The 121,896-nt window shown below is 40.2% G+C and overlaps 11 protein-coding genes across 39 annotated transcripts; 6 read left to right on the forward strand and 5 right to left on the reverse strand.

Annotated features, from left to right (window-relative positions):
- Positions 1-3,045: 3,045 nt before the first annotated feature.
- Positions 3,046-8,752, reverse strand: mettl1 (methyltransferase 1, tRNA methylguanosine). 2 transcript variants are annotated; one of them, XM_026305928.1, is made up of 6 exons: positions 8,556-8,752; positions 8,265-8,392; positions 7,799-7,959; positions 5,477-5,590; positions 4,230-4,331; positions 3,046-3,489 (listed from the first exon to the last, which is right to left on the reverse strand). In XM_026305928.1, exons 1-6 carry the CDS (start codon positions 8,633-8,635, stop codon positions 3,373-3,375), a joined length of 702 nt encoding a protein of 233 aa, XP_026161713.1. In that variant the 5' UTR covers positions 8,636-8,752; the 3' UTR covers positions 3,046-3,372. The 2 variants fall into 2 exon arrangements, with proteins under 2 accessions (XP_026161713.1, XP_026161712.1); XM_026305927.1 differs by having other exon boundaries at positions 7,799-7,983.
- A 1,818-nt stretch (positions 8,753-10,570) lies between these two features.
- Positions 10,571-16,258, reverse strand: LOC113129810 (E3 ubiquitin-protein ligase MARCH9-like). Its single transcript, XM_026305924.1, has 4 exons — positions 15,914-16,258; positions 12,617-12,772; positions 11,276-11,468; positions 10,571-10,890 (listed from the first exon to the last, which is right to left on the reverse strand). The coding sequence occupies exons 1-4, from the start codon at positions 16,256-16,258 to the stop codon at positions 10,571-10,573; spliced, it is 1,014 nt and encodes a 337-aa protein (XP_026161709.1).
- A 5,308-nt stretch (positions 16,259-21,566) lies between these two features.
- On the forward strand, positions 21,567-31,369 carry cdk4 (cyclin dependent kinase 4). The gene is made up of 8 exons (XM_026305925.2): positions 21,567-21,835; positions 26,538-26,772; positions 26,859-26,994; positions 27,143-27,310; positions 27,820-27,929; positions 29,458-29,508; positions 29,595-29,730; positions 30,507-31,369. Exons 2-8 carry the CDS (start codon positions 26,555-26,557, stop codon positions 30,606-30,608), a joined length of 921 nt encoding a protein of 306 aa, XP_026161710.1. The 5' UTR covers positions 21,567-21,835; positions 26,538-26,554; the 3' UTR covers positions 30,609-31,369.
- Positions 31,370-33,160: 1,791 nt separating this feature from the next.
- LOC113129807 (arf-GAP with GTPase, ANK repeat and PH domain-containing protein 1-like) lies at positions 33,161-49,555 on the forward strand. Its single transcript, XM_026305922.1, has 20 exons — positions 33,161-33,278; positions 33,766-34,984; positions 39,574-39,632; positions 39,729-39,816; positions 40,062-40,147; positions 40,258-40,399; positions 40,466-40,600; positions 40,721-40,842; positions 41,039-41,200; positions 41,587-41,670; positions 41,943-42,047; positions 42,148-42,307; positions 42,787-42,915; positions 43,009-43,146; positions 43,293-43,352; positions 43,662-43,813; positions 45,827-45,917; positions 46,605-46,827; positions 47,037-47,340; positions 47,776-49,555. Exons 2-20 carry the CDS (start codon positions 33,850-33,852, stop codon positions 48,055-48,057), a joined length of 3,657 nt encoding a protein of 1,218 aa, XP_026161707.1. The 5' UTR covers positions 33,161-33,278; positions 33,766-33,849; the 3' UTR covers positions 48,058-49,555.
- Positions 49,556-51,235: 1,680 nt separating this feature from the next.
- On the reverse strand, positions 51,236-56,200 carry LOC113130579 (phosphatidylinositol 5-phosphate 4-kinase type-2 gamma-like). The gene is made up of 10 exons (XM_026307326.1): positions 56,045-56,200; positions 55,858-55,955; positions 54,812-54,908; positions 54,289-54,438; positions 53,319-53,465; positions 52,760-52,798; positions 52,278-52,391; positions 51,941-52,199; positions 51,710-51,813; positions 51,236-51,577 (listed from the first exon to the last, which is right to left on the reverse strand). The coding sequence occupies exons 1-10, from the start codon at positions 56,192-56,194 to the stop codon at positions 51,497-51,499; spliced, it is 1,239 nt and encodes a 412-aa protein (XP_026163111.1). The 5' UTR covers positions 56,195-56,200; the 3' UTR covers positions 51,236-51,496.
- A 1,407-nt stretch (positions 56,201-57,607) lies between these two features.
- On the reverse strand, positions 57,608-59,578 carry LOC113130541 (insulin-like growth factor-binding protein 5). Its single transcript, XM_026307262.1, has 4 exons — positions 59,027-59,578; positions 58,425-58,453; positions 58,229-58,348; positions 57,608-58,090 (listed from the first exon to the last, which is right to left on the reverse strand). The coding sequence occupies exons 1-4, from the start codon at positions 59,340-59,342 to the stop codon at positions 57,986-57,988; spliced, it is 570 nt and encodes a 189-aa protein (XP_026163047.1). The 5' UTR covers positions 59,343-59,578; the 3' UTR covers positions 57,608-57,985.
- Positions 59,579-62,283: 2,705 nt separating this feature from the next.
- LOC113129933 (SPRY domain-containing protein 3-like) lies at positions 62,284-77,076 on the forward strand. 2 transcript variants are annotated; one of them, XM_026306172.2, is made up of 11 exons: positions 62,284-62,413; positions 64,048-64,194; positions 64,384-64,459; positions 67,429-67,553; positions 68,460-68,592; positions 68,708-68,896; positions 71,646-71,795; positions 73,422-73,479; positions 74,064-74,183; positions 74,287-74,411; positions 74,496-77,076. In XM_026306172.2, the coding sequence occupies exons 2-11, from the start codon at positions 64,067-64,069 to the stop codon at positions 74,628-74,630; spliced, it is 1,239 nt and encodes a 412-aa protein (XP_026161957.1). In that variant the 5' UTR covers positions 62,284-62,413; positions 64,048-64,066; the 3' UTR covers positions 74,631-77,076. The 2 variants fall into 2 exon arrangements, with proteins under 2 accessions (XP_026161957.1, XP_026161958.1); XM_026306173.2 differs by having other exon boundaries at positions 62,286-62,386.
- Positions 77,077-77,150: 74 nt separating this feature from the next.
- Positions 77,151-86,221, reverse strand: LOC113129935 (LIM domain and actin-binding protein 1-like). The gene is given in 9 exon segments (XM_033325193.1): positions 77,151-79,632; positions 79,771-79,904; positions 80,007-80,038; positions 80,218-80,290; positions 80,847-80,932; positions 81,116-81,170; positions 82,516-82,962; positions 85,664-85,709; positions 86,089-86,221. Coding segments are annotated over 9 exon segments (2,103 nt in total). The 5' UTR covers positions 86,211-86,221; the 3' UTR covers positions 77,151-78,524.
- Positions 86,222-90,740: 4,519 nt separating this feature from the next.
- Positions 90,741-112,168, forward strand: znf740a (zinc finger protein 740a). 27 transcript variants are annotated; one of them, XM_026305848.1, is made up of 21 exons: positions 90,741-90,876; positions 93,040-93,202; positions 93,406-93,588; positions 94,164-94,310; positions 94,790-94,910; positions 95,150-95,233; positions 97,508-97,591; positions 99,010-99,093; positions 99,636-99,719; positions 100,236-100,319; positions 100,699-100,782; positions 101,368-101,451; positions 103,282-103,365; positions 103,737-103,820; positions 104,150-104,233; positions 104,696-104,779; positions 105,524-105,607; positions 106,021-106,104; positions 107,974-108,057; positions 108,475-108,593; positions 108,822-112,168. In XM_026305848.1, the coding sequence occupies exons 2-21, from the start codon at positions 93,158-93,160 to the stop codon at positions 108,993-108,995; spliced, it is 1,965 nt and encodes a 654-aa protein (XP_026161633.1). In that variant the 5' UTR covers positions 90,741-90,876; positions 93,040-93,157; the 3' UTR covers positions 108,996-112,168. The 27 variants fall into 27 exon arrangements, 26 of the variants coding, with proteins under 26 accessions (XP_026161633.1, XP_026161632.1, XP_026161631.1 ...); XM_026305847.2 differs by lacking the exon at positions 90,741-90,876 and adding an exon at positions 90,905-91,070; XM_026305846.1 differs by lacking the exon at positions 90,741-90,876 and adding an exon at positions 91,080-91,405.
- A 797-nt stretch (positions 112,169-112,965) lies between these two features.
- On the forward strand, positions 112,966-114,946 carry LOC113130586 (single-strand selective monofunctional uracil DNA glycosylase). The gene is made up of 2 exons (XM_026307341.1): positions 112,966-113,457; positions 113,993-114,946. Exons 1-2 carry the CDS (start codon positions 113,140-113,142, stop codon positions 114,521-114,523), a joined length of 849 nt encoding a protein of 282 aa, XP_026163126.1. The 5' UTR covers positions 112,966-113,139; the 3' UTR covers positions 114,524-114,946.
- Positions 114,947-115,641: 695 nt separating this feature from the next.
- On the forward strand, positions 115,642-120,880 carry LOC113130309 (calcium-binding and coiled-coil domain-containing protein 1-like). Its single transcript, XM_026306811.1, has 14 exons — positions 115,642-115,747; positions 116,330-116,478; positions 116,619-116,721; positions 116,957-117,159; positions 117,281-117,493; positions 117,643-117,791; positions 117,895-117,964; positions 118,204-118,458; positions 118,538-118,651; positions 118,961-119,056; positions 119,405-119,492; positions 119,579-119,724; positions 120,089-120,171; positions 120,460-120,880. The coding sequence occupies exons 2-14, from the start codon at positions 116,347-116,349 to the stop codon at positions 120,485-120,487; spliced, it is 1,680 nt and encodes a 559-aa protein (XP_026162596.1). The 5' UTR covers positions 115,642-115,747; positions 116,330-116,346; the 3' UTR covers positions 120,488-120,880.
- Positions 120,881-121,896: the final 1,016 nt, after the last annotated feature.

The following is a 121,896-nucleotide window of genomic DNA, read 5'->3' on the forward strand; positions in this document are numbered from 1 at the left end:
AAGTATGTAGTTGACCTAAATGCTGCTATAAAATGCTGACTACACTCTTCTGGGTTTTCCTAATTATCCTTCTCACTTGAAGCAGCTTTGCATTTCTCTGAAACTTGTTTTTACTCTAAGGATCTTAGCTCTAATGCAACATCTTTAACAGCAGCAGCAAATATGTGATCAGCAGTATTAAAAACACAGAGCTATATATAGTTTGTTTTTTATTAGGTAAAATATCTAAATATCTTTGAAGGATTACTGTAGAGCATTAAACATTAGGATATAATTTTATGATCTTTATGCCGTACTATGTATGTTTGATAGTACAACTCACCTACCACTGACAACTATAGGAGGATTATTGCTATTACCTTTCTGTAATCTGATTTTGCTGTATTTTCCACAGCACAGGTATTGGCCCGGAGACTGCAATTCTTCCTTACAACTCAAAATGTGAGAAGAAACAACAGTAATGATTTTGCTATTTCTATGCTGTAAAAATCCCTGACAATAGAAAGGTAAATGTATTTAAAATGCCAAATGAAAGCAGGATCCAGAGACTGTCACACCAAAACACAAAGACAAACTACAAAATACAAACTATTCAAAAAATACAACAGTGAGGGATTCAGTCTGACCTGTAGCCACCTGACTGAAATAATGAAGCAGTCGTGATGTTTTAAGCAGCAGATGTAAACAGTAGAAAGAGCTGCAGCTGTTCTGTGCTTCAGAATAATCATCAGTGTCCATCAGCAGCAAAGTTTACTTTGAAAAGTTTGGAGAGATCACATTTCCGGCAATTTATGGTCTATATGTGGGACAAAACAGACATGTAATAAACAAAAAAATATATATATATATTTTCTCCAACACCAGGTGGGGAACCAGTTCTTCTTCTGGTTCCTGCAGGAAGCCAGAATGGGCAGATATCCCTCTAGACTTTTGTTATGCTATGATTTTTACAGAGACTAGTGTAATAGGTAGAGGAGAAAACTGTGATGTGGTCACAGGAAAAAAGGTAATTTTTCATGAAGAGATGAGGTTGCAACAATAGACAGGATGACAGGGTGAGACTCTTCATCTCTGACTGGAGTAGAAATGTCATTCAGGCCTGAGGGCAGTGAGTAGGCTGAAGGGATTATTTTAGGTAGAGAAATGAGTCATGACAGAGAAGAGGTACAAGCTGCTGTGTGAAGCTTAGCAGGATTTTCTCCCCTATAATGTGTAATAGTCCCAGGTAGCCATGCAGTACGGGGTGAACACACGATAACTGGGAGAAGCTGAAAACAAAGTGAACAGATTTTCTTTGTTTAGGTGAAGAGCTTAAAGAGATTAACTTCAAAACTCAGGTCACAAGAGGTTTCTCATTATCCCAGAGCCGGGAAACCACAAGTGAGGAAGGATTTGATGCTGCATTCAAGCCTGCGGGGTTGCAGAGTGACTCTGATGTTCTCTAGACTCAGCAGGGTTGTTAATGATGTGGGAAGGAACGAGAGTGGAGGTACAATAGCTCAGTCTGGTTTAGGTTGAGCTTGAGGTAGAGACAGCTGAGATGTATGACCCAACCAGTACCAGGAAGGAGAAAAGGGGCAGAGATTATATGTCAGTGACTTGACGAAAAGCAGGAAATGTTGCGAGAGAGGAGTGGAGTGAGTCATGAGGAACTTTACACCAATCAGACACCTTTATGGTAATAAATGATTAATGGAAACAAAGAGTGCAGAAATCCAGATTCTGATAAGAGTGCGGTGCAGAGACCCGTCTGATTCAAAGAACTATTGCTTTCACATTGTGTACTGATGGTCAGATGAGCTGATTCAAGTCAAACTGCCTGATGTGCAGAAAACTGACAGAAGAAAATCAGTGACCAAAGACCAAACACATTATTTTGTGTGACGTAAAGAATAAAATGGTTAGGGGGTATTTTGATTATGCATTAACAACAGTGGTGGAATCTGCCTCTGTGAAAACATTCAGAGGGGGATTAACCTTTGACCTCAATAACAATCTGACATCCAGATGAAACAAATTCTTCAGGTAAGAAGCATAGGAAACATCCACATCGCTGCCAAATGCAAAATCATTAAGATTCCTTTGCGTGATCACCCTGCAGTGCCTTTAGTTAAGCTGCTGTTTGGGTCATTAAACATGCATATTGAAATATTTCAGATGCTCTTTGAGGATAATTCTTCTTTCAATACTGGATGCAACCCATGCATTGGTCTCACTGGCTAAAAAGTAAAAAATGCAAGGATGCAACGTTCATTACAATTATAAATATGAATTTGGTGAGCTGTCCAATTATTTTCTGCCATCATCGAGGTTGTCAGTGTCTGCGTTTCTATCATCAAGGCATGTGTCGTCCTGTTAAGCACCACCCAGTGCATCAGCAAAAGGGCTTCAAGCCTGCACTGTCACGTTTACAGACAAAATAACCAATATCTAATATAGAGCCCAAATCATGAAATGAGCAGAGAAAACCACTGTGTTAGAGACGTCTTTGATCTCAACTTCAAAAACATCCTTTCCAGACTCTAGTCTTAAAGATGAAGAACATGCCTGTTCTGTCAATTTGTGGTTTTAAATAAATGAAATTGAAATTACTCTTAAAACACAAAGGCTGTAATTGAACGTGTTACCGACCAAGTGGGTTCTCTAACATCTATATGAAAAACATGATTGTATTACTGTTTATCCGTCATTACACAGGACATGCTGCAGCATGCCAGTTTATTTTAAAACCAGACAATGACCCTCAGGAAATAGGATGCAGATTATGAGCAAACCTCTAATTCAATTCATATAATGCAAATTAACACCATAAAAGGTCCAACAAGGTTTTATCACCTTGAGTCACTTCAGTTTTCAGGCTCTGTCTCATAAAGCAGGACTGAAAAAATGATTGGTAACATGGACGTGAACTGGAGTTAAAAGAACTGATCCAGTGAAGTGAGAAGGCCCCATGTTAACAGCTGTTCCTGCCCCTTCACCATTTATTTACAGTGAACTCTCATAAAAAGCCGTTTTAGGAAATCCAAAAAAAAAAACAAAATCACATCTGGCAAAAGAATCTGGAGAACTTCATTAAAAAAAGACAGTGATAAGAAAATACATAAAATACTTCACAAGCCTGAACAGAGATTCTTGTATGTGTACAGGTTTACTAGCACAGTTCTTTGTGAGCTGAGGAAATATATAAAATACTCAAAAAACTCAACATAAATCCTCCATCGGGTAATGATGTCCATTAATGAAACACCATCGCTGCTCATCTGCTCAGAGACCAAGCCACAGCCTCCACATCCACAGTATCATCATCCATGTGCTTCATGTACGACTGAAAACAAAAGACCATCATTCCAGTTTCTTGCAAACTGCCTGGTCCTAGTTCGCCTCTTCGATCCTCCGGAAAACTGCGAGGAAATTCTTCCCGCTGTTCCTCTGCACTTTCTTTCCTTCCTCTGTGCATGTACCCAAACGATTTATAATGACATCACCCACCTGTCGAAATAACATTGAACACAATTACATCAAGGGCCATGGGGACAGTAGCCGCCCTGGCTTTAGTGTTGAAATACGAATATTTGTGTTGTTGCTGTCATGTCTGTGTGGACAGCATGCAGCTAGAAGGGAATTAGCTTAACTTCTTAAAGCATGGTAATTAACACACTGTCGGTTTAATCCCTACACAAACAGAAATCTGCATTTTCTTAAGTCTAATTTTTCCTCATCTTTCAGTTCTTGAAGCTGACACATCATTTTGTACAGAGCATTACTACCCACATAGTGTGCGTGTGAAAACAGCTCATATCACTCTTCAGGCTGTAATTTTTAACTCTCAGATATCACTGATGATATTCTGACAGCTATAATGTCACTCTCTTGGCAAAAGACCCAGATACAGAAGTGTGAACACACAGCTGGCAACATGGCTGCAAAAGCCTCCATCACTGGCAGTTACATCAAGATAAAACCAAACAACAATTAAATCAATTCAGCATTTTCACAAGGAAATGCCTGTTTGTTTTGCTCTCCAATGGGACTAACTAATCAGGAATGAGATGTGAACATTTTCTGTTCTGGCCATTGTGCCAACAGTGAGTGAATACAGAATACACCAGGCTAAGTAGCTGCTAGCTCCTGAGTAACTCAGACATGCACCCACCCCCCCAATGAGCAGATGAACAGCGAATGTCACTGTCATGGCCTGTAAACAGATGAAAAGCTCCACGTCAACGTACCAGTTCATCATCGGGGACACGTGTAAACAGTTGATGTTCACTGAAATGCTTCACCATCCAGAGGTGGACCTCCTCCACATCTGTAATGGTATACACCAAACCCTGACACAACCAGACAAACAGGGAGATTACAGAAACAGAAATAAAAAAAAAAAATCAGTTTCACTGATGGAAATTGATTCTTTTATCAAACAAAAACACATTCATAGCACTAAACAATGAAACTGAGGCTTTTTTGCATTCTCAGTTCAAATATTTTACCAGAGTTAAGTGGTTTCGTCACCTCTGGAGAGCAATGGTCCTTGACAGAAAGATAAAAATAACCTACAGACAGCACAGTCACAGAGGTTAATCACCTATGTCACTGCAGTTTACTTTGGAAGCTGGACAGATAAAATTACTAGAACAAGGAGTTCTTAGAAAACTCAGCAATGGCACAGATTTCCACACGAGTGCATGTCTGCACGTATGTTTTCTTTTTCAGAGAAGCCAGGATGAGAAACTGTGTGTGTGTGTGTGTGTGTGTGTTATCTGCTCCAGTTCACGTTAATCACTGTGTCAGGTGTATTTCATTCTAAAAGATATTGACTAAGAAACCACATTCTCTGGTTGTTTTGGTATGAGAACAATGAAAGTGCCTCTATAAATGAGCATTTTCATCACAGCCTCCCCACCCACACAGAGCTTCCATGCATCAATACGCACACACGCGCACAACAGAGGGAAAAACGATAAAGCCAAATTTAGATGCGTTCCACTGATCCCCACAAACCTCCATCAGCACTTACACCCTTATTCCAACATCCCACTGCTGCCCTGACCGCAGGAGCAGGGTGTGTTCAGGGGTCAAACAGCTGCAGGACACACTGGTTGCTCAATTTTATTTCAGAGAATTCATGGATTTCTGCTCACTGAAATCATTTGGTAAGATGATGAGGGGGAAATGGCAATTTGTTGCTCAATGTCATTTGTTTGTTTGTTTTTTTAGTGTCATTAAGTCTATAAAATACATCTAATTCTTCCTCCCTCATCTCAGTTGCAGATATTTAAAACCTAACCTGATGATACTTAACAAATCCCATTAAACGTCTAAAACCAACAACAACCTGATCCTACTAAAAGTTACTGGACAGGTCTTATTCCTCTGTGCCATAAACCTCTGCTGCTGTCCTAAGACTATTAAGCTCATCCAGGAGGGAGAACACATCTCTCCCACTGACAATTTTCATTCATTCCTACATACATACCCCGACTCTCAGTGTGTAGGCATACTCTGCCAACAGCGTGGGACTAATGATTCTCCACTTGTGCTTGGTTTTCTTGAAGTGAGGGTCAGGGAAGAGGAAGAACATCTTACTGAGCTGAAAGACAGAGGGAAGAAATGTTCAGAAACAGGAAAATAAGAATGAGCGTTACTCTGTGTTGTTCCCACACATGAGATCAAAATAAAACACTGTTTTGACTACTTTTATATTATAGCTCTAAAATGTGTGAGTCATCATTAAATGTGGTCCCTGTGATATTTTGTGGTTGGTTGGTTACTGTGCAAAGCAGAACTGGAATTTCCCTCCTTGATTTTTTCTTTTTTTTCCCCATAAAGTTTCCCATGTCTCTGTCTTTGGTAAGTGCACACTTGCAGACTCCACTGACATAAGTCTGGCTGACACAAAAACTAGTGCAGTAACTTTTTATTAGTTAAAATAAATAATGTCAGGTATAGACAGAAAGATGTGGGGATAATCAGTGGGGGCTGCTGCAGCCTTGGGGGCTGCTTCACTGCTCATGGAGGATGGAAAAAAACATAAGACTGAATTATTTTGGGGTTGCATAGCATATTAAGAAAAGGAAAAAAAAAATATGTCACAGCTTCAGAACGTGCTGTTTCAACACATCATGCATGTGAGACGGATCAGGACTAGTTTTTGAGCACTAGGTGGTCGTCTTTTTATTGCTCCGCTTGGAGGAAAACCTGGGTAGTGAAGACAGTTTTGTTCTAATCATGAGTGAAAAGACAAATATCAGTAAAGCAGCTGGAAATACGTTCATCTGTGGTAGATGATATGACTTATGAGTAACTTCAAGGAAGTCAAAATGTCAAAGCACTTTAATGAAAATTCAAGCAGAACATTCCTCTCAAGCACTTCAAGTCTCTTATTTAAAAGCTGAAAAATGTTAGTGTGTGTGTTTTTACATGTAATGTGTATTCCATAAATGTGTCAGTGTTGCAGCAATCACTCTCCTCTGTTCACTTCTTAAATAATAGTCAGGGCATCTGGGGTGATGCTTTTTTAGCCCAGTGTACCACAGGTTTCAACAAGTCACAGCAAACTGGAATGGATAAAAGGCATCTCACACTGTTTCATATTCAACTTTCAAGTCAGTCAATGAAGCCATTGTTGTGAAAAGCTGGATTTATTGAGCAATCTGCATAAACTGATTCAGTCCATTTGTTAAAACATGAAAAAAGTTAGTCAGAAAAGTTTGGTCTTTGGCAGTGCCAGGACAGATTGCCAGCATTATTTAAGGTTAGTATGCTGGCTTTGGGATGCTGCTCCCAGGTTTGCCCCTGATCTTTGCCAAATGAAAAGGCCTGCTAAGAGAAGTGGATTAGGAGAGCATCTACAAGCCTATGATGACCCTCATTACAGCACGGCCCGTTCCACATAATACCTCCATTTCCTTAACATTAAACAAATGCAACTTTTAACATTTTTCCAAGCAAAACATGACCTGAAACGGAGCCTTACTGCCTTTCCCACACTCCTTTTCAATACCTGCCATTACGTCCTTAAAACCCAACCGCTGTCTCTGCCCCCCCCCTCCCCTCACCACTCGACTTAAAATCCACCTCAGCTCCAACGATCCTTTAGAATGATGTCAATACATACACACTGATAGAGTTTAACCACAGTCCGACTCATAAACTCTGCTATATAATTGTAGAAATAAATCTGGACTGTGTGCAAGTGGATGCTTTAACTTGGCACTGGAATGAAACCCAGGTAAAGGCTGCGACAGTGAGTTTGGAGCCAGTGTTAAGTGTGTAACTAAAAACAAAAGTTGTGTAAAAAGCTTTCAGAGAGAACCACACAAATGTAATTTCAGAAATTGGACATTTGCATGTATCTGGGTATAAAAATTGATTTACAGACGAGGAAAAATGAGGTGGCATCAGAAATAATGTCAGCTGCTGGTGCCAGATGCTGGTCTCTGCTTAACTGACTGACGAGAACATAAAACATTTTAATGGAAATGTCACATGTGTTTTCTTCCAGTACAAAACAATAAAAAATTAACAGAATCTTCAGCAGAAAGAAAAATCAGCTATGATGTCTCAGGTTGTTTTGTGATGAATGAATGTGAAGAGACTTGACAAAAAAGGGGATTATTTGACTTTTATTCTACAGGGATTGTTTTATTTTGCTATAAAATCTTGAGAAGGACTTTCATAACTTTAAAGTTTAATTAAACATTTAATTAGGTTTACTAAATAATAATTAATAAAATAAATCAATTATTAAAAAATAAATATTATTATTATTATTAACAACACACACAGGGGACCTTACCTGTCCTTTAAAAAAGAAGTTGGGCAGGTATTTCATCGCGTTGCTGCGAATGCAGGCGATGTTCTCGTAGCTTCCGGGCTGAGACACTCGCAGTGACTGGATACGGTCCTGAACGTAATCAGACACTTTGACCCGAATCTCCAGGCCCAGGATGAGCTTGTCTGGGAAAAGTGGCGATAACTCCACTGAGACGAAGCAGCAAAGACGCAGAGACACACAAACAGAGACAGGAACCATGAGGACGTGAAGTCAACATAGAACAAGACCAAGAACAAGGCTCTGGGTCAGGGGTCTCAAACTTCAGTCCTCGAGGGCCACTGTCCTGCTTGTTGTCCAACTGTCCCCACAGCTGATTACCTGGACCAGGTGTGTTCAGCCAATCAGAAGCTGGAAGGGCAGGGGTAGTTGGAAAACAAGCAGGACTGGACTTGGAGACCCTAGGTGGTCAGATCATGGACATAAGTACCTAAAAGGCCCCCGTATCCACATCCAATGTCTGCAAACTCCACCAGAGGGGTCTCTTTCTCAGACGGGCTGCCAGTGAAGAAGTGTGGATACAGTTTGGACCAGTCCATTTCCTCAGGACACACTGGACTGAGGAGCAAACACAAGTCACAGATTATTGCGAGGACAGACGTTATTAAACGATTTTATACAGATGTGGTCTGTTAGGGCGAGGTCAGAAACACCAGACACATCTGTCAAAGCGTGGTGTCTTGTTTGTTTGCGACCTTTCCATGGTTATGAAATCACTCACTACTCAAACGTGTGATATGCCATCGGGTTTGAATGGGCGCGTTGTCTGTAGTAACGTTTCTGAGGCATTGACGAACTCATGGCGGATTAAGACGCGAACTTTAGCCCCAGAAAGATTCAGTCCGTGACCCAGTTGTTTAGAAAGCACACCCATGTAGCGACACCCTCACAGTCACGCTGCTTTCTACTCCGCCAGCCCGACAGGCGAAGGGTTTTTACGTCATCAGTCAGCGTCGTCTCGGGGGTTGCCAGGTTTGCAGAACCACATACGCGCCGGGTCAGAGATAAGATACAAATTGTCTTAATTCAGAATGACTGAATGTGTGTTGTTGTTAAATGTGCCCTTGTTACGGTGGGAAATAATACATGTAAACAACTGTAGAGTGTAAAGTGCACCTGTAAAGTAAAATTAACCAAACTTTAGTACAATTAGTAAAATTACTTTAGTGGGGAAATATGTGACATTTGCCCATAAAATCAATAAGTCACGTTACAAATGTTAAGAAGAATAGAGTGGAAATGGTCAAATATAAAAACTATATTTAGGTACAGTAGTTAAGAAAATGTTAGCTCACAAAGCGGTGTAAATAATGAAATAATACTGTATATAATTCCCAATAGTTATTTTGAGCGGCTGCATTGATTTGCTTATTATTTTATTTACTGGTGCATCTGTGCATCTGGTTATTGTTTATGACTTATAGTACGCAATAATAAAATGTGTCACATTTAAAGACTGCTATAATAAAACTCTGGATGTGTGTTATTTGTTTTTACCTACGACAATCTGACTGGATGCTGCCAGTGATTTACATTGTGCAGTTTAAATCACAGTAAAACAGTACAGGGCTATATCACAGAATGGCATTCATCTACTTTGGCAAATATTCTTTTTTATAAACATAATATCTTCACTTCTGTTTGCATCTTCTTGCAAAAATGTCCTTTGTTCTTCTACTCTTACTTATCTAAACCATTTCCAGCTGTCGTCTGTCTACATTACAATAGCTACGACCAATAACTTCATTATTTAATCCTTGGTAATGCTGAGTGCATGGATCATGTTAGTATTACATGCTGATATTAAGATGATGAGTAAATTTAGCCTGAGGGTAAAGATTCGATTAAAACTAAAACAATATTGACAGGACCATTGTGGAAACTATTGCCTATATTAAAAGGGAGTGATGTAATAAATATTAGGACATCTAGATGGAGTTTGTTTAGCATAATGTATCATTTTTAATGTATACATTTTGTCTGTTAGATAAGAGGTGAATATATACAGTGTATTTGAAAGATTTGTGCTATATTTTACAGTTGCATTAACATTTTTCCATTATATCCTTTCATTTCCTTGGGGTTTGAGATTTATGTGGTTCTATCAAGAAAATCCAATCCACATTGCACAGTAAGTTTCATTTTATTGCCTAAAAACCAGACTAAAGAAAACACAAAGTTTTTTTTGAGATCAACAAAGTCTTTATTACAAAACATGAATTTTGTATGAGGGTATATTTCAAGCAGTTGTGTCATGTATCAAAGTTTTATTGGGCTTTTTAATGTCTGATTCATGAGTGCTGCTTTAAGTGTAAACAAATACCAGACCATGGTGGACCCTCGGGACTATGTGGAATACATTAAGGGGGGGTGGGACCATTGTAATCATCACAAGCAGAAGCACAATCATTTTCATCACCAAAGTCTTTATAGAATAAATTCCAATAAGTGTATTTTTCTTTAGAAAGCAAAAAGAGCTTTAAAAAAGCTTTTTCTTTTTCAAAATTATTAATATTTTTTTTGTTATGGTTTCTGGTCTTTATCTTTGCTTCAGATCAAACTGCAAGACATATTTCTTATTGGCCGCTTTGAGCTCAGGCAGATTCTATGACCCAAGTATGAGACAAGAAGATAACGGCAGTGTTTAAGTGGCAATCACAGTTTTTTGGTACTAAATCCCCATCAACACTTTGATCTCCTTCTTAAATCGCAGAGCACATTTGTCTGTATATAGTCTCATACTGTGGTCACCCTCATGACCACCTCATGGTTGGCACTTTGCAGGTTGTTGGGTCTTAATTGACTGAGGATGTGCAAAATAGTATAGCCACAGTGGTGTTGGAGAATAGTCCTGACGTGCCGACCCACCCTCCGTCCACTGTCTGTGACAGTTTGAGAAGAGTTCCTCTCAACACGACTGGTGTCTTTACTGCTGGAAGTGATGGGGTCACCTAAATCCTTTATTTTCTCATAATTCAACACTTTCCACTGCTGGTTCACGGCCTGCCAGCGTTTAAAGATTCGATAAACAGATGATCCTTCATGGATGATTAGTCCTGGACATAAAGGACAAAGGGTAGGGGAGGTCAGGGGCACAATAACAAAGGATACATAGACATGGAGGTGTTGAATATGAATATGATTTGAATAGCAAGACATCATAAAACGTCTAAATGACACAGGGTTAAAGGGACTATAAGATCAAATATACTAGACCTACAGGGCCTATGTGGATATTTTAGACTGATGGTGTTGATGGTAATGCTTTCAGATAAAAGCCAGAGACAGAATGCAACAAACATGGAAAACAAGTCAGATTTTTTATTTCTTTTAACTAACTTAGGAAACTGAAGACTTGTATAAAGGTTAACACCAAATCTGTATACACAAATATCAACAGTTTATGTTGATATTCACACCACTGAGAATTAACAGTCTTACCTATACAAACTATGTCCATGAAACCGTACATGCCGTAGCATATCTGAAAAAGAAGGTCCTGCCGCTGCCATTTGGCTGAAGGGCTGAGAGACGACCACACCAACCAGGAGATACTGGCGATGAGGAACAAAGAGCCCAGGATAATGGCTGCAATCTGCACTTTCTCAATCACAGTCAGAGAGATGGCCTGCCACTAGAAACAGACAGAGCGAGACACAAAAATTGACTGAAAATTACAAAATGCTTCTTGATTATATAAGATAACAGACAGTCTCTGGGAAAATCTCTGCAAATCGTGTTATTGCACACAAATGTACCTATAAAGAGCAATGTGCTTCCAAATAGCCATATTTCATTTCAACACACATTTCCCAAAACCTTTTCTGCAATTTCAGGGTATAATCATTGGACTTCCAAGGGATTTACAATGTTTGGATGCTGCAGGTTTGAAACTGAACTCAAGAATGGGCCTAATTCAATAATGAACCTGAACAAGTTTCTCTTTGCTTTGTTTTTCTGTAGCGGGATATATCACATACACTTTCGTTATTTCATTAGAGTGCAGGGTCTTAGCATCTTATTTTTCTAACAAGATTTCTGCAACTGGTTTGAGCGGATACTTCATTACCACAATTCTCTCTGAGCACAAATCACTACTACAGCACCACCTCATTCACTTATTAGGAAGAGCACATTTACATTGATAATAAAAACCTACAGTATTAAATTAAATCCTACAACCAATTAGCCCAATTCAAACTTACTGTATATAACATAAAGTCTTTTTATTGCTGGAGCTTTTGAAAAATGGTGTGTCAGATGTTTTATTCTTCATTTGGGAAGGCAATTAAAGGAAATACATGGTGTCTCTGGTAATATATCCATTCCAGCATTCAGGTGGTGAAATACCACAATTGGGTGATACTGTCTGTGAATCTATTGTCCATGTGTAACAGGCTTAATGTGCAACACAGTTAAATCATGTACCAACTCTTTAAACTGGCATCTTCTAGTAAATCCTCACCACTTCCATCTTCTGCATTTGTCCATAAATATCAGTATAAACAAATAATTTAAAGCCTGCCCGCAGCAGCGTGATGCTGATGTGCTTCCTGTTGGAAGTCAGAGCATGACCACTGAGTAAAATCAGTCCAAAATGACTCTGTAATAAAGCTGCAATCTGCTCTGTATCATTACATTCACTTTATGATCAGTGCCCTATATGTGAATTCTATGCTTTTCAGTCATTCCAATCTGGCAACATGTAGTTTATGCATTTACCGCGGCCTGGCAGTCTAATATCAAGCCCTTTAAAGATGAAGACAAAGACATCGGCTGTACCTGCAGTGGGTTTTTGGTGCTGATGGCCAGAACCTGGTACTTGAAGTAGCAGAGCTCACAGCTCCAGGAGCCTCTCTCACTGATCCAGTGGATAAGGCAGGACTGGTGAGTACAGCGCACAGAGCCATCACAGCGACAGGGACTCAACAACTCCCCCTGCAGAGGACAAACAGCAGCTGCATGACACACAAAGACATTCCCAAAAGCTGCAGTTATTCAGTCTACCTGTTGGAGATTTGATTTGTTGAAGATGATAGTAGTAGATGATAGTGATAATATTACTGTCACATTTATCTACCGAAGAGACTGCTTGTGTCATGGAGTTAGGAACAAGTACCAACTTATAACATCAAGAGGAAACTATATTGTAATGTATGCAAATGGGTTAATACGTTTATAAAAGTTAGAAAAATAGGTTTCATTTGCAAAATATTAAGGCAAAATAAGGAAAAAAGTCAAGTAGTAAAGTCAGTACAGGGACTCTTGGTAGATTACTACAATGTGAGCATTGACTGATGAGCATATTACATTATATTCGTTCAGCTTCTAATTTATTATCCTTTTGTTGCTATTCAACAAAGGCTGTGATGGTCTAAATGTTAGCAAAGTGTGAGCTTGTGGCTGCTTGTAAAAAAAGACCAGCAGGATTAAATCTGGGTGGGACAACTGACAAAAAAAAAAAAAACTGTCCCTCCTTCATCAACACCCCTGTGGTGCTCATGAGCAGGACCCTTAGGTCCATCTGTTCCAGTGGAAAAAAAACACCGATTGTACCGGGCAGCGTCCACGTGTGAGTGTCTGTCCCTATTTGATAAAACAGGATTTCTTAGAGAACATACCCTGAAAAAAAATAGTTTAGAAATTAGGTTATCTGTTTTTTGTTTGTAGTGCAAAGCTATAGCACAGTGTGTAATCCATCTCCACTGTTGACATGAGACAAACAAAAGGATTTCAAAGGGACAATGAATAATGATGACACATAAGGCAACAACAAGTTATGATAAATGGCTGCGTCTTAAGGTGAATCATGTTTCCCAGGGGTTGCATCACCTTTAACATATGTAGCTTTCATGTAACCCTTAATGTTGTCACCTAAATATTACCTGCATCCAAGTTTTATAGACTGCACCACAGAAACTGTACAGATTGGTGTATTTGTTCTGTGGTCATAACTGCAGTAGATCACTTGCAGAAAACACTGACGTCAATACAGGACAGAAATCCTGGGAAAAGCTTTTAGCTGTCGATCCCCCAGTTCATTTGTCAACCAAGACCCTAAAAAAGCAAGTGCACCATATCATCATGAAGATATCTGAGAAATCACATGAAATACCTGTGTAGTTATGTGCTGACTTAAAAGGAAAATGTTACTACTGGTGTTTATTGTGTATATATCGAACCAGTAGTGTATTAAAAACGAAGGGGTACACATGCCTTTATGTAATAAGTGGCAGACATTAAAAACATGAGACAAAATGTAATAAAGTGAGAGTATAGTGTACCCTTATTTTTACATATTTCATTATTTGCAGCTTAACGCCTTCATCTGGATACAGTTCGCTTTTCCTCATATCACTTTCCTGAAGCCTCAAAACAAATCACAGGACATCTGGCGCAGGTTTTTGTAGTCAGTATGAGACTCCCTAAGGCCCTCGGACTGACAACGCGCTCGCACATCTCAATTTATTTTCTGCCTGACTGTAGGTGATGTGCTAGGTCTTTAATTAGTTGGATATCTGGAGGGGACACTAAAACTTTTCCAGACCTCTGGCAAAGTCTGTCTCTTCAAGGTTGATTTCATCTACCAGATGATGATGTGCTCAGGCTCCTACGTCTTGGACAAGGATGACGTGAACATTAAAAAAAGGCAATTTACTTTCTGTGCATCCACCCCATCTGTTCTCTTTCATGTGAACAGAAGCGACGTTAGAGTGCGACCTCCTGGTTTCTTAAAGGAGTGATTGATTCAGCAAGTTACTGCCTTCGTCAGTCAAATCCCTCTGAGCATTTATGACTATAAACAAGTTCCTGCTAAAAATGGTCTTGTATGTGAAGGCATCATCCTCTAAAACCTTTCTTGGTTCTTTTTTTAAAAATGGTCTAATTTTATGCATCAGATGCTGCATCTGTTAGGACTTCATGGTTCACATAGTGACATGAAGCTCCTCCTGCTTCTCTGCTCTTCTTAACTGATGCCCTTCGTCTGCCCGCTGCTATTTTCAGATCACCATTGATAAATTCATTCCCTTTCAATCAGAATTTTCGATTTGTCTCACAGCAGATGAGCTGCACGCACACGGGTGGTACATTTTGGTGTCAGTGTATATTTCATCCTAAGTTTTAAAAATGAAATTGCTTGCACGGCTAAATAGCCCAGAGGGACACTCCACTGATTTCCACTCAGCCTGTGTGAAAAACAGGAGGAGCTTTTTCAAGTCTGAGAAAACATCAATGTCATCAGGGTTATTGCAGTTTGTAACTGAATAAACTGGATGTGCTGGAAAAGACAAGCTGCGTGAGGAGACTTTCACAAAAAAGAAGAAAGAAAAGGCTGAGTAATGGAAAACGTAGGATTCAGTGCATCTTAACTAAAAACTAAAGGTCAGGACATCTCAGCCTCCGAGCTTCAATGTTTATGATACATTTTAAAATCTGTCTCTTGCAGGTCTTTGACATTTGTGGCCACATTTCCTGACTTTTAATGCTTGAGTTATAACAACCGGTGCTAAAAGGCACCAAAGCCTTTATTTGTAGATATAACATGGTCCCAGATCATCTCCACTGGCTCCCAAACATTTGCATTGGATGTGGCTTCATGTGCAACACATGTTGAGCTTTTAATGTTTTTCTGCGTGTGTTTGCTTGAAACAGTTTGTCAGTTCTATGGACACAAAGACAGTGGTGGAAATGTATTAAGTACTGCATCTAAGTACAATTCTGAAGTATTTGCACTTGAGTATTTCAGTTTTCTGCTACTTTACTGTTAATTTCAGAGGCAAATATTTTATGTTTTCCTCCACTGGTAGTTAGTTATCAGCCCAGGAGCGGTAAAATGTGCCAGTTTGCATAGTTTAATGCGAATATTTGAATGCAGGAGACTCAGCGCAGTAAATGGAGCTGCTTAAAGCCGCTTCATTCATCTGAGCGCCACGTGTTTTTGAGTGAGAAAGCACTTTGCTCTGCTGAAGTGTCACACCAAAAGCGTAAATCTGTGGCGCTGTCGAGGGCAACCAAAGTGCCCCTGAGATGCTGGAATCCCAGTTTACCCACAACATCACGTTTATTGCTTAATTTTACCTTCTCCGGTCCTTGGAAGCAGATCCGACACTGCGGCGATCGCATCCCGCTCTCTGAGAGACTCGGGGGGGAGGCAGCGTCCAGGCCTCCTCCCTGGGGTATCGCGCCTTCTTTATCCTCAAACGCCAGGCTGCGTGGCCGGGGGTCTGACCCATAATATTCCTCCTCGTCATCCCGGTGAGAGCAGTTCAGCGGCGGCCAACCACAGCCTCCTATAGCGAGTCCTCGCATCCTGGTCTGTGAGTCCGGCTCTGCGCCTGTATCAGTCCTCCTGCTGGATCCAGAGCGCATCAGTAGTAACACTTTGAGTTCACTGAAAAACATCCGAATCCGGTACTTAAGCATCCTTCAGCAGCTTCACTACACAGACCTCAGCTCAACTGTGGCAGGTCCATTGTAAATTATTATTATTATTATTTATTATTATTATTATTGCATCTGAACACGTGTATTTAAGCAGACAGTCCACATCCTACTGAAAAATCGAGATCTCGGTCAAAAAAGCATGTGGACACCATGATAGGCTCTTAGATCAGCCCATAGCTCTTTGCATATCCTGTTGTTATAGCATGTGCACCGCATCCCAGCCAATAGGGAAGGATTGTTTTTCATGGATAGAGGCGTTTTCTGTCGGGTTTCAATGGAGGCTGAGAGCCACGAACTGTGGGGGGGCAGCATTACAGTCCGAGGTGCCCAGCATCGTCCTCTCATGCCTACATTTCCATCCAGTTGTTTGTTAGTATCCCAGGGTTCAAACGGGTCCTCCTGGTGCTTCAGATCAGCAGGAGCTGTTCAGGATTTGGCAACAAAATCTTGGAGTCTGTTCTTCTTTATTGCGGAAAAGCAGCGAGGGCGTCTGTTGGGAGCGGATAATAAACCCGGAGATGAAATTAAACGAGGTGAAAGGCGTGTATCCGTTGTTGTCTCCCAGAGGCATCCATCACTTCAGTTTTCTTCTCTGGACTCCTCTTCTTCGCTGTAGTGTGTGTGTGTGTGTGTGTGTGTGTGTGTGTGTGTGTGTGTGTGTGTGTGAGTGTGTTTCTGGCTTGCAGATCGAGCCGATTTCATCCCACACCTTCACCACTTAAGCTGGTCCGACAGCCCAGTTACAAAGTTGGAGATGGAGGCGACGAACAGTGAAAATCCTCGAGAACTCGCAGCAACACTTCTAGTCTCTTTCCATCCATCTCTGCGCCACAAATCAGGAAGAGAGAGAGGATGCCAGATATGGATTCCTGCAAACACACAAATCAACCGATAGTCTGCAACTGTCCCTTCCGGGTTGTTAAAAACAGCCGCACCTCTTCATCATCATCATCATCATCATCATCATCATCTCTTTACCAAACCAAATCAAAGCCTCTGTGAGTCAGTGTGACAGTAAAATGCCACTTCAGATCTGTCTGGCTCGGGTCTTCATAAATCCTCATAAATCCCCTGAATGTCTTAAAGCTGGTCCCAGGTGGTTTTCAGACATACCAGCAGAAAGAACCAACTTAGTCTTCTGAGCACAGTTTTCCATTAAACAAACAAACAAACAAACAAACAAACAAACAAACACAATCCTCCCTGCATTCAGCTGGGAAGAGGACAAAGCAGTGAAGGAAGAGACGCTGCTGTCCAAGGTGCTGATATTCATGTGACGTGGAGATCATGTGTTCAAATCCGTCGCTGATCGAGAAAAGAAAAACAATAGTGTGTGTGTGTGTGTGTGTGTGTGTGTGTGTGTGTGTGTGGTCGTACTTCTGTCTTTGTGAGGACCATTATGAGCAGACAGGACATTCTGGCTGGTCCTCACTTTCTCACGCTCCAGTTTGATTTAAGACTTGGTTTTAGGGTTAAGGTCAGAATTAGGTGGTGCAGTTTAAGTTGTGATGCTTGAGGTCAGGGGACAGGAAATGCATTATGTCCTTGCAAAGATACAAATACATGTACAGGTGTGTGTGTGTGTGTGTGTCATAAGACTAACACACAGAACAAAGAGTCTACAGGGTTGGGACAGCGTGTGTACGATGGATCCAACACATCCACCATTCACACAAACACGACACATCTGTCAGACTATTCAACAACCAGGACTCATGGTCCACTGGCACAACAAAGAGGGTCATTGTAGTTGTAGGAAATCAGCATTAAATATCAGAAAACTAACCAAACAGAGACACGTTGTTCGCAATGTCTGCACAGTGTCTTACACAAACTCATCAAAAATATTTACAGCACATTTTAGAAAAAGCATATGGTTGTGGAAATGCATGAGTGATGAAGGAGACGGGCTAATATTTATGAAACGTAGGGACGTGAAATATTTTGTAACAACATAAACATTTCTCATTACTGTTTTTTTTTTCATTCCATGTTTATTTATTTAGTGTCATTACTGAAAAAATTAAATATCATTTAATAAACAGCAAATAAAGATATCAAGACTGGAATAAGACTTTTCCACAGCAGATGTTTTGACGTCTCACAACAGGAAAATTGCATGTGGAAATAATAAAATGAATAATTGTATTAGAATTAGCAGCTGCAGTTTCAGGGTCCTGGTATCGTTCGTGCTGGTTCACGTGAACGGACCCATACAACTCCAACATCCAGAAGTGTTGTACGTGAGAAATTATCACATTTGAGCTAGTGCCAAGTTAATATCAGTCAATGTGAGTTTATTATAAAGCTCTGAAACTGGAAATTTACATTTTAACATTAAATCAGTCAATTAATCAAGTGGAAAAGCCTCCATAATGATGACTGGACATTGTTTTTGTTATAACTGATTTATTACTACAAATTTTAATCATCTAAATAAGTGAAGCTACTTTTTTTTTTATTGCAGTGTCCCAAATATCTAATAAAGTCCAGTCAGGCCTCAGCTCATCAATCTAAAATTAGACTTTTAACAGCCACAAGAGAGATATGATACATGAGCTCAGAGACAATTAGGAAGACGATGGTCTTCAACTGTTTCCTTTGCACTTTGTTTCTACCTATGTCTTTCATATTTACTTCAGTTTTTGTGGAATAAATATTTGTTTGTCAATTCCATTATGTCCCAAATACAGAATATGGAAATACTTTCTCTTGTAAGGAACCTGCCACAGCTCATCTCCAGATCGTACGTCTGCCTATGATGAGTCTCCTGGTCGCCCTCTCTTCCCCTGTGAATGCCACATCACTTACCTGCTCTCCTCATGGTTCCTTCAGGGAACCACTTCGATGTCTTGGCACTTACCTGGCCTTCTCCCTGCCTCATGGTCAGCTTCTTCGGCCCGTGGTTGAAGACCAGCTAAATATGAACCAACAGATGAGGCAACTCATGCAACGTCTGACTTCTTTTCCCCCTTTCTCCTCAGCAGGTCCAGTCCTCCCCTGTGCCTCCCACGTTCCTCATCCAGAGCTGTTTTCTGGTCCTGAGGAGATGATTCAGGGTTTTCTGCTCCAGTGCTGCCTAGTCTTCCAATGGCAAGCGGAAACATATTTTCCTGTGATGAAACCAAAATCCCCTGTCACTTTGGCAGACAGATTCTATTTAAGCGATTTCTTGAACAGAACTGGCTGAGATCAGAGATCAGGCCTGGGTGTGACAAGTGGAATTTAACTCAGCTTTCCAAAAAAAATGTGGTTTTCAGATGGGGCCAGTCAGGCTTGGGCAGCTTTCTTCTCCATAATAAATGAAATCATCATTCACAAACTGCATTTTGTATTTAGTCGGCTTGTCTTTGTGTAATTTTACCATCTCTTACCTCCAGGGCTCCAGCCAGATGCTCTGTCCAGACTCCACTCCGTCAAGGAACCAACCTCAGGAGGTGCTTCAGAAAGAACCTGACTGGGGGAGGTCATCCAGGAAGCAGTACATAACAAAAGTACATAACAGCCTGTTCCACATGAGCTCACATTAAGACCTCTACCCAGGCCCCCGTGGGCCCCACTTATGCCGCTTACCTGTCCCCCATCGCCCAGGGTCCCATTTGGCTGTAGACTTTATCACTGGTTACCTCCCTCAGAGGCCAACACTCTGATCCTCACCATCATAGATTACTTTGTCCCACTTTCCCAGCTTCCCTCTGCCTATGACACAGCCCAACTACTGGTGCAGGATGTTTTTCACCTACATGGCAACCCCACGGACATCTTCTCCGACCAAAGCCCCCAGTTCATCTCCCAAGTTTGTAAGAGCTTTATTGCTGTTTTGGGTTTCCAGCCTTTTATCCAGGTTCCACCCTCATACTAAAGAACTCCAGCATTGGCAGGTCAGCAAGTTTGGCTCTTCACCACTAACGTTTCAATTAACACAGACTCTAAGAAACTGTCTCCCTGGTTTACTGGCCCTTTTGTAGCTAAGAAAATCATTAGCACCTCCACTGTTCAGCTCCAGCTGATTAATCCCTGTGGCTACACCCTGTGTCTCACTTTTTCAATTTCCTTTTCTTTCACTTTTTCTGTTTTCTTTCAATACAGTTGTTTTTATTTTTGTAACTGAAATGTGGAGCATCCCACCTGCTGTTAGTTTTTCCAGCCGTTTGTATTCAATCGAGAAATAAAGACAAACGTTTTAACAAGAACACCATGGATTTCAGGTTTAGGCTGAAAGTACTTTGATATTATATTTATTATATTTTATATTTGGACCATCTTTTTTCATGCCAATCATTTTTAGCTGATTTACATGTGCATCTTAGTTTATTTATGTGCATTTGGTTGATGTGTTCTGATGTCAATGTGTTTAGAAATTCTTTATTGTTTTTCTCATTCTTCCATCCTTACAGATTTTTTTGTATTTGGTTTTTTGTTTCATTTGTAACGATCAGGACTAAATACACACATAATAGTTTCCAACACACAATAATGTAAAAGCATTTAAATTAATACATTTGTTAACTACACACTAACTCTAAGGTTGGCATGCTGGATTGATTGATTCATAGTGTAATAAAACTGTTGAAATAGTATAAAATATTACATTTTTACTAAATGTATGAATGCTTAAATATCATCCATCATCTAGACCCCCTTAGTCCTAACCAGGGTCCCAGGGACCTGCTGGAGCCTATCCCAGCTCTCTCTGGGTGAAAGGCAGGGGTCCACCCTGGACAGGTCCCCAGTCCATCACAGGGCCACATAGAGACAAACAACCTCACACACTCACACTCACTCCTATGGGCAATTTAGAGTCACCAATCAACCTGACATACATGTTTTTGGACTGTGGGAGGAAACCAGAGTACCTGGAGAAAACCCACACAAGCACAGGGAGAACATGCAGACTCCACACAGAAAGGCCACTGATGGGTTTCAAACCAGGAACCTTCTTACTGTGAGGCAACAGGGCTAACCACTAATGCACCGTGCTGCTTAAATATCACTTTAGTTATTTACAGGTTTACCTAACTTGTATGTTGTATACAATTTACAAAATGCTTGACTGCTGCTGATAAATGTGCATTGCAACAGAAAAAATAAGTAGTTCATGTATATTTAGGCCACAATTTCTCTATCTATTTATCTATCTATTTATCTATCTGTTTATCTGTCTGCCTGTCTTTTTGCAGGCTATCAGTGAATAAACACCAAAGGATAATTCAACAACAGTATGTGGCCGCTAAGAAGTTTCTCATGCATGTTGGGCTGGTGAAGACTTTGGGCTCCGCCTCTTCCAAGTTGCAGAAGCAGCAGGAAGCGACAGCCCCCAAAAAGAGTTCAGGCTGGAGGAGGAAGAAGAAGAAGAAAAAACCTGTGGAGGCCCAAATTATATCGCTTGATTGGCCTCTCCACATCAGATCCACCGCTGGACTGGAAACCTCAGCTGGACCCGACCTGACGCGTCAGACTGGTTTCTGTGAGAGCTGGGGCGGTACGTGGCAGATCTCTGAGCATGTCCTCCTCATAAAGCTCCAGTACCTGCCTCGGGAAAAAGCAACAGGCGAGGTGAGTACAGTATACCCGATCTGGGGCTCACACGGGTCTGGTTTTGGACGTGGAAGAAGCGTTTGCTGCAGGCGGCGTCACAGCTTGTGTCCGCCACGTCAGTGAAAGCGCAGCAGAGGAGGAACAGTCCGTGTGGCCTGTTGCTGCTGCACTTTTCAACACACATTTTCATTAACAAAGGAGCGCTATGGAGGAGCACCACGTGTCTGTGTGGCCTGCTGCTTTCTGCCTCCGCCCACTGCCCTGTCCTCACCAGGCAGATAATCAATAGTGACAGGCCGAGCTGGTGATCAATGGGCAGGTGAATGACCTGAGTGTCAGTGGTGGTGGTGTGAGCTGTGCTGTCTCTGCTGGGAAATGGACAGATGTGTTTTTGCTTTTTTTTTTTTATTTGTTTGTTTGTGTTAATTGGGGACAAGTCATTTAGAGTGTGATCACTTCCTGTGTGGGACCACAGGATGTTTGACATGGAGACTGCAACAAGCCTGGTCATTCATTATGAGACAATAAGCCGTTTCTGTGAAATAGCTCTGGTCATACAACATTATGTTAGGGCAGAGCAGATATACCTTTACACCCTTGTTTTTTGTCAGGAAGCTCAAAAAGATTTTGAAAGTAGGTTTTAAACAGTAACAACATCCATCCATCATCTATACCTGCTTATGCCTAACCAGGGTCACAGTGACCTGCTGGAGCCTATTTTATTGTATTGAGGCGGAGACGGTAAGGAAAGGATGGAGTGTTTTGTAATTTAGGCATGAACTCAATATATTGAGGGTAAAAAAGTATTTTATTGTCTAACCCTAAAGCGTTATGCTCAGGAGGTTACATATGTAGGTCACAATAAAGCCAACGTCAGGGATCCTTATTACAAATGTCTCCTTTAAATTAATAAAATTAAGAGGATATCCTGTAAGTTCAAAGTTCAAATGTTAACATTGGTATCAGCCTTTGCAAGTCCAGTGTTGGTTGAGCTTATATCATGCACATTTAAGTTCCTGCTGTTTGATGTTTGACTATACAGGCCTGAATATTCACGCTTTATTTTCTCTAGGTCTCTCGGTCTCACTTCTCAGGTATTTTCTGTGTTTCTCAGACTCTGTGGCCTTTGACTCTGCTACCACCCACACTGTCATAACGAGCTGTGGACGGTAAACACCCAAAAATCAGCCACGTCACGTTTAAGACACCAAGAAACTGGAAAATATGTGTAATTTATGATCAGCGGAATCTGTGAGATGTGCTGTACTATATACTAAACATATTTACTTCTTTTCTTACAAGGACAGCAGCTCTGTCATCAAGTTTTAGGAGGTTTTAGCAAACTAAGAGGACTTCAGGGAAAACCTTTAAAAAGCAAAATCTATTCATGAATATGATTATTTGTAATTTTACCTTTTCAGTTTTTAGTGTTTTAAATGAAATAAATATTATTATGAACATAAAGAAATATACACTGTTAATACATTTCTAATATAGAAAACATCAGAATTATGACTGTGCCAATGAGTCCACTAGAAAACAGATGAAACCACATTAACCAGTTACAGCTCACCATGTCAATGTGCAGTTTCAAACCACAAACTATCAGTATGTGCTTTGAAAATGGAAAAGACTGACTGAAACAGTGATGACTGCATGAGTTGATACTTTTATTTGTTGAGCACATACACAGGATTGCAGGCAGATTCTTGTCTCTGACTCAGGTTTTTTTTTTTTTGCGTAAGAGGAAGAAATGTGGTTTGTTCACCATATTTAACGCAACATCACTTCGTCTTATTATATCGACCACTTCAAAACTGTGGTTTGGCATCCTTAATTCAGATCTCATCATGTTTTATTTCCACCAGTATGTAGTCCACTTAACAGGATATCTTAAAATATGAATAACTCATCCAGCATGTGCTTTTCTGGTCTTCATTACACCGTCATGTCTGACCACATGAAAGCAACGCAGATATGACTCATCCTAATTTTAAAACTCAGCATGAAATTCATGTTGTTACCTTCAGCAGGGATGCCGCATTCTCTATTTTCTTCTCCAAGGCTCACGAGGAATTGAGTATACGAAGTTTCAGTCCAAACAGGCTGTCCCATGATGCACTTTGAGTCACTGGCTTTGGAAAGTGAAGCGTGTGGTACAGTACTGAAGGGAATGAATTGCTTGCTCTAGTGTTGTTTGTTTTTCATCTTTTGCTGCTCTACGTTTCTCACTGAAACAGTTTAACACCAGACCTGCTTCATCTGTTTCACACTTCCTCAGCCTTAACAAATCTACTGCGATTACTGCAACTTTATGCAGTTATTTTATTGTTTTGTGCATTAAATGTCCAAATGTAGTGAAAAATTCCAATTTCTCAGGGCCTGAGGTTTATCTATGTAAAGTTTACCATAAACATTCAAACCCTAAATATGTTCAGGTTACAAACATATGTTGAGCCGGCTGGGGAAAATCTACCAAACTGGTTTCAGAGCCCAAAGGCTGAGACTTGACGTGAGGGGAGGAAGCACTGAGGTGGTGCCTGGTAAGAGACTGAATCAGTGGCTGGAGTTGGTGGAGGAGTCAGAGGGACATTAGATGAGATGGGACGGGGCTGAGTGGTAGAAGGTGGTGGACAAATGTCCCATTTAAGTGGATTTGCTTCAAAATAGAGCCCCGTTCAGCGAGTCATTGACTCCTTCGAGCAGGTCGGGTACTACTTTGTCCTGAGCACTGAGAAATTCCTCTGTGGACACGAGTAAAAAATATGTCACACGTTTGAAAACTTGGCACACAAAGTACCTGCAGGCTCTTATACAACTTCACCGTGATAGAGGCCAGAACGACTTGCCATAAAATGTTGTGCATTCACCTGCATGGTTGACTTCTGCTGCCAGAATAGTTGAAATATACAGTGAAGTGTTATTTATTAGGTCTCACTGAACAGCCCTGTCACTGTATGATGCGATAAAGCTACAGTATGAACAATAGGTGTTATGACTACATGTGCTTTGAAATGTGTCACCTGTGATGAAGCCACTGAGAATGACCACCCAGCTCTGCAGCTCCTTTTGGCTTTCCGGTCCGGTGTCATGGTTCCTGGTGCTATGTGGTTTCCAGCCACAGCAGGCAGCTGTTTTAGAGAAACATCTTGATTAAACCCACTAAGCTACTTAAGCTCCTACACCGGCACCAAAAGGCAGACAGATGAAGTTATCTGCTGGCTAAAAAGCTAGTTATTTCCCTGAGGAGTTGGTGGAGAAACAGGGGCTGAAAGGAGAGTAAATTACTTTTGTCAGGTAGCCAGAAACACAGCTCTGAATGAATGCTAACGATGCTTTGTGTTTGTGGGATGTCCAGATAAACAATTGTTGGGCAGGGGGCTGCGCGTGGACTGGTGGGTAGCGGTGTGGTGTGATGTTGGTTTGACTCCTGTGAGCCACCTGTCTTCACTTACTCTCCCTCCTGTGTTTCCTGATGTCAGTGTTGTATTTGCTGCTTATTCTGCTGCCACCAGTTGGACAAGGAAGCAGGTTTGAAGGTGATGTTGTAGTTGGCAGTGGTCACTGCAGCGTGGGTGTGTTGAATGTTGACCTCCCTGCTGATGATGAGCTGACACTGTAAAATTGCACATTCTTACCCACATTAGCCGCCCCTAATAGCCCAAACTGTGTTTTTGTAATTGCAACACGCCTCTTTAATGCTGCCTCCTCGTTATTCAGCAGTACTCTGAAGCACAATGTGAAGCAGCCTGTTTTACAAATTGAACTTGATCATAAAGAAGTAGCCGCAGCCCTCCTTTGCAGAGAGTAATGAAACAGCAGCTCAGTTTATTGTTATACTGAGAACTTTAACAGAGAACTTTCTCTCCTTGACGAGGGTCAGTGCTTTATTGCTCGGTACATCGCCAGCTGCTATGACTGATGCCTAATGAAGCTGTTCTCTATAAACTCCTGCACTCTCAGCCTTCTCCTCGCACTGATGCATCCTGCAGCTGAGGAGTCGGTGACAACTCCTGCAATCACAGCTCGCTTTGCTAACAAGCCAAGGCCATTTGGATGAAAAAGCTTGAATAAATCTAAATGGAGCAAACAGAGAGCTGTGAGGCCTCAGGTCAAATTAGACACATATTTTAAGATATTTTTGCAGAACTAGATCTTGAAAACACGATGAGCTTTCTGTCGACACTTTGAGGCAGGTCGGCTGGTGGAGTGAAAGTGGATTTTGTAGTGAATCAGAAACATATTCAGACACAAATTGAGGAACATGATGCGAAATGTTTGGCAAGAAACAATGAGTCATTGTTAATGAGAAGACAGCTAAAGTGGCTAAATATGATAATATTGGTCTGTCAGGTCCACTAGCTCAGTCGGAACAGAAATAGCTTAACCATTGGATGGATTGCTATGAAATGAATCTCAGTGACTTTGGTGACTTTCTCTCTACAACCACAGTGATATTCACATTTGTGTTTATCAGTGAAATGTCTTAACAATTATTCAGCATATTGCAGTAACGTGTTGTACACACTGTGTGACCTTCAGGGTCAATTATAACAACTTTGGTGATGGGAAAGTTAAAGAGAATAGTGAGAAAAGGTGACCAGGTGAATTTTTCTGCTGTTGTGCCTTTTAAGATCCATGTGAGGTGATTGATGATTTGAAAGTTATTATTAAAGTTATGTTTCTGCATCTAATTTGTTTGTTACACTTTGTGTCTCAGTCTGTTTTAACTTAGCCATGGCCGACACCGCGGGTATCCAGTATGAGCCAGTGGCAGAGATCGGAGGAGGTGCTTACGGGACTGTTTACAAGGCCCGAGACACGGAGAGTGGGCAGTTTGTTGCTCTGAAGAGTGTACGTGTACAGACAGACCAAAATGGCCTGCCGATCTCCACAGTTAGAGAGGTGGCCCTGTTGAGAAGACTGGAGCAGTTTGATCACCCAAATGTGGTCAGGTAAGACGACAAAGTGTTTCAGCCTGTGTCTCGTCTCCACCGTCATCGCCTCTCACTGAAGTCACTGCTCTTGTTGTACGTGTCAGGCTCATGGATGTATGTGCCACCCAGAGGACGGACCAGGAGACTAAAGTCACTTTGGTGTTTGAGCATGTGGACCAGGACCTTAAGACGTACCTCGAGAGAACTCCAGCTCCTGGATTGGCCCCTGACCGCATCAAAGTAAATCTAAACAGCTTGATTTCTCAAATAGGTCACAAGGCGGAGACAGTAAGGAAAGGATGGAGTGGTTTGTAATTTAGGCATGAACTCAATAGATTGTTGAAATATTTATTCCACATTTAAAATACGATCATCTGTGTTTTTTAAGGACCTGATGAGGCAGTTGCTGTGCGGCCTTGCATTTCTTCACTCTAACCGCGTGATGCACAGAGACCTGAAACCGGAGAATATTCTGGTAACCAGCCAGGGTCAGGTGAAGCTTGCTGACTTTGGACTGGCCAGGATCTACAGCTGCCACATGGCCCTCACACCTGTGGTAAGAACTCACCTGGACCACAGCAACAGTTCCTTGTGTTCTGCATATGCTATTTTCTAAAACATACCATAAAGTTTTTGTTTCTAGATATTTTTAACTCGTCCCACAGTTGCTGGTTTTCATTCTTTTCAATTCAAAATAAAAACCTTCAGCCACTGACTAAAGGCTTAACTACTTTATCATACTGATCCTTATTTTTGTCTCAGTTGTGACTAAATTCTCACGGGTGTAACAAGTCTGCTGCCACACATGAACCTTGTGAATGCAAAGGCTAATGCTTAATGCTAATGGTGTCATTAACACAAAACACAAAGTGCTGATTGTGAATTAGTTTTCCTTCTGTATGTTAGTAAAATGAATTTGGCCAGCTGTAGAGTAGGAATTATAGCTGTTGAACAGCGGAACAGCAGAAACAGCACTGACTAAAGTACCCCTATTTTGTGGCTAACAAACCAAAACACGTAGAATCAGCAGTGCAGTGTTTGTATCTTCATATCTGTTTCCTGCAGGTGGTGACGCTGTGGTATCGGCCTCCTGAAGTTCTGCTCCAGTCCAGTTATGCCACACCTGTAGATATCTGGAGCACCGGCTGCATCTTTGCTGAGATGTTCAGGCGCAAGTGAGTCAGCAGAATAATATCAAGCTAAAAAAAGAGACAGACACAGAGCGTTTATCTTAGTGGCTTTAATATAATGAGATTAGAATTTCATTCTGGATTCGTGATGATGTGTTTGAATGACATCCTGAAGATATCTTTGTAATGCAGAGGTTTGTGCTCACAGCTCAGGCCAGCTCTTACCAAGGCTGAAATCAAGTTTAGGTTATTAAAACACAAGCTTGGAGAGAGAAGTGATTGCTTTTGTTAAACGTTGACAAGTCTTAGCCTGTCGTGCGCTTTAAGTGCACATGGACTTTTCAAAGTTTGCTCTCAAGATCAAGTGGTTTCTTCATCTTAAGTACTTTGTTTGCATTGCTGTAACATAACCTTAAAACATTATTCATGTTTTCGTTTGCTGATGTTGTACTGAAGACAGATTCAATGCTGTGGCGGTGAATAGCTTGCAGGTACATATGAAACTTTCCAGGTTACGCAGGTAGAAACTTCACCTTTTAAGCTCGACTCGTCTGTAGTCGGAACACGCGTTACCAGATTTTATCTCTGGCACAGCAACGCTGAGTTGGCCAGCAGTTCAGGAGGGTTCAGATTTCATCTGTAACTGGATCATGGTACAAGGTTATTTATGACTGAGGATATCTGGTCCAGGTCTCAGATTGTTGGAGGATGAAGTGGCAAAAAACTGTTGGGCTTTGCTAAACAAATTACGTTTCAGCAAAATGAAATGTTTCATTAGATTCTTAACTGTCTTTGAGAAACCAAATCTAATATATATTAAAGTTCAAAGCTTCTATCAAGGTCAGACCAGACCTCCTTATTATTTTTTAGGACCCCCCCAAAGTTGTGATCTAGTTTTTGTTGGGAGAAACTGTACCCTCCTGTTCCCTCATTTTTCAAACACCATTTCTGTGCAAAAAATCCATTATGGGAACCCTGAGGTTTAAGTGTAACCTGTAAAGTGGATGTGTCTGACTTATACTGTAGTTGTAAGTGACATATTAAAGTAATGTCATCAGCAGCGTGCATACTCATACAGTCCGTTTGACAGTTCACTGTGACCTGATTCAACACAAACTACTGGATTTAGCCCAAACAAAAGTCCTAATCAGTGAATTTAGAGGTTATAATGGGAAGTATTTTGTGTCTGGCTGCCCGAGGTGACGTGTGCCAGAAACCTTTTACTTAACAGACTTGTCTGCAAACATCTTCCAGATCAGCCAAGACACAGGGCAGTTCAACTCAGTGATATACAGAGTAGGTCCATCTACTGGTGGAAGTGACAAACTGCATGTCGACAGTGGTCAGCCTGGGTTAAAGCATGTATGCCTTGAAATAACTGCTTAATGTATTAATGGTAATGATACAGCGATACATCAGAGGTAGTGTGTTATAATATCTGTGTGTTATAATATTCGCACCAATCACCAAATTAGCAGAGACATGTAAACAAGCGAAGCGCAGAAGAAACCTCTTAGCTGCTGAAATGTCACCTTCAGTCTATTTACATTGGTTCATACTTTTGGTTTGTTAGACCTTTGTTCTGTGGAGAATCTGAAGTGGACCAACTTGGGAAAATCTTCGAGTGAGTATCAGATATTTCCCATATGAGTTCTACTGGTAGATGAGCCATAGTATACCTGTTTCATTGAAAATGACATTTTATTTCAGAGTTATTGGCTTGCCTCCTGAGGAGGAGTGGCCAACTGATGTTACGCTCTCAAGAAAAAATTTCCCCCCCGTCACGCCTCGTTCAATCACTGACTTTGTTCCAGAGATAAATGAGCAGGGAGCGCAACTATTGCTGGTAGGTTTTGGCTCTGATTTCTAAAAGATAATGACTGGTAATGGATTGATGTGTAGCAATAAAAAGAATTTGAAACAGGGTAGTAAGAGAGAAGATTTTTCCTTCCTCATAGTCTGGTGACATTCTGGTGACATTCAACACAAGCCACAAGAATTTCACTGGTGCAACACTGGAAATTCTCATGACAGACATTTTATTATCAGGGAGAGAGCAGCAGTTTTGTTTATTTCTAGGCCTAAAATCACAACTTTTCTGATGGATTAGTAGTTAGTTTGCCGACACTTTTAAAAAAGGAAACGCACAGTAAATGTTTTTTTTTTTCCTGGGACTAAACCACTACAACCACCAACCACTTAATCACACTAGACAGTAATTCTCCCTCTCAATATAATGTAGAAAATAGGTTCAGAACAATAAAAGAACCACAGTATGAATGATTCAAATGAATAAACTGAATCAAATAAATCCTAATGACCAAAGTAAGCTCAGGAATGATGCACTGATTTATTTATTTTTTATTCTGTACTTTTTAAAGGAATAGTTTGACATTTTAGGCCAATAAACTTTTTGGTTTTGTGTGAATTAAAAACAAATTGTACATAACATGATAATTAGGGACCTTTAGATGAGATAACCAGCTGCTGGTTCCCTCAACATCTGTATAGTAAAGGACGGGGTGGATTTTATCTGACTCCCAGCATGAAAGCAAATAAAAGTTTTTTGTGAAATTTGACAGTGACACAGCTTTAATATCCTGTTATTCTTCTTTTCCACAGAAAATGCTGACCTTTGACCCTTTGAAACGAATATCTGCCCTCAGCGCACTAGAACATTCTTATTTCCAGGATGAGGAGACATTGACTCAAACAAAAAGCTGAAGTGATGCAGCGAAATGTGCAGTGTCCAAGTTTAGACCTGACCTAACCGTAAAGGATTAAATTTCATTAAGTGCCTTGCCCTTCACGACGCCTGGGTTATGCTTTGGGATATTTTCTGTTATTCCTGCATCAAAAAAGGATTAAGCCTGGGAAATGGAATAAAATATGAAGAGGCGTGAATTTAAGGATCACTGGCTTTTCACCATGTAAATGTCAGAGTTAATGATGTTAACGTGTCTTCAAGGACAGTGCCAGTGTTTTTAACGTTTGATTTCTGCACCAGTCCTGTCAGCAGAGACTGGTGCACAGAAACGTCCGTCATCTCTTCTGTAATGTCGTTCTTACTGTGTACAGTGTTTAGATAGATGGAAGGAAGAGGAGATGTCTTTTTGTTACAGGCTGACACAAGAACAGCCTCTAGTTAGTGATTTTACTGTGTTCGTGTTAACATTTTATCATACAAAGAACAGTAACACCACAAATCTGCATCAAATTCTATGGAAATTATGAAACACAAGTGTATTTAAAGAAAAGGTAGTTTGAGGTAGCAGAAGACGAACGCACAAGTAACACATAACAAGAATACTGGTATTGCCCTTAAATAGTCAAAGAAACACACTTTCATTTCATCGTTCATTTCAATATTTTTCTGTGCCTCACTAAAACCATCTGAAATCAACCAGCACTGTAACTATATATATGCTATTATACAGATGTTAGTCCATATAAACTAAATAAATGTGACTGTATGAAAACTGAAATGGACTGAAATATTTTTGAGAAACACACTGAACCAAAGTAAATACTAACAAATGTTTAAAAAAGTTTAAATAGCCAATTACATTGTTTTTGTCTACTAATATCGACTAAATATACATAATATAATGATCCTAAATCAACAAGAGATTTTTTTTCTTATTTGGTTTTTTGTTGATTGGATTGATTTATAAAGCAGTAATTGATATGATTGATATAATGACTTAATTATTGCTAAGAATCTACAACAGTTTCCAGCATATAGAAAAGGTATCAATAAAGTCATTGGTAAACATCTGCACCTAGTGTCATTTTAGATCTTTAACCATTTAAAGGCAGCTAATAACTTAAAGGGATAGTGCAACATTTTTGATTATGTATGAAATAAAGTTAATGAGTTAGCTTTAGAGGTGCTTGTATGTGGATTTCTTACCACTGCTGGACAGAGGCAGACCAGATGTTTCCCTGTTTCCAGTCTTCATGTTAAGCTAACATCAAAGGAAAGTGTGCCAGTGTGCCACAAGTATCTTCACCCTGCTGAGTTACAGATTTAAAATATTGACTGTATGGTTTTTTTTTAACCTAAAAAGGCTTCACTGGTTTCATGAAATATTGGTGCATTAACACAATTTATCAGGTCAACTTTTTCTCGAGGTTTCGTCTAATAACGTTTACAGTTTTAGCAGCTTTATCAGTTGTGTTTGATCCAAATATTCAATTCGTTTTAAAGGATTAGGCCAAAAAAGGTTTTGACAGGGTCGTGATGAGCAGACAAGCACGGAGAGAAGACACCTGCCTTCCAACACCTGCAGAGAGCAGGTAGTGAACAGAAACAGCTCTTTTCTGCATTTTTCTGTTCCAAAGAAACCAATTTCCCTTCTCTCTTTTCTATAATTTTCTACTTTCCTGGATTTAATTATCCAAAACATGTGTCATCTTTAGTTTCCTCCCTTAACACTGAGTTTTTATTGTCTTTAACAGCACCCTATTGTATTCTCTATTGTAGCAGCCAGCTGACATCCAGATTTGTCCTCGCTGTGCATTCACATTTCTTTCTCCCTCACAGGGGACAGACAGTGAGGCAGTGAGTGAAAGCAGGAGCTGCCCATAAATTGCTTTGGAGAAGGAGAGGGGAGAGAAAGAGCAAGAGACAGAGCAGATGCACTGGCAGGAGCAGAGCTGAGTGGGTTTTTTTTCTTTCTTCTTCTTCTCCCCTCCTGTCTCTATTATTGTGTCGGCACAGATAAAGATCTGATAAACGTGGGCAAGACCACCGGCACCTGACTGCAAGGCTCTGTTCGCCAGAGCTGTATCGCAGTGTGGAGCTGATGTGCAGAGGCGAAGGTGGGCGAGCGCGGGGGGCTGCAAGGCTCCGTGGCTGCCAGAAGAGGGGGAAAAATAGGAGGAGGGGCTGTGGCGAGCTGGTGGGCTTCCTCTGCCTCACAGACACATTTTATTGACTTGCTAATTGGATGAGGCACTCGGAGGAGAGGATGCGGTGACCGAGAGGAGCTGCTCTCCAGAGGAGGGGTAAAGGCACACGGCGGCATCGCTTGGGTTGCGTAAATCCGGTGACTTTTTTTTTCTTTTTTTTTTCTGGAGACATAACAACAGATGTTTTTTCAGCATCTGCCAGTGACCCTCACATCGCGCATACACAACTGTGTGCATGACATTGTCGAATGAAGGCTTCAGCTGCCAGACGCTTCGTGACAAGTGAATGAGATCCATTTTCCCATTCACCTGTTTTTCTCTTGGACTCATCAGCTGGAGCTTCTTTTTTTTTAATTAATTTATTTTTTTTATTATCCTGCTGTGATGTGCGATTTGATAAGAACAGTAATCTGATCAATTCTCCATCTAATTGAATGTGCAACGAGCTGTGCAATGGAGAATCTACAGGGAGCAATGAAGGTATGATATGAGACACATCCTGTAGTAAGGTGGCATTATTCAGCCAGCGATGATTTCAGTCCTAGTCAACAAATGGATTAACCCAATGTATTGACTGTTGCATAATTCCGGGCTGAAATCTGAGGCTGAGACTTCAACAGTGTAGGGAAACATGTCTTCTCCTGTTTATCTTAAGATTTGGACAGAAGAAATGAATTTAAAAGGCAAGCAAAGCAGAGGGGGAAGGATTATGAATGAATCAGTGGTAGAGAACAGTAGTAGTGGTGTGCATTGAAGAGGACTAATGGAGGCATTAAAAACAGTCTAGACTTGTTTTACCACTGGGTCAGCCCTTTAAAAATATTCAGGAAATTAGCATTTGGAAGCGTTGCTTTTAATTTTGCTCACTCCTCATGTCTTCAAAAGGAAAGCAGGGTTCCTGTCATGTCGACAAGCCTGATATCAGACATAACAAGCTAACCAAGGTTTTCTTTCTCCTCTGCTTCAGCCTCGTCCTGGTTGCCATGACTGAGGTGTGCAGGTCTGGCTAGGTCAGAGAGCAGGTGGCACTGTGCTGAGGTCTGCTGTCCCAATGAGCAAGGCAGGCAACCCACAGAGACGCACCACCTACCTCATTTCCCTCACTCTGGTGAAGGTTGAGGCTGTGCCAGACGATGTAGCAGGGAATCAGAAGGAGGCTCTTCCAGAGGGGGAAGGGAGCCCTAAGAAGGAGGAGGAGAAGAAGGAGGTGGGCAATGCCCCTGAAAAGGAAGAGGGGCCTGCATGTGCGGAAGTGGTGGAAAAGGAAATCGCACAGGTGGAAGAGGAAGTGGAACAGGTGCAGCTCAAGTATGGCAGCCCGGTTGAGAATCGGGGGAGGCCTGAGAGGAGTGAAACTCACAGACAACAAAAAGAATCTGCGTCAGGTGGTAAAAGCAGAGACACTTCTTTTGTACATCCACCTGTAAGGCAGATGGTCAAAGTGTATGGAGGAACTACCTCTGAGGGAACTGTGCGCAGGGAGGGACCTCGCTCGGACGCCCTGCGCCCTAAAACAGAGCTCTACAGAGAGCCCCCGATGCTGTACCTGAAGGGTGAAAATGGAGCAGACCTCAACAGTCGCTCACGTTGCAGCCTCCCTTTTTCCGTCCCAATGCAGGTCAGCCAGCGTCCTGAAGTCCTGATGAGGTCACATGCAGGAGGCAACTCTGCAGGCTGGAGGGATCTCAGAGAGGCCAATACGAGCCTGTATCACTCTGCAAAGACTTTGGACCGAAGGGATAACCAGTCCCCCTTAATGGCAGCTACAACTCTGGGGCCTTACAGGGCCTCGTGGGCCGACAGCGATGGCAGGGGCACGCTCATTCGCCCTGTACCTCCCGGCAGTGGAGGATTTTCAGGCATAATGACCCGGGACAGCCCTCAGGGGGAGAGATTTAAGACAGTTTCTGTTTCCTTACCTGCACCTCCTGTCACAGATGTGTCGAGGCCTCAAAGAAAAGGTACAAGTCGTACTCTGGACAACAGTGACCTACATTCCCTGTCTGAGGACCTGAAGAAGGGGAAGGAAGGCCAGGGAGGGACAATTCAGCGAGCTCCTCCTCGTGATCGCAAGATGCTCAAGTTCATTAGTGGGATTTTCAGCAAAAGTACAGCTGTGCCACCCAGTGTCAATGCTGCACCCCCCCTCTATCCAGCTGTGGAGAGGGGCTCTAGTGAGGAGGAAGGTAAGTTCAACAATATTTTTATACCAGCACTTTCTCATAATTTCATATATTTGACTTTTGTTCTTGAGATGAAATTGATTTTCAGCCCCACAATGTGGCCAACACCTAAAAAATAAAGATGAAAACAGTGGTGGAAAAACAGAAAATCAAGAAGAGGTGAAAAACTATTATTGGATGAAAATGTGGTGATGGTCACAAAACACTTTTGCTGGTTTGGTTCACCCATCACTGCTCACTTGTTCAGTCTGCTTAAATGGGATGACATACATTTCTATACAAGCATATCGTTTGTGCTCTCTGGACCTGTTTGGACCTGAACCAAAAACATTGCTCCCACTTGGTCACAGCAGTTACAATTCCTTAATTTATTTAAACATTCTGTTTATTTTAAGCAGGTCTACATTACACACAATTGCTATATTCAATTACCAGGTCAGCATAAATGCCTTGTATTTATTTTCATGAAAAGTGGATTTATACCACTGACTAACCTTTCCTGTCTTTGAGAATCCAGCTTTTTTATTACAGCTCTGAGCTCTGACTGTGCCTGAAACCACTTGTAAGGGCTATATAAATTATGACTGCATTTGGTGAAAATCCAATAACAAACACATCTAAGGAAATTGAACTAAGTTTATGAAGAAAATAAAACATAGGATGCTATTTCCATTTGGACCCAGAGCAAACTTTAAAAAACAAATCAAACTAACAAAGGTCAGTATGACTTTGGAATATTTGATTTTGAGATTTTTAAGATTAGGTTTTTAATTGATTGCACATGTGGCATCTGTCCTCATAATATTTTGATTTCACTCTGTCATGGCACCATTGGGAAAACTATAGCTTAGATTCAATTGATTGTATTTAAATTCGAAAGGTAAGTTAAGGCAATTGGAACATTACATATCTACAGCTTTAACAATTATTAGTTTGATTGAATACTTGGACTAAAGGTTGATTCATAAAAAGTCATTACAATAAATGGAGTAATTTTCTAAACAAAACTACCAAACATTCTCTGGTTCTAAGGTCCTAAGGATCTGAGGATTTACAGGTTTGTTTAGGTTTTGCATCAGGGTTAAGATCAGTAAAGCAGTTTGAAGATGTCACATTTTCATGAACGTTATCAACTATTTTCTGATATTTTATCAAACCAAGGAATCATTTACCTGAGACAGTAGTTATTAGATTAACTGATTATGAAAAAGCATTTTAACATTCGCAGACTTGTAATGATGGAGCTGGACTTGCTATGAAAATGTATCTGCATGCCACTGAAAACAAAAGCTGTGTATGCATCATCTCCATCAGAGAACTTAATGGATTATTAGGTATGAATAGGCTACATATATAGCGTGGTTATCAGTGGCCCTTACTAAAGCACTAATAATGTGTGAGTAGTGAGACAGTTAAAATGCTATGATCTGTTTCTCTGCTTTTACTAATGTATTCAGTGGTTTGGATGTCTGTTTAGGGAATCTCCCAAATCCTAACACAAGCAGAAATTAGTTCAGTCTCGTCAAACGTACAAAAACACTTCATAAAATATCTAGGCCGCTGTGCTCAAAATAAAGGAAACGATGCAACATCATTCAACTTTATTAAGAAAATCATCTTTGACAGAGATTGGAGGATTGGAGCAAGCTCTGAATAATTTGTCATGAGTAAGTGGGACATGAATAATTAAGGTTGGGGATACACAGAGCTGTGTTCATCGTAGGGGAGTGGAGAGTGGGAACCTGCTACTTCCTGCTCAGTGCATAGAGTTAATCAGCCCACAACTGGAGCCTGTTCGTTCGTCAGTGCTGTATTGTGTTTAAGTGTTTGTGAGCAGCATAGTGAATATTGCAGCATATCAAACCTGTAATTGAAGATGTTTGTATTGGTATTTGGATGACAGAGGAGCATCATTGATTGTATTTAAATCAGAAATGTGAGAGAGACAGTTGCAGCATCACACGTGCACAGGTGGGCACCTCGTCTCTGTGCTTCTCACACATGTCGCTGTCTCCATGAGAGACCGTTTATTGTATAGAGAGCCGGACTGGAGGCTTCTGGAAAATGGAGTTGCCATGGCAACAGCAAGCGGTGAGAGATGCTATTTGGTCTGTGGCGTGACGCTGTTGATGGAGGGAAGTGTGGGCAAGGGGGATTGCCCAAAGATGGGGCTGAGGGAGAGTCAGTGGGGTTTATAGTTTGATTCCGTGTCCTCAGAGAGCTGGGTGACACCGCACCCCCGACGCGGCACAGTATGGCCTCGCAGCCTCACTGTTCATGTGTGTGTTTTGTGACATCTCACGATAACATGATTTCTAGATTAATGTACATCTGTAAGCAGATTCACACTTTTGTCCAGAGTGGCTGGACGTGTGATTGTGTCCACACTTTGTTCTTGTGCAGCCTTCAGGTTTGAAGATGTGCATGAGGTCCTACAGTGTGTGTGTGTGTGTGTGTGTGTGTGTGTGTGTGTGTGTGTGTGTGTTTTGCTGTTATTCTAATGAGGGTGACCACAATGTGAAGTCCAGCCTCTCGAGAAATATATCCTTTGTTTAAAGTTGTTTAATGTAAAATTTGAAACTTTAAAATGAAAAAAGGTTTGTTGGACAGAGTTATAAATAAACTATAATTAAAATTATTGATAAAGAATTTTCATCTTACACCACTGGACCTTTTATTCTTGTCATTATTCTTATTGCACCTTTTTTGACACAAGTTTTTTCAAAGCTCTGACATTCTCTGAGGAGAATTACTCTATAATAATATATTGGCTGAAAACCTTAAGTGTATGGCTGAATATGAGAGGGTAAGTGACTTGTGATTTATATTTTCTATAGTATGTGGAATAGAAATATACATAACCTCAGAATTAAATTAAACAATGATCTATGGGAGCAGTAAAAATAACAATAATAATAAATTTTAACAGTTGCTGTAGCCCCCTCACTATGACTCCAGTATAAACTAAAAAAAACGACCCAAATCTGATAAAGCGTTATTTACTGAACTGATCGCTGAACAATGGAGCAGCACAGCAAAGGGATCATTAAAATTACAGTTCACCAATGAACCAAATGTATTTGGTTATTATCCCATGAGTATTTATCATCATGACACTTGGAACATAATGTGAGTATTTCATATTAACACTCAGTCATCATGTTCTCTGTGCCAAGTGGGTGTTCTTATCACGAAGAAACAAAGCCAGAAAACAAACAAACACAAACACAACTCTATTTGAATATTTTAATGTTGAGTAATTTCAATTATGTAAAATTGTAATGGACAAGATATGTTGTTTACTATGAAATTTTCACATGGAGGTCTAATACAAAATCACCATCAATTATTTATTCTAAAACTGATCCATTTAACAAGCCACTTGATCTCCGATTATGTCAGTTTCCTTTTTAACTATTTCAATTTTTTTTAATAGAATATTTTAGAAATTTGTATTAAAACAGGCTAATTCTGACAATAATAATTTAATTATAATAAAACTGCAAAGATGTGGCATTAGCTCATCATTTTATTTTAGATAACCTGTCTTTCTGATGCAGATCAGCTTGTTTATAAAATCTTTTTGAACCTTCCTAATAATCTGCCTTCTATAAAATACAATCAAAATAATGAAACTGTATTGGAATCAAGATGAATTATTTCACCAGAGGTCTTTTCCTGCTTTCAGTCTTCGGGGCTGAATTAAATATTAATGACTTGCCAGGGGGTTTTGCAGAGGGACCACAGGAAGAGACAAAGCTTAACCAAGTCAGAGTCAACTAAAGATATCTGGCCTGCTCCCTAGCTGTTGAAGACTTGCATATTTGTACACTTGACTGAACATTCTGGGATCTGCAGTGTTTTTCTGCATGCAGTGGAGGCTTGCACACACAGACAGTTGGAATAAACCTGACCGAAATGGTGTCAGTCTTTTAAAGGAATACTGCGATATTATTGCAAAATACACTTATTTGTTAAATCAATCCCTACTATATTATTTAGTACAGAAATAGGTCCATGCCATGTTTAGCTTGGCACAAACACTGATGGAAGTTTAGCCATTTAGCTTTTCTGACAGCTGTGTGTTGTCTTATCTAAAAGTTCTCTTGTGCATTCAGCAGTTGTTGAAGGCGAAGTAGTTTGAGGACCACTGATCTAATGCACTGGACATATTCCTTCGCCAAGCTGGGACCAGTGACGACCTCAGCGGTTCAGTGCACATAAACAAACCCCAGGAAGACTCACAGATGTTTTAGTGACTATGGGTATTTTTCTGTGTAACACAAACCAATTAAAGAACCGAAAATTCATAAAGCAGCCTGACCAATGAGTTTGCTCTTTTGCTCACAGTCACATAAGAATGATGATAATTTCCTCTTTAAGTCTCCACAACAAAAATGTCTGTGTAGCACAAAGACTGCAAGCGGGGGAACGTGTTAATTCAAATATTAGCTTCAAAGTTTTCTTATTTCCAATATTTTGTTGGGTAACAAATTACCAATCCATCAACCCGTTATAGAAGTGGCCTTATTGGTTGTTTCTAATGAATTCCCTCTATCCCCCTTTTTATGCTGCCAATTTCATATGTTCAGCTGCATGCACCAGCAGTCAAGAATGGACCATGAGCCAAACTGTACAGGAGCTTCACCTGGTAAGCATAAAGACAAAGCTTTTACTAACCCCTCTTTGGGATGTAATACTAAATGAAGATTTTCTTGCTCTTTGTCTGTTTGTACTGGATCTCCAGGGGGTGTTGGGAGGTCTGTGCAGTGGGAAGTCTGCTCTAGTCCACAGACACTTGACAGGAAGTTACCTTCCCCTGGAGAACGCTGAGGGTTGGTTTCACTTGTTCTCACCTACAACCTTCCTGTGTGTCGTTATATGACATTATCAGTAACACAGCAGGCAACTGACCCTGTCACAGCAGAAATGCTGGATGTCTCATACACAGATGTAACGAATAATGTGAATACTGACAACCTGCCATTTAGATGATGCAGGATTCTAATTATAACATTATTTATACATGTGTTTTTCCTGCTATGACAAGTGGAAATGTCTGCCATCTGTTTGTTTGTAGGGCGCCAGTACATTAAGGACGTCCTGGTGGATGGACAGAGCCACCTGTTGATAATCAGGGAAGAGACAGAGCTTCCAGGTGCTCAGGTGGGTTCCCACCTGGCGTGAACCTGGAAAATGTCATAAAACCTCATGTAAATTCTCTCAGCCTGCGTTGATGTATTTCAAGTGCTATTCTTCTTCTTCTTTTGCCTTAGTTTGCAAGTTGGGTGGATGCAGTTATCTTGGTCTTCAGTTTGGAAAACGAGGCCAGCTTCCAGGAAGTTTACAAACTCTACCACCAGCTTGCAATCCACCGGCCTGTCGCTGAGATACCTTTCATAGTGGTCGGCACTCAGGGTAAGGCAAACACAACAATCTAATCAAAAGGTGAGCTCTCGTACTTAAGATTTGTGCTTTCTCTAGATAAGATCAGCAGTACCAACCCCAGAGTAATAGATGATGCCAGGGCGAGACAGCTGTGCTCAGATGTGCGGCGTTGCACTTACTATGAAACATGTGCGACGTACGGCCTCAATGTGAACAGAGTCTTTACTGACGGTATGTCTCTTTGTCACACACATTAAAATACGGAGGATTCTGCAGCAAAAGATACAAGTGCTGTATTACGGTTATGTGTCTTTTTGGAGGCTAATGCTTTTTCTCTCCTTTGTTTTACAGCTGCTCAGAAGATCATGGCAGCCAAGAAGCAAGCTGCTCTGCTGGCTTCCTGTAAATCTCTTCCTAACTCTCCCAGTCATTCTGGAGGCTCCACCCCAGTGTCAGGAGTCTTTCCAGGACAGGTAAAACTGTAACGCTGCCAAATTTTTAAAGTAGTGCAATCTATCTTTTCTGACTGAGTGCAGTGTTTATTTTAGGTTTGTTGTCAGGCTTTTTATCAAGACCACACTGTTGCATCACTTTCAGTTATCTCCCTCCTGTGCTCAGTTATCGCACTATCTGTCCCCTCCTGCTGCTCTGGCTCATAACTCTCCTTAGGCCAGTAACGGTGGTCAGAGCAGTGACTACTCCTCATCACTCCCCTCCACTCCTGTGATCAGCCATAAAGAAATTGGCAGGACAGCGAGAGGGGAGAAACAGGACAGTGCCACCCCTGGGTCAGTCCGCAGCGCCACCCGAAGACGCACCTCTCGATTTGCGGTACATACTGGTCAAGAGGTTGTTTTTATGTTTAGAAATAAACATGCAGCTGTGAACAGAATTCAGTATAATATGCAACATAATATAGATTTGGATATACTGCTTTTATTTGTCACACATGTCCATTTTCAAATGTATGGGTGAAGAAAAAAATAGATAATCAGTCTGACACATACTGTGAACTCATTTCTGTAAATACTTTATTACCCAGCTCTTACAGTCGGCAGCATTCACTTTTCTAAGCATCTCTTATGGCTTTTTTGACATGTACAGTCATTCATAAAGGATATTTCCATGTTTTGAGTAATAAATAATATTTTATAAATGATATAAATAATACTTTTAACTGTTCATCCCATTTTTGCATCTACTGCTGTTTCATCTAGGGTCGGAGAGGCAGCGACTCAAACAGAAGGAGTGCAGACTATAAGGGAGATCTGGGCAGTGGACGCTCGATTCCCATCAAACAGGTAGGACTAAGATTTGCACTAGATGCAGAAACAATTATGATTTATTTGATGACCCTCTGCCGAGGACACGAGCAAATCATTTGAAATCAAATTTACAACAGCAGTTTCATCGTGTGGAATGATCGAGTGTAGTGATGCCCCATGCTGGTCTGATGAATAGATGGTGGGTGTTTTTTGGCAGCCAGCAGTCTTCATGCTGCTGAAATGTGTCAGATGAACACAGGAGACATTAGCTATAAACTCTCACTCTTCGGTTCTTCAACCTCCATCAGGGCATCTTGCTGAAGCGCAGTGGGAACTCTCTCAACAAAGAGTGGAAGAAGAAGTATGTCACACTGTCCAACGATGGCATACTGTCCTACCACTCCAGTGTCAACGTGAGTCAGCGTGTTGACTGAGCGCTCGAAAGGATTATGCTGCTTAAAGAACCACTGGTGGCTTTTGGTTTTTGACACTGGTTGATATCTGGCTCTGCAGGACTACATGCTGAATACCCCGGGGAAAGAGATGGACTTGCTGAGAGTGACGGTCAAGGTGCCGGGGAAGAGGCCACCTCGTGCTGTACCTGCCTGTGGCCCTCCAGTCGGACTCAACGGGCGGGCCAAAGATGTGCTGGGACCTGATGGTGTCAGCCCAGGTCAAAGAATAAACATATTTTCTGATTTGGCAAATTTTAGATGCTTTACAAAAGTACGGTTAGCACAACTTTTACTTTACATACATAAGCAAAAGAGGAAAAAACTCTTGATGTTACATTATAAAATATCTCCACCATTGGTCTTTTCTTTGTGGAGCTTCTGTGCATGTGAATCTGTAGAACTATAGAACCTCATGAATACAAATGACCAGGTATGGATAATTATTTATAATTCTAAAACATTTATAAAACGGTGGCGACGTGGAGGAAAGTGGACTCAGAAACACAGTAAATGTTCCATTTTTTGAATCTGAAGGATTTTGAGTTTGTAAAATGCCTTTTCATTTAATTTTTCTTTTATTTTTGTATTGATCGTACAGAATCAGTGATGTATTTTTATATCTCAGAGCCCAGTTTGACAGTTACCATTTGCCTAAATTGCTGTGTTATTAAGTACATGGTTGCTATCATCTCTTTAGTTCCTGTAAGTGCCAGTAGCCTCCTGCAAGTGGAGGAAATGGAAGGACTGGGTGGGGCACTGTTCCTGAGGGGTAACAGAGGAGTGCAGCGATGTCCTTCCACATTATCTAACCACGCCCAAAGTGTCGGTGAGTAAAGGACTTTAAAAGAAATAAGCTTGAAAACATTTTATCTTCCAGAGTCACATAGTTTGTCACATTTCGCCACGCTCTTGTTTCTAGACTCTGCAGTTGAGGGAGTTTCCAGCTCCTCCTCCACCAAAGATGTGGGCTCCGCTTCCCCAGTGAGCGACAGAAAGAAGCACCGCAGAAAGAAGAGTATGAACCAGAAAGGAGATTCAGCCGTTGGCCAAGCAGACGGTAGACACTAACACTGACGCCATGTCTGATAGTGTTTTTCTATTCAGCATTCAGCAGTAATAAAGGCATTAATCATCTTCAGCTTTATTTCTATCATGATCATTAAAAAACTATTTTTAACAATTATTTTCTGTCTTTTCATTCAGCCAAGCGCAAAATGTGGAAACTTAAAAGCTTTGGTAGCTTAAGAAACGTAAGCAAGACAGGTAATGTTGATCTTTCCAGCTGCATCCTTCAAAAACTGAACTTATGCACATATGAGTCTGTCTTTACATCAGCAAATACATCATGTCAAGCTTCTGTTGAGGCAGGAGCACACTAAAGTCTTAACTACTACTCAATTAGTACATTTTATTTTAAGTGAGGGTTGTAGTCATGAGTATCCATTTCTAATTTTGATGAATGCACATTAAAGCTTCAGCCACAGAAATATCTGGGGTCATGTGACTTTTCTCATGGGCCAAATAATATCTCATGAAAAATCTGTGTTGTATGTTAATTGTTTTTGGTGTCAGATGATGATAACTTTGACTTCCTCATCGTGTCGAGCACTGGGCAGACGTGGCACTTTGAAGCCCAGAGTGTGGAGGAGAGGGACTCCTGGGTCCAAGCCATCGAGAGCCAGATCTTAGCCAGCCTTCAGCTGTGTGAGAGCAGCAAAAACAAGGTAAGGATGAACAAAGTTATATAGCACATTCACTTTTCAATGATCATTTTTAGAAAGATGATCATTTTTATACGTCAGTACTGCAATATGAGCAGCAAGGTGGGTGAGTGGTTTGCACTGTTGCCTCACATCAAGAAGGTTCCTGGTTTGAAACCCATCAGGGGCCTTTCTATGTGGAGTCTGCATGTTCTCCCTGTGCTTGTGTGGGTTTTCTCCAGGTACTCTGGTTTCCTCCCACAGTCCAAAAACATGTATGTCAGGTTGATTGGTGACTCTAAATTGCCCATAGGAGTGAGTGTGAGTGTGTGAGGTTGTTTGTCTCTATGTGGCCCTGTGATGGACTGGGGACCTGTCCAGGGTGGACCCCTGCCTTTCACCCAGAGAGAGCTGGGATAGACTCCAGCAGGTCCCTGTGACCCTGGTTAGGGAATAAGCTGGTATAGATAATGGATGGATGGACGGATACTGCAATATTTATGTTTATCATGTTTGAACTGGTGTTCAGCTAAAGTAATGAAAACTCTAATAATAATAAACATTCAAACATGCATGTATAATACTCCTCCACTTGTCTGTGTATGCAAACAAATTAAATTTGTCCACTGCCACTGTGATTTCACTTCATGTAGATTTCATGTGACCTTTTCCATGATTTGAATTTGCTTCACTACTTTTTCCCATTTGTCAGTAGTTAGGCCTCACATTTGCCTTTGTTGGTATTATGTGGCCTCAAATGTTCCTGCGTGCATCAAGGTGGGCAGATTTATGTATTTGAGGGTGTGTTTATGCAGATCAGATTGTGCAGTGCAATATTGGTACCCACACTGGCATGAAATTGAGCCTCTGTTTCCATCTGCTCAGATCACCTCCTACTGCAGATCAGCAGTATAATTCTTAACGTTTTAGTTGCCACAGGCAGACATCAGCTGTTCCACAGTGATAAAAAGTTTTATAGGGTAAAATCATTTGGAGTATAGTCTGAATTCTGCTGGGTGAGACCTGAGCTCCATCGAAAAAATACTTTGTTTAGACATTCAAAATCAATCTTTATGAAAGTTGCTTAAACCAAACATTGATTAACTTAAAGTATTGAAGGAGTGTCATGATTGTGCACATGTTATATCCAAATATGACTAATGGAATACCTAGACAGGATTTTAATAAGCAAAATATAATGAACAGTAAAAATAAAAACAGGTTGCAGCAAGTTGTAAATGAAATGCATGTAGCAGCATTACGCAGGGAAATCAAGAGGATGTCATTTCAGTATCTCCTGAAATCTAAATACAAATTCAAAACTGACATTATCCGTCCTTGGAAGTACATTTTGAGTGCTGTATAATCATATTGTGTGCTGTATACTTGCACCCTGGGACTTCCAGATAAGAACTGTTTCCTCTGGGGAGAAGCCGCCCCGGACTCTATTCTCAACCTATTAGGAAACTGTTACTGCTGCTACTTTTAAAAGGGATGAGGACAGCTAATTTGATTGGCCATTACCAAAACCCACCCCATCTCCAGTATGTGGCAAACTAACAGTCCTGCCAAGTAATGAGCTGTGCTGAGTCTGGTCTCTTGTGAAATTAGTTCTAAAAATGATAATTGCCACTGATAAAGTGGTTCAGAATTGATTACCTAAAGCTTATAATGCATTTGTTTATTGGTGTTATGAGAATACTATGTCCTAGAAGGCTGAAACACTTAATTTTACTGCATTAAATGGTCATTATAACCATGTACCACAGCTTTTTTCACTGGCTGGTTTGGGTAATTGTTGCTATGTTGTCACATTAATCATTACACTTAAAAGAGAGGTAATATCACAGACGTTTGCTGGTGTTTCTTTCATTTTAACCATGTACTCTGTGTGTGTGTGTGTGTGTGTGTGTGTGTGTGTGTGTGTGTGTGTGTGTGCGTGTGTGTGTGTGTGTGTGTGTGTGTGTGTGTGTGTGTGTGTGTGTGTGTGTGTGTGTGTGTGTGTGTGTGTGTGTGTGTGTGTGTTTTTTTCCACAGGCTGGCAAGAACAGCCAGAGCGAAGCAGTGGCTCTGCAGGCGATCCGCAATGCAAAGGGCAACAACTTCTGTGTCGACTGCGACGCTCCAAGTTAGTGCCACAGTTTTAATTCTTTTTGAACACGCATCTGCTTTTGGTACATAACACATCTGTCTTTAAAATAATGATGAGCCAAGTTTGAGAGGATTAGCTAAGGGGACTGTGGAGGAAACATGTTTTAGACTATCTGAAACATTCTTACACAGGAGCCCGCTGGAAGTGTTGGAGGAATGAGCTTTCCTCATCTTTCTGACTGTCCAGAGAACAGGACAGTCCATAATTTAAAATATAGTTTCTTGTTTTTATTCAAACCCTGTAAAATCACAAATTATACATTGTGTTGCTGAAACTGTGTTTAACTGTGAAGGAGTCTCAGGCTGACTCAGTGACTCTTTCAGGTACCATGATCCTTGGAAACAGTCTGATTTGCTTGTATACAGAAACATCAGGCTTGGTCTTAGATACCACTTAACCAAATAAAAATAGATCACATGCTGAATATTCTTCTGGTGTTGAAAGATTTTAAATGGGACACTGGCTGCAGTTTTAACACCCCTGCTTTAAGACTTATCCAAACAGGACTTCACACAACCTCAGATACTTTTATGGAATCACATGGCCAAACTGGCACACAGCAACTTCATACTGTAAAAATCTGTCAACCATATGCACATAGTTCAGTTTCAAATGAAGTGGCAGCCTAATCTGTCGCGTGTATCCTCCTTTTTTCTTTCCCAGATCCAACCTGGGCCAGTCTGAACCTTGGCGCTCTCATCTGCATCGAATGTTCTGGGATCCACAGAAACTTGGGGACCCACCTGTCGCGTGTGCGCTCACTGGACCTTGACGATTTGCCGCGAGAGCTCACACTGGTTCTCAGTGCCATTGGCAACCACATGGTCAACAGTATTTGGGAGGCGCGAACACTGTGTCATCGTAAACCTGCACCTGACGCTACACGGTAAACACAAACGGTCAAAAAAGACGATGGAGATGTTACGTTCCTGGTGTGAAATAGAAGAACATTGCTTTGATTAGTATGTTGTACAGCACATATGAGCTGGATGCATATTCTATGTTCTTGAACAGGAGAAAGAGGAGAAGCTGTAAATGTGAATTTCACTCATCATTGCCCTTTTCTGTTTCTCTTTGCTGACCTTGCTTGTTCAGAGAGGAGCGGGAGTCATGGATCAGAGCCAAATATGAGCAGAAACTGTTTGTGGCACCATTGCCTCCTCCTACTCCCAGCGAGGGCCCAGACATCACACTATCTGGCCGCCTCCTGTTGGCAGTGATGGAGCACAACCTCCCCAAGCTGCTGCTCCTTTTGGCCCACTGCTCTAAGGAGGACATTAATGCCCCTGTCAGCCTGGCTCTCTCCTCCAGGTCACTCTTAGTGCTGCGACTGCCCGGCTCTGCCCTGCACGCTGCCTGTCAGCAGGCTGACGTGGTGATGACCCAGCTTCTTGTTTGGGTGTGTTTCCTTCCTGTCTGTTTACCACAGTATGGTTTTGTCAGGTGTGCTAGAGAAATCAACGTGACCACACATCATCTGATTTATATCCCCAGAGATGTGCAATGCATAATGTGCAGCGAAGGCCGATATTTGTATGGTTGATTGTGTGTGAAATTATTTCGAATTTTTTCGTTATGTTGAGTGAAGCTAAATAATAACATTACCCTTCAATAACCTTTAAGTAATAACCTCAGCAAAAAGCAAGAAGTGCTGACACAGATGATGTAGCAGAATAGTCAAGGTGATCTATATGTGTGAAAGGAACTAAAACTCACTGATTCACACTTTGTTGACAGGTTTTAGGACTAACACACTACTGGCCTCTAATTCCTCATGTGATCAGTAGTGACACGATCTAATCCAGCTGTGATATTCTTTTTTAATTCACTTCAGTATGGCTGTGATGTTCGGTATCGGGACGCTCAGGGGCAGACAGCGCTGGCTCTGGCTCGGAGTGCTGGGAGCCAGGAGTGCGTCGACATCTTGCTCCAGTACGGATGCCCGAATGAACCACCCCCCCCCGTTGCCACGACAGTTGGTTTTGCAGCAGCCGCTACGTCCAGCTTCCCTGTTGCCATGACACCGAGTCTGACAGTTGCCACGACACTCAAGATCTCGCACAAGAGCGGCGGCACCAGTTTGAGCTACAGCACCTCTAGAAGAGCAGTGTCATAACTGAAAATGTGGTGTCACATTAAGTGGGTGTGTGAATGTGTCTGTGTGTGTGTGTGTGTGTGTGTGTGTGTGTGTGTGTGAGCTCGTCACTTCACCCTCATAGCGTCCTATACATTCACACGGCCTGCAGGACTGATAACCATGCAGCCAGATGTTGCACTCCTGAAGATGAGATTTTAAAGGGTGTGTGTGTGTGTGTGTGTTTGTTAGGGCTGAAAACACTCACTGGGAATCACACAGTCTGCTAGAATGACTTAACCAAAAAAAAAAAAAAAAAAAAGAAATTTTTCTGGCTATACATGACATGACATCCAGATGCCTCTATATTCAGATTTAATAGGAATGTATTGCACTGAATACCAGCTGGTGTTATTCATATTTAATCATGCAGTCAATATTCAACTTTATTCTCCACTCTGTTAAAAGTGGAAATCTGCCTTTGGCCTCAAACTGCTTAACTGAGCGTCTTGAGCCAAGAAGTAAAGAACTGCAATAAGGTCACTCACTATATGATAGATGGGTGTCTCTATTTTCAAGACACTCGCTTGAAATCCCAAACACATCCACACTTCTTAACTTTATTGACTACGAATGTCATGTTTTAAATTCAGAGTACATATACTGTGTTGTGTTAAACACAGTCGGTCGTTCAGTGCATAAAGATGTAGTTTAAGTTGATTTAAAAAAAAAAAAAAAAAGAAACTTTACAGGGGTTAAAAAGGAGAGGCTGTTTTAAATATTATCAAAATAACTGTATAGAGATCCATTGATAAAATCCTATAATGTTCTAAAAATTTGAAAGTGCTTAATTTTCCAGATTGTTATTCTATGATTTGTACAGTTGGTTCTGTGTATAAAACTCAAAGGGTCACTTATAGCTGTTCAGAGATTTACTATACAGCATCTTGGTTTGGTTTTCCTTTGATAATCACCTGATTTAAGTATTTGACGTCCAAGACTGAGGTTTGTATATTATGTTTGCATCACTGTGTGTGGCACAAACACTGTACATGACGTGTGCATTATGAGTCCAAAAGGTCCGTATCAAGGCAAGTGTACTACCAGACTCGTGTGTGAACAAATGAAATGCCTTGATTTTGATTGAATGTACGCAAAACAGATGGTTTGAGTTTGTTGTTTTAAACAATAATGTGTATTCCAGATGGTACGTGGTAGACTGTCAGGTCGTTTACATTTTAATTAATATTATTTCTGCCGTGACTAATAGAAATTAAAGTATGGTTTAATAGTTTAAAACTTGGCAAAGGTTTGAATCTATGAAACTGGGTCCTGGAATGACTGTGATTCTATTTACAACATGAAATACAGGAATGTTGCTCGAATGAATCTAAAAGAAAAAAGCATAAAAAACAACCCTCCTGCAGTATTGTATGTATTTTTGTGTTGATCTGAAAACTTCACTGAGTGTACGTCTGTGATGTAAGCATCTCTCTCCATTTGTATTTTTTTACTCATGCAATGATTCATGGAGCATTACCAATACACTAAGGCTACTGCCTAAGCTGTGGTGTTTTGTTCTGTGTATTTGTGTGTCTGTGTGTGTGTGTATGCAGGTGTGTGTGGTCTGCTACTGTGTGGGTTTTCTCTGGCTTCTTCCAACAGTCTAAACACATGCAGTTTTGGTTGACTGGTGGCTAAAAATTGCCTATAAGTGTGAATGTTTGTCTGTCTCTGTGTGTCAGCCCCGTCATAGACTAGCGAGCTCCCAGCTATAACCCGCTTCTTGCCCAGATCACAGTTGGGATTGGCTCCAACAAAATCCTCTCAGTGGATTTGGCTTATACATAAATCTGAAAGCACCAAACAGAAGAAAATATAAAACAATATCAACTAGATTAATGGATATATACACCACATTGTGACTGGTTTCCATGAAAACTCTGCCATAGTAATTACTATTGTAACATAATCATGACATATGTAGAAATGTTGCTGTTAAGCTTTTACGTGATGCCATTTGTGTGATTTGAATCTCATAAACCACACAGCTCTAAGCTCGACTGTATTTGGGTGACCTAGAGCTGCCAGCTGCAAACCTCTGCCCTGCTATCTGCTGGTTATAGATGCAAAAATGAGGCAAAGCACTTTGTGTGTTACCCCTGACCAAACCTGATCCAATCCACCCCTGTCAGCAATGTAAAACCTGCTATGTTCCCTTAGACCTCTACTATACATAATAATAGTAATTATGATTTGTTGATTGCTTATAAAAACATATTTCGATGTTTAATCAGTAACTGATTGACTGAACGGAGATGAAGTATAATTGACACATCTCTGGTCGTATTTGTAGGATTCATCCGTCTCAGTTTTCATCTATTTTGGACCATTTGGCTGCACCATGTTTGGTGTACACAGTGTACTACTATACAGAAAAAACAAACTGAGTGTACTCCAGCCCAGCAGAAGACTCAGCAGTGTGTTAAACCCTCATATTTTTTTTTGTTTTAAATCAAAAGAACTAATAATAATGATAACAATAATAAACAATCTTGGATTCACTCTCAGAAGCTTATTTCCCTTTCTCAAGCTTGTGTTCCCTCTGTGTGTATTTGTCCACTTAGCTGTTGGTCCAAAATGAAAGCCCCATGATAGTCTTAATAGAAGATTCAGGAATGTGTGCCAGGAGGACTGGGACATGGAAGAGGACTAAATAAGGACAACGCATCACATTTTGCTCGTGCTTGTAGTCATGTTGTTAGACTTCCAAACCAGAGCACTGCCACGTCTTTGATACTTTCAAGTCTGAGTCAGTCGGTGCTGTGGCACTGATCAGATGGTGCAGGCTTTTGTGTAGCATCCACTAAAGCTAACAACACTGCACTGTATGTAGCTTAGCACAATAAATACTGAACACTGAGCTCAATATCCAGCACTACTGCAAATCTGCAGCAGTTTGTTTACCTCATATCTGTCCTTGTAAGTTTACACGTCTTTACAATTAAGGACAAATATGAAAGTGTTTCCTGAAGAAATTTGTGGTCTGTTATTCATGTTTTGTGAAACTGGTTTTAATAACATCAATCATGAATCATAATGTAGTTAAAAATACATTCACTAGTAAAGAGCATTTCTGTTACACCAAGAAGAATACATTTGTGTCACAGGTGTGTATTTAATTCACCTCACATGATTTCTTTTGGCAGTCCTGTATTTCAGGCCGACATTTCAAGTTAGAGCAGTGTTTCTAAAACTTCAGGTGAAAACAAAAGCATTAACGACTTGCCAAGAAGCCTCATGTCTGCAAATTCTGCATTCAAAACACAAGCACAGTCAATAGTGGATAAATACTCAAAGAGCGATAAATCACTTAGAAATCGATAGTAAATTTTCAGGGCATCTTGATGTTGATTTGGCATGTTGTAAACATTACATAGTTGAACTCCTCCTGTGTTAAACTGGAGCGTGAATCGTTGAACTAGCCAAAGATCTTATTGATGAACTCTCTGAAACGTTTAGCGTACTGCTCTGGATGAACTGTGGAGATTTCAGCTCCTGCCTGGAAACACACAGACACAGTTGAGACATGACTACATGCAGAAATGAAAGCAAGCCTTTTACACTTTGCACGATAGAGGGATGTGAAGTACAGTATGCTAACTGATCCCTTTATAGAACATCCAACTCTCACCCCGTGTTTGACAGCCTTGGCAGCATGAGCAGCTTTCTTCTTGGTGTCGTACTGAGTCAGCACGTCAATCAGGCCCATAAAATATACCTCCCTCCGGGGTGCACCTTACATGGCAGCGATTCACAGCATTTGATGAGTTATTTTATTCTGCATGTATGACCATCTACTGTATGATTAGCCGCAGCACACTGTGAGCTCCTATGAGCCGCTGAAAGTCACCAGAGGACTCACCTACAGTGCTCTGAATAGCATACACATCCACATATGGGTCGAACTCCCCGGGACCCATCGGTTTGAATGAGTTTGTGTAGCCAGCGATACCCTCAGGTGAGGTGGAGCCTGGGACAGGAGCCAGACTGTTTTCATCAGCTTCTTCCTCATCGTGGGATGACTCCATCTCCTCCTCCTCTTCCTCCTCCTTTTCATCCCGCTCAACATCATGGATGCCCAGGAGCAAGCTGTAGTCCATGATCCTCATTCGCACAAGGAACTGAGAAAGGACACACACACACACGCACGTCATATCAGAGCAAAGCAATAATGCTGTTACTTTCCTCCCCATCCTTACCTCAATATCTCTATGGAGCTTGTCCATGATCTTCTCCTTCTCCTCAGCACTCACATAAACTCTCTGCATGTTATTCCTGAAATCTACGTCCTTATAAGTCGGTAACTCTTTCACCTGGAAACACAGAGTGAAGGTTAACTAATCAACTGGCATCTTTCATTGTCTCGTAATAAACATTATCAGCCATCCTAATTGCCACTGGCATAAAATCTAAATTATACAGCCCTAAATATTAGTTTTCAGATAAAGACTGAGAGATCAGACGTTTTCACAGCTGTGTGATAAATAAAACTGTTATTTAAATCGTTTATTGTTTATAAGTGTTTTTCCTGTTACTTCGAAAAGTCTAATCTGGAGAAGTCATGTCATCAGATAATTCAAGGTAAGAAATGCAAGAGATACTCATGTACTTTTTACAAACAGGATCTAATTCATCATCTGTTCAGTGTTGCCTCTAAACCTTTACCATGAACTCATCTCACCTTCTCCTTAAAACTTGCTTCACGAGACAACAGGGACCCCTGAGGAAAGAAAAGGCAGTCAGCGCTAACTGTGCTGGGAACTGAAGCGGTGCGGCTGATGCAGGCATGAGCAGTGAAGTGTGGATGTCGGATAACAGAGACAGAGCGTTACTGAATGTAAGAAGCTTCAGATTCATTTTAGTTCAACAGGTCAAGCAATTTCATTTAGAGATTTAGAATCATGACATTTTAGGAAGAAATTTTTACTGAAGTGCAGCTACAGTTTCTTCGTTAGAGACTCTGCATCAAGACGATTATTACTTTTCATGTTATTGTTCTGTTTTTATTTGGTAGCAAAACATTTAAAACATTCCATCGTAACTGTCCTTTTCAAATGTGCTTTTCATTTCATTTCTACAGTGAAAAATATGTGGTCACAGAATAATTCTAGCTAAAGGTTTTGATGACAGAATGAACGCTGATGTAAAGAAAGTGTCTCTTCCCTTGACCCCTGATAAGTTCCTGAAAGCTGCTAAATGAACTGAGCTGTTGATGAGTCACAGGGTTCTGCAGGATTTACCTTGAGGTCGTATTTTCTGTGTACGTGCAGTCTGTGGCTGAACATGTTCCTCATCACCAACAGGTAGGTGTCCTCGCTCTCCACAGTGACCCTGTACATGGCCAAGAACTGAGGGAGCAGCGTGCTGCCGTGACAGGTGACAATATGCTGGAAGAAAACATCTGAATGAATAACATGGGATGAGGATTCTTCTTTGGCCTGTGATCAGCACTGGACAAGTTGTCTCTGTTTAACCGTCTGCAGTAAATACATTTTGAAGTAATACCAATAATTTGCCAATCACGTGAACAACTCTGATTTCAACATGGAAGTAGTTTAGAATAGAGTTTCTCTTCAAACATCTCTACTTGGCCACAGGCTTTTTTTCACAGAAGGCGATTTGACTTGTAACGAGTGTAAATAATAAACTAACGATGAAACGATCGTGATGGATGAAGTCAGTTTCAGGCTCCTGTTGTTGTATACCTCCCTCCCTTGGTTGATCAAAACAAAGCTATAATTTTTCAATCGTGACAAATGAAAACGTCTGTTCTAGAAAAGCCTATTCGGCCTGTAATACCCAAACACAATACAGGATCGAAACATAAATCCATAAATATGTCTTCATTTTGACAACATGATTATTTGCGTCCATTTTTATTGACCTGAGTGAATCGTGTCCATGACGACCTTTCCCATTGGTCTGTGTTGTGTAGAAACAGAAACACAGTACAGTTGCCTCAGTATTTTCTAAACTCAAATTTAGATGTAAAAACAAGAGCCCTGGTCGAGTGTCACTCATCTTCTAGTGTTGATGTTGTAAAACCTTTGCCATGACACCCAGGGTTATTAAAAAAAGCCCTTCTTTGCAAGTGTACAGGACAAAATGATGGAAAACACGTGACTCGTTAACTGAAAGTATAAATTAACTCACAGAGCTCAGTATAGTGAGATCTAAAATAGTGTCTGCTCTCAGTGTAGTTTTTCCAACCTGGTGATACTCAGAGAGGATGTTGTGCATTTCCTCCACCTCCTCGCTGGAGATTTCTTTTACTACCAAAGTGTGGTCGTATGATGTCAGCAGGAGCCCCACACACTGGCCCTCCTCGTCTTTGAGTGGAGGACTGCGAGCCAGAGACACCTGTTGGTGAGACAGCCATGTTGTATAGTGTACACATAGTGTAGTGTTTTTGACATCCCTTAGACAAGTATTCTGGTTTAAAATAGTTCTGTAGACCTGATCAGTAATCCATCCACGTATAAGACATTTGTCTCTTCTCGTTCTGCAGTGTGAATTTCATCAGCACAGGCTTTAACGTGAGCATACACGTCGCTTCACATCATTTTGTGCTATAAGCAAATGACTCTGATGACTCTGCGCCTCCTGGCACATGCAAATATCACACAAAGACATGCAAATGTAGAAAAGGAGCAGATCGCTCCATACCAGAAGTGTCTGGATGTTAGAAAAATATAGGCTACTGAAAAACCTGCAGTTGTTTTCCTGATCATACCTGGTAATCTTGGTCCTCAATGCCAAAGCGCTCTCGCAGGTTTCTGAAGACCTGTGGACAGTACTCTTTGAATTTGAACTGTCCAGGAAGATTCTCCCTGAGGAATAAAGACATTTTAATACGTTAAAAATGAAAAGGTTTGGTTTCCTGTGCTTTAACAGCATCCACATCTATTTAGCATCTGTGCTTGAGAGGACATGAACCTGTCAGGGCTTAGCCAAATAAAAACTTTTAGATAAGTTTTATGTGAAATAGTCATTTCTTTCATTTTCACTTGTATCTTCCTATAGATTCGTTTTGCTGCGGCACAATAATAACATTTCAATGTCCAGGTAACGTGTGATTAAAATGATTTTAATTGTTTTATTATGCTGAATTCCATGTGTGTGTTGAATGCCCCCGTGGTTTCTTATGGACAACCACCTAATGTAAACTATTCATGAGTGTTTTTATCATTCGAGAAGCTTCTGCATCATACTGTCCTACCAGGGGAAGCAAACAACACCAAATGTCACCAAAGCAACAGCCCTTTAACTTGAGAGAACATATTTCATTGTTCTTCCCTCCCTTGTTTATAAATCTTCACCCAACCTGGATTCCTGAATGGATTAACGGATTATAGAAAGCCACTCGGTTTTCTGGACTCAGTCCTTATAGAAACTGTAGAAAGTGAACCTCACAACCTCTGATCATTAGTATTTTGGAACATCCTCTTGTCTGACTGATGTTCAGCCTCTGGGTCTGGCACTTCTTGATATTCTGGGACTCTGGAATAAGCCTGAGTGGAAATGATGCTGCACTTTTATAGAAAATACAACTCTTTTCATCCTTTTGGCTGCTCTGGCTGTCATTGTTAGTAATAATAGTTGTAGTAGAGTTACATGTGGCCTATTGTTGGTGAAGAACAGCCCTGTTGTTCTCTAAAGGGTCTGCAATCTCTGATAAGCACAGGCAGGCAAATGCATTAGAAGAGATCTGTGACAGTGCCAGGAAGCAGGCTGGAGGTTCCTGCAGTCCTGCAGACTGAGGTGTGTGCAGCACAGTACTTGTTGAAGAGGTGGTTGCTGACTTTGATCTTGGTGCTGGCTTTGAAGTCGTCAGGGAGCAGCATGACAGGCACCGGCACCTGGCTCAGGTCATTAACCTGCGCACGATCATTGATACATTTTTAATGAGCATATTCACCGTCACGTTAACACACATCCGACTCTCCACGCAGCTTCACGCACCTACCGAGTGATTGACTCCCCACATCAGCACGCTCAGCACCGGGTCACTGCCGCGGAAAACCTCCACTTTCTGCTGCACGAAGTGTTTCTTCTTGGTTTTCCATTTGGGCGCCAGGGCGCTCAGGGGATTGGAGGTGCCACTGGGAGAAGACATCGCACTTTCACGGGTATTCCGCTTCTCTGTGTGTGCGCAGATTTTCTGTTTTCATCCGCGGCGTCCGGTTTATGCAAAATAGCCTGAAGTCCGCCCTGTGGAGCCGCTGCAGCAGCTTGTTGGCCACCAGAGACTCGTGAGCGTCCAGCAGCAGTCCGTCAAACAACATCTGACAACATCTGATAACACGCACCATACTATAATAATACTACTAGGACCAATGCAGACCTTTAAAAGGCCTAAATGTGGGTTTAAGTGAAATAATAGCACTAATTCAAGTGAAACTGTGGTTAGTGGTGACTGTTTTAAATTCCACACTAAAAACAATGTTTTGTCTACTTGTCTAAGTAAAGTCAGTGCATTCAGAAATATTACTGATGACCAGCTACTTTAATCTGTGCAGGGTGGACCCCTGCCTTTCACCCAAAGACAGCTGGGATAGGATCCAGCAGATCCTGTGACCCTGGTTAGGACTAAGTGGGTATTGATAATGGATGGATGGATGGATGGATGGAACTACTTTAATTCTTGGCAGGATAAACAGGAGATTTTAAGTTTATTCCATATCTGAAAATACTTTCCTTTATAAATACTTAGTTTTTTGTCAAATCTCCACAGTGCATGTGCTTTGTTTTCCAATAAGGCCAAAAATGAATTTTTTGATTGTACGTCATATTCAAATCTCAACTAAAACACAACATTTAAAGTAAGTAAGGTCAAAATTATTACTGAGTTGTTGTAGTGGATTCTGCTGTAATGTGGAGACGTTTATATTTCTCTGTTACCCAGCATGTGTCATGGTCTCAGTGGTGTTTAATAAGTTATCACACACATTGCAGACAATGGACTGTCATAATGGTTTATTACAGAAAAATATCTTATATTCATCATGTGTGTTCCTGGAAGGACTAAGATGTTTAGAACCTATCATGCAAAATGAATTAAGAGATTACACTTTGAGCTGAAGTTAGATAATCTGAACCTTTTTTAAAAATCACTGATAAATCAAAAGAAGTTCTTTAAAGAAATGCCACCATGTAAATTTGTGTTTTAAAACATAATGATTTCAGTTTCTTAATATCTCTAGTGTCTGCTCATACAGGTTACCACTAATCAATGACTTAAAGTATCAGAAATAATAGCATAAATAAAACATCATGTTCAAATGACCATAAATAGGATTGCATCTAGAGATTTTGTACAGTAATTACAGGAATACAATTACAGTGGTTTTAAAGTAGAAACAATACATAGGATATAAATACGATGTATGTATGAGTGTATGCAAAAGATAAAATGACACCTGCACCATATGTATACTACTGTATGATACTCTGCTATTTGTGCAAACCAAACATATGTAACATATTTTTGCAGCTAAAAACCCAAAAGTAAACTTGAATATGTGTCTAGTTGCATCAAGACTTAAATTACTGGGGGAGGGACAGGTACTGAGTGTACTGCTCCAATGTGTCATAACATGGGTGGATCATTTCATTCGTTCATAGAAGTAAAACATGACATACCACAAAATCAGTAGAATAGTAGACTTGTAAGTGTGTCAGAACAATACAGCCTTAATATCTTCAGTAGAGGGCGCAAAGAGACAAAAAACTTACATTTGATTTCTAAACAGTGTCTCATTGGTGGAAAGCTGCTTCTGGCTGATTGAAAATGAAGCATGAGCACCGTTTTTAGTTCTTTTAGACTCTGCATGATGTTCCTTCATCTTTGTCTCTTACTGGTGACCAAACTCCAGCCTCCTTTGCCTCAGTCCAAGCTTCATGCATTTTAGCAACTCAGGCTGCCTGTCTGTCTGGTGTTTGAAGAGACTGGCATGCCGTTCTTGTCCACGCACCAACATTTACCACGCTGCTTTCCTCGAGATGACCAACACTGGACCAACAGACCAAACAAACAGATGCTGAATATGGAGCTGCAAAAGCATCTTGTCTCTTTGACAAATTCTGTACCTGTATTCCTGTTCATATCATTTCTGTCATTTCCAATAATTCATCTTATTTGCAAGCTCACCTGCTTCTTTCTGAAGAAGCCATGCTTGTCACAGTTGGGCATGTAGATATCGTGATTTGATTTGAATAAATGGGCATCAAGGACATTGATGAGTGTAGTTAGCAGTTTACGACATGGAGCCTGTAGGAACAGACAGATACATGTAAGTCAATGGCTGATTTCAGATCAGTGAGTAATATTTCCCTGAGATTTTTACCTCTCTTGGATCCTCAGTAGGTTCTGAATCTAGAAACAGATAAGGGGATAAATGTTTACCATTGATCACTTATATGAAAACCTGTGCAATCAAACAACGTGAATTGCATTTTACTGACATCAGGACCAATTATGTTTTAATTAACTCCTTCTTAGGCTTTGAATATTTAAGCACATGCTGTACTTCACTTAACCAATTGTATAAATCAGAACAAATAGATTCATAGTAAAACACAATGGTTATACTGCTGTTACTGACACTTTTACATTTCATTAAATAAATCATTCGACTGTGTTCTTACTATATAGTTTATGAGAAACTCAAGTAAATATTTGTGTGTTTTGCTGTTCAGATTTTCTCTTGACCCTCAGAAGTTCAAGATCGTCTTACAAAAAGATTGACTGACTGTCCATTTCCTGATGAAATATTAAATTTAAGTATGTTATCCTGTCAAAAATGGACAAGATATTCAGCAAAAAGTGAACTGCTGTGGCAAATCTGCCATGATTCCTGAGCTTCTGTAATGCTCTATTTCATTCCTGCATTCTTACATCCATTCATATCATCTTCCAGGCACAACGTGCTATGTGGGACAGACTTACCTACAGTGTGGCTGGCTTCAGTTGGGCTGTCACTGCTGGAATTGCTGCAGACTCCTCTGCCTTCCAGCAGAGCACGGAGGGGCCTTGGCTCATCCTGTGGAGGTGCACAACGCAGACCATGGGCGCAGCTCGGAGTGTAGACACCACATGATTCTCCAGCAGCTAGAGTGGTCGCATTTAAATTGACAGATGGCTGAGTCTGTGAGGGCTTTCCTTCACAGGTGGGACATCCTCTGGGCAGTGTGGTCAGTGGCACTGAGCTTGACGGAGCCAACTGCAGGAGGAGCAGCACCAGGATGTTTAAATACAGAAGCATCTTACATTCAAAGTTGTCCAATTGATAACAGTCCAGTCTCTTAGACTTGTTAACTGCTTTTTTATAGACTTCCTATTCTAATTTTCCCTTGTTTGCACTGTCTTTAAGTTCCACAGACTGCGGTTTGTCTGTGTGTCAAAACGTGAATGTAATTCCCTCAAACCAAGACAAAAGGATAATGAGGCTGACAGGCACCACTGGCAGCAGCTTTTAAAGAGCCCCAAACAGTGGGGAAAGGTATGGGAGGGTTTGTGATGGAGAATGTTAGTTTTCTCTCTCATTTCCACACAGCAGAGCACTCCCCATTTCCCCTCATCTCTGACACATACTCACTCACGCATGCTCATACCATTTGTTCTCTGTCATCCTGTAGGATGGTAATATTTTCAAAACCAACACAAATCACTGTGCGTCTCCATTGCTCTGCCTTTTCCCCACTGTGATAGTAGTTAATTTTCAGAGATAACACTTTCCTCTGACCACACAGTTGTGGCTGTTATAATTATTGCTGTTCATCATAAAAAACCAAGGTCCATCAGAATTTATCTTATATTCAGTCATCAGTAGAAACATTGATAACTAAACTGACCTACTTCGGTACAAATGAAATGCCAATATAACCCTTAACAGTGGCAATAATAATTAAATACATTTATTCAGGTACTGTAATACTTTTGCAGTTGTTTTAATTTACTTGAGTACTTTCATCTTATGCTACTTATACACATCTGACAGCTGAAATGACTAGTTTACTAGATTTTACACACATCTCAACCAGGCACAACATTAAAAAATTTATCATGAAGTATTTTGCAGTGTTGTGCCATTTATGGTGATTATAATGAGCTGACAACATAGCACTCAGTGTGATTTGAAATACATTTACAATTTGAGTTAAAATACTTTAGTTTAAAATGTATAAATGAACTATTGGCCTCATTAAATCTTCAGAAAAATACAGATAAGATTAAAAAACAACTCCTAGATACAAAAAAAACAGGAATACAAGTATTTAATTACTTCCACTCTTTTCTTTATATAGCAACCTCTAAACAGATACTTTGTTGACAGAGTCTGTAACTGCAGGGCTAAAGATTAATAACAAAAGGCCGAAAATAAGAGGCTGAAGGAGTGCCACTCAGAACTGGATGACTAAGACATTAATAGCCACGAGCAAATAGTCCCACCCTGTAAATTCCACCATGTGTGAGTCACGAACCTATTAAATTAGAAGACAGGCTCTCAACAACCTGACAATGTGTCTTCAAACTTAATGAATTATTAACATACAACCTGTGACTAGCTCATCTCAGATAATGTTGATATATATATTATACATTAAGAATAAAATACACTGAAAACAGATTCCAGGTCAGAAGGGTATACATCTCATGCAAGCAAAGTACACACACGTGACCTAAACAATACCCAAACACAGTAAACGTATACAGGCAACTCTTAGGATAACTAAATACTGTTAAGGTTAGGGAGAATTAACATTTTATTAGGAATTTGAGAGTAATCCTGAATTCATACCTTTGTATGTGATGTGGTAGCTTGATTTTTAAAGCAAATATTCCCACCTCTTCCAAATAGTAAACATTGTTCTACTTCTCCAAACATTTACCATATAATGGGCTAGTAATATAAGATAAAATCAGGTGAGTGTGAGACCATAAACATTTAGATTGTTTTCATGTGAAAAAATCTTCAGGGTAAAAATTGGATATAGTTGGGTTTTTGACTAATGTTTGGACTAACAACTTACATTAAGTTGTTGGCTTTTGCTCTAGGAAACTGTGAAAGGAATTTTCATTTTACATGTTTTAGGAACTTTAGATGTTTAGATTCTTATCCATCACACAGTGCCATCAAGGAGGCATGTGGATGGTACAAAATTTGTTTTGTATCATGACAACAACTGCAAACATATACAGCCAGAGTTAATATAAGAGTCAAAAAGAACAAGGAGTCCTGAGCCCTGAGCAGAACATCGCGATGGTGGTCGGCTATTACATGTACTGACTGCAAACTCTACCTGCCAAATACAATAAAAATTTATCTGCAAGTTTACCAAAGAGAACTGCTGCTGTTTTAAAGAAAAATGGTGGCCATAAAAAATATTAATTTGATTTAGATATTTTTGTTTACCTCACTTTGTATGAAGTTAAATTATAATTTAAACCTAACCTTACTTTACTTTTAGTGCCTGATAGTTTTTTTTTCGCACAGCAAGAGGAAGTATGGGAATTACCTTCTTTTCTGCAATCAATGGTAATAAAATCTGGCATTCATTTAAACCAGAAATATAGACAAACACAATGTTCTTAAGCTAATAACACACAAACAATTAGAATCTTTCTTGCCTTTATTGAACACACCCATTACACGTTCTTGATGCATGTGGAAAAAGTAAGTGAATTCTAATTAAATTACTGGTTGAACCTTTGAACCTCCTTTGGCAACAATAACCTCAAGCAAGTTTCCAGTGGCAGCAGATCAGACATGCACAGCGTTCATGGGGGAATCTTCCTACAGAGCTGGTTCAGTTCAGTCATATTATTAGGATGTCTGGCGTGAGTGGCTCTTTTGGGTCCATCCATGCAGAGCATCTCTGTTGAGTTCACTTCTGGACTCTCATTTGACCCCCTGGACTTTCTCAATTTGAAGTTATTCTGTTGTAATTTTACTTTAATGTGTAGTACCATATCCCTTAACCCTTAACCCCCTAACCCATCTGAACGTAATACTAATTCTGACTTTAACCTTAAAACGAAGTCTTAACCCTTAAACGGGGTCTAAAAATGTGATGTCCTCACCCTGCATAGTGTTTTCACATTGGTCCTCACAAATATAGAAATACAAGTACACACTCACACACAGCCGGCACGTCACAGGTTAATGACGCACGCAAATTATCCTCTGCTGTGATTGGCTGAGAGGGCGGGACTTCCGACAGCGCAGTTTGGACATAAAGTGACAGACTTCACCTCGTTAAAATTGGAAGAAAAACCGAAGGACGACGCGTTACAAGTTGTAAAACAGTAAGGGATGAAAACAAAACAAAGAAGGTTTGTACAGTGTTGGTGTAATGTGGGGTATCTTCATGTTTACATGATATCATTAGTCATACTGTGCGATAATGTTGAAACGCTAAAAACAGCTAGCCGGCTAACGAGTCCTGCCTGTAGTTTGGGAAATGTGATGCTGCGTTTACGGGAGGCTCGTAAAGTGGTGAATCGTGGAAGTTAGCACGCAACAAAAAAACACTATGGCGCCTCTTGGCTTAATTTATCAAACATGTTACTGATCAGAACCATAACGATTTTATTCTCTTTATTTAAGACTGATAGCCGGTTTTATCAATACTCACAAAACTAAGCCCATAATTTGCTTTAACTGTTCATGTTTTCATAGGAAGTAAGATCATTTTATTACTGAAAATGTGCCTTCATCTGTATTACAGAGACCTGTAGATATACTCAGTTACAAGTAAAAGCCATTCATTCACAAATTAACTTAAGTAAAGGTAATATGTAGCTCCAAAATATACTTTAAAGAAAAGTACAAGCGCTCGTTATGCATTTATGTATTTAATAGTTATTGTACACATGGTCCATTTTAGAACAATGTATAGTAGGTAATAAATGCAATATTTACCTCCATATAGTAGTGAAATAGAAATAATCTGTAAAGTAGCAGAAATTCAAGACAAGCAAAGGTGTTTCAAAATTGTTCTTAAGTAAATATACTTAGGTAAGTAGCACCACTAAATATGCAGAGCACTAATGTAGTTGAAAGTATGATTTTAATAGTTTAGTAGCAGAAAATATTCACCTATATAGAGACCTATATGTGATTATTCTGATAACTAGTCAATAATTTAGTAAACAAAAATGCCAATCATGCTATAGTTTCAACTTCTGTGGATTTACTGTTTAATCCTAAAATAAATACTTTGGTATAAGAAGATTGTCTGTTCTGAAATAATCAGGCTTAGGCTGAAGACCCAGGAGTATAAGGGGCCCGATTAAACAAAAAATATGTAGCCCAAGTATTTGCCTGAAAAATGTTTCAGGCAGCAAAAGGACTTAAAGTCAGGAGTGAGTTCATGTGTCTCCTACACACAATAGAAGAGCCTGTCTAAGCTTGAGTCAGTCTCAATTCAAACTGGGTGGGTAACACCCACAGGCACCTGACCATCACACAAATAAAGGATGCATGTTCCTGCCTCTTGGCAGTGGGCAAGCACTGTCCAGGCCTTTGTTTGTCTGTGGAATATGGGATTAAACGTAAATGGAAAAACACAAATGCACTAAGGAGTGGTTTGGCCTAATGGTCAAACCCAGGTCCTTCTTGTTCTCAGACAACAGTGGTAAACATATTGTGGCCAGAGATGTTTGCTGTCCAGTAAGAACAACCTGTGCTGTGACTGCAGTTTTCCCTCTTTTGGTTTACAGCTTTTATGACAGCACTAACATTTAATTGCTCTGGAGTTGTTCATCATGATTGCTCTGCAATATGCTGTCAGTGGGAGCATCCCTGAAGATTAAACTCAGAAACAGTTTTATTAGACTCTGTCTTGCACATTGTAATTGAAGTGCTGTGCTTTCTTTTCCTTTAAACGATGCTGACTAAACTTTAAATGTTACAGTCAGAATACATAATTCATATACATTAATAAAATTGTTTCTTTGTTTTTTAGATTGTAATGATTATCAGACATGGACGACATAAACCTTCATTACCGCTTTCTGAACTGGCGAAGGCGAATCCGAGAAATTCGTGAGGTGCGAGCAGTGCGGCACAGGGAGCGGCTCAAGAGGATGCTTAGAGATGGAGATGTACTCAGGTAACGGTGATGAGCAATGCCATTGTGAGAGTTCAAACTGGAGGCATCTATTAGTCATTTGGCTTATTATCTGACTTTTATGTTAGATCCTTGCCTTTGTCTGCTCAGTCAACCTCCCACTGTGTTTTCGTTTGGCAGTAGTCCTGATTTTAGTAATATTTTTGTTTTTCTTTTTGGGCGTTGCTGTAGGTATCACGGAAATTCAGATGAAGTTGGCTGTTTTGTAGCAGCCAGGCCTTTGTCAAGAAGAAATCGCTATTTTGAAGTAAGAGTTGATCATTTCCTCTCAGTTCATGTTGCAGCCTATCTGCAGTTTTTGACTCTGCGCCATGACCAAGGCCTATATATTTTAGCTTGAGCCCCTCTAGGAATTTGGAAAGCAATCCAAACTGTAACTCTAACCTGATCAGCTGGAGATTTTTTGTTTATGAAAGCGTGCAGCTGCTTTACTGCAAGTTTAACATTCTCATATATCTGTCTAAGCATCACCAACCGAGTCTGACACTATTTCTGTCACCCTCTTCAGTTATATTCTTTACTCTTTTAAATCCACATCCATCAGATCTTGAGTTTAACATACAAATATATATTATGTATAGTATTATAGGACACCTACTGTCCCACAATGCAGTGCACAGTGGAAATTGATGGGCTCCTCAGAGCAGAAAATAAAAAATAAAAAAAACTTTGGGTTGCCGGACATTGGTTTTCTAGTAACTGATGAGCTCAGATACATTTCAGAAAGGTAAAAATAAATCATTCACGTTTAGTAAAAGATGATCTGCAGCATATTTGACACCATCTGTATTACTCTTAAGTCACAGTGTGATTTGTATCCTTTTCTGCATATCTTTGGTTTCATTTCCTGAGAGTAGAAAATGATAAAGTGCATTTTTTTGTACTGTCAGTCAGAACAGTACACCATGAAGATTAGTATAGAGTGTTAACTGTAGTGTGTTAGTATATATTATGGATGTAGGACATTGCCTTCATTCTGTGTGATGAGAGGAGACTTGGCAGGCCATCGTGTTTGACTGCTCACCTTCATCTTCCTGGTCTATGATGAAAAAGAAATTATGACACCTCCTGGGAATAGTGTGCATCTCAGAAAAATAGATTTTTCAGCTTGGAAATCGGTGTGTGGAGTCTCTTGGCAGATCTTTTTACATTTTGTGCTGGGCATACAGTAAATGCGGAAGATGATGCTGATTCAAGTCATGCATGCCAAATCTATATGCACCAAAGCCAGCAGCTGTGTCAGCAATTACTGTAATACTTTGTTCCAGTGCATAAAATAGCAAATATGAATTTTTAAGGTTCATACAACAGATTTTTCTGTGAATGCTGAGCATGACAGGCAGAACATCTGTATGCCATTTCTTTAACGGCACTGACGTTTAGCCATTGTTTAGTTGCAAAGATGTGGTGTATTTGAGTTTCAATTGTGCTTCTAAGTCGGTGGATTGACAGGGGTTTTTCTAAGCTGTGACAGATTGATACAGGGGCTTTCTTATCTAACCCTGACAGATTGGTTTCACACGGCCAAATAAGTCACAGCTCATTACAAATCATGATGGGTTGCTTATTTCCCTGTTCTTGGGAATCTAGGTACAGAAGTGCACAAACATCTCAGGACAGTCACTGTTTCTCAGACTAAACCATGCTCAAACTTGCCTAACACACACATCCTGCCCTGGTCTGACGTGCAATGAAGCAGTGACTGCACATCAGCCCTTATACTTACGTCTGCTTCATCCTTGTGACTCACTCTGTGAGAGGAAGAGAGGAAGTGATTTGCGTAAATGGGCAATTGAGCTAATGAATGATAGCTGTGAATGCTTATTGATCTGACAGTAGATTTCAAGGGACTTCATTCATGTTTTACACTTACGTAGAAAACGGGCCATTTTTCTTCCCACTCTCAGAAGATCAGCCTTAAGGTTATGGGAAAAGACTTTCCACTTCTTACCCTGGATTTCCCAGCATTGCTTAGATTGTAGTGTGTCTGTGTGAGGCTCCCTAGGGATCATGTCATGTGGTCACTATTCAGTTATGATAACAAATGTGCAGGCCAATTCTCTACTTCTGTGTTTTCATTATTCAGGTGAGGCTGTAGAAATAGATAATACAGTATATACTTTCAGTTACTATATAGTTTCAGCTTCCTTTGGAAACTCCATTAAGTGGAAACAGAAGCAGTGCTAACCAAAAATCGTGTAAGACCTTGGGGTGGTGCCTTAGAGAGCAGAAACAGCAAATGTTTCATGCAGATAAACCTGCAGCATTGAGGTGGCCATGTCGAAACCTCTCTGACTAAAGTCCACCACTTAGGTTTAGGCTGAGTTTACAACTAACAGATGGATTTTTTTCAAGCTTATAGCTTGTACAGACGTTCATGGTCTGAATCCCTCATCGTTCATGAGGAGTCCCCTCTGGTCTTTGTGATCTCATGATACCTGTAGTGATACCAACATCATTATTGTATCTGTGCAATAGCTTAGACTAAATGCCATGCTGTGAATTTACTTTTGGGGATGAATACCGTTTATCTTTTCTTGTCTTATCTTATCCTATGTGAATAAACAACAACCCCCATCATTGTGAGCATGTTGCCATGCCTGCACTAGTATTTAGTTCAGAGCACCACTGTACCCGAGTACAGCCTCACAGACCTGCTAGCTCTTAGTCCACGTCACTGAAATATAAACTAGTGTTGGTTATGTAAACCTATTGCTTTTCTTGCTTTGGTTATTTGTTAACACAACATATCAACAATGCACATATTTATTAAACTCAGTGGCTAAATCACCTTTTTATTGATGAACTCCATCACAAGAAAACAACTTTTCCACTCTGCCTCTCTTCCTCTGTCCTGTTTATGCAGCCTATTTCCAATATCAAAAACAACCTCCCACACATGATGCGTAATGAGTAGTTCATGACTCTTTGCTCTGAAAACATCATCTTTTTAATTCTAGCTTAGTATGTAAACAGAGGGTGGAAAGATTAAATCACTTTTCACATTATTTTATGCACAGCTAAGATTATGTTTGAAGAATATATAGACATGCGTCCAGTTTTTGTTGAGATTACTGTTTTAAATTTGAGAGGAAATCTCTTTTTATTTTTTGAGTCATTTAAAAACAGAGTAGTTTCATAAGGAAGGGCATTTTAAACTGCAATGATAATTCCTGTCTTGTTTTTTGGTGTTAAAGCAACCTGGTGTCTCTGCAGGTGACCATTATTGATACGGGAGTGAGGGGGATGATCGCTGTTGGTTTAGTGCCTCAGTTCTACAAACTGGACCATCAGCCTGGCTGGCTCCCACATTCTGTGGCCTTTCATGCCGATGATGGCAAGTATGTGTCACTGGTGATTTATTTACATAGATCATGTTCTGAACATGATGTTGGTAACGCATGACATGGAAATGCCGCAGCCGCAGAACTATATACATCACACAACCTCGCAGGAAGTCTGTGCTCATGGTACAGACTGAGAAACAGTGGGCAGAGCACTTTCATCTGTGAATGAAGAGTTAAGTACATTCGATACAGGTTTTGGAAGAGGACACTTTGATATTTAACGTCCACTTGTGTAAATTAACACATATAAGTCGCCCAAACTTCACAGAGGAGTAAAAAAAACATGTATGTAATATGTAGGATTGGCCATAAACCGTAGTGATACAGTAAACTCCTTTTGTTATACACGTTTGTTTATCTGCAAGTTTCCTCTTTGTGTTATGGTGTTTATAAGAATACATATTACAACACTGTGACATTTCCCCTGAAAATGTCACACTTTGTTGGGAATTGAAGGGAACCAATAGCACTCAAGCACTGTTGGAAGTCAGATATAAAAGATATGAGACTAAAGTGTAGTTTCATTATAATAATGTCATTATTTTTTATGCTTTTCTTAGCGTGGGGGTATGAGATTCAGTTTCTGTACTGCATTTTAGTTAATCAGTGATTTCTATGCATATGATAAAATCTGATTCAAAACTCAATAATATAAAAATCTGGGTAAAAATACAACATAAATAAATAGGAGAGCAGGTCTTTCTTTTATTCCATATAGAGACTTACTGAGAAGGAGATAATGCAAATGACCTGCGATGATGTACCAATGATAATGTACAATATTTTGTTACCTTTTATTTTCTGTTACTGAATGTATTTTCTGAGTGTCTTCTGGTGTTTTTCTGCAAAATATCAAAATGATGAGCCCTGACGATGAGCATACTGCCTGTCTTTCCACAGGCTGTATAATGGCAACACTATAGGACAGCAGTTTGGCCCAAAATGCTGCAGAGGTGACAGAATTGGCTGTGGAATATCCCTGGACTCTGATGATGGACAGTTAACAGTGTTTTTTACCAAGAACGGTAAAGATGTGAGTACTGCATTGCCACTGTATTAGTGATACACATAACATGTTTAACCAGTACAATTTTACAGGTGAGTTTGTTTTGTTGTTTTTAGTCGCTGTTTATTGTATATGCATTCAGGTTGGCAGTGTGGAACTCCCAGCATCCCCTGATGCTCTCTACCCTGCCGTGGGAATGCACTCGTTGGGGGAAGAAGTGCTGCTGGACCTGAATGCTGAATGGGAGATGGACGAGGAAGATGGGGAGATGATAGTGGACAGTCATGAAGAGGACTGGAGCCGTCTCCATGATGTCAGTGTTGCCGGCACAGTAAGTTACCAATTCCCAATTTTACTACAAGCAGATCTGTTAGTTATTAATGCTGAGCCTGGGTAGTGCAAGTGTCAAGTTTTAAAAAGAAAGGAGGACGTGTGGGATAAAAAAGACAATAGTTCATATTCTTTCGCATTGCCTTTGATCGTTTTGTTAAACTGTACGACAGTGTTATAGCAGTGCAATACTAAATCATCAGAGTACTCCTGTAATATAAAAGGGAATTTGGGACCAATCACTTTGAGGAACAGACCCAAGAACTACAGACCTTTTTTCTGTTCGCGTTCACACCAGCAGTAGAAACGCTTACGGCTGATGGTTGCTGTAGCAACGCCACTTCTGCATGACATTAAGCAACACTGCTAGAGAAAATGTCTACGTTTCTTCTGAATTTTCTCTGTCGATCAGGTCCATTTGTGTGAAAACTAACTTTTAAAACCGCTGGTCACCAATGTTGCATTGGCTGTGACGAATCAACATAAACGTCACTCGCGGTTCCTAAGGTACCTATTCTGAAGTAGGCTCTAAAAAAACACCCTGAAGTACAGCGTTCTGAGAACTACTATAGTTCTCAGTTCCTGCAGTGCAGATGCACAAAAAGGGGAACATTTGCCAAAGGTTCTAAGAAATATGAAAAAGTTCTTCTTGTCAGCTGACATACACACATACACACTGACACACACACACACACACACACACACACACACACACACACTTTGGCTGTAATTTTTTCTGCTGTGCTTGGTTCTATTCAAAATTGTTGATTAAATCAATAGGACTGCTGAAAAAGGTCGAAGTCAAACATGTCCACAAACAGATTATCAGTGTCTATATATGGAATTAATGGATGTGTCAAATCCAAAATCAGAACAGTCCGTATTGAAGATCAATAAGGCAAAGTACAAACCGGTAAATCACAAGTCCTCAACCAAATAGTCAAATATTCAATATAGAAATTGAGACGTAAATATTTGCTGTTGCTAGGTACAGAGGTACAGATAGAAATAGATTTTCTCAGAGGTGCTTACTGACCCAGTCTCTGTTTTGGTCGCCAGCTCTCTGACGACAGGGCTGCAGTGTTTGCGTCTGACTCAGGTGTTGATATGTACAAAATCTGATTTGAAAGAGGAAGGGAGGAGATCGCAGCTGAATGGCCCTCAGGCATGAGCGAGTAACCTACAATGGCGCCCATTATTTATCCTTCACTTTTACAAATCTGGCCCTGTCCTGTGAAAATGTGGTGCTCTCAAACCACAGTCTGAACTGCCTGCGACTCATCAATTACAAATCTGCAAGTGGTGCAAGAGCAGTAGTGTTTTTCTGTGAGTCCTCAAGGCTCCTGGGGCAAAGCTGCTTATTGCAGTTGGAATTGATTTTCCAGTTTTATTGTAATCATTTATGGTTAAAAGTGAGAATTTCAAATAATGTGTTTGGGTTTCTTTGGTCTTTTAATCCACCTGAGAGCTACTTGGAGTTCTCTGTTATTGTGCTGAAATTTGCTGAAACTTGTGGCAGCATGTTAGAGCAGGCATTTGGACAAAGATTTAAAATGTTGACATGCATGTGTGAAACAATCCTTGTTATGAAGATACATGAGATCCAATATTGCAAACAAACAAACGGAGACTGGCACAGATTAGTGATTAATTTATTGCCAGCCTTCATCCAAATGAGGTCAGCTGCTGTTTACCTTTTGAGATTGTGCGTGCCTACCGACAGCAGAACAAACAGAACGAGAGCACAACAGGAATCAGCTTGTAACTGCTTACGACTGATAATTTAAATGTTTTTTATATATTAGACGTAGGCGTTTACCTGTTCATATTGTATGTACATTCTACAGGCTGTTATTGGTGCTTCAGTGACTTGTGGTTGGATTTAATGTCAGATCACAATTTCACACATTAATGGTCCCCATGCAGTCTGTTCTTTATGAGAGAACAGGAGAATTGGCAGGTCTATTAGTAGTGAGATTACTGGCAGACCAGCCTAGACACTCATGGAATATGATATAGTTTTGTTTTCACAATTGTAGTCATTTCCAGATGGCGATATTATAGGCTGATGTTCTCAGCATCTACTCTAATGACATTTGGGAAGGTCGCCCTGGAAAGACTGAGTTTTGGTGGTGTTGATTTCCTCTGCAGTGTGTAGTAAACAGTTGTGTTGTCCCAGTTGCTGTAGCTTTGCTTTTAGTACCCAAACGGTAAATTTACCAGGATGACAAATCCAAATGCTGCCCTATTTTTCCCAGCAAACAAGAACTACATGATGTTACAACCTATTTTTCCATTTCATCAGTTCACATCCTAACTGGGTAAAATGCAAATAAAACAGGTGTTTTTTTTTGGTTCTCATCTGTCCCACCTGAAGAAGCAGGCAGCAGCCGTAGCAAAACCAGACATGCTATAATGAGCAGCGAACACGGTGTGCAGGCTCGGGGAGCTGTTTTTGTACAACACCTGCGTACAGTAGGCGTAACACCTGCTTGCCTCAATGATGTTAGGTATCAATTAAAGTCAGTAATTTATAGCTAAAATTATTGGGAAGATTAGTTACAAGGAAAGGATATAAGTTCATTTGCAAGGAATACGAAAAGCAGATCGCAAATGTCACGCCTCATAAAACCCCACTCTGTTTTAAACAGCTGCCTTCATGGAAATTGGAAATTCCTTATTTGTGTGAACATTAATGCAGTTCCCGCGAACAGTCATGACGTTTATGTTTTTGCGTGTCGTCTCCCAAGCTTCTAGAGTACGTAGGGAAAGGGAAGAGCATCATGGATGTGGGTTTGGCTCAGGCTCGTCGCCCCATCAACACACGCTTCCACTACTATGAACTGGAGATCACCGATGCTGGAGAGAAATGCTACATCGCCCTGGGGCTGGCACGCAGGGTGAGTGTCCTCTCATTTCAGACATCGCCATAATCATCACGTCATTGACTTTGACACACTGTGCTACCTGCTGTACAAACTCGGTGCTTATGTGTTGGTAAAGGAAACTTCTTTCACCCCGTCACACCTTGTCATCGTTCATATGCACCACTGCTCTCAGTGTTTCCAGTCTGTGTGATGGATTACTGAGAGGAAACGCTAACAACAGAATAAATATTGTCTCAGTTTTGCCCCCATATCTGGTTTTCCATAGAAAGCGGGTTGTTCCAGTTGCATGCTAATCTACACTGTTAACTGGAATATATTTCAGGCCAGAACCTGTGATTGTTCTGTTTGTCTTTGTTTCTTTATGTTTCTTCTTCCTCTTTTCATACGGGCAGTCGATTTACCAAAGAAAGAATAAATTGAAAAGAATGAAAAGGATGCAGTTGTTCCTCAGGCTAAGCAATTTAAGGTTAATATCCTAATAAATTTTCTCAGGTTGTATTTAATCACTAGCGATCTGTGTTTTGGAAATAGTCTGAGGGAAAACGAATGTTTACACATCAGAGATCCAGTTGGTTGCATTGGCCTCGCTCGAAAATATCATGAACTCACTCTTCATATCCTGTTTGATATAAATAAAGCAGCACAATAATTGCTGAGGAATGCATTCATTGTGTAATTTCAATGACATATATGAAATGAAACACGGCTGAGACATTGTTCTCCACTGGGATGTTCACTGCTCATTGCACTGGGACGCTCATGGACGAAGTGACACCCTTTCTAATCGCACTACTGTTTTGCCAGCTGTGATTGTGCTCACAGCCTGGGAGGTGGTGGATCACTGTTGCACTCACCCGTGCCCTCCCCTGATTCTTCTCCTGTTGGTTACTGTGTGTGGGCATGTTGCGCCCTTGGGTCATATGGTGTGAAGAGTAGAGCTCTGTCATTTCACTGATTGTTTTCCAGGAATTGTTTTTCACGAGGTGTTTGTGAGCATTATAAATCCATCAAAAGGTCATTCCTGAGGTTTTGTTCCATCCCCTGTCATCTCCTGCAAGACACATCAGTATGCTGATGGGAATCATTACATCTTGCTACAAAACATCAAAACAAAGCTGTTTCTCTGTCTCTTCTCAGGGTAACACATGCTCAACAGTTAGTAGATGCTCAGTGGTTGCTTATATTACATAAAAGAGGAACTGTTTATGGTGCATTCCTCTTCTGTTCTGTTGCTGCAGGGAAAATCTAAATGCCTCTGCTCTTTACACCAGTTACTACAGACACCCATTCTCCTTAGGTTTGTGGTATTCCTACAGTCGATTCTTGTTGTTCTTCCAGCACCCACTTTTCCTACCCATTTGCCGTGGGCACCATCACATCAGTGCTCTGTTTACAGGAGCCGCAGGGATTGTGATAGCATCCTTCTGTAGACTGTAGCCGTTGTCCTGAGGTGATTTCACTGATCGGTGTCACTTTGCTTGATGAAGATGTTAGTCTGACAAATCATCTGTTGAAGACAGACATCTGGATGCCTAAAGCTATGGGTGGATAAAGAAATACTGGAAGACATCAGGACACACTAGAAAATTAGGAGAAAATTAGAATTTTACAATTTAAAAATTGTCTTTTGATTTGCAGGACTACCCTAAAAACAGACATCCAGGTTGGAGCAGAGGCTCCATAGCCTATCATGCAGGTGAGTTTTACATTGAAAAGAAACCACTGTCAATATATGCAGCCTTATATTGTTATATTTAGTAGTGTAAATGTTTATTATGTCACAGTTATGCTGTTAATGGCATCACTCATGTTCCTGGTAAATAATAGAAAGTCAAGTAAGAAAGATTTCTCAGTATTTTATTAGAATTGATTGCAATATCTCCAATAGTAATGAAATATTTAAAGGTTTATCATTGGTTTCTATGTAGCTGTGGCCAGAAATGGCAGAGAGTAAAATTTAGCCATTCCTACAAATAGTTCTCATTATTGTAAGTTATTAATTGTTATTGTTCCCACCTAACATCTGATGGACATTCTTCCCTGGTTCGTCCTCTGGTTTCCTCCCACAGTTCATTTCATGCATATCAGGGGAACTGGAAACTCCAATTTCCCTGATGTTACTTTACACTGTTCAATCCAGCAAAATATTTAATGTGAATGATAGAAATGGTAAAGGCTGTTTAGAGCTTGATATTTGCATCATTGCTTTATCTGCTTCAAACTCTCATGTACCAGTATGTGATATAAAGCACTGATCAGCTTCCCTGCTGTTCTGAGTAGATGATGGAAAGTTGTTCCATGGCAGCGGGGTCGGGGAGCCATTTGGACCACGCTGCTTTGAGGGTGACATTATGGGTTGTGGGATTATGTTTCCACGGGACTTTAACCTTGATGGCGGAGGTGAACATCTTTAAATTGTTGCCACGTTTTTTACAAATCACTGCGACTCAGCCTGTGCAGACTCGAAATCTCTTCCTTTCTTTTTTTTTGTGTCACCTTCCAGATGATGTCGATGACTGGGACTTCGACGAGTCTTCAAAGCCCAGCGAGGTTCAAAATGATCTGTATGCAAATAATGAAGATGAGGAGGAGGAAGAGGGAGAAGATTTGGAGGGGAAGAAGGTCACGGTGAGCCGCTGTCCAAAGACAGGATTAGGAACTTTCAGTGTAAACATTCATTTAATCTTTTTGCTGCTCCCTTTGTTTGAACAGGTGTTCTTCACCCGAAATGGAAAAGTGGTGGGCAGGAGGGAAGTGGCCTTGCCGGTTGGAGGCTTCTACCCCACAATTGGCATGATGAGCACTGGGGAGAAAGTCAGGGTGGACCTGCACCCCCTCAGCGGCTGAGCACAGTGGAGGGAATGAAAAATTGATGAAGTCAGAGCAAAAGGGAGATTGGACAGTAAAAAATACCTCCGTGCTCACAGGCGACAAGATCCTACTTGAAAAGTCACTCCAATGTTTGAGGTTTTCTGTGACTCCCTGATGTTGTAAGAATGACTTTAACATGCTGGCAAAATTTCTATTATGAATTATCAAAATAATTTATGTTAATATACGTTTGTGCTGAAACATAGCTTTATAATCGTTTTATACTGTAAGAAATTGTGAAACCAGTCAGAGGTTTTTAAGGGTAAAACACTATTTTTGATGTTATCGGTTAATAACATGCCAAAAATGAATGTAAAAGCCAGACAGAGCAGGCCCCAGCTAACAAATGCACCCACTTTGTCCCAAACAAAGGAACATTGTCAGCAATAATACATAATCAGCAAATACGTAGCACCACTCACACAGTCTGCAGCCATACCACGCTCACACCACAGGTCCGTTGTACTGTGCTCCTGTTGATGGTGTATTACTGACACTCAGTGGTCGGAGTAATACTCTCAGAACGTCCTTCACCAGATGAACAGTGCATTTACTTTGGGAAGCAAAGTTAGTTTAAAAAAAAAAAAAAAAAGTTTGGTTTATTGCTGTGGTTCTGTCTGTGTGTTTGTGTGTGTGTGTGAGACAGAGTCATTCCATTGAGTTATTTCATAGTTTTTTTTTATGGCAACTGTGTAAGCCACATATATAGGAATCATGGGATAATTACATGTAACAACAGTCTGTTGAAATAAGTCCATACCAACATTAAATTGGAATAAGGAGTTTGGAAAAAGCAAAGTTCCAAATCAAGTTTTGTTAGACGATCATGTTTTGTCCTTTTATATTCAGGTAATTTTTTTTTTTCAACAATGTGCTGTTATTAAATATGTGTACAGGTGACCGAGTAAAACCAAAAACCAATTTAGAAGAAGAGTCTCAAATTACTGTAACTTAGACCAACTGTTTTTTTTTTTTTTTTACCTCTTGTAAATTATTCTGCATGTTTTTTTGTTTTTCATTACTGAGATACTTGCTGACGAAGTGTAACTAAGACTTTACATATCCTTGGAATATGTATCTTACAGTTTTCCTTTGTGAGAAATAAGAACTTTTGGAGCTCAGTTGGAGCGTTTTCACTTATTGAACAGTACAGAAAAAGACGAAGTGCAGGTTAGTTAGACAAAGTCAGGTGTTACATGTATTTTCTGTCAATTCTTAACGTAGTTTGGATGAAATGGCTGCCAGTTCTCTTAAACCCAGTCAGGACAGACATAATGAAAACATGTGATATAGGGGTAAATTTATTAGTAGTTCAACATTTGAATTTTCTATTAAGGTCTGAATGTTAAAGCCATAGCTAAGATTTACTGATCTCAGGTATATTTGAAAATCAAAATTGTCTTGTGTTTTGTTGATCATTTTTGGGAATTTGATGTATGTTGAATTTAGCTGTTGTTTCCCAGAAAAGCAGATGTTACTTTTCTCCAGTGCCTTTAAAAAAAAAAAAAAAAATGTTAATGTTTGGCCAAAAATTTATTGTTTCTCTAAATCAGTTAGCCAAAACTAGAAGGGTTTGACAACTTCCTCCACAAAAATGTCATCAAAGGCTATAGGTAATTAATAAAACCTTTGTTTTTTAAACCCTATCATACTACCCTTATAAAAGCTATCTCTGCAGATTATATTATGTTATGTTATTATGTGAATTAATGTAATTATAAGCAAATAAGAAAATGCAGTCAACAGTAACAACTTGTGAAGCTGTTTGACTTTTACCTGCAATACAGTTTGTTAATGTTTCTCTTCTTTAAATCTGACAAAAACCACTTCAGGTGTCTAAATACAGTCAGAGTGATCTAATGATCAAACCGTTTTACCTGCACCTGGTACAAGGATCCATGTTAAGTACGTGTTAAAAATGTCATCTGATGCTCAACTGCTGCTACAGACATGCAGAGAAGCCCTCGGCCCTCACTTTTCACTGTCTTCATCTAGTTTTTGTGACCACACCAGGTGGTCATTATCACCTTAGTTCACTGGAGCCAGTAATGGTCTTCTGCTGCTGTGGCATGCTGTTCATAATTATCTGTTCTGTGCAGCTTTTGTGAGATTAATCATGAATCAAGTTTAGAAGAATCAGGGGTTGTCAGTGTCTCCAAGCCCTTTCTGCAGTAAACTTGATTTTCCTTTCATTCTTTGTCTATTTATTTATGCAGCAATCAGACAAGCATGCCAAAAAAGAATTAAATTGACCTTTAAATATCTAACGTTTACTTTTTAAATGCACCAGTGACTTATGTCCCTTTTCTGTTCCCATCAAGTTTAGCATGAGAAGCGTTTTGTGCTGTCTGATGACTGTAAGTGTAAATGCAGAGTCTTTCAACTCCCACAATATGTATAATAAATATTATCGTTACTGTCCAAAATTGGGCGTTGTAGTGTGAGGTGATGTCGGTAAAGGTTTATCATGGAAAAATTCAGTTTTGTGGATTTTAGTGATACATTTTATTGTGTTTCAATCACAGCCTTGCTCATTGTGTCACTATACAAATTATTACACATATTCTGCAGTGCGATCACATATTCCAGGCAAACTGTAAAGTAGAAAATGGTTTACACGCAACAGAAACTGGATCACATTTAGAATGAGAAACACAAACCCATAAGGCCCAAGACATACTGGGATTTCAGTTTTCAACAGAAACAATATCTTCTCACTTGCGTGTGAACGGTGGTTAGAACATTTTGAGAACTGATTTAGACCAAGATCCACAGTTTTGGTTCCAGGTTGCACCGAGTGATGTTTTTCAAAATAAATACAAAGTCTCCCTGACAAAGCCATAGAAATTAAATTCCAACTCGAGGGGCCTCTCTGATTTTAACCAAACCAAAGAGCCCCCTGCAGGATAGTGTTAGTATTATTATTTACTGACTGTTATCTATGTGCACGTGCAGATCAAATCATTATTCAGGTCTTGGAAAAAGGCAAAGGCTCAGTAACAAAGTGACAAACTTTAAAAACAGTAAACTTTCCCTAAATATTGTCTGAACTATTTTGTCACACTGTCCACAACATGAACATGGTTTTCCAGTCAGATCCAACTAGATGGCATCAGACGTTAGAACGGTACATGAGAGGAGCTAATCTACGAAGGCAGCAGGAGCCCCGACACTGACAATGTCTTTATCCCTGAGAAAAGACATGATCTGTACAATGGTGGCCTGGACGTTTCCTAGATCCTAATACAGAGTATTCTTTTGTTTTGTTTCCTTTTAATTTACATTTTAAATTGAGGAATTATGCAAAAGTATGCAAAAAAGCAGCCAGTTGACCTCAGGAAACATCTTAACACTACAGTTTCCTTTTTGGTATGAGAGATTTCAGTCTTTTCTGTGCTCTGGGCAAAAATACTCGCTGAATGTTTTGCTTGATGGAATCTGGTACTGCCTGTAATTAAAACAGCACTTTTTGGTGCCACATAAAGTGTAATGGTTTTTTGAGCACAAAGGCCTGAAATAATGTTCCACTGGTGACGCATATAATTATCAGAAGATGAGGGCCAGAAGTGCACTGATTGAGTTTAACAGAGGCTCACTTTCCAGTATAATCAGGAGTCACATAAAAGCTGTATTAGATAATTTTACAGTTTCTAATTAAATTTAAAAAAAAATCTAATATTTATACTACAGGAATCAAAGGCAGCTATGGAAACATGTATATAACATATAATCACACTCATTGATCACACCTTTTGTCTCCTATAACAATAAAATCTCGCAAAGCTAAATTTATGATCCACCAAAAAACTGAGATAATAAAACTGACAAACTATTATATGGCAGATGGATGTGACAAACCATAAGATGTTCTTATGAGTCAGAGTCGTCCTCTGTGTCCCCGTAATAACGGTTCCTCTTGATGATCTCCTCTGGACTCAGCTCCTCAGCGTCGCTTCCTTCTTTGTACTCTGCACAGAAGCCCACATCCTGGTTCTGTTTTGGCTGCAAAGGTGGACAGGAGCTATTTCTCACAGGGCCTTCTTCCACTGTCTTCTTGTCGGCTGTTGCTGAGACATTTCTTCTGTGTACTTGCTTTTCTGTTTCTTCCTCCTGCTTCGCTAAGTTCTTCCCCGAGATGGTCTCACCTCCACTTGCTGCATCTTCGTTTAGTATCTGCTGCGACTTCTGCTCTTTCTTTTCCTGCCGTTTCACCTGCTGGAGATCTGGCTTGTTTTCTTTCTTTGATTCTTCAGAGGGGTTTTTTTCCTCAAATGATGCCCTCCAGTCCAGCAGGGACTTCAGAGGGCGACGAGGCTCCCTGGGACCCATGCTGCTCTGTGGGCTGGGCCTTACTGCAACAGTAAAAGGTCGACTGCGCTCCTTCAGAGACGAACTCCTCCTCAGGCTCTTCAGTTCAGCCCGCTCTGAGCTCTGGTAGGATGATGGGACCTCTCCGTCTGGGGGCCACTTGGATCTCCATGGTCGGCTTGACGGAACCCCCTCTGTGACTGGACTACGTGCTACTGGACTACGCGCTACTGGACTACATGCTACTGGACTACGTGCTGCTGTCCCAGAGCGGCCCTCACCAGCCGGAGGAGGCCAGGCAATCCTCAGCCTGCGTTTCTCAGCTGGCCTCTCTGTAGACTGATGTTTGTCACCTGAGGTGGCACGTGTCTCTGCATCTGTTTCCTTTATCGCACTCACGTCTTTAACCTTTACCTGCGGGGATGTTTCCACAGATGAGCTCGGCTGTTTGTCTGAGATGATCTCAGCCGGACGTGTCGCTGCTAATGGTTCCTCTGGTTCTTGTGGCTTCTCTGCTTCTTCACCTTCTTCTTCATCGGCTCGGGGCTCCCACAGCTGCTTGTGGGGCCGATGGCCAAAACCCTCATCATAGTTGCCTTTGGCTTTAAACAGCTGATTGAAATGGGGCTTGCAGTAGATGTTACCATGCAGAGAGGCATAGTTTCCAAGACTAGAAACACACAGAAGCAAGGAAATGATTTGCTGAACAGTCAATCAATAAATTATACTTACACTTAAAATATATTTACCGTCTCCATCAAAGGATGTCATTTGAGACTGAAAGATAAGAGGGCAGTGAAAGACCAACCTGAGCTTTGTGTTGCAGTGAACACAACAGAAGCAGTTCTTGTGGAAGACGTGCTGATGAGCCACCAGTCTCTCCAGCGGGTACACTGTCTTCAGACAGGCAACGCACGTCTCCCTCACCGGTGCACAGAATTTCTAAACAAACAATCCACATATATTCATGATCAACGAGGGTTGAAATTGGATTTGAATTGATGTTTCATGCATGCCTCCTGCTTGTTGCGATGACTGACTCACCCTGGATGCTTTGGATGGCTCACTGCTCTCACCTAAAATAGACAAAGTGTAATTCTCCTTTACTCCTCAGATGCACCAAGAAGAGCAATCAAACCAAACTCACATTGGGCAAGTTGGGCATATTAATTAATGTTTAACTTCACACTTCATATTTCAGTATAAATAACATTTATGGGGAAATAATTGTAGTCTGAGTTAGAAGAAGACTCACCATTGCACTCAGACACTGGTTTCTGAAGTGCAGGTGCAGATGTTTTTGGAGCAGGCACCTCTGGGTCCACACTCTGAAGAAAACACAAAGACATAAATGAAAAGGACGTAACTGATTTTTCCTATTTGTGGTGTAGGTTGGAAAGAACAGATTCAAAAAGAAGGAAAAGCACAAACAATAGACTTTACAACATTAGAGGAGACATTTACATAGAGGCAGCTATAAATGATCAATACAGCATGTTTGATCCATTAATGTTAACTTTACTTTTACAGAGCTCATTCATCTTCAAACCTTCTGCACAAGGTTCTACTTATTTTAGACCAGTGGTTAATAGTCTAAACATTCATGAACAACATGTGGCTGTGGTTAGGGTTTCGGTTTCAAACCACTGTTATGATGTAGTTAAGCCTGATTTAATATAACTTCCCAATTTCTAAATAATAATTTAAATAATAAATCTATTTATCACCTGTTATAAAATATCAATTTAATGAAATGTTCAAATTTCTGCCTTTTAGAAGTTTTGGAGAAAAAAGAGAAAAAGAGAGAACACCTTGACACAATACTTTTGTCTTTATATATTTTGAATATGTTTTTAATTCAGCTCCTATTATGCATAAACCCACGGGTCGTGTGGTGCCATGTTTAGAAACAGCAGCCTAGTACTTGGCCATTTTCTCCTTCAGGGGTGATGACTCCAGCACAGACGCACCTAAAGCAAAAGGATCACACACTGCATTTCATCTCAACAACACAAATTCTTACTCTGCAGTTAAAAGTATTATTCGAGACATAAGTACTTTTAGGATTATAGGTTGTATGTCATGACCTGACAAATACATCAAGTCAGTAAATTACTTAAGTGCTCTGTGTACAAGAATGCCTTTGCCTTTACCGCAATGTGGGTCCTTGTCCTCTGATGAAGAACTGTGAAGTGTTGTCCTACCACCCTGTAAAAAGTAAAGTTACTGGTGAATACCACGATAAATACTACATTCTATAAAACACATATCCGGTAAGAGTTTTTAGTGACAATGCTCATGAAAGGACTTGAAAAATGAAAGTAGAGCTAAGTATAACAAATATATTCCAGTCATCCATTTAATGGTTTTCAATAACCAGAATCCAGGTTATAAAATGACTTTAATATGTGTGTGTGTGTGTGTGTGTGTGCATGCCCATGTGTCATCAGTTTTAATAAGCATGAGACCATTTCTCTCCAGAAACCTATTTTGGCCAATTGAAGGATTTCCTTATGTAACTGTGAGGCCCCATTGTGCTGCCACTTTTCTCTGCCATACAAATCCAAGCACCAGCTTCATTGCAACACACGTAAAGTGAGTATAGGATGGAAGGTAGTGAAACTTTCAAGCCAACACTGAGAGTGTAAGTGTTATAAAGCTCCTAGACTAGCCTGTAAATGTCCACCAATAACTTTTTCACTTCCTCTTCCGTTCCTCCACCAATCAGCGCTGGTATAATGCTGTTGGACATACTACTGTGTCTTAAAAGACCACACTTTCCAGAAGAGGAGAACCATGACGTAGTGCCAACAGTGACAAAGTGAAAAACACAGCAATGGGGTCGTGTTAATTTTCACAGAGTTTCACAGAGGAATGTTCCAGCGTTTCTCTGCTGTGGAACATGAAAAGTGAAGTGTTTGTTGTTCAGGCTCAGGGAGAGAACGACAAAGAGAGAGAGCGTGACAGAGAAGACAGAAGTGGGCGCTGAAGAGAAAAGAGAATATGTACAGCAGGGAGATTCAAACGGAGGAGCTTGATTTTAGCAGTTGGGTGGGATTGCTGGATGGAAACATTCTTATCTCTCTTTTACACGTGTAAACTAATTATATGCTGAGAATAGAAAAAAACTACTAATTAATGTGTTTAAGCAGCATGATCTGTCCAGTGTGTCCCTGGTCTCTCACCCAGTGTCAGCTGGGATTGTCTGTTACCCACTGCAGCCATCTACAGGATTACTGGTAGGTTTTACAAGACTAACCAACATCTGTACAATGAGTCTGTCTATCCACACTGTGGATACAGTTAATGCCTGTGAAACAGATGCACAGCTGTCACTAAGAGCCTCATTCATGAAGTATTGAAGCAAATATGTGATCTTAATTAATCCCTAAAGTCTGGATAAACTAAGGACTTTTGTGGCAGTTTGTATGTACTTAACATAAGAATTAATGTAGTGTATTGAGAGGATGTTCTACTGTTTGGTACCTGACTTTTAGTGGTATTTATCTATGATCAGTGGAGGTAATCTCACTGGAACAGCTCGATGTCTTACCTTGTCCATCTTGTTCTCACCCTTCTCAAATTTCATCTTCAGGTTGTTCAGTGGCACTTTGGGTTTTTCGTAAGAGGCACAGGGGCTGGTTGGAACTTGGGCTTCAAGATTTTCAGGTTTTTCATTGTGTGTCAACTCAACACTGTCCATCCCTCCTTGTTTTTCAGCTTTGGGTGCTTTGGGGGCTGCTGAGGGCTGCGGGACAGAACTGGCTACAGTCTTCTTGGCTTCCTGAGCAGTCAGCAGGTCAGGGCTCTGTAGGGGTGGGGGGTTTTCACTGATAGAAGGAGGCCTGTTCAGGGCAGCGGGCCTGCAGCGAGCACTGGCCTGGCTAGAAGGTTGGATGGAAGAAGCTTTGTTGCGGTCAAACTTCTCTGTTTGCTCCCAGCGTTTCTTCAGAGCACTTAGATTGCCTGAACGCAACGAGGGTGTTGCACTCTCGACAGACTGAGGGAAGAGAAGTAGAGATTGAAAGCAGTTAAATTTCACACATTGTACCAATCAAAAGTCTGTAAAGTTTAAATTAAAAAAGTATTTTTATTTGGCAACAACATTCGGCACATAGTCTACTGCTTAAATCCCAATTGTGCACAATGTTAAAAGGAATTGCGTGAATCTAAACTTGCTGACATATTAGACGAACAGCTGTTCAAACGTTGGTCCAGGAAATCAATGATTTGCTGCGGCTGCTGAATGTAACGACTGGCTCAAGACAGAGATAGCAGGGTTGGTATGCAAGCAGATTTTTTAGCTGCACAACAACTTCACCTTCCCCAAAAACACTGAAAAGGGCTCAATTCACGACTCATTCATGGCAGAAAAAAAAAACACTGAGCAGCAAACAGCAGGACAGAGCAACAGGAGGCAGACTACTGGTGTGTGACCAGCAGGAACTTCCTTAATTATAAAAGAGGAATGACACGTTGAAGAAAGAGGATCTGGACTTAAGAATAAATCACTCGAGTTTAAGTAAACTAATCAACACATAATGGTTGTGAACATGGTGAGCTTTTGTGGGCAAGCTTCCTGGATGTCCCATCTGTGGGGAACATCTAAACGCTATTAGGATATTATTAAAACCACAGTTCATCAAAAAAAAACAACAAATCAATTTTCAGCTTAGAGACACACATATACAATTAAGATAAACACAGAGAGACAATGGGAGAAAGAAGAAAATGTAAGACTTAAAGACAGCGAAAGAGCCAAATACCCCAAAGTGGACAAAGAAAAAACCAGACAATTACTTTCTTTGTGAGGCAAGGCCAGGGCAATCAAAAAATGGACAGTGACAAGATTGTGAAGAAACCTCTGTGAATGCGATGAAGTGGCCAGTCGAGGCGTAACCACAGCTGGCCAGGAAAGTCAGAATCCTTTGGTTGGTCCTTCTGTACAGGTCAGTGTGCTCAGAGACAGTGAGAGGAAGAGCTCTGCCAGATGTTTGCAGCTAGACAAAATCTACCCGTAATAGTTAGCCCAACCCCTTTAACACCAGGAGAGTGAATGAGAGAGAGCGAGTCAGAATACCCAGGAAGCCAACACAGGAAATGATATAGTCAGGGAAAAGTTAACTCTTTGTTTGCCGCGTCACCTCTCGCATTTTTTCATTTTTAAATGGTTCCTGAACATGATGCAAGTAAATACTGTATCCACATAGCAAAGGCTTCAGATTAGGGAAACAAGACATAAACAGGTAGATGGAAGGAAAATACTGGGACAATAAAAGAGCAAATCCATCATAAAATCGTGTTTAGCTCAGAAACTCAGGAAGGATGTTCCACAAAACACAGACTCAAATGACAGATTCTCAGTCATCTGAATCTCAGGAAAGCACCACACCAGCAGTGAGTTGCAATTTAATATGTAAAAATTGTAATTAGAAAAAAATCATCACATCAGTATGAACTGATGAGGGTATATTTATCAGATTTATAAATGAATCACTTAATTATCTTTGAACTGATTAACAATATTGTTACATGGCCATCACAAGTTCCCAGAGCCTGAAGGGATGTTCAAAACCTCTAAAGTAATTAGGTTTCAATGACAAATAACAGAAAAAAATAGCAAATATTTCAATTTTAAGAAGCTGTGACCAACAAGTGCTTGGTGTTTTAGCAACTTTCTATAATTTACATAATTTATCGAACGGGCTAATTGTTCCTTTGTCATGTTTAAGCCCTCCCCTGAGCCCCCTGACACATGCAGACAGATAAACAGATGGTCTTATTCTGTAACAGTCAGCGCATATGAACACGTACCACTGGTTCTTGAAAATGATTATGCTGAACCAAACTAAAAAACAATAAACAGCGAGCTTGAAAAACTGAACTCTGCATTGCTTGACAGAAACTGGCCTTCAGTTATGTTAGTCAGGAATAATTTCGGTCTATCAAGCACTGCACCTACAGGAGTGATCCAAGAAAGTTATTTTAAAAAGCTGCGTCACACCTCTGCAGAAATGAAAAAACAAAAGTCTTGTCTTTGTCATCATCAGCCACATCAATAAACAAAGACTAAAGACGCTAACAAGCTTTTCACACAGCCTGCCCACACCCTGTCAAATCGTCACAATATTCCACACAGCCATGGTAACCTTACCTTATATTTCTTCATGGTATTAGCTGATCAGTAATTAATGTAATCTCAGTCGCGGTTTGTTTATCAGTCTTTTATACTGACAAAGCAGATAACCTACAATAACTGCAGAGAGCACTTCAAGGGGATTACCCTGAAGTAGGATTATGGGTTTGATAGCCGGCCCATCTCAACAAGTAGCCAATGAGAGGTCAGCCAGGACAAGACATTTGGCACAGACAATGTGTTGGCATGGTGAGTGTGTCTGTGCGTACACTCCTCATCGCAACATGTGGTAATTAGTTTAGCACCACCAGCAGCTACTGAGCACATGAAGACACACAGAATATACACACATATACACACATGATTTTGTTTGCTACGAGAGGCTAAACAAATTGATCTCCTGTATCATAGACTTCATCTATTGTTTAATATTAAATAAGAAAGCTCAACCTTTGTCTATCATGTATTACATTTACAAACATCTGTATAATGCTGTTTCAGAAAACATCAAGTTAGAGATGTAATTCAGAAATTTCGTGTTTCTAGTATCCAAAGACATACTTACACTTTTTTTCTTCTCTGCACTGGCCTCCTCAGCAGCTTTCTGGTACCTTAAGGAGAAGAAAACAACAATGACCTCTGGTGACTCAAAAGAAAAAGAGCATAGCTACTCCAGTCATCAGATATTTAAAAAAAAATACCTTGTGAGCGATTCAATAATGCAAACTACGAAAAAAATTGATTCTACACTTTTACCTTTGAGTTTGTCTGTAAAATGTATTTATTTTCAGTTACACTGTTTGCATTTTTGGAAGATATATTATTCGCTAAGTAAAAAAATAGACAGAGCCTGAATTTAGACCAGTACGTAGTAGCTTAGAAGTCCTAAACAGAAGTGATAGATTTTCCTCTATATTCAACACAACATATGTAAAAACATGAGTGGGAATGTCTTAAAGAGCCAACGTGAACTACTCTGGTGTTACTCACTTGGAAAAGCGTTCAGCTATGGCATTGTTTCTCCCTCGGCCGCTGACCAGAGACAGCTCCTTTGCAGTGATCCGCAGGGACTGAGTCGCCCAGGACCTTCGACTGAATGGACCACTTTCCATGTCTGGTAATTTCCCTGGAACACAAACCCACAGACCGTAAGCAATAGGTGTTATGACACCTGTTGTTACTTCTTTTTAAATTACTCCACAGACCTTTATTCTAACAGACTTACTTCAACAAGAGAAGACTACAGTTACTGCATTAACTGTAATCTAATGCCAGGATTAATCCTTGATTTGAAACTAAAGCCATGAAGAGATCTTGCAGCTCATAGCAAGAAAATAATGGTTCTCTCCATTCTCTTGTCTGCATTTGTTGGCAATCAGTCCATGTTTTGACTGAATACAGTAACTTGACATATAGCGGCTGTGTCTTACTCAATACAGACTGCGATGCTGACACTAACACAACAGTTAAGATTTGAAAGGACCAGAAAGCCTTTGTTTAAACAGGGACACACAGGCCTATAGCTTGACCTCTGCAGACTCTTTGGAAAGTAGAGTCCAGGCATGTACATGAAGCGAAACTGCCTCATGTCTGAGGTCACTGATTTTTTACGTTTGCTCCAGTTTACCTGACGTACCTAAGAGGCCAAGCATATATCGTACATGTGTTCATACAGTCATAAGCTCAAACACACATGTAGCTCAAACTTCAGCTGGTGTAAAAAAGCAATGAAAGCACAATATCATTACAAGAGGAAGTCTCTCACAGAGAACTAGATAAAATCAGAGTGCCACAGCCACACTGCATAATACACCTTTCTTTTTAACTTCATCCAAATAAACACACACATGAACAGACAGGTGACAGGACTCTGATACTGTAGGTTTCTGTTTTGGGAGCAATGTGCTAATGTCAGGCAACAAATCCCTGTTACTCGAAATCATAACCATGTGTTTAAATCACCACAGGCGACAGACTCAGTAATTATTTTCTCAGTAACTGGGCCTTTTCACTGAGGTCCACCTATCATGTCATTACTCAGACACAAAGCAATACCAGTGACAAATAGTGTGAGGACTTTGGACTAACTTTCACCATAGCCCTGAATCGAAATACTCAAAAACAGTCAAATACACCTACACCTCTGATTATATTACCGATAGAACTATCAGTTCACATAGATACAATACACATATTAACCATTAAAATATGTTCATACAGATGATTATATATGATTGCTTTCATTCACTGTCAGGCAGGTGTCGAGTTTTCTAGATGGGTCAAGTCGAGGATTACAAGAACAGAACTTAGACAAAAGAAAATGGCACGATCCACTATGTTTGCTAGGTTCTTGTATCTCAGTAGATTGGGTTATTTGCTCTTGCTACTGGTTTTTGAGTCTGATTGGTAAGTTTGTTTACCATGTTATTTGATAAGATGAATGAACGTGTTGTATACAGTTACTACTAAATGGATACTTGACTTTAACATTTAATACTGTAACTTGATGGACAAGCCCTGCATGTAAGGCGAGGACACACCCTGGGCAGGTCACCAGTCCGTCACAATGAAAACACAGATGGACTAAGTTTAGAGTTGCTAGTCCACCTTATTTGACTATGCTTAAAGCTTGGACGGTTGAAGAAAGCCAGAGAAACTGAAGAAAACAGGGAGAACAAGAACTCCTCACAAAAATGGCAGTGGTTGAGAACCTAAGTCTTTCTGAATATGAGCAGACAAAGAGAATAGCTGAGCTGTCACCTAAAAAGTAATCACACAGAGGGGGCATTGTAAACACTTCCTCTATGTGAAAACAACACTGATGCAAAGAAAGCAGCAAATCACCAGTGCAAATCAACCCTCACTGATCTGGACACGCAAGACACTATTCCCATCCATATAAAGGCTGCAAATTAAAATTTGTGATCTCATATCGTCAATATAAGGAAAATATAGTCTACATTTTATTATCACATAGTCAACGGCCTTTTATGCATAACGAGCAATGTCATCTTTCATAAATCACCATGCAGTCAGCTTCCCATTGCACTAGTTTGCAATATTTAACAGGGTAAACAAACTGTAAACAAAGCCTTTACAAATGTTCTGACAGGGGGTGAAAAACAAACGGACTATTAAATCTTAACAGGCTATGTAATTTATGAGTTTTTAAAATCTGATATTACATACTCCAGGATTTGCTTTATCTCTGTCGCTTGTTATCAGGTGGATACTAACCTTTAACCCTGACTTAAAGCCAAGTTTCCCTTAACATCAGGTAACACGGCCCAGCTGGATACACTATGACTCATTCGTAAAGAGGAGTCTTCACTATTGACCGAGACACAATTATTAAACAAAAGTACTAACAAAGCACAAAAAGTGCTTCACATGGAATGAAGCGGGTTTGAAGTCAGGATTCAGTAGCTATTGAGGGGATGCAATAAAGAGACATGGCTTTGAAGCCTGGCAGCTTTGTTTTTTTGAAAAACTGTAATTACAGGTTAGTAAAAAAGCATTGATACATTTATACAAGTAAAGTTATTTGCTCCTGCGAATACTTTGGTTAGACTCACGGTGTATTTAGACTTAAGGGAAATACAGTGGCAACCTGAGCCTGAACACACACTCGGCAGCAGGACTGGTTTTTATATCGAAAGAGTGTGAGCACGACAAAGTATGGAGACATGTGTTACTGTAAAGACCTAAAGACTCATTCCTTTTCAAAACACACTGGTTTTGTATTTTTCCAACAGACCTGCTAAAGTTAATTACATATGTTTTCATGCCCTTGCTTGGAGTTTTGTCTTACCTGTGCGAGCTCCCGTTGAGTCACTTGTTTCGTGAAACCTTGAGACACCTGACACTCGGCTGGTGCCACCGCGTCACCGCCCGGTGTGGAAAGGCAAAGGTGGAGTGAACGGAAAGGTGTCCTATAGAGGTGCAGGAGGCGGGTCATGTGATTTTTTTTTTTTTTTTATGCACCAATGATCTTAGATATTACTTTATCCCTACCTGCGATATTTGTGTCTGTGTGGGAGCATGGGCGTGCACGGTGCGCTTGCCTGCCACCACCCCCTCAAAATTCCTGAGAACAACAGGCAGTTCTTGTATTTATCAGGCGGTGAGTGAAGCAGAACAAACGAAAGGAAGCAGATACACTGAGCAACTCATGTTTCTCATAGTTTATGTGACAGAACAGCAACTGAGTCTCCAGGGACTGACAGTTCTGCGTAAACTGAGTTTGGTTAAACACGTTTTATTCATTTAGGTTAAATTAAAAGGATTATTGGAAGTGTTGTTGTTTTTTTTTATTTCATAGTTTGTTTTCAACATGATACTTTATTATTACTGCTTCACATTTTATTTATACAGAAAATCCATCCTAAAATGCTTTATAAATAACTATAATAAGAACATCACATTAAAAAGAGAGATGATACTTTTAAATATAAGGACATGTGCACAAGAATAATATAACCCACATTTTGGTGTCTGCAGAACTATAGGAAAAAACATTTTTGTGGGATCTTGCAGTGTTCAGTCTGAATGGGAGCAAAGATAGGTCAGCGTGCACGGTGCACTGGATGTTTGCATTACATTTGCCTTGTAAAGAGGGTCAGCTGAATGGAAAAGGTAAATCATGGCTTTAATTCAAAAACTTTGTTTTATGCTCCAGTGTTGGCAATTATTTACTCTGCCCAAGAGTCCTTGAGCAAGGACTTTGCCAGACCTGTCACAACGCTGCTGCAGTGAAATGACCTGATGACTATCATGGGGCTAAAGTAGTATTTTAACTCAGGTCAGTGACTTAAGAACATGTTTTTCATGTTTTTCATTTTCAGTTAAACACTTTCGCTGTGATCTCCCAGCCATCCAAAGGAAACACATATTTCTAGTTTTCTTTTTAATCTCATGAAACTGCAATTTAGTAATGTGGATTAATAATGTTATTATTTTTAAAAACAGCATATATGAAAACATATCTCCTATTATTTTAAAAATCATACAATCATATAATTTTATGCTGATAATAACCGTGTAATGATGCACCCACATCTCTTTTTTCCTCATACGGGTTCATAAAAGATTTAGGAGTCAAAAATCTCATTTTACTTCTAAACAGACAGAGTGTATTTGGTTTTTATTCTGCAGAGAATAATAATAAGAGGGCACACAGTCACATTTTAATGTTACTTCACACCTAAACCCACGTAAATAAAGAGCCTAGTACAGTGTTAAGGCTGTGGGTTTTGTATAATCTGTGTAAGAAGTCAGTAACTACACAAAAGCTTATTTCCCCACATGTGATGCATTTTACAAAAGAGCAGTGAGGAAAAGCAAATGTGCTAATTAATTGATTAGAGACACCGAAGAAATAACGTGGATTTTCTCAAGAAAGGTGCAAAGTGCAGAGTGAAAAGCACCAAAGTAAACAAACACTTGACACAGCTGGGGATGACATCATCGCCAGCTAAACAGCAGCTTTGCAAGGAGCTATCCCATAATATTAATTTAGCCTCCCATAATAAAAGACACGGGGATTGAAATACCTTCCCCCCTTATCGTGAAAACAACAGTGATCGTTTTTTTTTTTGGCCTGGGGAAGCAGCTGAAGCAGACAGACACTGTATGAGCCGTGTGTCTGCACATTCTCTGTCATTCTCAGTGTCCACTCCTTCTTTTTCATCTGCGTCTCCTCAGTCGTCGTCTCAATCTGCCGAGAGGGGCCCGTTTTACACCTCGATACCTAAACGCGGGCGTCAGATCTCCACGATGGTATTTTAAAACCGGATTAACCGCCGATGTCTTGTGTGTGTTTGTTCAAGCAAAGCTCTGTGACAGAAGATGAGCCTTTTCTCTCCGCTTGAGGAGGCTGAGCTGCCGTGTGGGGGAGTGGGCTACATCCTGTGGCGTTTCCTGTGTTTGTAAACTAGACGGCACTGGAAACGTCGGGCGAGCGAAGCTAGAAGGTAGATAAATATCTTTTCGTTTCCCTGCGCTGCTCGGTGAATTTCGGCTGTGCGTTCAGTGCTTCGCCGTTTTGTGTGTGAAAAGAGGAGGCAGCGGTTTTGATTTTTAGCCGATGTTATAGCGTCAATCGGAGCCGCTGCTAGCTCGCTAACAAACGTTAGCTAAAATCGTCAGGAGGGGGGGAGGTACGCGCATCGACGGCCATCACGAAGGTCTTTCTGGCTCAGCCTAGACCCTGTTTCGTCTGGGGGCTCAAAGTAGTACCATGGTGCTGAATTAGTCCACTCTGCAAGATAAACACCGCTGTAAAACGGTGCTATCGAAAGATAACCAGGTAGGCTAAGACATGTTTGATTACTAACGTTACAGTGTGCGAGGGCGCCACCGAGCAGCTAGCTGCTGTTAGCTAGCCTGTTAAACATCAGCAAACTAGCGCTGGGCTGGGAGGTAGGGCGAAGGCCAGCTCTGGAAATGGCATTTATTTTCACAGCAACGTTATTTTAGGGGCTTGTCTTTTCCCTCGCTGGCAAGTATTACAACGACAGCGTTGACGATGCAGGCTAGTCTTGTAGCTATGTCTTTTATTTAGCGTTAGCCGCTGTTAGCACCAGCCGTCTATTTTCCTAGCAACGTTAGCTATAGCTAACCATCGCCAGCGGTGTGTTTGAGCAGAGCCCTGCCTCCGTGTGGCACCGTTAACTTTTATGGTGGCACACGAGCAACAGATAACTTCTTCACAGATGAGCGACAACGACAACCGAAGCTCAGACTTAACCCCAAACATGGAAAAAAGCCATCACAAGATCGAGCAACGTTAAAATAGCGGCCTCGTAGCTAGTTAGTTAACGTCAGCTAGTTTGTCGTTACTGGTTAACAAACCCCACGTCTAAACGCAAAATGTGCGTTTTAATGTAGGAGATCAGCATCGATGCAAACCGAAAACAGTGAGATGATGCTAACTACCAAAAGAAGCACTTTCACTCGTAGATACAGATTCAAACCATTTTCCCATTTGACTATAGAGAAGAATTATTTACCTACAGGATGTTGGAGGGGGTCCTCACAGATTTCTTCCACAGTTGTACTACAAATATTATATTATAGCTGCTAACCCCATGTTATTTTGTTCCATGTTTAGTTCTCAAGTTTTGCTAAATACTGTGAAGTGTTTTCTTTAACTTGTCTGACATGTACATGTATTTTAAATATGCCTTTGCCGCACATATTTGATAGAACCTAAGCGTAATGCACTCAAAATCAATGCACTGAAATCCAGAAATCGTTAGTCATACTCAGAAAGTTATATTATTCTGTGTTTTTTCTGTGCAGTCCCTGGTCGCCTTCATGTTGCAACTTGTTTTCTTCATGTCATACTAAACCTTGTATAAAATGCTATGCTTTAATGTTAAAAAGGGGTTTTCCTTGCTTTAGTATTTGAGTTTTTGTGTATATGTTTGGATTCTCAGTATGTAGTATAGTTTGCTGTGCAAAACAAACCTGGATTGGATTGAGATTTAGTCCAATGTCAGCCAGACGTGGGAAAGGACCTACTAAAGTGACATCTGTTGGATGACAGTCTTTGTGTGGTTTTTTTTTTTTTCAAATTATCATTTAATATTTTTTTTCTCAGTGTTTGACTTAGCAGTGAAATTATAGGGTGTTCAACCACAACAGGTTGTGAGCATTTTGCTTTATTTTGAAACGGTAATTCAAAAGCAGGTAATTGTGGAAGGTTTATGCCATAACCAGTAAATTTAGTTTATATTCGGTCTGTTTCGATAAAGAAAACCTAAATCTATCAACAGCAGCTGAAGAATGTGTGTCTGTGTTACATTGTGTGATGTCTAAAAGTTGTTGTGAAACATAAACATCCTAACTTTATTAAAGTGAATGTGTAATGGTAAAGGCAGCATTTGATGTTGTTGTAATTTGATGTTTGTCTTTCATCCACATCCTCCTCTTCCTCAGTTTTAATACTAGATGAGTGAGGTGGGTGTGGCTTCCCACCAGCCCGACCATCCTGACTGACGGATCTCTGGATGACCTTGTCCCCACCCCTGTCCGTGCGCTCACATACACCACAGCAATGTCACATCTGCCCAGCAGCTCAGTCCGCGACCATATGAAATGGGTTTGTTTTGAGAACACCAAAGTGGTTACAGATAACTTTACTTTACAGTCTTGTGTCACTCAGGATGTTGTCGTTGATGACTAGTTTGGCAAACGCCGTGTGACTAGCAGTATTGTCCTAGATGCAGATAATTTCAAATTGCAGGCTGTTTAGGTGTTTGATATAGTTGGTAATGTGCCGTTCTTCTTTCTTTTTCTTTGCAGGCGGGGCTGCTTGGCTGCGAAGCTGTCCTCTCCAGTATGGCCCTAATGCAGGCCAGCTCAATGGCCGCTCCGCCCAAAAAAATGATGGCTCCACTTGGCCATGCACCACCGCAGCGAGAGGGACCTGACCGTGCTCCTCAAAGCCATATGATCCTTCCATCTGGAATGAGCTGTCCACCATTGGTTAGAACTTATTTGGAAAATACAGAGTGGAAATGGGGCTTTTAATATTATAAAATTTTTATAGTGGGAGGACTTTCCCTCTTAAAGCATAATTTATTTTTCGTTTATCTGTAATTCTTAAAGTTTTACTTGTTTCAGCACTTTGTAATACGAGTTGCTTCACACATCCTTTTAAGGATAGAAAAATATCTTTCTGATCCTTATCACGTTGTACTAAGACAGTTATGGCTTTAGTCAGTCCATGTAGCCCATTGAACATATGCTTCCATAAAACACATTTGTCTTTGATTTGTTTCAGATAGACAAAATCTTAACAGCACAGTCTATGAATTGTACTGCTCCTTCATTATAACGTATTCAAATAATGTCAAAACATGCATTAATTTTATTGAAATCAAGCTGCAACATTGACAAACATGCACTTTTCAGCATTGTGCTTCAGCTGACAGAGAAATGGTCAAAATAGAGGTTTAATTTATCGCTTAATTTTAGCTAAATTCGGATTATTATTCAGCATTTGGTTTAAAGGACTGCATCTAAAATTAGGAAATAATTGACTTTTCCTGGCTCCGTAGCTTATCCGGAAGGAAGGTGAATTCCAAGCTCCCCGCCTGCTGGATGAGAAGGAGATGAGGGCCAACGAGGATTTGCAGCAGAAAAAAAAGAACAGGAAATCAGTAACGCCCTGCAAAGTGAGAGAACAAGAAGGAAGGGGAGGGAAGGTCAGTGGCTGTGTTTGCTAAACAGCCTCTCCTTTGCATGTTCATTTGGCCTCATTACATAAAATGTGTCTTTAGCTGCTTGTGCATATTTTTGTGAAAGCGTTCAACTTTATTCAAGTGTGCCTGGCTTGGAGCTTTCATGTGTGCACATTTTGTTTGTGTGGGGGTGGGGGGAGGAGTTCAGGGAAGATGTGGAGGGGGTGGAGGATCTCTAGAGAGGAAAGAGGGGGAGGGGAGCAGAGCCAAGCACAGCACAATAACTGCAGTTGTGTGCATAACATGGGGAGCAGCAACATAAGGGCATTAGGCCATTGGAAGGGATTGTGGGTTATTTTTCAACTACTACATGAAGTGAAATATCAAAGAAATCTTAGATTTTCATCAGATTCTTATTGAATTGTTTTGTTGTAGAATGTGCTGTAGCTTATTGGTGGTGCGTTATTAGGCTGGATAAAACTAATGATTTCTGTCCTCCTTAGGGCGCAGGGGGAGATGAGAATGGTCCATCATCCAAAGTGCAGAAAAACTTTATTTGTGATCACTGTTATGGAGCATTTAGGAGTGGATACCACCTGAAGAGACATATCCTCATTCATACAGGTATGGGACAAGTTTGGAACAGTTTACAGTTAAGCATAATCACATTTTAATGCTTGAGTACTTGAATCATTTGTTGAAAGAGGCCCTGAAAGCTTGAGTTGGACTGAATCTAGGAGTGTGCAGCAAGTGTAAGGTTTGCAGTGGCCTGCTTAAAAGCCTTGTTTGGTAATAGTTTTGCCTCACAGCTAATTGGTGGTATCTGTGGGGACTTTGACTAAAACTGGTGCTCTTCGGTTTAGGGGAGAAGCCGTATGCTTGTGCCGTATGTGACATGAGGTTTATTCAGCGTTACCACCTGGAGAGACACAGCCTCATTCACACGGGTATGCGTCCTTTAACCGTACCCATATTACATAAATCTGACTACCTCTGTAGTCTGTCACTTGAGTCAATAGACAAATGCTCAGGTTTCATTTTGTCTCTGGACAGTAATTTCCAACAAAGCCACCCCCAAAATCTATTTAGCCCAAAATGCAAATTATTTGCCTTATTGGTTCCCCAACACCAGTAAAACAGAAGGCTATTCAACACAGTGCGGTCCAATAGTCCCAAGTCCACTATTTAAAACTCTTTGTGTTTCATTTGTGACAAAAGTGTGCATTCTGTTTTGTGTGTCTCTTATTTGCCATAATCATAGTTTACAGTTTGAGTGGAATCACTAGTAGAAATATTTGAGAATCCATGTTACTTTATCACTTTTTTACTATCTTCTTTCTTTAAAATGTTAAGTGGGGTTGAGCTTCGGTGCTTGTGGGAGGAAATTGGCCTCTTTTGCGACTGTCATAAACTAACATTAACATAACTGTCGTGTCTTCAACTGTGTCAACTGTGGTATGATGATACTGTTTGGCCCATCATTTTGACTTGTTGTGTTGTGAAATTGTTTTATTAAGTAGAATGTTCATTATATCAATTCGTGTTATTAGTATAAATGCTGTTCGGTCCTGTAAGTCAGTTTGATATGCTGATCTTCATGTGGTGTGGTCAGTTTAAGAAGTAGCTATTTATCCAGGCTAATTATCCTGTGTGTTCTGCTTCTCGCAGTTGCTGCATGCGCTTTAAACACCTTGTGTAGTATGGCCCCTTTCAGTCCACCATTGAGCAGAGGAATATCACAGTTGGTTGTGTTTTGAAGTACCATAGACCACATTGGCCATCCAACATTCCCTTTTGTTCAAACATACTGTGCTTTCTGCTCCGGTCTGCCTTGTCTTGTTTAGGACGATTTGACGTCAGAAAGTATTTCTAGTGTGTAGACCCTGCAGTACTTTGAATTTAGAAGCAGATGTATAAAGGGAAACTTTACTATTTGGCTTCACAATAGGCACTTTCGGACAGAACAGTTGTGGCAAACTAACCCACTGAGGAATGGACTTGAGAACTACAGACCCTTAAGGGCCTTGTTTCTGTTTGCATTTACACCCCTAGTAGGAAGTAATGTAAGCCTGCTGATGGTTGGTATACCAGTGTCACTTCTGAATGACATTCAACAATGCTTTTGAACATTTTCACTTTTTGCTTTGATCCATCAGGATTTCTGCAAATTTTCTCTGTCATGTAGGCACCAGTCCATTTTTGTGGGTTTTAAGAACTATGGAAAAGGTGCTGCTGTCTGAAAACAATGTTAATTTTTTTTTTTCAGACATTGAAAGCATGCTTTAATTAAAACTCAAAATTAGGGCACTGAGATTTTTTTTTTTTTTGTGACAATCAAATAAAAATCAAAAAAATGTTGGCGACAAATCGTTGACCACATTTTGTTACTGTTTGGTATTCTATACGTTTTTTCAGGCCAAAACAGTTCTCGCTGTGTACTACACACATACATCTTGTACAGTTTGAGTATTTTGATTTTTGTGACTTTTCTGTGACTGATTTGTTTCAGTGTTAAATTAGACTGTATGAACAAATGAACGAATATTCGCTTAATGATGACAAACACTTCTTTAAGCAAGACTTTTTAATAGTGGACTTGAAAATGGACTCAAACCTGTGGACCATAGTTTACAAGTATGAAAAGCACTAAAGCACAGGCTGCAGAAATATATAATATTTATTACTTTACAATTGTTGAGTGTATTTAATACTGTTAGTAATAATTAAATGCATGGACATCAAAGGACTATGTTCTTATCTGTTGATATAAAGTGAAAATTTAGGCCTTTTATTAAAAAACATGTATGCATAGTCTCAGTATTTGTGTTGCACCTTTTCACACAAAATTGTTTTTCATTTTTTAAGAAGTATGCACTGTGGGTAAGTCAACTTCCAACCTAATCATTTTTCCAAGTCAGTGTCTAAAGCCCCAGTTTTCACAAAATGCAAAAAATGCATAAATCTTAAACTAATATTGACCAAATCTACACAACTCAGAGGGCATGGTCTCTATATACATTTATTTGTACAATTATTCTGTGTGTTTATGTATTAGTTTATTTCAATATGCCAGTAGCAGAAGTAAGCAGTTGCTCTGCATCTCTTCTTTCTGTTTTCCACGTAATATACAGTATTTTGTGATTTTAATTTTATTTTTTTTTCCACATTTTCGCTTGTTTATTAGACTGAATAGCTAATAATTTTATGCTCTGTGTGTGTAGGAGTGAAGCCGTACGCTTGTTCCATGTGTGACATGAGGTTTTTCCAGCGTTACCACCTGGAGAGACACAGACTCACTCATACGGGTATGCGTTCCTTTACCGTACCCAGTTCAAGTTTAAAAAAAAAAAAAACTTTATTTACTCAGGGAGATTGATTTCCATAAAAAACATTTAGAACCTGAACAAAACAAAGAGCATACAAGGAAACATGGGTCCAAAACAACCTTTTTTGTCTGGGTTGGTAGATGAGGATGTAGGAGTTAATACCAGTTTTTTGTCTTTCCAGATGTACTTGATTTCAACCCTTTATTTGTAAATGTAGACAAAACATAGAGCCATCTTTTGGCAGTCTAGTATAAGCTCTGTCACACATTTATAGCCCATTTATGAACATGTCTAATAATGGGAACATTTTATTGTAATGCACTGTATCAAACATTTCACATTAACTAAAAATGCTTCTGTGGACCCCTCAAAGTGTATTATTCCCCCTGTACCATTGCTTTATTTCTTCACGTTTTGCGTGTCCTGTTAAATAGATTAACTGAGATACAGTTTATTAAATTTATTACAATTTATTAAAATAGTTTTAATATATCTGTGTTGATTGGGGAGTTCAGTAGTACTTTAGGAAAATGTAATGATTTGCAGGAAACCAATATTTCTGGTAGGGCGAAAATATAATTTAATAACTAATAAAAAGTTAAAGTTTAGATGATAAATCCCTAATTATCACAGTTAAACATTTTAGAGTGGGTAGCAGTTTGTGTTAAGGCCCTTTTGCATCATGCAGAGACAACATAGCTGATTCAGTCAGGCCATGGTATAATATGGGAATAGTCCTTTGATGTCCACATTTGTTTTACATGTAAACTAATAGTTGCACACCTTGTGTCAAAGCTGTAACTGTCTGGCTTTTTGATTTCAGATATTTATTGCACAGGTACTTATACTGATGTTCCTGCTGCAAGTGGCAGAGATCAAATTGGAAGCATTTGAAAGTTCAGGCAGAAGCGTCATTGTGTGTAGTGCTAGAAAACAACCACAAAACACACTTTCAGACCATGATTAATTGAATTGATGTGTGCTGTACAGATATTAAGCCAGTTTTAACTTGCAATAAGTTGCAGCAGGTATGCTTGCCACAGTGCTGTAATGTTGACACTTTTGGCAGAAAAGGGCACTAAAACCTCTGCTTCAGCTGGCCGGTGTGATCACTGTCTTAGATGCATCTTTGCTGTCTTGCTGCTGAGTTGTATTTCCTGCTTGGCTTGTATCCTTGCTGCTTCTGTCATATTACGTATTCCAGATTGTCTGAGAATGAATGCTCCATAACAAAAGGCTTTTTTTACTCATGAGAGGTGCTCAAATCACCCTTTTGCATGAAACCTAATTAGAATGTGTAACATCTGCCCGGTCCCCGTGATTTAATGTCCGAATGATGCTTTCCTAAATTGTAAAAGGAACATCTTAGCTAATGTGTCAATACTCTGTACATGTAGGGGTGAAGCCGTACGCTTGCTCCATGTGTGACATGAGGTTCTTCCAACGTTACCATCTGGCAAGACACAGCCTCACTCATACTGGTATGCGTCTGCTGACCCTAGCTCAATAGTTAGTGGTGTTTTTAAAAAAGTGTCTTAACCTTTAAACTCATTGTGGTGTAAACAAGACATCTAGGGTGACTAAACAGACTACCAGTTTCAAACATTGCATATTCAAAAACATATAGATGTATCCAGACATGTATTAGGATGGTAAACCATAAAACATACATTTTTAACTCTTGTAAAAATGTAAAAACATAAATACATAGTGGGCCACCTGAATGTACACAACTTCAACTTTTCCCCTGCTGAATGCTCTACTTTGTTCTGTGTATTTTTCTGTAACTCCTGATTTTTTAATTTATTTATTTGTTTTTTTTGTTTTTTTTTATCTGACTAGTGGCTCACTCATGGTCACAATACACAGAACCATATCCCGTGAAACGGGTATTTGTTTTTCATGCTGATGGTACAATGTGAGGAAGCAAAGAAGGAGCTATTCTAAGGGAAGAGTTGATGGTTATGTGTTGAAACTTTTTTTCTCTGTCTAGCTAATATTTATATACTTTTCATGTGTGTAGGGGTGAAGCCATACGCTTGCTCCATGTGTGACATGAGATTTTTCCAACGCTACCACTTGGCAAGACACAGCCTCACTCACACGGGTATGGGTTCACTGTTCTTTACTACATTAGAGCCCAAATACCCAGTTTACTGAAGTCTGTCTTTTTTTTTTTTTTTTTTTTTTTTATAGTTCACTAATTCTGGTTTTTAAAATCTTCAGAATCATTTAAACTGTTTGTCCATGCGTGCCTTTCAGTTGATTTTTAAGGCACTAATTTGGACAGCATTTCCTAAGCTACATCCACTTCATACGGTGGCTGCAAATTGCATCTTAGCTTGAGTCTAGATACTTATTTTAATCTTTCAGTGCTTGTTGGCCTTGAAAAGCTGCAGAGGTCAGCAAGAAGACAGCAAAAATAGTTCAGCAAAATGATTTTTATTGAGGTCCCTATTTCACACGTTAGCAGACAAAAACATTTTAGCCGAGTGCATTTATTGTTGTCTTAATTATGCCATTGCTTTTGGCATGTCTGGATACATAATGAATGAGTGTGACGAGTGTGTCCTGTTTAGTTCATTGTGTTGTTTTTACAAAATATTTTGTTTTGTGTGTGCAGGGGTGAAGCCATATGCTTGCTCCATGTGTGACATGAGATTTTTCCAGAGATACCACCTGGCAAGACACACTCTCACCCATACGGGTATAAGTTTTACATATCCCTCTCATTTGACATTATCAAGAGCTGTAGATATTTGCCTTTTCTTGTAGGCATTTCCAACCTGCGAGAGAACTCTGACATAAACGTAGATTGTAATTTATGTTGCTCAATATTTCTTGACTAGGTAAGACTAAAACTAGAGTTTGATTAACCATGAATAGATTACTCTTTTCTGGTGAAATCACTGTATTTGCTAATAGCTTTTTAGGGTTTCTAGGAAACATTTTATGTCTTGCATTTATAAGTATAGTTGGCCCTGAAAATACAGGCTGTAACGCTGACTAGTGTGTGTAAACTGACATATTGTGTGTGCACAGTTCATGAAAACACTTTTCTAAAGTTTGGTACTGTATGCGTTTAGGGGTGAAGCCATACGCTTGCTCCATGTGTGACATGAGGTTCTTCCAGCGTTACCATTTGGCAAGACACAGCCTCACTCATACTGGTATGCTTGAATTAATTGTTCCGCTTCCACTTTGAAACCTTTCATATAAATCTACACATTATTTTTTTTTAATTGATAAGTCCCTATACAATACCTTAATTATGCCATTGTTGCTAAATTACTTTCCCATTCAAAAAAAAAAAATGTTTTAGCATTTTTAGGCTTTGTTGGAAAACTGTCCACTGAGAAAGTGACCGTCTCTGTTGTTTTATCAACTCTGTAATGGTACTTCTGCATGTTGAGTATTATATTACCTAATCAATAAAATGTATATTACTCTAAAAAGCATTTTACATGCAGACATCAGTACACTAAAGTGTCAAGAAAACTTGAAACTAAAATTGAGGTTTCACCGCCATCAGTTGGGTGGCTGTATATTCTAGTGGAAATATGTATATGCATTATGCGCTCTTGATGTTTGCATGTCAGATTCTTTTTCGTGTAATGTCTCTATCAAAATTTTAAAAGAAAGCATTAAATTATTAACAACCTGAAAACATCGAATTATATATTTTAATACCTGGTGTTCATAAACTTCATCAGTGTGTTGATACAGTACATCTAACATTCTTGTGTTCTGTTTAGGGGTGAAGCCGTATGCTTGTACCATGTGTGACATGAGGTTTATACAACGTTACCAACTGGAGAGACACAGTCTTACTCATACAGGTATGTCCTCATTATTTGAACTTGGACCCTGTCTCTCCTGGACTTTGGTCATGCATGCGCCCCACATTAGTGCTTAGGTGACTGCATTAAACTCGAGTTTCTGTGTTGTGCTAATGTATCATCTACAAGGAGTTTCATAAGCATTTAGGTAAATAGTTTGACCTGTACTTTGTATATGAAATGACATGATGACCACCAAGCAAAAACATTTTACCAAGTGTTTTGTTTATTAACTTTTAGTTGTCGGCAAACCAAAATAATTTGCATTAGTGACAGATTTGCTTTTCATTCTTTTTCGTATTTGAATTGGCTCAGGTCAGCTGCAAATAGTACATGACTAGTATAGTGCACGTTCAGTCCAGTAGCTACATGTAGTGAAGAATCTTTCATGTGAAAGTCAAAAACACAAATCCTATTTCTGTTCTTACTGGAACATATTTACAGAAACAGATTCTCATTAATACATGAAATATATAATGAAGGAAAAGCTCTTGTTACACTAACTTATCTAGTGTATGTGGCTGGCGCACTGAGATCTCCTTTCTTTATTTTCATACATGTCAAAAACTTTTTGTAATTGAAGCCAAATAATGGGAAGGTTCTGGGTGTCCATTCCCACATCTTAAAAGGAAAGATTTGAATTATTAATTAATTTATAGATTTTAAAGCTGTTCAAACTGCTTAAAAAAAGGTAGTTTAAACTGCGTCCAAACAACTTATCACATAGAGCTGGAAAAACTGGGTAAAAGAAGAAATTTACTATGAATCAGCTGCAGATGTGTGACTGCCTGCAGCTGGTAAATTCTAGATTTGTGCATTTATGTAACTGCAGATAAACAGTTCAGACTGGTTCTAACTCCCATCGTAAAGGGCTCAGTTGTAGAAACGATCAAATTCTGAATTAAAGAGCATATGTTGCTAATACGGCTCGATGCAGGGCCTGGCCTATAGCTGGAGGGTAACACTGGGGGGTTTTAGTTTATATGGCAGGATATTTGTAATATAATTGCTTGGTCTTTAGAATAATATTATCAGTGGGTTTTTGTTTGTTTTTTTTTCTTGTAAAAAATGAAACAGGCAAATTTAGTGTTGACTGCTCATAGTTCATTGTCATTTCACATTCAAAGTAATGGTGAGGAAATTAATTTAGTGTCTCTGTCAATCACACATTGATTCATTGATTTGAAATGTAAAGGGAGAAGAATGAATGGTTTATTTTGCTTAAATGACAAGCTAGCTTTTGTATAATGATTTTCTGAGCAGTTTCCATCACTATAAACCAAGTTACCTAAGTTGCTCTGCAGACCAATGTTTCACTGTGTTGTGCATAGTTGTTTCCCAACTGCCTAAAATTGTCTAGCCTCTGCGATCAGCGTGACAAAATTAAATTTCATAAGGCCATAGCTCCATTTTAGGAATCTGTATTCAGTATGTAGAAATTATATGAACACAAGCACCTTTTGGGATCATGCCATCATGTTAGCTGGAATGGGCCCATTGGGAACCTCGATTTCACCTCAATTGTCTGATCATTTGGTAAGGCTTTAGGTTTGAAGATTGATGTTCCCCACTTCCCTATCAATATCCCTCGATTTTCAAATTTAAACTTTGGTCCTAGATGTAGAGCAGCTACAATTTAGCTTCACTCATATGTGTAAATGCCATTTCCAATTGGAATAACTGAATTTTAAAGCATACTGGAATTTCCAGTGCAGACGAAGCGCTGATAAGTGCAACCAAACTTTACTAAGCGATTAGTAAAGTTTAACATCGATCATTTTTGGCAGTTGAGTTTTTTTTAATGCTAAAGTTGGTACTTTGTGTGTATAGGGGTGAAGCCGTACGCTTGCACCATGTGTGACAAGAGGTTTTTTCAGCGCTACCACCTGGCGAGACACAGCCTCACTCATATGGGTATGCGTCTGCCAATCTTAACCCAGTCACAAGATTAGGATGCTGCACCATCTGTATGCTTGACCTAGTCTTAAATATCTGTATACAGAAATTGTTATGGATGGGATTTATTTTAATAAATTAATATCCATTAGATGATGTCATCATCTCAAGTGTTGTGTAAATGGATTTTAGATCCCCATTTGGGAGTTTTGAAACAAGCATCTTATTGTATTGTAACATTGTGAATTATTTTAGGGTATGACATTGGTTATTAACCACAGATATCAATTTAGTTCAGATTGGTATTCACTATCATGTAGGTTTACAAATTATTATTTTTTTCTTGTGGCAGAGACACAAAATTAATTGTCTTGATGCTCTGCATTTAGGTGTGAAACCTTTTGCTTGCACCATGTGTGACATGAAGTTTTTTCAGCGTTACCACCTGGCGAGACACAGCCTCACTCATACGGGTATGGGTCCGTGCACCGTGCCCATGACATTCAGTGTTAGAACTCGTGCACATTTAATTTTATTAGGTCACTTCAGACATGTTTGCTATAGTCTGTCTTATCAGTTGAGCAAGATAAGCGTAAACGATTTCTTCAGTGTCATGATCTTTGTTGGTAACTACATCACTACAGACTGGATAAAAGCATTACAATGGCAATAATGAAAAAGTTTTGTTTTTTGCATGAATTGGCAGTTGTGTGGTTAATAACCAATAGTGTAGATATGAATTCCTAAGTTAAAGAAATGGAGAGTGAGGCAGAGTGATATAATATTGCTACTTTGCATTTAGGTGTGAAACCTTATGCTTGCACCATGTGTGACAAGAGGTTTTTTCAGCGCTACCACCTGGCGAGACACAGCCTCACTCATATGGGTATGCGTCCGCCCACCTTACCCATGTCACAGAGATCAGACTGTACTTACATTATGTTAGATAGTCAGTCATTTAAGGCAGATTTCTTTCTTTTCTTTTTTTACTGTCCAGTGGAATCAAACCTCCCCTACATTATGTGCGGAAATGCAACATTAAAACGAGTCTTAATGTGTGAAGAAGTACAGTGCTGCAACATCATCAGCTCATGTGATGTGTTTAGTTGTGGATTTGAAAATTGGCTTTACACAATCGGGTGTATTTTTATTGGTTTTGGAGGGGGAAAAAACAAAAACAAACAACCACTACACAAAAAAAGACATTTCAGAGCAATTGGGGGGAAAAAGTGGTTAACAACCCATCAATTCTGATATTTGAAGTACATTAATTATTGATGGATTGTGAACACAAAAAAAAAAAAATCTGAAAAAGTCTGTAAATAATTCCTTAATGCTCTGCGTTTAGGTGTGAAACCTTTTGCTTGCACCATGTGTGACATGAGGTTTGTTCAGCGTTACCACCTGGCGAGACACAGCCTCACTCATACGGGTATGGGTCCGTGCACCTGCCCTTCTCACATTCTGTAGGTTATTGTTTGTAGCCATTTATCGTGCTAATACCAGCAGCACAGAAAGTCTCAAGGCAGATGTCTTGTTTTAGACGTAGTACCGAATCAATAGCTCTGTGTAAAACAAAGCAAAGCATGTGTGTTAAGTTTCTGTAACTTTTACTCTCAGTAATGTCTCTTAATGTAATTTACCTGAAATAATTGATTCTCCCTCCAATATTTTAACACCTTGTGATGGAAAAATAATCAGACAAGGCTGTAAAAACCACCAGAGCCGACACATTTAGTTTCTGTTAATGTACTTTCAGCCACCACAGGTCTTTGAAGAGAAATGTTAATTCATCAGCCTTATTCTTTTATAGGGACCATTACCACACGTCATGTTTTCACAACTTTAAAGACCCAGATTAAACAAATTAAATAATTGAAATCCTACTTTAGTTATCGTATTAACGTAAAGTACAAAAAAGCAAAGATGTATTTTGCAGTGCTCGCTGACTATAATTGTAACTCTTAAACAGAGTAATGGCCGACCATTTGATCAGTGATAAAGCTATAACAGTTGTCTTTGTTGGTAAATATAAGTATTACCTGAAGGAATCATATGACATATTCTTTTGGTTTTGCATGAATTGCCAAATGTGTGGTTAATAACCAATAGATTAGGCATTTATTGGTAAAGAAACTGAGGTGCAGTGATTATAATATTGCTACTTTGCATTTAGGTGTGAAACCTTATGCTTGCACCATGTGTGACAAGAGGTTTTTTCAGCGCTACCACCTGGCGAGACACAGCCTCACTCATATGGGTATGCGTCCGCCCACCTTACCCATGTCACAGAGATCAGACTGTGTTTACATTCTACTAGACAGCATCAGTCAGAGCACATTTGTCTTATTAATGCCCTCCTGCATTATGCATGTAAATGCAATATTTAAATCCAGTCTTTACATGTAAATAAATACAGGACTGTGACATCATCAGCTCATGTGATGTGTTTAGTTGTGGATCTGAAATCTGACCAAGATAGTTTGTTTCTAAATTGGATTTGGTGAAAAAAAAAAAACTAAAACTTTTGAAACGTGCTGTTATAGGAAAATTAGTGTAAAGTGGTTAACAACCCATCAATTGTAAATAGATTTTTAAAGTACATTAGTCATTGATGGATTGTGACACAGAAACTGAAATCCTGAAAATAATGTATTGCTGCTTTGCATTCAGGTGTGAAACCTTTTGCTTGCACCATGTGTGACATGAGGTTTGTTCAGCGTTACCACCTGGCGAGACACAGCCTCACTCATACGGGTATGGGTCCGTGCACCTGCCCTTCTCACATTACATAGCTCAGCATTTACTTTTTGATGTGCTGATAGAAAAATTAGGTTTGTGTGGTTACAAAAGTAGACAATTAAAAAAAAAAAAAAGATTTTAAATTGGTGCTGAGCTTGGTCTCTGTCCGTAACATGTTTAAATTACCACAGTTTATACTTTCTCACATTTCTGTAACCTGTGCAAAGCAAAAAATGTGTCTTGCCCTCCAGAATTGTTGGTAGGTGGTGTGCGTGTTACATACTCTCGGCTAGACGATTGAGACCAGACGGGTTCAGACCAAAAACAGCCTTACATTAAAACAACATGAGGGAGTTAGGTTTGGTGGAGGGATGTTTAAGATACCAGTGAGACGTGAAATATGGTCCTGGAAGTCCAGCTGGAGTAGCAGTGTTTAAAGGCTTGTTTGGCAGTTTACAGCTCAAATAAGTATAACAGGTCAAATAAGTATAACAAGTATGATGGCAGAAGTTATTTTATGTTATCACGTCAATCTCCAGGTAAACAGTAGTAATGTGGTGATCACCTTTACAAAATAATCTACCAGGAATGTGCTTGGAGCCTTTTGCAATTGCACCCCTATAGCATCAGTAGACCTGCTCCATTTAATTGAAATAAAATGAAGAGGGCCTGTCTCTGTTTGCTTCCCTCCCCTTTTATTGATCATTCTGTCTCGAAGACGGTTTTTCTGGGAGCACTAAAGGCCAGTATTCAAGGTTTGATTTCGACTGACCTCTTTTGTTAGCTTCTGTGTATTTTTAGCACAATTACAGACCTTCTCCAAAGTTTGGGTGCAGTTTTGAGTTAATATTTACAACATATGCCAGTAATACTGGAGGGCAATTCAAGCACTGACATGGTCACATGTAAATAAATCTGTCCCCTTTCAGCTAAGGTTTAATGTTAATAAACCAATTCCACTTTTGAGTCTGGTTTTTAATCAGTTTTCAAAATTTTAGCTTCATATTCAGAGGAAAAAATAATTTAAATATGTTAAAGCAAAAGTACATATTTTAACTAATATATAGTCATTTGTCACAAATGGTTTTTGGATTGATGCAATTATGTCATTTGTCTTGCACAGCTCAGTAGCTCAAAACATTTCTGGAAGTTGGTAACTATCTGAAAAGCAAACAAAAATTTACAAATCCTTAAATTTACATTTAAAAATCAGTTCATTCATTCATTTGGGTTTTTGAAACCCAACCCAACAGTCCATGTAACACGAGTCCCATACCAGATGCTCTAAAAGGACTGTCCGTTTTAAGCACCACAATTTCCAAACATCTAATTCTTCTGTAACTACCTCCATTTAGCATTTCTGATAGCATTTGATTGCATTGTAGCAATTTGTCAACAGTATCTTAATCCTGCTGTAGCTTCTTTATACTCAAAAGTTTTGCTTGTAGGAAAACATAGGAAAAAAATGTCCTCAGTAATTATTTATTACTCTTTCTGGTGTAAATATAGGAATTATGTGTAGTCATAAAAGATTAGACAGTGAGAGGATGCTGAAATAGTTTTCTTGTGGTGGTACCAAGTGATGATGATGACAGATTTTTATTCAGATAAAACAAAGTGATTAAATGTTAATCTTACACAGTGCACATGATAGATCTTGATGTTTTTGCTTGTGTAGCTCCATATTAAGAAAATATGACTTCAATTGTACTTTAGTTGCATGTTTAAACATTAAAAAACAAAAACACAAAAAAGGAATTACACTATATATATATTAGGATGAGTTATTCTCTTTGCCAATGTTTTAGTCCCTAGTTTGAGCTTGAAAGTTGTATTTCTTGCACTTGTGGGTGGTAGGGCTAATATATTGCTCTGTGTGTGTAGGGGTGAAGCCGTATGCTTGTTCCATGTGTGACATGAGGTTTATTCAGCGTAACCACCTGGAGAGACACAGCCTCACTCATACGGGTATGCGTTCCTCTACCATACCCTCGTTGCTGAGAAAGGCTCTGGCGCTTGCAACAAAACAGGGTCACAACAAACTCGAGTGTGGATTGTCAGGTCATTTGATGGGATGTTGAACCAGCCTCAAATTAATTGCCCCAGTTTGTGGGGTCACTATGCTGTGAAGATCTGGGCCACGAAAACAAGAAATTCCACGCTGATCTGCACATAATGAGTTGATGACGAGGCCTTTCAGACTATCACTTTTCAGATGCTGAAACTACACTTGAAATTTACTGATAGGACAGTTTTTTTCCAACTTTTTGTAAGTGTTGGAAATGTAGTCTGCAAAGAGAGATTAGTAAGGGAAAGTTGCACCCAGTTTGTCGGTACAGGATGCTAAAATTGATGCATTGACTGTGTATTTGTGTGCTCTTCTAGGAGAGAAGCCATTTGCTTGTGACATGTGTGATATGAGGTTTATCCAGCGCTACCACCTTGAGAGACACAAGCGTGTCCATAGTGGCGAGAAGCCTTACCAGTGTGAACGGTGCCAGCAGGTAAAGCACAGACACTGACCCCGTGTGACACTTCATGACTATTCATGTGTTAAGTTAATGTTTTGTGCCAATTCATGTTCGATTTGTACATATAAAATATTCAGTACTACGAATGATGTCGTCATATACGACTTTTGTGGTTGTTACTTGGTCTCGATTACTATTTAAACTGTTTTACCACCAAGTATTTTAAAATTATTAATCATGTCCAATTTGTGTGCTTCAAAGAACTTTTCACGAACAGACCGACTGTTGCGGCACCGGCGGTTGTGCCAGGGTCGCAGCGTAGCCAAAGTAGAGAACCAGCAGTGCTGCGAACCACGCCCATATCCCCAAGAACCCCCACCCGCACCTCCAACCTGGAGCCCCCTGCATCCCCCTCCAGGCCGACTGGCGGTCTGACATTCCACCTTTCCCACATCCACAACACCGCCAGAGACAGGACAAGCCACAGGGTTTCTTCTGCTCAGCTCTGTGCTGAGTGGCGCCACACTTTAGCACAGACTGGTCTTGCAGCTCCAGTCTTGGATTTACTAATGACAGAGGGACATTTGTGTTTTTTGTTTTGTTGACTTTTTACCGTGTTTCCTTTTCTTCCTTGTTTTTTTTTTTGTTTTTTTTTTAAAAGACGAGACTTTTCTGTGATAAACAGTGGTCCTGTTTTGTACTTAATCTATTTGATTTTTGCAAAAAAAAAAAAAAAAAGTTTTATTGTCATTCAGATATATCTGCATTTGATGGTACTCGGGAAGGGCAGTGGGTATTGTTTATCCTAATGTGTTAGCAACAAAATGGGATGACGTGATGAGGAATATTTGATCTTCTTTCTAAGTTTTTTTTTTTTTTTTCCTATTTGGCCCATTTTGACTCAAACAGATTGTCACTCAGGTCACAAAAAAAAAAAAAAAACAACTCAACTTTTTTTTTTTTTCTAGGTAAAGCATGGATGCTCCTGTGTTGACATGTCATGTGGACCACTTCCTGTTTGCCATTTCAGCTAATACAGTGTTAAGCATTAAGACATTTCACTCAAAGCAGAATCTGGTCTAGATACGACGTCAACAACAGGCTTTCCTGGCTTTATCAGCACAGGATGTACAGTTTTAATGATTACTTTGTGTAAATAATTGAAAATGTTGATTATTTCATTATTGTACATGAGTGGTAATTTTTTTTTGTGCACATAATGGGCCAAAAAGAAAAAAAAAATAGAATTTGGTTCAAATATGGTCTGTTTCATTGAAATCCTGAGGAAACCTGAGTAACTTTGTGTGTTTATTTAAAAAAAAAAAAAAAAAAAAAGCTTCAGAACTGTAAACCAGGACTTCCCAGAAGTGGGTGCTGCAGGTGAAGACAGCCTGCAGCTGACCAGTTGTCCGTCAAGCGTAAAGGGTCAGGTGACAGGAGCATCACCAGCGTTCTGTTGTGTGTTGCGTGCTGATGACTCGGGAATGGCACAGGACGGCAGCTTTACCGTGTCCTCCTCTTGAGCCGTGCTGTTGTACTTAGCAGACAACTGTCCCTCCCAGCTCGGTCCATAAGTCCTGGTCTTAAATAGGCAGGTTGGCCACTTTGAAGTCCCATTATGTTGTTTGTACAGACTCTCACATTGTGAGATTAGTGGGGGTATACAAAATCTTGTGGCCTTAGTGTGGTTTTGTTTTTCCTCATTTGCCTTTTTTCATCATGGATCAGATGTATTTACGGACTAGACGGCCTTTGATCATGGTATGTTTTTTTTTTTTAAAACCTGAAGCTGTTATAGTTGCAGAATGTCAACGGCTTCCGTGGCGCTAAAACAGCCTCATCTCCTGCCGAGAGGTTGTTTTTATGATGATAATGAATATTTGGGTCATTGTTACTGATTACAGTGTAAGGCCCTATATAATCCTAAAGGAGCCCCTGGGATTTGGACTGTGCTTGTCCGTCGTGTTAAATTGTTTCCCTCTGCGGTGCTTTGGCTGGTCGCAGGCCGAGGCAGAATCAACACGTGTTTGACTTTGCTACACACTAACAATTGCCTTTTTTATCCAAATATTACGTGGTTGGTGTGTAATAATGGATGTCTGTCATGTCATTGGGTTTAGCCTCTTAAAGTGCGGCTACACAAATAATCATTGTATTACTAAATGATATTGTAACAAGCTATTTCTTTTACCTACTGTGTGATTTGGTCATACTGTGTGGAAGTCTTTGGTGGTCAGAAGGCAGAGGGAAGGTTGATCAGGGCCACTTTGCTGCCCATTGAACAGTTTCTCAAACTTGATCCTTTCTGCGAGCGACGAGGTCGTGATGTCTCTGTGCTAATCCTACTGTTTCAACACAGAAATCTGTGCTGGGCAGGAGCGTTAGCCTTCGATGCCGAACATACATGTTACATATCAAGACGTCACAGCCGTACCAGAGCAAGTAACGGTGATTTCAGGATCATCACGCTGAGTTTTTTTTTTTTTTTTTTTTATTATTATTATTTAAAGGTCCAGTAAAGCCTTAGACTGAATGTGGAGATTGAGTCCCAGAGTGATTTGTCTGATTTGTAGGATGATTTGTTGAGTACAAATAAGTAGCAGAAAATTGCGTGGTTTCACCAAACGTAATATTGGAAAGAAATCTTTACATGTTGTGTGGCGGTTAAAAGAGGGGATTCAATTTTATGTGACTTGATGGGATAAAGTGAAAACCCAGTAGCAAGTGAAGGGGCCAAGTTTGAGAAATGCGTTAATTAGCTCTGGAAACACTATTCCAAATCTGTGGAAGGGAAGCTGCTGGCGCAAGCACATACTGAAACTGGCTAAAGGGCAATACAGTATATAGTTGGTGTCTCTTGTTAATAACATTTTGTCATTTATTGTTTTTAGTATTATCAATCTCATTGTTAAAATGCAATAGAATCCTTGAGTCGCAGATCATTTGTTTATAAGATTGAGGTTTAATTTTTCAGACGGATCAAAGGATTTATTTGTCTGAGGATTTCTCATCAAGTTTTGATGATTGTTTCAAGGACCTTTTTTATTCTGATGAACTTGTAAACACTGGAGTGAAAGGAAAAAAAAAAGACAAAAAAAGAGATATGGATATTTTTTCTTTCAGACTGTACTAGATTTTAGGTTTTAGACAAAGCCTATTACTCCTCAACGTGACACAGAGGGTGGACTGAGCAATTTGGATCAGTACAGTTGAGAGCCCAGTATGTTTGGTTATTTTGACATTAGAGGCAGTAGTACCACAAGAAAATGTTTTCTTTCTTATACAAAGTCCCTGGTATTTGTAGTAAATTATATTGATAATGGTATTAGATGAACAGCAGCATAACAGTAGCTATCACAGATTAGTTGTTTACTTTATTAGTCTTGCATGCAGAGTTATGGTCCTCAGTTAAGATAGGATCTTGATATTGATTATTTTGTGTAGGAAAACGAGTGCGTAAGAATAACTTCCTAAAAAAAATGTTACAATGATTATTGTAAGATGGGCTAACTAATATGTACCCTTGTGATCCAATTAGTTTCAACTGTATGAAAACCAGAGGAGAGGCTTCTTACTATTATGCTGAAATAAAAGAATTTGTAAAGGACTTTTGTGTTCTCACAGCCTGGGCTGACGTTTTTCGATGCGCACAGAGTCTCAGCATTCATGTTTTATCAACACATGCTTGAATGAGCTGCTCTGGCAACCAGGCCGTCTCCAGGCCTTATTTTCTTAGCACAAATGCATCTTTTAACTGACACATTAATGCTGACCCACATTTCACAGACTGCCAGTTTGGATAGTTCTGACCCATTTTGATTCTTGAAAGTATTTCCTCTTTGGCATCAGGGTGTTTGCTGCCTCAGAGGATGCACATGGGTCATAATGGTCACGTTAAGGACGAGCCCTGTTCAGTCATTAGCTGAAGGATCGATTTCCAACTGGACAGGTCTGGTCTGGTGAGGGGACTGCTGGCTCCTTTGTGCCTTTAAGGTCCTGACTAAGTACTGCAACAATAAACTGGAGAAGGGAGCCCCACTGGGAAAACTCGTGTGTGACTAGAATAGTAATAGTGATGTGGTAGTAGACTTAAAGCCAGACGACCTTAAGAAGTCTGCTGTAACACATTAGAGGATAAGATCACAGTCACCTTTAACCTGCATGAACTGGGTATTTTGTCATATTTCCTCAGAACAGAAACAGACAAATCCACTTTGTGCTATTAGACTGTAAAGTGGTTCTAGTGGCCAGGAGTCCGGACCTTTTGTTTTTATTTCAATAATTTAAAATCTGCTCTCTGCCCTGTGGTAAAAACTAAAACAATAGAATGAAAGTATGGCAGGTGCAGCGGTGTTCCTGCAGAGGGCGGCAGCGGGTTTGAAAGCGGTGAGATGACGAGCGCAGAGGAAGAAACTAGTCCATGGTGGAAGATAAACCAGACTTTCATGTTCGACACTAAAACCTCCAGCTTGGAAGGCGGCCACTTCCAAAAACGTTCCCAGCAGCTGGACAAACGTCACGTTAATGCGACGGTTTTACTCGACCAGCCGGAAGTCGCTTAATCCAACCAGGGTCGAAGATGTTCGGTGATAACGCTCCTGCACATGGATCCGAGGATGGAGACAAGGAAGCGGCTTCGTCTGAGTCAGAGCAGCGGGGATTTAAACCGGTACCGGACGTCACCGCGACCCCTTCCTCCAGGTTTCTGCAGGTGGAACTGGAGCTGAACACACACCTGCGCCGGCTCAGCTTCAGCGAGCCCGTCCGGTACATCTACAACCCGCTGGAGTACGCGTGGGACACGCACCGCTGCTACGTGGAGAAGTACTGCCAGGGCGGACAAAGCGTCCTCTTCTTGGGGATGAATCCGGGACCTTTCGGTATGGCACAGACTGGGGTGAGCACCGCACTAATACGCACGTACATTTTCTCCGGATCAGCGCAGGAGCATGGATCATTACGCACAGACGGTCTCTACCCAAAATAACCCAAACAGCAACAATCCGCTGCTAGAGCAGGTCCTTTATACACATCATCATATATACATTAGTCCTTAAACATCATGGAGAGGATCAGCCTCTCTGTGCGCCCCAAACCACCAGGATCCCCACACTGCACCATTGCAAACATTATAATCTGAAATCCAAGACCAGTGGATCCAGCATTAGGACCTAACAAGCCTCCGTGTGCAGTGGGACTGTATTAAAATGATCGGAAATGTAGTGAGCTCATAGATACATGTTTATACTATAGTTTATATTTGCCAGCTTTTCTTGTGTGTGTGCTAAATCACTAGTGTCTCCTGTTTAACCTGTATTTTTCCAGTTGTACTCAGATATGAGCGTACTGGTCTGATTTGTTTTACATTGATGTGATTTTGTGACCAGGATGTGTTTCAGGTCAGCTTGAGTTATTTACTTGTTTCTGCACAGGTACCCTTTGGTGAAGTGAAGTCAGTTGTTGATTGGCTGAAGATCACAGGGGAGGTCAGTCATCCTCAGGATGAGCATCCAAAACGCCGGATCACGGGGCTCGCCTGCACTCAGAGCGAAGTGAGTGGAGCACGTTTCTGGGGTTTCTTCAGAAAGTTGTGCGGGGAGCCGGGGCTCTTCTTCCGTCACTGCTTTGTGCACAACCTGTGCCCACTGGTTTTCATGAGTGCCAGTGGGAAGAATCTGACGCCCCCTGAGCTGCCCGCGGCTGAACGAGAGGCTCTCCTGGCCCTGTGTGACGTCGCACTGTGCCAGGCGGTGGAGGCGCTGGGCGTTTCCATGGTGATTGGCGTTGGAAGAGTGGCAGAGCAGCGGGCACGGCGAGCTCTGTCTGCTGCGAGTGTCAGTGTTCGAGTCGCGGGCATCATGCATCCGTCGCCTAGGAACCCACTAGCCAATAAGGGCTGGGAGGAAGTAGCCAAAGCCAAACTGGCAGAACTGGGTGTCATGTCGCTGCTGAGCAACACGTGAGCTGGTCAGGGGGAGCTCCAGTCAAAGACTCAGTGTATGTCTGATTTAGTTGTTACACTAGTATAAATTTTCTGAGCAAACACTTCCAGCGTCACGGACAGTTACAGCAAACAGCTCATGCTGTAACTCAGGCTGTGAACACATCTGTCCAGCAGCTGCATCGGTTCTTCTGCTGCAAAGCTGTGTCTTCGTTTTGAGACCACGGACTTAGTTTGAGGACCGTCTCTACACTACAGTAACTTTAAGGTGCTTTATATCCAAAGCATAAGCTCTGGCTGTTTGTGAATGTTCAGTTTTAAGTCATTTAACAGGTAAATCTGTAAGAAAGAATGTTTTGTACACACAGTTGTACATATTGTTTATGCTGGACGACTGTAGAGTGGTTTTCTTAAGTCGTCTTTCTGTCATGTATTTTATTCATTTATGCACTTTTTTTCCCACATTTTTACTCATTTAATTAAGTAATTTTGTTTAATTTACTGTATTTCTGTACTCAGCATTCAGCTTCCTGTTTAAACTAATAGACAATAATGAAAAATAAACTATTATTCTTTCTTTGGTACTCCAAACACAAAGGTCTCCAGTAAAACCTGTGCGGTTCCTATGGTGACGAAGTTCAAATGAGTGCTGTGAGAAAGGCCTGTCTGGATTTCATTTTGTCCATGTCGATCCTCAAACACACCCAAACCCATTCCTCACTTGTTGGATGAGCTTGTGCTAAAACTACACTGCCATCAAGTGTTCACATGTGGGAGAACAATTCTTACACAATCAGGGATAATATCTGAAAATATTAAATAACTTATATACATAAGCTGCATCCAAGTATTAAAGCATAGCAATGGCTGATGATAAGTTTTCAGACAGTGCCTCTTGGGTTCTCCTAAGCTGTTATTAAGAGAAATGTTTATCCAGGAGGATATTATCTCCCCCCCTCTCACTTTCTCCACTACTGAGAATTGCAATGAACACCTACCAGCAGCAGATCCTGTGTCCTGTGGCTATGGGAGTTGAAGTCTGGTACTTTGCTTTGTCCCGTGATAAGCTGTGTACTCGTGAACCACATCTCCCATGAGTCCCCACTGCATCACTAGTGTTACTTGGGGCTCACATGGTTCGGGAGATATTGTGAAACTCTTGCACCCGACAGGACTGCTCATCACTATCTATACATGAATGCATCCTGCATGAGGTAGCAGAAAATACATCCCACAGCAGAATCAGGTAAGATTGAAAGATTAACACAGGATAGTTTATTCATTCATTAGACCTGATGCTCTTATAGAGCCATGAATGCCTAATTACAGCTGATAGAAATTCACTTAACAAGTGACCAGTAAGAAAAGACAACATTAATTGGCTAACTTCTGAACTAACAAATAAAAAGTGAATGTGTTTTATTTTTATTTTAGTTTTAACTATGTATTACTGAATCATGTTAACTTTGTCCTTTTTAGCAATTAAACATGATACATGGAAAGAAATGATTGTAACAATACTGGAACATAAAGTTAAGCTATTAGTTGGCTAAGGAATATCTTTAATCATCATTAACAAAACAAGTAGATAAATGATGCTGCTGACAACCACAAACCTGTCACTATCTCTGTTTTTCACATATTATATATGACCTCAGTACATGGGGCCCATGAGCATGTCTGTAATAAACATATTGTACAGCCGGCCGGTGTTATGACCATGTGCATTCCTGAACTGGCTCTGATATCGACTTTCACCAGCTGTTCTCCTCCAGACTGCAACCGGAGCACCTTTCACTGGGTCTGCATGTGTTTTCTTCCTAAACAGCACGACTTCCTGTTACCATGGATAAACAGTCCACGGTGGTGTTTCGAAATGTGGGGCAATTGTATTTCCCTCAGACCAGAGTGGAGTGCCACTACAGTCTGAACTCTGACCATCAGTGGAGCAGCAGTGACTGGATTGGGATTTTTGAGGTGGATTCATTAATCCCCCATTAATCCCCTTTCCCTCACACACACACATCACCGCCTCTAATTTAGTAAAATAAGAGATTTGTTTCAGTAAAGATGGAGATGCTGCTGTGGCTGATATTGTGTTTTCTGTCCTGCCCCAGATGGGGTGGTCTTCAGTGAAACAGTATTACACATATACATGGGCTGCTGTTCCTGAGGGCTACACTGAAGGGACCAGTGTCAACTGCTGTGCACTTTTCCATGGTAAGAGTTCAGCCAACAGGTTAACACACACACACACACACACACAGAGGTCTTCTTTCTTTCTCTGACTTAAAGTATGTTGCTCCGTCTCACACTGAGCATCAGTCAGGCTGGGTCTAGTGTGACTGTTATTTAGGCTATGACCAAATCATTTGTTGCAAATTTTACTTTTTTGTGTGAAATTTCACTTCAAGAAAAAAAAAGCATCACTGAAATAAATGTCTAACCGATACAGCGTGTTACCTGCCCCGCCCCAGTCATGTGGAGTACCAGTTTGTGTATATGGACAAGATGGGTGAGGTGTGTGCCCGTAGTCGCCCCTTCACTTTCTGTGCTCCCAAGCCCCTGGAGGAGCTGGAGACTCTGAAAGAGGAGCAAGATTTGGAGGATGGAGAGGAGGAGCTGCTCCTGGTCATCCCCAGGGCTCAGCTGCTGCAGGTACAGAGAAAACTAATGCTAATACCACTTAATAACAATTAAAATAACAACTCCATAAAAAAATGTTGTGCAAACAAACGATAATGCGAGCCAGCTTGTTCTCTCTCTGCGTTGTGGACAGAGTCGACTGGAGGAATGCCTGAAAAAACAAGCAGAGTTACAGCAGGCTTTGGACCAGGCAGAACAGGAGACAGAGAATGAGAAGGAGAACGGAATAAAATCAAAGACGGAGTGGGAGAGTGAAAGAGAATCGATGAAAGAAGAGATCTCAGAGCTTAGAGACAACCTGAGACAAAAATGTGAGCTGCTAAAGAAGATGGAAGGAAAGCAAAAGGTAAAAACAAGTCATTTGAACAAACATCTTTAGTTGTACGTCCAAAAACAGCTGGATTTCACTGATAACACATCGTAGGTCTGTGTTTAACAAAAACAACCACAAGAAAGTATCTATATTCTTTTTCCTTCTCTCCACAACACTGAAAGGATGTGAAGTATAGTCAGGAAAGTCTGACCTCTGAACTGAATAAACTTATGGCCGATAAGTCTGAGAGTCAGCAGCGAATCAAAGACCTGGAGGACAATGTTAAGGTTCTGACTGACAGGGAGAAAGAAGGAAACATGGAACTGGAAAGGCAGGTTTTTGAAACACATACCAGTTCAAACGTTTGTCTTGGTCTATCAAGACGCTTGGTCATAACATTAACTTGCTTAATTTGCTACACCTGCTCTCCACAGGTTGAAGGAGAGAGTGAAGAAAATGTCCTGTCAAATGAAACACAATGAGGAAAAGAGGAAGTCTCTCCAGGTTTTTGTTTGATTCTTCTTCTCTAGTGAAACACACATAGCTTGAGAAGGAGACAGAGTTCACACAGGTCTGTAAAGTTTCAGTCTGGACTCGACAACTACTGGAACAAGGATAGGTTCAGTTATTAATCTCACAGCAATCTCCCTGTTATGTCCTTGTAGTGTAGAACTGTCACAGCTAAAACATTTCTGTCTACTGCTGCTGCTTTTTGCTGATCTCCTCCTGTCCTCCCTCCGCAGGTAGAGAGCGAGGCAGCTCTGGTGGAGGTGCGAAGGCTGCAGGAGCGTCTGGAGGCCAGTGAGCACGTAGCTGAGAGCCTGCGCAGGGAGCTGAGGGACCTGAGCACCCGTCAGGGCCACGCCCACACCGAGCTGCACCAAGCCCGACTGCAGGTGGCCCAGCTCACCCTGCAGCTGTCTGAGGAGAACCTGGTTCTCAGGGAGGAACGTGCCAACTGGGCTCTAGAGAGAGAGGCTTACAGACATGCAGCAGAAGTGAGGATTTAGCAGAACCTGTTACACGTCAGTGTGACTTTGTTGTTTAACTTGATCATTTGCTCTGATTTGTTTGTAGATTGATAAAAATAAGTTACAAGAACTAAACTGTGAGGAGCAGAGGAAAGAGGAGTGGCTGCAGGAGGAGAGGATGGAGAGGGAGAGACTAGAAGCAGAGCTTGGGACGGACAGAGTGAGTAAATCAAAGTACTTCGCAATCGCTATTATTTAACACACAAACACTCTAAATATAACTGTTTGTGTGCCGCAAAGCTGCATCATCGGTTGCTCACATTACGTTCCTGAAACCGGAGAACCATGCCACAGTTCACCACAGTCCGTTTAGCGCTCACATGCAGACGCAAATAGAAAGCCTTCCATGAACAGTGGGTAAACATTTCTTCTCACTGTCATTTGAGCAGCAGCAGGAAAGAGGACAAGCCAGGTCAGGAGTGTGAGAGGTGTTCAGATGATCTCAGTGTAACACTCCTGCTCCTTGTAGGTGCTGCTGGCTGATGCCAAGCGAGAACTGCAGGAGCTCAAGGCCAATCTGAGGAAGGTCCAGAACGACAGAGAGGAGCAGCAGCTTGAGAGGCAGGTAAGGATTTCACACCAGGCCACACACCCTGCTGGTAGTCCTTCAAAATCCATATCACATGGTAGATGGATGTTCAGTAGCAGTTCTTATGTCAGAATATAGCCCCACACCTGCTTCCTCTTTCAAATAACAAATATTTAGTGCATGGCTAATCTCAATTGCAAAGTGTTTCCAAATTTCAGTCCCTATAAAATCACCAAATGAATGATATTGTAACATGTACAGTTAATCACTATACAAAGTGACTTTGGCATTGCTACTTTTACTTCAGGTCACTGTTCACACTGGACACTGCTGCAATTTATTTAATCAGTTTTTCTTTTTGTCTTCTGTGTCTAACGCCCACAGGACCTGCTCAGCTACATCCGTCAGTTAGAGCAGAAGTTGGGGATTGTGCCAGAAACAGACTCAAGTGGAGACATTCCCACATCGATCTGTGAGTAATAAAATCTCTTTGTACGCAGCAGCACTAGTTCATTACACTGTAATGAGCACGAAATACAGACTCATTCATTTGAACAGGTCTCAGCTCTTCCTCTGAGGATGAGGAGGAAACTTCCTCCGCATCTTCCGGATCAATCTGTTCACCTATTTTCCTGTCCACTCACCTGGAACGGCCCAACGGGGCTGAGATTCCTGCTGACGAGACACAAGCCTCTGACACACAGGTACGCCATCCTATTCACACGAAAACTAACACCACCTGCATTCGGTGCTGACAGAACCGAGTCGGCAAATATTTGGCAAGTTTCCCAATTGAGTACTTAAGTTCCCCTGTCCTGTGAGTCTCTGCTTCAGCACCATTGTTGGACATCTAGGTCTAATGGATCCTGATGATTAATTTCATCTAATTAAAATCTAATTCAGGGTATGTTTGAAGGAGCAGTGATCATATTATTTAAAAGATTTTGATGCTAATAAAATAATAACACTATACCTTTGTGCCTTGTTTTTACAGTTATGTGGTTCTCACACAAATACTATTAAATGACTCTATAAACCGCCATCTCTCTGCTTTAATCTTTTCTCCAGGATGAGGAGAAGCAGTGCTGTGAGCCCCAAAATGCTGAAGGGAAGCAACTGCTGCTACCAGAGCTCATCAACACCACCCTGAGGTCACAATTTACACAGTAACCTGCATCCCCCTCCATGACTGGGGCTGTCGCTCCTAGAATATTATGTGCTAACCTCAGATGCTGCTTGGTAAAGCCTTTTGTTCCACACTGGAGAGATTGAAAACAAAAATGTAAAATATCTTCATAACTGCATTACAGCTAATGTTGAGCAAGTAGATCAGCAGGAGTAGAGACATGGGGTTTTTATTTATTTTCCAACACTATCTGTTTATTTCTTTATCATCAGCACCTTCTGACAAACACTGAACTCTCTTCCTCTCTCTGCAGTGAGCTGGCTGACTCCCCCATGTGGTGACACAAACACAGGTGGATGTGCAAACTCACGTCCGTCATCTGGAAGCCTTTTTGGGATTATTTCATTATTGTTTTATAGTTCATGTAGACATGTAGATACCCTGTGTTCAGTTTTCATGTGTAGACACTAATTGTGCAGAATCAGGTGATTTTCAGTTGATTTAAGACTCTGCTCATTGTTATTCCTGGATTTTTTTTGGCTTTTTAACAGATTAAATGATATTGCAACTGAGTGATGCTGAGATTAGCTTGAATGGAATACATTTCCCCTGAGAACAGCCCCTGACCTGTGCATGTGAGTGTGAATCCTGAAACTGTATCAAGTGTGTGTGTGTGTGTGTGTGTGTGTTACAGACAAATGTTCTGTTGCAGCTTGTTGTCAGGTTTTAGTAGCATGAAGATTTATTTATAATCTTTCTAACTTCTTTATTGATGTGAACATCTGGTGGGAATATGTATATGAAGTACAATAATAAATACGTGTTATTGTGTTAAATTGTATTTAGTTGAAAATATGTGAGGGCTTAGTACTTAAAAGCTTGAAACTGTGTAAAAGAAGACAAAGAAGACGACAACTGGACACTGAAGTGTCTGAGAACAAAAAAGCGCCTTTATCAAAATACCAGACAGGCATCAAATAACAAAAACACAAACCAAACAATGCGGAACAAATAAGCAAAAAAGTAAGAACTTTTCATAAAAATGTAAAAACAAGAACAGATCAGCCTGACATTGTGTTTTCACGTGTGTTTGTCAGAACTATTTTGGTACAAGTCAGATTAACATGAAACTCACGAGGTGCCTGAATCCCTGAACATGACAAGGTGCACACTACAGTCTGTGTTTATAAGCAGAATAAAAACAACAGCAACAAACAAACTAACAGAGATAAAATGGTTCCAGCTTCAAAAGTAATTTGAGATAATGACGTCTTCCCCACCACACAATACAAAGTGTATTCATCAGTAATTTTGCCCAAACGTAGTGTCTGTCTTTGGCCTTCTGTTTTCACGATTACATATAGAGCTGAGGCGTTTGTCGTCTGTGTCATGGTTTGGTTATTGCACCAGCTCAAATGGAAAAAAAAAAAAAAAAATCAGGTTTAAAGAGATAAATGAAGCAGGAAAACCTTTATTATGAAATATTGTGATGTAGAGACAATTTAAAATACTAAACAGAATTGGCTGACGATGTGCAAAATATTGACTGTGTCCATCTGTGTGTGTGTGTGTGTGTGTGTGTGTGTGTGTGTGTGTATGGGCATGTACATACATGTGTGTACCTCGTTGCGATGTTGCCAATAGCAAATTCACAATTTATTAGTCTAGAAAACATCACTGTGGCATGATTGTTGACTGTTTAAAAGAACTTCTGTGTTGTTGATAGCTTTCCATCTGGTGCTACAGGCTG

Source organism: Mastacembelus armatus, chromosome 5 (assembly GCF_900324485.2).
Source record: "Mastacembelus armatus chromosome 5, fMasArm1.2, whole genome shotgun sequence".
NCBI lineage: Eukaryota > Metazoa > Chordata > Actinopteri > Synbranchiformes > Mastacembelidae > Mastacembelus > Mastacembelus armatus.

Coding starts and splice junctions, on each gene's coding strand:
- cdk4 (XM_026305925.2), top strand. CDS start 26,555: ATGGCCGACACCGCGGGTATCCAGTATGAGCCAGTGGCAGAGATCGGA. Junction 27,930..29,457: donor GCTGAGATGTTCAGGCGCAA/GTGAGTCAGCAG, acceptor TTGGTTTGTTAG/ACCTTTGTTCTGTGGAGAAT. Junction 29,731..30,506: donor AGGGAGCGCAACTATTGCTG/GTAGGTTTTGGC, acceptor TCTTTTCCACAG/AAAATGCTGACCTTTGACCC.
- LOC113130586 (XM_026307341.1), top strand. CDS start 113,140: ATGTTCGGTGATAACGCTCCTGCACATGGATCCGAGGATGGAGACAAG. Junction 113,458..113,992: donor TCGGTATGGCACAGACTGGG/GTGAGCACCGCA, acceptor GTTTCTGCACAG/GTACCCTTTGGTGAAGTGAA.
- LOC113129807 (XM_026305922.1), top strand. CDS start 33,850: ATGAGCAAGGCAGGCAACCCACAGAGACGCACCACCTACCTCATTTCC. Junction 40,843..41,038: donor CAGGAGTCTTTCCAGGACAG/GTAAAACTGTAA, acceptor AACTCTCCTTAG/GCCAGTAACGGTGGTCAGAG. Junction 41,201..41,586: donor GACGCACCTCTCGATTTGCG/GTACATACTGGT, acceptor TGTTTCATCTAG/GGTCGGAGAGGCAGCGACTC.
- LOC113130579 (XM_026307326.1), bottom strand. CDS start 56,194: ATGTCTTCTCCCAGTGGCACCTCCAATCCCCTGAGCGCCCTGGCGCCC. Junction 52,200..52,277: donor AGCTCCATAGAGATATTGAG/GTAAGGATGGGG, acceptor GTCCTTTCTCAG/TTCCTTGTGCGAATGAGGAT. Junction 51,578..51,709: donor CCAAGGCTGTCAAACACGGG/GTGAGAGTTGGA, acceptor GTGTGTTTCCAG/GCAGGAGCTGAAATCTCCAC.
- mettl1 (XM_026305927.1), bottom strand. CDS start 8,635: ATGAGTTCGTCAATGCCTCAGAAACGTTACTACAGACAACGCGCCCAT. Junction 5,591..7,798: donor ACTTCTTTTTTAAAGGACAG/GTAAGGTCCCCT, acceptor TCTGTCTTTCAG/CTCAGTAAGATGTTCTTCCT. Junction 4,332..5,476: donor CCTACACACTGAGAGTCGGG/GTATGTATGTAG, acceptor TGGTTGTGTCAG/GGTTTGGTGTATACCATTAC.
- LOC113130309 (XM_026306811.1), top strand. CDS start 116,347: ATGGATAAACAGTCCACGGTGGTGTTTCGAAATGTGGGGCAATTGTAT. Junction 116,722..116,956: donor CTGCTGTGCACTTTTCCATG/GTAAGAGTTCAG, acceptor TAACCGATACAG/CGTGTTACCTGCCCCGCCCC. Junction 117,160..117,280: donor CCAGGGCTCAGCTGCTGCAG/GTACAGAGAAAA, acceptor CGTTGTGGACAG/AGTCGACTGGAGGAATGCCT.
- znf740a (XM_026305848.1), top strand. CDS start 93,158: ATGTCACATCTGCCCAGCAGCTCAGTCCGCGACCATATGAAATGG. Junction 100,320..100,698: donor ACACACTCTCACCCATACGG/GTATAAGTTTTA, acceptor GTATGCGTTTAG/GGGTGAAGCCATACGCTTGC. Junction 108,058..108,474: donor ACACAGCCTCACTCATACGG/GTATGCGTTCCT, acceptor GTGCTCTTCTAG/GAGAGAAGCCATTTGCTTGT.
- LOC113129810 (XM_026305924.1), bottom strand. CDS start 16,258: ATGCTTAAGTACCGGATTCGGATGTTTTTCAGTGAACTCAAAGTGTTA. Junction 12,773..15,913: donor GCTTCCAAGGACCGGAGAAG/GTAAAATTAAGC, acceptor TGTCCTCTGCAG/GGGGAGTTGTTGAGTCCCTG. Junction 10,891..11,275: donor CATGGACATAGTTTGTATAG/GTAAGACTGTTA, acceptor CTTTATGTCCAG/GACTAATCATCCATGAAGGA.
- LOC113129933 (XM_026306172.2), top strand. CDS start 64,067: ATGGACGACATAAACCTTCATTACCGCTTTCTGAACTGGCGAAGGCGA. Junction 67,554..68,459: donor TTTCATGCCGATGATGGCAA/GTATGTGTCACT, acceptor GTCTTTCCACAG/GCTGTATAATGGCAACACTA. Junction 74,184..74,286: donor CTTTAACCTTGATGGCGGAG/GTGAACATCTTT, acceptor GTCACCTTCCAG/ATGATGTCGATGACTGGGAC.
- LOC113130541 (XM_026307262.1), bottom strand. CDS start 59,342: ATGCTTCTGTATTTAAACATCCTGGTGCTGCTCCTCCTGCAGTTGGCT. Junction 58,454..59,026: donor TGAAGCCAGCCACACTGTAG/GTAAGTCTGTCC, acceptor ATCTGTTTCTAG/ATTCAGAACCTACTGAGGAT. Junction 58,091..58,228: donor GCTTCTTCAGAAAGAAGCAG/GTGAGCTTGCAA, acceptor CTGTTGGTCCAG/TGTTGGTCATCTCGAGGAAA.